Raw genomic sequence first — 144,179 nt, 5'->3', positions numbered from 1 at the left:
GAACCTGTTCGGCAAATGTCGAAGCCGAAAAAACCTGACCTGAGCCCTCGTGGTCACACGGGATCAACCAAAGTCTCGCTATGGTACTCTGTGACACATTCAGTTCAGCAATCGCAGACTGAGACTCCTCATCCTCCAAATGACCAAACGCATTTTTGCGCTGAGTCTCAGTAAGTTTAGGCATGACTAACACCAAATTTAAGATTGTCAACTGTCTCAAGAGCATTGAAACCCCCCGACTTTTTGGGAAATGATGCATAGAATGTGCGTGGAAACGGGAACTCATTAATTTCTTCCCGTTCACAATTTATTGCATTTATTGAGGAAAACAGATTTGGGTGCGTTTTGGCGAGTTGTCCTCAATGTCAATGGATTCAAACTGAGAAACGTTTGCAGACAGCTTTCACCATAGATGTACTGATTACATAGACACCAATGATTCAAATTCGAAAAGTTCTTTGTTGAGATAAACATGTTGTGTAAATCTTTCTTCAAATTAGAAACACAAACGATGTGACACCCTCCTGAGTGGAAACGTTGTGATCTCCAGGAGCAAGCCTTAATTTGTCTAAACTGTTCTGGTCCCACCGATGCTTAAAACTTTGTCACAGAGAACAAGAACAGTAAACAATATTAATAACCCCTGACGAAAATGTGTAAGGGGTGCACCAGATTTGATGTCCAATTTGTCAAAGAGATATTGCTGCATTTTTCACAGAAAGATGTGGCCACCTTTGTATCCTCTTACAACTTACAATGTGCCATGACCATTATGGTACGGAATATATACTAGACACAGAATACAAAAATATATAAAATCTAACTTTAATAAACCTGTGTAGACACATAAGGATTTAGTCAGAAACGGACCGATCAATTGCAAATTTTATGATTGTACAAAATTGCCACATAATTAGTACACATGTTTATCATTTACTAATGTCCAACAGTTTTCTGATATTTCAACATTTTCAGGACTCCACCAAAAGAGTTGTTATCTGTCGCGGCGTGGTGAAACGGAAAGGAAACAGCCACAGATGGCGGAGGACATCTCAAAATCAATACCGGGAGACCTGTCGGTTCCTCGTCTGTCGAAGAACTACTTATTACAAGAACAAAAACAGTGACATGGTATGGTAGGCTTGAATTGTGACGCCCCTTGCACGATACTTTGTCACTGTTTGTGGGTTGCAAGCGAGACAACAAACGACCCATGGGACGTAGCCTCTATGATACAAAAACTTAAAAGCTAAATGCAACGCCAGGTAAACGCAAGCTATTTGACTCTTATCTGTTTTAACTGCCTACAGTCACCGATTCATAATAACGAAAAGGGTTATTTGCAGGCCTGTGTTGAATCCTACACTGCCAGCGTATGACATCATCCCACTGATGACGTGACATGGAGCAATGCCCTCGGGTGAAGTGATATCATTGCCTTGCGGTTATCTGGTATTGATATCACATGGCATGTTGCGAGGATACTGTCATTTGGCAACGATCAAAATGTACTCGACCTGTACAAATGCGCAGTCCTTTGATGTTATATTTTCCACAACAATAACTACTTTGAATTAACTCAACCCAAAATAAGTTTTCTACAAAAAACATGACAGTCCTAGATGTTAATAATGTGATCGGAATTCTGGAAGTTAGTGAGTAAGTAAGGAAACTCTTTTAGAAACTATTGCAGTTATTTATTACATGGAGCTGCGTTTTGTTAACGCTATCAGGACAATTACAACCAAGTGATAAGTGGACTATGTATATGTGCAAAGCAACAGAATTTCCTTAAAGGTCATATGCAACCAAAAAAATCAAACATGATTATAACACAATTATCACTTATTCATGACATATACATTGTTGGTTGTGAAAAAGCAAATAAATAAAATTATAAGCGTACAGTCGCGAATCAAAAGTGCAATATTTTGTACTTGGGTTTTCTTTCCTCGAAACGAAGCCCTTGGGAGACCAGTCATAGCGGGTGGGTGTGCACTTAAGTGTAACGAAGACTTTTCATTGGCTGGTTCATTTGCCGATACGCAGAAAGCTCATTGTGTGTAGATATGATCTGTTTGATTGACATTTCAGAGGTATGGTGAGTAATAAGAAAGTATGATTTTTGATGGATAACAGCTTCTTTTATTGTACATGATGCCACGATTCGGTATGGAATTATGTACCGTTGCCAAGCAAGAGTGATAACGGTAAAAGAATTCATATCCATGCTGAAACGTTGCACCATGTACAATAGAAGAAGTTCTTATCCATAAATAATGTATATAGAGATATTGGGTTTTGTAAATGCGTGCTCTCTGCATTTCCGTTCGATCCAGTCAACAAATACTGAGGTGGAGAACTGTACTGCGTGGCCGGAAATTGTCGTTCGTCAAGGTACTGTCAACGGGTGGGGGCCTGTAGTCATCGGCGTGATTACATACATGCAATACTTTGACGAAATGATGAATACGTTGATGAAGACGAAGGCATAGTTTAGTTGTTCAAACTTCTTTAGTTGGTTTCACAAGACACGACAAACAAGTATACATGAATGAGGTGAGCGGACTTCCAGCTCAACCCCAGGACCTTTCCTGCGAGCGGCATAATCCTGCGAGCGGTCGTCCCTACAAAGACAGCCGGAATAGATAGACATCTGTATAGATGTGAGCAGACATATATATAGTTTTTAACAACAATAGACAGGCAAAGATTCAACAATGGACAGATAGAGATACTAATAGCACTTCCTTCTACAGTTGATTTGATGACAGACACAGCCAAGGGGGATGACCAATAAAGGCCATAAATGTCATTTACAGTAATTAATGGAAGTGACAAAGAGGAACAAGGTAGCTGACAAAACAATGTACTCTGCGGTAGTGATAAAGATCACGATTGCAGATTGAATAATAATTACAACTAAATATCATATAGCCTGGCTACATAGTTTTTGGTCTGTAGAAGGGCTGTCCTGAAGTAGACACTATAACAGTACAAAGCAGAACTTGAAACTGACAATCTGAATTTACACCGGTTTCCGGTCGATCCAGTCATCCGGGAAAAATGGATGCAACCCAAAGACATAAGAACATGTCATGTGTCCAGGTATCACAACTGCCATGTAATTACATAATGTGACAGAGACAGAACCCAGCTACATGAGCCATAAATCAATGTATCATGTTTATGCTGTATAACCTGATAGGCGTAAAGTTCAAATTGCATGTGGTCAGTGCTTGAATGTGTGCATTGCATATTGTCATTAGCAGACAGGCAGGCAGACACGTCGGTGTCGATAAAACTGACATTGAGTTTTGTGAGTGACAGAGAAAATTTGTCACAACCAACATATTTTTCCATAGACATATATTAAAACATTTCAGTTTCAAGATGAGCAATTATAGCAATGCAATTAATATTTCCTATGCTACACTTTCTTGAAAACATGGTTTGCAGGTATGGAACCAGTGTGTATTTATTACTGCAGACCAAAGATGCTTGTAATCACAAGAGACATCTCTCGTTCTCCAACTTCTACCGTAGCGATAATCCTTGATGCATCACATGCTATGTCATTCTCTTCCCACAGAGGTTTCTCCTGTCATATCTTCCTACGTAACCTCTGTTCTAATACGGCCATATTTCCCGGCCATCGAGAAATCCCCTTGCAGCCAAAAATCGCAACAGGAATAATCTCTCCCTTGTTACTATACAATCAGAACACGCGTTAAAAAGACTCAGCTCCAATATGGTGGCCCCCATGGAGTTGGCTCGTCAACGTGCGAAAGAAAGATTCGGTATTTCACGTTTAACTGAAAATTAGAAACTGGCAATAGAGAGTGCAGGGATCAATCGCCATGATGTGTATGTAGAAACAAAAACTGGTAGTGGAAAGTTTTCCCGATGCATTCGGAAATCACCAAGATCTTGCGAGTGATCACTCTTGAAACAACGTCTCTGATTGCACAACTACATCTGAACGCCTCCAATCGCGAGTCTTGAACACTCGCACCATGAAAGGGCCGTATTAGAACAGAGGTTACGTAGGAAGATATGACAGGAGTAACCTCTGTGAGAAGAGAATGATGCTCTGTTTGTACACGTCGCCTTCCTGGTTCAAGCCGCGCGAACCTAATCACTGCGCATGTGGTATTGGCGCAGCACAGCTTTTTCCCCAGGGCTGGGAGAAAATTAGTGAATCGTTTGAACTGCGATTTTTTTTCATGTCGTTATTTCTCAATTCTATAGGTTGAATTTGCATTTTTGATAATTTGTTTTTGGAAGTCCGAAAGGTATCAGAATCTGCAAAGTTGTGTTTCGCGCTGCATGTGACCTTTAATAATACCAGATAGGTGATAACAAACGGTGCATAATTTATAATAAATAATATTAAATAGCGCACGTATACTCGGACCTCGTTGTATCGCGGCATTAATGGTATCGCGGCAAACGGTATTTGAATTGGTAAATCGACAGCCAGACGTCAGTCTCATGTTTACAATTTTGAAACCAGCAGGATGTGCGGAATCTTCGTAAGGCTTATCCACTAAAGTTATTGACATTAAACCCTGAAATCTTTTGGAATATGCATCATCCCTCCCATGAAATACCTGTTGCAATAATTACGCGTAGTTTGTGACCGTTCCAAACTGATCTGAACTAGGTCACCTGCATCTTTTTGATGCAATATAAGGTAACGGAAGTGAAACCATGAGCTATATTCATCTCCCACTGAATACCAAAAGTTGTTATTCAAAGAAGGACACAAAATGTAAAATGATCCGTGTTCAGTGAAAACGATTTTGCACACTGAAACAAAACAGACACACAATCATCTATTCATATCATCACATTATTTGACATGACCTTTTGCGTTGAAATATGGTTGAAATCATGCCCAGAGTATAAGATTAAACAATATAAAAATATTAAGAAAGTCATGAAAATCCTGAGGAAAATGAAATATACTTTATGATAATAAATTTTCCTGAAATATTGTTTTTCGTGTTTTGTTCAAACATTTTAAAGATTCGGACCCCAGCAACTGTTCAGATGTATCAGATGATGACTCTGAAATATGTTATGTTTTGGGTGAGAAGTGTCCTCCAGTGTTGAGTTCCCTACCCTATCTTATAATAGTGAAGTGGGCTCAGTGTGACAAGAGCCAGCATTGGACTCATCTGTCATTCTGCACTGACATCACTTGCGTTCGGCGTCATAGTGAATTTCCGTGTCCACATTGGGAATGTGTTCTTTTAAGTGACTGTTGAACTAATTTGATGTGAGTTTTGATGTTTGGTAACATTCATTTCTGTTGAATCTAACCAGACTGTGTTCATGATTGTTCAAAACGAAATACTGACCATTAAGACATTCATATTTTGGAAGTGTGGTGTTTTCTCTGGATAACATTTTATAAAGGATACAGATTTATGCACATTGGGTTGCCAAAATAAAGTTAATTTACCCTTATTTCGCCTTGCAATCCCAGTCTTTAGTGTTTACCTCAATACATACGGTGGAGTACTCTCCTATGGTAAATATTAATCGACTCTGTTCGTCTAATGGCTCTCGCTGAAACACTATACTATTTTTTTCACAAATGTGTTGATTAAGTGTCAAATTAGCCGGATTTCATAATAAAGGAGGCATTATAAGCTTACAATTCTATTTGCGATTGCTAAAATGTCAATTACTGCGATAGAACGAGGTCGCAGGCTCATGAAGTCAATACAGGACAATGATGAAACTGTATTTGAGCTCACTGCATACTGATTGAAAGGATATTTTTGAGAGTCTATCGCTTGATTGTGGTAAATACGCTTCAATAACTAATGTTGCATATACATCCAAGTACACTCTTCAAGAAAAAAAGAAACGCAAAAAGCCAAATATCAGTGGAAATTTGGAGTTATTCAAGGGCGTGTAGATCAGCGGAAAACAAAGATACATGTCGAAGGCCCGAGCAACGGTGTGCTGGTGCTGAGCAGAACTCATGGTAAATGTAAACCTGCTGTCATTCTAGACGTAGTATATGTGTCCTTTTAATTTGTGGCTTCATTATCTTAAATTGATAACAGCCGCAGAGATGGTGTACATCCAGTCAGGGTCCATGTAGGGAGGAAATGCACTGTAAGTACCCCTGGTCAAAGTGTAGTGATCTGTCTTCAACTGTTGACAATAGATAGTCTGCTTTTTTATTGTACTGTCATATATTGTTAAAATATTTCAGAGTTTGTTACTAGTTTTCAATTGCTATTTCAGTGTCTTTCGTTGACAGGGTGGTATAATTGTTCGTATCTTGGAATCTGTTCAGTGTGTGCCGAATTACAAATTTGGCATGGTCGAAAAACGCCATGATCATATATATAGCTGTTGTCCGGTGTATTATACAGCGGTTTCATTGAATATGTGTCAGAATAATTTCATGTGTATCATATTAGAAAGGTATCATATCAGTTGAACAAAACTGTCAACGCTGTTTTTCTCGTTACGATAGGCAGCAATGTGTGGTGGTGTAGAATTTACAGGAAGACGTTAAATCATATATTATAATTACATCTATTATTGATATTTTACAGAATTATATACAATCTGGTGACCATTGGTTATTGAGTCCTATTTCATTATAACTAATATTTCACACTTTAAAGTTCGATTTGTGATTACCTGTACTCAAGGGCGAGCAATAGATGTCCATGCCCATATTGTACACGTTGTATACGTTTATACACATTCTGGACACAAAAAGTTATTAAATTCCATGAATCGAACTGAGTAATGCCGCATGAAATCATCGCTGATGGTATAAATAGAACCCTCACGACATAGACAGGAAATATTTTACTTTATTTTGAAGACAGCTGGTAAGTATATACGCACATTAAAGTAGATGTTCTTGTAATGTATGTATCTAGATACGTTTGTAACGTATGTATCTTTAAGAGCATATGGCCTGTAAAGGTAAGTCATGGCTTCGGAACAAAATGTCCACATGACAATGTAAAGCTTGAAGGTCATTTCTTGATTTGGACGTCCAGATTCCACACCTACATGCTAAAAACTTCAGGTTAATCCAATCCTATAGATTACCACAAGATTAGACCAGACTGATAACTAATTCTATACATTTGCGTTTGTTGGGGAATAGTGATGGCATCCAACGTTACAGTAGAGGCATCATACAGAGAGTTGGCAGTAAACTGTGAAAATACAGTGGACAAGACAGCTACAGACAGCATCTGTGCTTCGGATGAAGAGGAAACATCACGTGGAGCTGGGCCATGCTCCCCGTCATATATGCAAAGATGTGGGACAGTTGGATCTTTCACGATATCAGTTGGATTTGCCTCCCTTTTAATGCAAACAATAACGGTTTATCTATCATCTCAGATAACTACAGTGGAGAAGGTGTTCAACATTGACAGTGCAACGAGTGGAACCCTCCTGAGTTGCAATGATATCGGCTACCTTGCCACAGTCTTGGCCACCAGCCACTTCCTCCGAATGAGGCACATCCCGGGAGTGCTTGGCGTCAGTACGGTGGTTTATGGCTCATCGGGAGTTCTCGGTGGGCTGCTTTATTTCATGGATCCCTCGACTTTGCCAAATGACAGCAGCATGGCAGACAATGTCACTAACACCACTTACTCTGGCGATGAAGAGAAGTTTTTATGTAGTCAGTCTGGACGGGAGAGTAGACAAAATGAAACGTGTGAGGCTGGATCAGATAGCCCCCTCGAGGAGAAGCGATGGGGCTTTTGGCTCCTGGTTATTGCCCTGTTGTTGCAAGGAGTCGCTAAATCACCCAGGACACCGCTGGCATCAGAGTATATTGACAACAACGTGGCCGATAGAAAAAGAACAGGACTCCTTCTAGGTAAGAGTGAAGGAGTGTGTTTGAAGTAATGAAATGAGCTTCTTTTCCAAACTAAAGTCGAGGACTTTCTAGACAACGCAAACAAGCAGAGTAATATTATCTCACACAGTGTTCATTTGATTTTCGATCAGTCTACAATGCCTGAAAAGCTCTGAAACAGAAAATGTAAAGAACTATGTGATAGCAGTCCGTGAGGTTTTCATAATGAGATGATAATTTAATTCCATGTTCATGTTTGTTTGATCTGACTACCTGGCCACATATACTATGTTATGAGATTCTCACGGACAAAAGTAATTTGGACATGGAGGCACATTGTCATACTTTGGATGGTCTCTTTGGAAGCACCATCTGTCATATCACTACTTTATATGCATCTCATCCTTTGTCAGGGACACTTCTATGTCTGACAATGTTTGGACCAGCGTTGGCCTTTTTTCTCGGGGGCGTCTTTTCTCAAATCCCAGTTGATATATCCCGTAAGTAAAAATGATATTCTTTCAATATAGATTTAAACATTAACAAAAAAGTAAAGTTTTAACCCAAACCCACTTTAAAAATTCCTGGATGTGCATATGTTCACGCTTGTATTTCTTTGCCACTGTTCATGATGCCTTTGGTGTGGAACCTTGTAGCCCTTTATTCTTCATTTCGACATGTTACATGTATTCGCCTCACTGTTTTTGTAGCTACGTCTCTGACCCCACAGGACCCAAGGTGGATTGGTGCGTGGTGGCTTGGATTTCTAGTCTTCGGTGGAGTGTCGCTTCTTACTGCAGTGCCACTGTTCTTCTTCCCAAAGAAAATAAAAGGCCGACATATTGTCCCATCTGATGATGACAAGGAGCCAACATTTTGTGACAAAGTAAAAGGTACTGCGTATTTCTTTCACATGACGGTCACAGATTCCCATTCATCTATCGTTAAAACTCGGTGAGTGTAATTTGTAATATCTGAAATGGATCCACCGAAGAACGGCATTACACCTGACCTCATGTCGTACATATCCTGACCCGAATCACCAAAATATGACAGTTAGGATCTTCCTTTTTTTCGAAATGACAGTAAATATGTTCATGATATGAGAAAAAAGTAGCTTTGAGTATGTAATCTATTCTCAACCTAAAGCTTTTCTTCACTTTCAGATTTGCCTCTGTCGCTGTTCAGGGTAGTAAGTAACCCTGTCTACACTGTAAACAACCTCGCCATGGTTACTGCAACGATCGCTGCGGTGGGGCTCGTTTCATTTGGGGCCAAGTATCTGGAAACAATCTTCAACATTCCTGCCTGGAAGTCTAACCTGATTTTAGGTCTGCTCAGTATATTATTACCCCATATGTCATCACATCACATGGTCCAAAATAACGAATCATCAGTTACTATGTCCATCTTAATTTCATATAATCACTGTGATTCCCAGGGAATTCGTGTATTCCAAAACATTTGAAGGAATTTGATAACAATCCTGAAATGTTGACTCATGATGTTGACTGTTGACTGCAATAGACAGCACCAAGTTAATAATGCGGCTACACAGTATACGCTCAGGAGTACAGCACCGTAAAGCAAGCATCACAGTACAGTGTTTCCTTGATTGTCAAACATTTTGATGTTGTTACGGTTAAAAATTTGCCGTGACGAAAGGCGCAAGAAATCCCCTCAGGACCGGCAAAATGTATATCACTGAGAATTTTGAAATTTTCAATATATCTGTATTCAGCAAAAACAAAGGCAAGATACAAAGCAAAATACAGAGCTTCGCAATAGATGCTTCATGTACAACAATACAATTCTAACGTAATGGGTGACAAATATAATGTCAACTCACCGAAGTCTTTGTGGGAGAGTGAGAAACAGTTATGCAGAATGTAACACTGCGAGCGGTGAGGCAGTGGTTATGTTGATCAAGCGCTGACGGATACTGGCAGATATGTACTCCGGTTAATCTGTATCCGTGTATTTCCGTGTCGACAACACGGCAACTAGCCTTTATATATACAGTCATCAATTCCTGAAAGTTCGAGCACTTACGACCATCGCCATGAACGTGGAATTCTTTAGGCCAGCGTCGTGTTTACCTCATAATATAATCAAACGGAGGTAACTCTATAGAACTACCTTAAACGCCTGCCAATAAAATACTAATACCACTGAACATTTATGATACAAAATGTGACCCAGTAATAATTATTACTTAATAAATAATACAATTTACAGAAATTACACTCTCATATCAGTGTTCGCAAATAAGTAAAATGGTCGAACTAAGCATGTATATCGAATGTTACATGTTTTACAAGTCTAGTCATAAAAGATTGGCAGATAATGTATGGCATGAGGAGCAGAAGCTGAAAGATTTGGCGTAATTACGATATGAAAAAGCTATTATATTTGTTGCTTCATCATATTTCATGATTTCCTCTTTTATGTATCTAGTATTCAGAGTTTGCATTTTCTGCTTTTTCTATATATGTTCTTAAACCACCAACGTTACAATATTCAATGGATCATTGTGTTTGCCTTAACATCCAAATGAAATATCACGTGAAAAATTAATTTCCTTCTCTGACACAGTTTTAGGCATTTCAACTTCATTCCATATCTTTGTAGTCTTCAGTCACGCTTGTAAACATTTACAATGGTTAGGGCCACAGTTACATTTCTGGAACCCTGACCATCACATTTCCACTTAGAAATTACAAAAGTCAAGAGAAATCACTGACACTTTAGGAATTGTGCGAAATCCATGGTTACACATTCCTGTATATCTTTTACCAATGTTTAGGTGTCGTGCTAGTGATACCAACACTTTTGGGGACATTTCTTGGAGGTGTCATTGCAATGCGTTTCAAGTTAGAAAGAAGTGGTTGCCTCAAAGTAATGATCGGGGCGTACGTTCTGGCCACTCTTGCTCAGTGCCTCAACTTCCAGTTTGGCTGTGACAACCAAACTATAAGCGGACTACAGAGAAACCAGTAAGTCAGCAAAATGATCTTTCAAAATTAGACAACTACGCTGTGAGAAAAGTAGAATGACTTTGTCAGTGATATTAACTGTTTGACATTGTCACATTTTCAGAGAGAAGGTTGTCCTTGATGAGGGTCCGAGTTCATGTGACTGCCTCAATGTCCCCTTTCTACCGGTCTGCAATGGTAACGTCACGTTCTTCTCGCCATGCCACGCGGGATGTCACAACCAGACTGATACTGTAAGAGTCATTAAAGTTTCTTTTAAAGGTTGAGGTAGGGCGTGATCATTTTGGCCCCTCTGATATAGAGTGGGGTGAGTGAACACACCTGATAATTTTATAGGTGTTTACAAATGTAAGTGTGTCTACATTGTAAGAGACGAATAAAACGGGAAAGGGAACTCGAAGTTGCCTGGGGGTATTCAAAACGGCACAGATACTGCTATTCCAATTCAATTCCATTCTTTATTTTCAAAAACCACCTTGGTGGTACAAGAGCATATAATCTTAACATATATACAAATACAAAATCAGCTCAGATTCAAAATGGCAGGAAAACAACATGTTAACATCTTCTTCTGACAAGGGATGATAGTTTTACAATATATTTTGATAGGTTCACTATATCTTGCGAAGTTTTAACAGATAATAATTTCATAAACTTTATTTCATTAGAAAAAAGTAATTGATGGGGAGTAGATATTGCTTCCTCAAAGTATCTAATGCTTTACAATTGAAAATATAATGGTACTCGTCCGCAATGTTTTTAGAAGTGCATAGCTGGCACGCTCTCTCGTCCCTTGGAATATTATACCAGCGGTCCGTCTCTATGGGTAAATTATGATTACATGTTGTAAATCTCAACAGTGTCAATGAAATACGTTTAGGAGGAAGAGATATTCATCAAAATTAGGAAACGACTTTAGATGTTGATAGTAAATTCCCTTGGGGTTAGAAATAATGTCAGTGTGCCAGTTTTGGATAAAATGATCCTTAAGAATATATTCAGGTTTTGAGACCAGCCACTAGGTTGTGCAAGTTGATGGATTTTCAAAAACATAAGAGTCCAGTAGTGTCTAATAGTTTAAACGTGCTGTAGCCAGGGATTATATTTTTTATTTGTTCATCTTTGGAACGATCGGTTGGCAAGCTTAAAAACACCTTGGTAAGTTAACTTGTGCCAAAAGTTTACTAAACGTTTATATATCATAATTCTAATAGGAAATCTTCCTAGTTCCACGTACAGCACGATACGAGGGGTTGGATTCCTTAATCCTGTAATGAGTCTTTAGAATTTTGAATGAATCTTCTCTAAAATTTCAAGGTTTTCGAAAGACCACGCTTGGGTGTTACCATTGAGTCAGATGCTCACAATAAGCAATCTAAAGTCTAACTTTCTAGCTTTTTTAACTAAATTATACATTGCTTTCGAAGCACTATTACTTACAGTTTTGATACTCGAAACGAGTTGTCTGTTTCTGTGAGCGTTATAGGTATAACTATCTATTTCAAGTAACATACCATCCAAATGGATTTTTTTTTGTGTGCTTCTTGATGGTCCTCCTCCAAATGGTACTATTTTAGTTTTGCTTATATTCACGTTTAGCTTCAGTAGTTCTTAAATGAGTTCAAAGAGTCCTGAGTCAGAGTAAAAGAGGATTCAGTCATAGAGTGGGGTATTCTTCACAAATTGTGTGTCGGCCTCAGAACTGGTGATTTTAGTGTAGTCAATATTAGTAGTGGAATGTTGCTGAATAAGGAGTTAAACAAACATGCCAACAATAGTTAGCCATGAAATCGTTTCAAGTAGAGAGGAACCTCAACGAAGCACGTGGGAGTAAAACGTATAAATCACAGCCAATTTCACAATAAATCCGTGTATTGTAGGTAAAAGAATAACCTATTTCATTTGAGAGGTTGTATAACGAAAGCGGAATATCTAGCGATTACGGGAACGTTATGTCTTTTCGCCGATCGGATGTTTTAAGTGAAATGCGTAGTATTTCTTCTCCGAGGGTGATGATTTTCGTAGGCATGTTTTTGGTGTACAAATGAAAAGGTTGTCTTTTCCCGAGTTCCAAGCGAGGTTACTTGGTACATAGTGCACTGATTTTGATAATTTTGGATTCATTTGAAAGGGAATTTATCTAGCGCTATTTCAGTAAGATTTGCGGCTGTGTATTCCAAAATTTCTCACCCAGAATTCGCCCATAATCGAGAGTGGGGTGTTTGACAACTTTGTGCGCGTTACATCCCTTTCCTTCTTTATAAGTACATGGATATGAGTGTAGGCTTGTTGCACCCAGGATGTTTTATTTTCAGCAACACAAACCCCCGTGGTATAAATTGAAGTCATTTCTGATTGGCGTAATTAGTTCATGGAAAGGGCGCTCCTTCGTTAACTTAAACCCTTGCAAATTTGTGATTGTGCGATCGAACAACACATTATGTTTCTGCAATTTACTTTCCTTGACGTGATAACGTTTGACTTATATTAATTGTTTGGCATAAATAATATCTGTTGATAAATATTCAGATATACGCAACTTGTTTCAGACTTACGGAGACTGTTTGTCTGCTGGAGGCGGTTCCGTAAGCCCAAATTTCTGTGAAACCGGGTGTGCCTACCTCTACCCCTACGTTGCCGCCACGGCTCTTTTCGCTTTGAGTGAAGGCATTGTTTTCGTCCCCGGCTATCTTGTTCTCATACGGTTGGGAGTGGTTTATAACCAAGTTTTAAGTCATACTAATTAACATACTAGTAGCTGAGAAACTAATGTTTCCAATAAAAGTTGGTATATTTTGTACCTAAACAGTGATATTGAAGATACTGTTTTACTGTCCTTTGCAGACATATATTTAATATTATTTAATGTGCTCTCATCGCTATATGGCTGCAATACTGCCGATGCGATGTAAAAGTTTAACTCACTCACGAGGCAGGGTCACAACATACAGGCCACATTGCGCACATCTGGTGTTGTAGTATATAATGATAATGCAACTTAATGGATACAGTAGTCAGATCATACCGATCAGTAAGCTTGATATCGTACCCTTAATATCCCACGACAAATGTCGCTGCCCCTGGTATCGGTCAATGGCTTGGCTTTTCAAGCCAGTAAGGAATATTGACCACATTAGTGTCAATGGTTTTTTTGACTGTTAGAGAAGTCCATACAATTTCAGGCTACTGCATTCTCTGTGCGCCAGTGTATGAAATACCCACTGGTCCGCTAGCCCGTGGCTAGTAAAAACAGAGTCGGGTCAGTAAATCTCCACAGTGACTGTCCCGACTGGCTAGCGAATTTTCATGAGGTCATTTTGTAAATTTACCATTCTCTCTGACTTGTTAAGTTAGACCACGATTTTAAATCATTCAAGATTATGACCCGACAATATGTTCGTCATATTAGCTAAGTGATGAAACCCTTGTCTACATAAAAATTTCAGACCAGGCATAACTAGCCAGATTGACTCGCAAAATTTCGAAACAGTTCCGCACACTGCTCCGGGGAACTATACTTTTTCAATTACTTCAATTAAGCATTTACACGGCTCTGCAGCAACGTGTAAACAACAACATTATTTCTCTAGCCACGGAAGGTTATTGACCACATATAGTACGTGTACTGACACCACTAAAGTTCATGTTCATGTATAAAGACAATATTATTCGGCAGTAGAGAATATAGTTTTTTTTCTGTGTAGAAAGGCAAGATACAGGAACACTGACATGTTTTCTAGATGTCCTTAGCTTAGAATAGATTAATTGAGACATAATTTTTATAAATATTATGATTTACAAAGATATATATCTTAAGATACTTATTTTTCAACAGTCACTAAGACAATGATATCCATCTTGGATTAGATTCAAGTCACATAGTTTACAAATTCTATCGTCATTTTCTATTCCAGTATGTACATGTTGCTGTTAACGAATCATGGGATGAGCAACGAAATTTTGCTATGGTTCTATATATTTCCAATCAAAGATGATGAATCGGTTTCTTTGTATATAGATTGCCTAAACATTCTGTATTATAGACATCTATTTGATAGAGATAATTGGTCAAGCCAGTTCTGGAGACATATCCAACAATACTTATTGAATGGATATGAGAAACTTTGGATGCGAGACATTAGTCCGATTATACATCCATGAAACGTTGCCAGCATGCATTTGTGATGTCATCTTTGATATCATTGTTGTATTTAGTTGCTCGGGCTAAAAATACTGGTACATGTTAAAGTTTCTAAGGCTCTCGGTAAAGGAACACTTCTAATATTACCTTGTGTTTTAAAACAGAAGTGTGGCGGAGAAAGACAAGTCAATGGCAGTGGGCCTATACACTTTTTCTGTGTCTGTTCTGGGTACGTATATGTAGCACGGATGCTCACTGTACACACTGTACTAGACCAACCCTCCACCCCACCCAAACCCAATAAAGGCACTTTAAGTCGCCATTGTCCCTAGTATGTTGATCTACTACCAGTTGATCAATAGCTCATCTTTATACGGTATTGTCCCTATTTGAAAGCCAAATTTAGAGACATATGCTGGTGTTATTTCTTGATGCTGTGATAGTCTTGTTGTTTCACTGACCTCCGTTGGCAGGTGTTTATAATTTCATTTTAATTATTATTATCCATCCATAACTTGAATTAGCCACAATAGGGCTGAAATATTGCCGAAGTGACTTTGAATCTTAACTCATTTACACTATAAAACCAACTTAAGTCCTTGGCTAGTACAAACAGCCACACATACACGTGCATGCAGGTGGTCATATGAGCCAAATATTCTCAGGTGTGACGTTAAACTCCATTTCACCTCACTGACTATTCACTCCTGAAAGTATGCTGTTGACGAAGGGCCCTGGTTCAACATCACTTCACGTTGTGGCAGCTGAAAACTGTTCTATAATGAACATATTATCCTTCTCGCACAACTCGTTCAGACTGAAACTTGCAGATAACTTCACGTTGTACACGGTGCACCTGCAATTTTATCTTAGAGAGGGTCTATGTATTGCTGTGGACACCATACAAACTTAGGAATGTTCTGTGTTTAGGGCAATTGATCTTGCAGTCAGTTTTGAAAGCCTGAAGGTAGTAGGTACTGTTACAATGTCTTTCGTATTTTGTAACTATTATGTGTTGAAGCGCTAATGGCTTCAAAATGAAGCTCCTTTTTATGAAAAAGTTTTGATCAAATTCAATGTGATAAGAAGGGTTTTCCAGAGATAAGTTCACCTGTAACGTGGTGCACTTTCACATGGTCCAGAGTCATCCACAGCTACCGTCAAATAAAATCTGTTGTGTCCTGGTCGGCTTCATCAGTCCAGTTATGTACCTGATGCGTATACTGAATTCAGTTTGCAGCACATGTAGCAAGACTGTTACGAATCGCATTTCAAGCACTATTTAGTCAGGTGTTTCCGACCATAGGGTTGAGCAATCCACAACACATGCGCAATGCATCAAATGTTTGTAAGTACGTGTGTGTAATAACACGATATCAGCGTCTTGTTAACAAACAAGTGGGGCTGTGGGGTTTTCGACTCCCTACATGGGTAAAATGTGGGAAGTTCATTGCTGGTGTCCCCCGTCGTGAGTATTGCTAAAGGCGGCGTAAAATTAAACTCACTCGCTCTCTCACTCACTTACTCACTCAAACACAGACACTTTTGTCACACGTGTTTCAATGGTTTGGTTTTCAGTATACCTTCCAGGCCCTATTGTGTATGGAAAGATTATCGACACCACCTGTATTGTCTGGAACTATGCGTGCGGGAAACGAGGATCGTGTGCACTCTACGACCTTGTGGATCAACGAATGAAAGTCACAGGAATGAATGTTTGTGGCAACGCAGTCACTGTTGGGCTGAGTGTCTTGGCACTGATTCTTCTGAACTCGAGGAATAAGAAACCAGAGAAACTCGCACCAGAAGCTGCTACATTTGATATATAGTTTTTCAGTAAACATAAACGACCATCAAGAATATTTCAGGATGATATCATAAAGTTTATCATTCAGAATGTTTCAGTGTGGTGTATTTCAACATGCATTGATAAATAGTTGGTAATGTTTCAGTGTGGTGTGTTTCAGCATGCACTGATAAACAGTTGATAATGTTTCAGTGTGGTGTATTTCAGCATGCATTGATAAACAATTGATAATGTTTCAGTGTGGTGTATTTCAGCATGCATTGATAAACAGTTGATAATGTTTCAGTGTGGTGTGTTTCAGCATGCACTCAAACAGTTGATAATGTTTCAGTGTGGTGTATTTCAGCATGCATTGATAAACATTTGATAATGTTTCAGTGTGGTGTATATCAGCATGCATTGATAAACAATTGATAATGTTTCAGTGTGGTGTTTCAGCATGCATTGATAAACAGTTGGTAATGTTTCAGTGTGGTGTGTTTCAGCGTGCATTGATAAACAATTGATAATGTTTCAGTGTGGTGTGTTTCAGCGTGCATTGATAAACAGTTGATAATGTTTCAGTGTGGTGTGTTTCAGCATGCATTGATAAACAGTTGATAATGTTTCAGTGTGGTGTATTTCAGCATGCATTGATAAACAGTTGATAGTGTTTCAGTGTGGTGTATATCAGCATGCATTGATAAACAGTTGATAATGTTTCAGTGTGGTGTGTTTCAGCATGCATTGATAAACAGTTGATAATGTTTCAGTGTGGTGTATTTCAGCATGCATTGATAAACAATTGATAATGTTTCAGTGTGGTGTATTTCAGCATGCATTGATAAACAATGGTTGGACCAATAATGTTTATATTTGCAATAGATAGTATCAACTAACAACTTCTACGCCTGGGACCGTGGTCATAAGGATTGTGTATCAGCCCAGAAGGACGGCAGATCACGTTATGAAAGTAGACGTCGGACACTATACTTCATATCCATCCATCTTATCCACGGTCGACATTTCAAAGACAGTTCGGTTGAGAACATCTGAGCTAATAGCTGTGTCTGAGTGTCAGTATCAGCATCAGTGGGTAGTGTCAAAAAACATCTACATGTCAACTGCAAGATACGTTTTATTTCACTGTGAGTGACCCTTTGACAAACATATATTTTCAACTGAATCCCTGTTTCCAATGTTTTCTTTTATTAAGAAAAAATATGTTTCCCAGATGTTCAGCACTTTGTCATACACGTTCATATAAAACATACCCGCATTTATCAGTCAAATCATAGTGCGTACAATAGCTCTCAAGGTATTCCATGTATTGTATTGTTGTATTTCAGGTGGCAACACTGTGACCAACATTGTACAGAAATATTTCCATCTGAATATCTTTCCATTAATGACGGTTTTCTGTTATCGCCATACTATCGCAATATGTATTGATCAATAAAAGGATGCATCGTCTAGACTAGATTGCAATTTTGTTGAATATATCCAACCTGTTGCCGGGGTTTGATTTGCTTGTCACATCGTGTCTTTAGTTGTTATTTTTGTAAGTAATCAACCGTAATATTCATATATACGTGACCACTACACTTCAGGAGATCTGTATTTATTATAATAGTGTTAATAGGATCTCAGTAAGGGATGTCTTACAGAATGATAGTACTTTGTGGATGGTATAGTCTTTGAGAAATAGAAGCTATGGAAAAACAATTTGTATAATCATAGGAAATCCATTAACAATATAATATTGAGCCCCTTGTACGATTACGGACAAACCATAAACATGTGCCTGATGGTCTCTATCAAATAGTATTTCACTGGTGGGGCCGGACAGAAACACATTTAATATCTCAAAACAAAAGATCATGCTTAATGATCTAGAAAAATCTTGTTCCAAGTGATAGAATTGCATATTGCATGAAACAGTTTCGTGAACGCTCGCGGAATGCTTGTCTAAGACGTGTTCCAGTTCACTATCAAGATATCTACTGTCAGTAATGCTTGGATTTTCTAATGGCAGGGACTCGTGAAGGTCCGGGTTAGAATAGGCCTTTAGCATACTTGATATAAAAGGCGACTATGCTTGTCGTAAGAGGCGACTAACGGGATCGGGTGATCATAACAGAGTTACAACTTAACCACACGATGAATAATTATCGTCACCTAGTCTCCTGATTAAATGGCACGCCCAACTCAACTTCCATCCAGTTTACCTCAACGATGTCACAGATTTCTGCCCTTGTCACGCCGGGTGCCGGAATTACACTGATGGTATGAGGACTTGTCAGTGGTACTTTAGATCATGATCTGCATTGTGTTGGAATGCCGAATGCGCCAGTCATGCGATAATCGACCAGCAACAGCTGTTCCAAATACCGCTGAAACACGGTGGCATCACTAACACGCCGATAGCAATATCCCATTCTCGATTAATATGTTGTCAACTTGAAGTAAAGCTGTATTATCTTTGCGCGAGACTAGTGTTATAATATGGGGCTACTGGTAGTCTAAATGTTAACGCGTCCGTTCGTCACGCTGAACCTACGTTCGATTCCCCACATGGATACATTTCTGGTGTCCCTTGCCGTAACATTCCTTGTAAAAGGCGGAGTAAAACCTTACGCACTAATTTACCCAGGTGTTTACAATTTGACTTTACTGTACCCCTTTGTCTTTATACGACGTACACCAAGTTATACAACTCTTCTTGTTATAAAGGTTTATATGACCAAGTGCAAGCCACGTATCTGCAGAAAGCTATAATAACCTACTACTTGTCTAGTGAAGTTAAACGTCTGTATGACCCTGTTTCATACCTAATGCTCCTAATGCTACCTAATGCTCCTAATGCATTGCCCTTCCACAAATCCGGGTTAGTGTATAGCCGTTTCAGGTCTGGTCTTGTTATGAAGCTGTAGAGCTATTCTCCAAGTCCAATGTCTATGTTATTATAAACTTTAGAACCCTCCTTCAAGTAAGTAAGTGAGTAAGTGAGTTTAGTTTTACGCCGCACTCAGCAATATTACAGCTATATGGCGGCGGTCTGTAAACAATCGAGTCTGGATCAGACAATCCAGTGATCAACAACATGAGCATCGATCTGCGCAATTGGGAACCGATGACATGCGTCAACCAAGTCAGCGAGCCTGACCACCCGACCCCTTTAGTCGCCTCTTACGACAAGCTGAGTCGCCTTTTATGGCAAGCATGGGTTGCTGAAGGCCTATTCTACCCCGGGATTGCGCATGCGTGAGCTCGTGTGTGGACGTGTCAGTTACGAGCTCTGAAAAATGGGCATTTCTTTAGCCCAATACAGAGCCAAAATAGGCACATTTTGCCAACCAAACAAGATAAAAGGCCTAAGTATGCATGGACTAAAACTTGAGAGGTGTTACCTCTCGCTAGGAGTGCGTTTAATTTGTCTGATGAGTGTCCTACTTATCACATGTGGCGATGTCGAGTCAAACCCTGGACCCACTACACGACAACAAACCCTGGCTGTGGACGAATCGGGTGCACTTGGCATAAACGTGAGTGAAAAGGACAGCACTGATATATTGACCATACTCCTTGAAATGAAAACTGATATCAAATCTATGAACAAAAACTTTGTAAACCTCAGTGACAAGGTCGACAAGATGGCGACAGATTTCAGCAGCCAACTTCATCATCTACAACAAGAAAACAAAGAGCTAAAGTCAAAACTATCAGCGATGGAAGATAAGATTACTGACTTCGAATCTAGGAACCGAAGAGAAAATCTAATTTTCCATGGGATTCCCGGCGATAAAGGCGAGACGTGGGAACAATCGGAGAGTAAGGTGCGTCAGTTTCTATCTGAAGATTTACATATGGGCAACGCCTACGAGATGGTGATAATACGAGCACATCGGCTAAATCAGCGGAAGCCAGGTTCTCCAATCATTGCGAAATTTCTGACATCTAAAGATAAGAGCGACATCTTCAAGGCATCACGTGCGGACAGGACTGAGGGATCACAACACAAGCGTGTGACAGAGGACTTCCCCCAGAAAATACGAGAGGACAGACGAGCACTTTCACCTTGGTTTGTGAAGGCAAGGAATGCAGGAAACAACCCGAAGATGAGGCAAAATAAGCTTATTGTAAATGGTCAAGTGTTTGTGTATGATAGGAATTCCCAAAACATCGTGAAAGAGAAAGGATCGCACAAAGAACCGCCATACTCAAACAATAACACAACCACGTGGGCCAGTTTGTTTGGACCCGGAAATGAAATAGACAAGGAAGGTGAAGGACGGACACAGTCGGAAGATAAACAAACCGACGAATGATGCGATGGCCATGGCCTTATTTTCAACATTCTGACGTGGAATATCGGCGGTCTACATAAACATGACAATGAATATTCCCAGGTGAAACCTTTGTGTCATAATTTCGATATAGTATGTTTTTGTGAATCATTTGTAAAGGCTCATAACGAATTTTCCGCCTTTTTGTCCGGTTTTCGAGCAGTCAACGCTGTGAGAGATAAAATGAAACAGTTAGGCCGCCACAGTGGCGGAGTCACCGTGTTGATAAAGGAGAAATGGCTACAGGATGATATAATTACAAGACTTTATGATCATTTTCAAAACACTGTTGTTTTACTTTTCTCAACTAAGTGCTTGCATTGGGATAGAGACACTCTGCTTATATTTACTTATATCTCGCCAGAGGGCTCTCCAGTGTATGATGCTAGTGACAGTGATGGAATTGCCATGCTTGAACATTACTTAAATATTATAGCTGCTGATCACCCGGACAAGCAACTATTTCTAGCTGGTGACCTAAATGCTAGGACTAAAGACTTTTTAGACTTCATTCCTAATGATAATATTGATTTTATTGTAAGAGATGTTGATGATTATCCCTCAGATGATTTTGAAATGTCCAGATCAAGTAAAGACAACATACATCATAACAACTTTGGTAAAAAACTGATGGAACTGTGCTGTGCATTTGGAATCCATATCATGAATGGTAGACTATATGAGGATAAACAAGGACAGTTTACTTGTGTTACACATAATGGTTCTAGTCTAGTAGACTACATGATTGCATCAACATCTGTGTTTCCTAGAGTTGCTAATTTTGGTGTTGGTACATGTGATGTGTCTGATCATTTTCCTATTTACTGTTCTCTAAATATCCAGCCACCCAACATTACTGGTGTGCTCGAGTCACCTGTAGCAACAGATCCTCCAACTAGCAATTGCATAGAGAGTAATTCAACAACAGTATGGACTAAATACGTGTGGAATGAAGAGCTCTGTGATATGTTTATCTCTAAGTTCCAAAGCCTGTATGGAAAACTACATAGAGAATTATATCACTATATAGACATTAATATTGAAGATTCATTAAATATTTTTACTGAGCTGTACCAAAGAGCTGCAGAACACAATAGGAAGGTATTTTCAGGTTTCCATGACATTAATTCCAAACCTCAGCCCCCATGGTGGGACGAAGAACTTGAACAATTAAAACATTTGAAATATAAAGCACTGAGAGACCATAGAGATAATAACTTAGATATATTGATTTATAAAACCCTACGTAAATCATTCAAGAAGACTTTCAACTACAAACGAACAGCTTACTTTGATATTCAAAAAGAAAAACTTATGGCAGCGAGAAACAACCCAAGAGAATTCTGGAGAACACTAAAGCAATCAGGTTCAATATCAACACCTGACAAAACATACGATATAAGTTGTGAAAACTGGTACAATCACTTTTCAGGGCTTCTTACTGAGTGTTCTGGTAATGTGCATGACAGAGATATCAATTCAGAGGTCTACAAGGATGAAGAGCTTGTAACATTAAACTGTGACATTACCGAAAATGAAGTCTTATTTCACATTGATAAACTGGCAAAAAACAAGTCCCCTGGACCAGATGGTATTGCAATTGACTTCATTAAAGCTTCTAAGACATTTATCAGTAATTACTTAACAGTGCTGTTTAATAAGATTTTCCAGGAAAGTATTTTTCCTGTGCACTGGGGCAGAAGCATTATTTGTCCTTTCTATAAATCTGGTGGCAAAAGTAACCCTAATAATTACAGAGGTATTTCTCTTATTGATTCAGTGTGTAAAATATTCACTTCCATTCTTAACAGTAGATTACAGGTTTGGTGTGAGGAGAAGAATATTATTCATGAAGCACAGGCAGGATTTAGGAGCAATTATTCTACCACTGACCACATTTTCTCACTTCAAGCTATGGTTCAGAAATACTCAGTTAAGAAAAAAGGAAGGTTCTACTGTCTGTTTATTGATTTCTCTAAGGCCTTTGATACAGTTAATCACAAAATTCTTCTGTCAAGTCTGAAAAGAGTTGGTGTGGGTGGTAAATTCTATAACATCTTGGTATCAATGTATGATAGGTTGTCAGCCTGTGTTAGAACATCTAAAGGTCTGTCAAGCTATTTTGATTGTAGTATAGGTACTAGGCAGGGCTGCATCCTCAGTCCCCAACTGTTTATTATCTTCATTAATCAGCTCATGCAAAGTATGGAGCAATTTGGCGGCCGTGGTGTATTTATTTCACCTAACGTTAATAACCTATATGCTCTAATGTTTGCGGATGATGTTTCCTCAGTCTCAGATACAGCATTCCAGCTACAGAAGAAGATTCATGGCCTTGAGAATTTTTGTCGAGTCACTGGTATGAAGGTCAATATTGATAAGACTAAGGTTATTGTGTTCAGAAATAGTGGGCCCCTTAGACAGTATGAAAAGTGGTTTCTTTTAGGGCAAAAGCTGGAAGTTGTTTCATACTACAGGTATTTGGGTATCGTGTTTACTCCTAGGTTAGTGTGGACTAAAGCTCACACTACTCTTGCATCACAAGCCAATAAAGCCGTTATGGCTATCTTTAGATTCCAAAAACGTGTAGGTTTTCTGTCATGTGCAGATCTTTTTAGAATATTTGATGCTATGGTAAAACCGATTCTCTGCTACGGTTCAGAAATTTGGGGTGTTACCCACTGTAAAATCATCGAACAAATACAGATAAAAACATGTAAATATTTCTTAAAAGTTGGTAAAAATACTTGCAACAACATGGCACTAGGTGAATGTGGCAGATTCCCTCTTCAGCTTACTTATATGTCAAAGGCAGTTAAATATTGGTGTAGACTTTTAACTCTCCCAAGTTGTAGGTTGCCCCACCAGTGTTATTTAATGCTAAAGTCACTAGATGAATCTGGACGAACGACTTGGGCATCTCATATCAAGAATATATTATACAGACTTGGGTTTGGCTTTGTCTGGATTGCACAGGATATTGGTAATATTGATGTATTCATGTCTGTTTTTAAACAAAGACTATCTGATAATCTTTCACAAGACTGGTTCTCATCGCTACATAATACAACCAAGTGTTCTAATTATATACTCTTTAAGTCCACCTTGAATGTCGAATCTTATCTCTCTATAGATATTGCCCCATATTTGAGAAATTCTTTAACAAAATTTAGATGCGGCAAATATAAACTTTGTTCTGAGACTGGCAGATACAACAATATCCCTTATGATTCAAGATTCTGTCACTTTTGCTATCAAAAGAATTTGTATGTAATTGAAGATGAAATACATGTTTTACTTTATTGTAAAGCCTACCTAGACATAAGAAAAAAGTTTCTGGATAAATATTTGAAACACCCTATATCACAACACAGTTTTATAAACATTATGACCTCAAAAAATATAGATGTTATAAAAAACTTATGCCTATTTTTATATAATGTTGGGAAAATAAGAGATTCTGATGTATTTAGATAAACGCATGTAAATTCTAATTATACCTATGTTTGTATTTTGGGCCACTGGCCTATTACTGAATAAAATGTCTGTCTGTCTGTCTGTCTGTCTGTCTGTCTTATGTGCATCAGTGACGGAGCATAGGTACAAAGAATTCAAACTCCCAAACAAAACAAAAGAGCTGTCGGAAAGAGAATGAAACAGAAAGGGGCAAATAAAAGTAACAAAATCAGGTTTATTTGAATAACACGTTTGGAGGCATAGTTAATAAGAAAGGTCTGAGAATGAACTGACATATCGTGAAATAAAGCTATCATGCGGAGTAATACTGATTGATCTGAAGCCTAAGAAGCATTGCACAATGACTGGCGAAAACGAAACATCTAAAACAGACAATCAGCACTACGATGTCATCTGGAGGTTAACACCTTTCGCACGTGTATGATAACATGTAATAAATAACAGTAAATATACACGGAGGGCACAAAATTAACCTGATGGCAGTGTACACATATTTATTATATACATACATACAAACATATAATAAAAGACACATAACTATGTATATGTAACAATGATACAGATTGTAATGCTAAATCAAACAATTATATGATACAATTTGCATAGTTGATTACAGCACCGATTTTTAACATATGAAGTAGATGCAAGTACTAGTTGCAGTAGATTATTGGCATGAAGTAGATGCAGCGGATTATCGGTATGGAAGTGGTTGCAGCAGATCATCACCGAGAAGCGGTTGCAGTAAGTGGTTGCAGTAGATTTTCGCCAGAAAGTGGTTGCAACAGACTATCGCCAGGATGTGGTTGCAGCACGTGTAATCAGTAAAGCAAATGAAGAAGATGAACGGTGCGATGAGCTTAGTAGTTGTTGTGGATGTACATCACTTTCAAGTTGCACTAGATGTAAGCCGTGAAGTCGTTGTACTATATGTAAGCCGTGAAGTCGTGGCACTAGATGAGCTGAACGAGGCACTTGCGGCAGAGCATCCAAACTGGTATTGGCCGTTGATGCATGGCACGATCTAGTTCCAATAGGCGTTAAGCGATGAAGTAGCTACGACAGATATGGCAGTGAAGCAGATACACAGCATGTTGTCTAACCTCTAGTGGCACAGTAGAAGTAGTCGTTGCAGAGTTGCCGTCGTTTGTCCAAGAGGCGGTTGTTCGTTTCCATGAGCAGTGATACTTGCAAAACTCATTCTCGCTCTTGTAGTTGTAAATGTCTTGATTGGTGAATAATATTTACTACATGAACTTGCAAGCAGTACTTTTCTGTCGTTAGTTGTTCAACTACAAGAGGTACCCGTAGCACTAGTAGGATTAGTTTGACGGTGCGGAGAGTACCCACTAGTCCTTCTGTGCAGGTTGCTGGGGCAGCAGCGGCTTCTCTAGATAAACAGGCAGTAAGACAGTTGCCAGGCCATGTTAGAAGCGAACAGCAAAGGTATAGAAGATTCATTCGAGTGATTTATGAAAGTACAAATTGATCAAAATTCTTGTGAAGAATTGTATAGTTAGCCTTCAGTCCACAAATGTTTAATGTCATGTACATCAAAGTATGTCGTAAAAATAGTTGTGTTGATGTACAGTGAAATGGTGACAATGATAATGCAGACATTTATATGTCTCCACGCTAACACATAAACATGTAACCATAGAGATTTATATATATGTGTAATACGGCCAGACAGTAGATTTGTACCATATTCCAGGGACTTACTTACGGATATGAATCAAACGTGTTTTCGACATACAAACATACATAGATACACAAATCACACGGTACATGGTACGTACACGACGTGCGGGGAGAAATGATTTGCTTGCTATATGGTTAGCGAGACATACTAGCATTAAAGAGACAGCAATGTTCTTCTGAACACAGTAATGAATACAGATTTATCTCCGCTTATGAATATACATGATGATTGTTAATGGTAAATGGTAAACAGACATTATATACAACGATCAAAGGACTGTTTCAACGAATGATAGTTATTTACTCCAAAACGTATTAAAATCCACAGATAATACTGTAGCTTGTGTCACCGTTCCAACGCCTCAATACAATTGTCATAACCTGTTGGTTTCTTGAGATCAGCAATCTGACAAAATAGAATTAGTATCTAGTCTGCATGTTGCAAGTGCGCTACATATACAGAGGGCAAAAATAGGAGATCACCTGAAAGCACAAATGTTCCCTTATTTTTTCATGTATTTTTCATAAGCTGTGCTGCACAAAGCTTGTGAAGAAAGGACCACTTGTCCTTTCATGTAATCCCTTTTTTCCCTCAGGATATTTTAGGTACACGTTAGTAGCACAGAACATGTGACTGTATACAATGTCTAGCAAGATTAAATATTTAGTAAGTTAGGTTTTAAATGTTTATCAAGGATGACTACTATTAGGTAGGCAAGCGTATTAGACGATGAATTAGTTAATAACTAGAATTGCCGAGTATTGTCTCACACTTTGAATCAATTGCAGACGAACCAAAACATTGAAGCAAACTTTGTCCACCAAAGTACGAATACGGTTCTATACGGGTTTTGAATGTCAGGTATATCTGGTACACCTGATCGAACGTATCATAGATGGTGATACATGTAATTCAGTACAACGCCAGGCAATGACGATTTGTCTCAGTTACAAGCCGAAAGAGATTTCATTGGGTATACGAGACAACTTAGAGATGAAAATTGTATGGATAGATCACTGAAAATCAACGATGACACCAGGTGTTCGCGAAATGGTTCAGCATATGCTGTTCTCATTGGAACCCAAGAAATTAGTATGCATTATCGTCGTCAGCCACCTGGTGTCTTAAATACACTTTCACTTCACTCTATGACTACTTCCCAGGAAGTAAATATTAGTAAAGCACAGACGTCTAAACAAATGAATCGAGCCTGGAATCGCACAAGATGAATCTGTCCGCGTATTATTTACTGGAACCATCCTTTCTGTTATTATGTTTCCTGAGATTCTGCACACTTAGGACGCAGGACAACATCCTGTTAATGCTGCCCTCTTTATCATATTAGGCCAGTTAGATTGGCTATCTAATCTACGTTTAGGTCACGATTTGGTGTATGACTCTCCTCATAAGGTTCAAGATGTTACGATGAAGGCGTATCTATCAAGATAAGGTTTCCAGCATGGATGTTTCTGTACCATTGTCAGGTGGGTGAGAGAATATCATTGAAGACACATTGGATGCAATTACATTACACCCATCGACAAATGAACGTAATGGATGTCATTGTATCCAGTAGGTAATGATATGCTAAAGTTTCTTGATCTTGATCTTAAGCTTGACTTTCTTGATGTGCATAGCGTCCAGCATTAGCATAACGGGCGTCGTCACCGTAAAAACCGGCGTTATATTTACCACTATGATCTCTTCTATTTCTGTACTCATCCATTGAGTCAGTCTCGTCATCATTGACCTCGTAAGCAGCGTTATTGGCTGGTCGTTTCTTCTTGGTGAACGTATCATCGTCCTCGGGCCTGCAACAGTTATGGATGGGTGAGGTGAAGTGAGTGTTAACATGGACTTATGGCTCTCATTTTCCAAATTTATGCAGGTGGCTGTCTGGGTTTGCTTCCTTGTACCAGTTTGAACATTTCGGTTATATTGTGTGGGCCCACTTTTATATCACACCGCAGTCGTGCATGGACACGTCTCTCAGAGACATTATAGTTACAAGGACTGTGGGGTAGCCTAGTGGTTAAAGTGTTCGCTTGGCAAGCCGGAGAGCTGGGTTCGATTCCCAACATGGATACGATGTGTGAATGCAATTTCTAGTGGTGTGATTTTGCTGGAATATTGTTAAAAGTGGCTAGTTCTAGTAAGTGCAACTTTCTCAGATCAGATGTTCTTTTAGTATAACACGTAAACAGTTGCACTGACCGTCCGCTCATCGGCCTGACTAGACCATCACGTCATGATAAGAGCGTGTTCAAATTGTCTTGCACACACTGTTACTTTTCACTTGTGACAAATCTTCGGATACATTTATATTATCCTACTGTTTTTTCATAACTAAGAGGCAAGTTTAATATAGATCAGTAATCACAAGCCCCAAACCACTTATTGTTCACGTAGATCAATCATGACTCAATACTAACTCTATTCTGGCAACATTGTGGAACTTGTGATCTTCTAAATCTTTGTCCGGGTCAAGGTAGACAGCGTTGACCTCTGTTGCATAGACTAAAACAAAACATGAAACTTTTCACAACAGAATGAAAATAAATTCAACTGCATGTGACCTCAGTTCCATATGTGAGAAGCAGGGATAGTTAGATGGACTCTACATCGAGAAGGACATCCTCAGATCATTATGTCATGGGCAGTGAATCCCTTTTAACACGAGACCTGAGTATGATATAACCAACTTGACAACTGCTTGTCACGGTTAGTGAGTGAGTTTAGTTTTATGCCGCACTCGGCAATATTCCAGCTATTTGGCGGCGGTCTGTAAATAACCGAGTTTGGACCAGACAATCCAGTGATCAACAGCATAAGCGTCGATCTAAGCAATTGGGAACCGATGACCTGTGTCAAAAATGTCAGCGAGCCTAACCACCCGGTCCCGTTAGTCGCCTCTTACGACAATCATAGTCACGTTTATGGCAAGCATGGGTTGCTGAAGGCCTATTCTAACCCGGACATTCTCGGGTCTTGTCAATGTTAACTTGTAGTGACAGAGACATACATGATATCATCATAAATGTGTAGAAAGAGTTACTTCATGCACCATTGTAAATCCACCAGCTTACCTTTGTAGGAGCCTTCATCCTGTTTCCGCTTGCAGCAGAAGCAGATGAGTAAGATGATGATGATGAGTATGAGGAGCAGTATCACCACCACGATCCACCACCACGGGAAAGCTGCGGCTGCAGGGCCACCATCTGCAAAATCATTGATAGTTGAAACGTCGAAAATAATGATTACAGGTGACGTGTTAACGTTCCTGTTCCAGTGAGATTCTTACAAGTACATTACTTGAGGTTTGTTTTGGAGAAAAGCCTCTATGCGTTAATAATACATCACGAAATGTATGTCAAATATTGGGAAATGGAATATGTATCAAATGTACATTTCCGATTGTCTGAAGATAAACGGGACAAAACCATTTTCCTGGTCATGGACACACATGCTAAAAAGGCTGTATTTATCAAACAACTTAAGTCACTAATAAATCTTAAAACCTCAGTTTTCTGGATTTTTTTACTTAAGTATGTCATATTTATCAACAGACTTAGAGTTAAGTTTTGTTACTTTTTAACCATATTTATGACTCCCCTTGCTAGGCGTAAATCAACTTGTTTTGACTTAAGTCATGTAAAACAAAATGGCTGCTACGTGTATTCCAAGAGTATTTAATTAAAGAAGAGACGTTCTGCATACATTAAATGAAAACGTGTTGCTACAGAGGTAGAGATTGGACGGAAACAGTATTGTTTACATCTGTGATCTTGTCGAACACGAACTAAGTCCGGTAACGCATGGACTCCGACTATGAAATGTGTCTATGAATCGCAAACAAATCGATGAAATCAATGAAAGCATTATGTTTGAAGAAATATATAATCAATGAAAGCATGGATGAAAAAATGAATGAATGTATTTAACTAAAAAATCCTCTTCCCTTTACTTGTTTCTAAAACGAAAGATAAAAAGGAAGATATTACTGCACGTGGGCAAAATGTGAGATCCATTAGAACGGTTAGAACTGTCCTGATATTAGTTACAAGATCCAGAAGCATTGTTTTCTTGTAAACACTAGATCAACACGGATAACTTTCACTACAGACGACGAACTTAAGTTTAAACGCCAGGATGTCAGATTCTATCATTCAACATTTATTTACCGATTTTCAAAATATTTGGATTATGTTATTAAAATTTAACCATCAAAACTAAATTTTTAGGAATGTTCCGGTAGCATTACATTTTCACAAAGGAGAGCCGAGCTATAAAGGGAAAAAAATAAATCAGATCAATGTCATTTGAGCTTCACCAACCTCCACCCTTCGGTTTGACTTCAATTGTTACAGTGTAGGTTTCGTATTGGTGATACATTTCCCGGTAGTAAGTGCCAATGACCTCTTCAAACTCGGCGTCAGTGAGGCCTGACGTGTCGATGTAGGCTTCCTGTGTGGCCGTGTTGAAGATCACGTGGGGAGGCAGATTATTTTCGTAGGTTTGATTCTTGAAGTACCATCTTTCTCTCAAAGTATATCCTGGATCAGTCGTAGCCTTTACTGTCAGGTTAACGCGATCGCCCTTGGCGATTTCCTGAACTGGCGGGGGACGCTCAGTTATTACGATTGGTTCTGGAAGAAATATTTTAAATCTTAACTCAGGTAGCGACTTGGCTTGAATATTTTCCAAAAATATAACGAACTACACTGAACATATATTAGCAACATAGCACATAGCAGAAAAAACAACAAAAAACATGTTCGTAACCCTAAATTGATATGCATATCGTGAATATTGTCGCCTGATGGTGTTATCAGAAATTATTTTTGGAAGGTCTGCGAGAGAACTTTGGCGGTCTGGTACGGAACTGATATTATATCAGTCCCATTTTGAGTTACACTGGATAAGCGCAAAAAACACATAACAGGTGTAACCTGTGTACCAGATGCGCCGCGAATCATTTTACGGCCTCATCAAACAGGTGATTTCTTAGTTAATGTATGCTTCCTCAACCTCGACTTTAAATATAGAAATACGGTGTAATTACAATTCAAAATGAAAATTCATTTGTAAATACCATTTTCTCATGACACAAGAAATTGGAATTCAGTGGAACCAACGCTGTTTATGGTGTCTAATTTCACTTTCACACGAGAAAATTCGGTCATGGTCTGAATAGGCGAATGAGACTCATGTTTCGGTATGAACCCCTTTGCCTTCAGAAAACTTAATAATGACATCAGTCTTGGTAGCCAGTGAAATGTATTCACTCATTTTCTGTCTATCTGAAAATTGCATACATATATTCTTGCTTATTCTGACTTGCGGTACTTTTGCGTGTTAGTGTGTACTGAACTGAAATGTTGGTTTGGGTGCAAGCTCATTATGTTTGAAGAAATATATTATTTCTAGCGAATGGGTAACTCAAGAAACTATTTCTGTCTAGCAATAAACCTTTCAACTGTAGTTATGTCGACCCGTTATTGTCCTACTACTTACCAATGATGTTGAGACAACCATTAGCAAACTCATATCCCACAGTGTTGCTGACGTTGCATTGGAAGCACTGGATATCGTCTGGCTTTTGTAGACCTACGACTGTTAGGACCTTTCCAGCATCACTGAACAGAAACTTGCCGTTACCTACAATTTGATAACATATTTGAAATAATTATCTATCACAAAGAGACGTTCGAGGTATATGGAAGCAGTCTGTAAATAATCGCGTCTGGACCAGACAATCCAGTGATCAACATGACCATCACTCTACGTAACTGGGAACCGATGGCATGTGTTAACCAAATCAACGATCCACCACCCGATCCCGTTAGTCGCCTCTTATGACATGCATGGTGAAGGCCAGTTCCAGCCCGGATATTCACTGGTCTAAATAAACACTGAACTGATACGGCGACGCATGGAATACAGACCGTCTTACCTGGAGGATTTTGTATGTCAATTTGATTCCCATTAATGTACCAGTCGGGAATGGGAATGGCATCCTCCCCTGCTGCAGCCCGGGACTTGCAATAGAAGACGGCATCCCTGCCCGCAGGTACAGTCTGGTCACTTAAAGCCTTCTCCCATATTGGGCCAGCTGAAACATAGACAACAAAGTTGTCTCACACGTAATCCAAATACAGATAGAATTTGGGGAATCGGGAATGGGGAATTGGGTCGGCTGAATCAGAGAGGACAAAGTTTCACACGTAATCCATAATATCGATTGAAACTGGAGGATCTGTTGAATACAATATTGTTAATGTTAATTAATATTCCAGCTATATTTCTGTAAATGTCAGTCAACGAGACTAACCACATGATCCTGTTAGTATTTCATTCAGTTATCACAGTATGTCAACGTGACGGTGGTCGTAAACATGATATCTCTTTGGTGAAAGACACAAGTAACGACAACAAATAAAGGAAGTGTCGGCTAAAATAATCGGATAATCGGAAATATCGTCGATAGGAAGAGTTGTTGACGATTATCTATACCGTATATTAACTTTTGTGAGAGAAAAAGATTATTATTTTCTCACACAATATACAATCTTGACACTATAATCATGACCAGCTTTTTAATTATGTTTAGAACTCTGTTTTTCTAACAGTCCATGCAAAAACATGTCACTAATCACCGGTAATGTGACATATACTGAGGGGAAAAAATAAGAGATCACATGAAAGCACGTTTCTTCACACGTTGTGTACCGCTGTGACTGAGTAAGTGCATTTTAGGCCGCTTTTAGTGATATTCCAGCAATATCACGGCAGGGGACACCAGATATGTTATTCATTCAGTGTAGCCATGTGCGGAATCGAATCCGAGTCTTCAGCGTGACGAGCAAACGCCTTAACAACTGGGCTACCTCTCCACCCCACACAATGAAAAAGACAGAACCGAAAAGTGTACAGAAGAACTTACACGTCACATCCAGAAAGATGGATACTTGGACTGTGCCGGCAGTGTTCGACCCAACGCATGTGTACATGCCCTCGTCATTTTCATCCAGACGTGCTATCAACAGTTTCCTGTTGTCCTTGTCGAACGCGTATTTATTACTTGCTGAGATGGTGCTACCGTCCTTCTGCCATGTCACCGTAGGGAGAGGGCTGAAAACACAGGTACAAACAGTTCAAGTGCAATGTTCTCAAGTACAGTATTCACCCTAATAACATCAGAAGGCGTACACGACAACATGCCAAAAGCTTCGGACGCAATGTTCTCAAATACAGTATTCATCCTAATAAACGGTTTAGAAAGCGTACACGACAACATACCAAGGGTTTAAATGAGTTAATACCATAACGATCGTATATGATGTTATTTACTCTCTTTCTGATTCATTTTCTTTTGTCTCTTGGATGTGCTTAAGAACGGGATATGCTAATGTTTCGCTAACGTTTTGTATGGGCCATTATTTCATAACAATTTGTGCTAATGATATACTAGTCGGAACGCAATGTTGGTACTAGATATTCCTAATGAATATAGAAAGGTCATTGATTTTTTGTTTGTTTGTTGTTGTTTTTTGTTGTCGTTTTGTTTGGGGTTTTTGTTGTTTTTTGCATTTATGTTTTATTGGTGTGTGTGTGTGTGTGTGTGTGTGTGTGTGTGTGTGTGTGTGTGTGTGTGTGTGTGTGTGAGATATTTCATTCTTACAGTCTGTGAAAGTGATGCAGGAGTTTCAATAATGACGCTCTAAAAACTAATGGACCCTGATAATTAATTGCCGACTGGAACATGGGAGAAATATCGGAGTCAATAAATATTGATATGATAAAAATGAATGGTTTGAGAGTACATCACTAACACACTTATGACGTAAAATGTAAATTTTTTTTCATGTGTACAATTTTCATTTTTAAATAAAAAAGGCTAGAAACAAACAGTAAGAAGTGTGTGATGCAGGGCGATAGTCAAAATGAATGTTTATACCATAATTAATTGACCTACTTGAAAACCGCAAAAATCAAGAAAAACACAAATACCTGTATGCAAAAAAAACCAAAACATGTCAATGTTAAATATATCCGTATGAGCTAATTTATGAAACATACCAAGAAACAAACAACACTTACAATCCGCTGTACACGCACTCCAACGCTGCTGTCTGGGACCGTATAAATATTGCAGGTTTAGTTTCATACTCGAGTTTAGGCTTCATATATGGTTTAGCTGAAACAAAATTACAATTATAGATTGATGGAAATGTCTGCTGAGTCATGAAAATGGCAGTATACTGGATAACTCGATAGGTAATTGAAAAGTAACAGACATCACAGTACACTTGATCCATAACATAAGACGATTCAGAGTCCATTGTTTTAAAACGTCTATTCAAGGATCCTGATAAAGGTTTCAGAGGGCGTGCACGACAAGATGTCAAAAGGTTCTGACACAGTGTTATCACTGAGTAAGTTTAGGTTTACCCCGTATTCAGCGATATTGAAGCTATATTGTGTGTAAACAATCGACCCTGAACCAGACAATCCTGTGATCAAGAACATGAGCATCGATCTGCGCAACTGGGAACCAGTGACATACGTCAACCAAGTTAACGATATCACGGCAGGGGACACTGTTAGTCGCTTCGTACGACAAGCATAGTCTAGTTTATGGCAAGCATGGGTTGCTGAAGACCTTCACGGGTCGCAATGCTCTCAAATACAACATTCACCCTAATAAACGTTTCAAAAGTCGTACACGACCACATGCCAAAAGTTCTGACACCATATTCTCAAATAGTTTTCATCCTAATACGGTTCAGAAGGCGTTATAAGAACATTATAAGAGACTCTCATTATAGCATGAGAGGCTCAAGGCTTCAGTACAATATACCAGAATCACATGCTTCCAAAGTGAGGACCGTATGGAAACTCAAAGGGACACAGACCGGTGACAGCAGTGATTGGATGAAATGGTGTAAGAAGTTTGTGTGATTTAATAGCACATCCATTCAGTAATTAAAACTGACCACAATTTTAAGTATTTAGTAGTGCTGTGATTTTTATCACCATGGCTTATGCTTATGTGTGTACAGATATTTTCAAGTACCTGACATTTGATGCGGAATGGAGGGTTGATGTGTTCCGCTTCCTGTGCTCGGAAAATTAGCCGGACAAGTTGGACAGAACATGTGTTTAACTGTTCTGTTGTTTTAAGGCAAGGCTGTACCCCTATGTACATGGAATGGCTGTTGACATCCTGAGCAATTTTTGAAAAAAATATAGGGTTACTACAGAAGCCTGCGGGAAACCATTCGATGTGGTGTAACCTCAAGTCCACGAAATGCAAATGCACTGTCCGCGCACATTCCCTCCACACGCTAGAAACCGCATACAGTGAAATCAGGATAATGAGCCCTATAACATGAGGTCCCTTTGTGCAAACTCCCTACCGATTCATACACGATCTCACTTTAATGTACAGCTTCTTATGCTAGTATTCATGGATCAGTGCCGTGAGACAATGGAAACAAAGAAATCTGGAAATAATGTCTATCAATTGGCTCACACACGAAAACTGGCTTCATTATTTAGCAGACACAATCACAACGTTTACAACGGCGTGGTTCTTCCATGACATTCCCAATGTCCTAACAATCACTTTCCACGAAAACTGGCTTCATTATTTAGCAGACACAATCACAACGTTTACAACGGCGTGGTTCTTCCATGACATTCCCAATGTCCTAACAATCACTTTCCACGGAAACTGGCTTCATTATTTAGCAGACACAATCACAACGTTTACAACGGCGTGGTTCTTCCATGACATTCCCAATGTCCTAACAATCACTTTCCACGAAAACTAGCTTCATTATTTAGCAGACACAATCACAACGTTTACAACGGCGTGGTTCTTCCATGACATTCCCAATGTCCTAACAATCACTTTCCACGAAAACTAGCTTCATTATTTAGCAGACACAATCACAACGTTTACAACGGCGTGGTTCTTCCATGACATTCCCAATGTCCTAACAATCACTTTCCACGAAAACTGGCTTCATTATTTAGCAGACACAATTACAACGTTTACAACGGCGTGGTTCTTCCATGACATTCCCAATGTCCTAACAATCACTTTCCACGGAAACTGGCTTCATTATTTAGCAGACACAATCACAACGTTTACAACGGCGTGGTTCTTCCATGACATTCCCAATGTCCTAACAATCACTTTCCACGAAAACTGGCTTCATTATTTAGCAGACACAATCACAACGTTTACAACGGCGTGGTTCTTCCATGACATTCCCAATGTCCTAACAATCACTTTCCACGAAAACTGGCTTCATTATTTAGCAGACACAATCACAACGTTTACAACGGCGTGGTTCTTCCATGACATTCCCAATGTCCTAACAATCACTTTCCACGGAAACTGGCTTCATTATTTAGCAGACACAATCACAACGTTTACAACGGCGTGGTTCTTCCATGACATTCCCAATGTCCTAACAATCACTTTCCACGAAAACTGGCTTCATTATTTAGCAGACACAATCACAACGTTTACAACGGCGTGGTTCTTCCATGATATTCCCAATGTCCTAACAATCACTTTCCACGGAAACTGTTTGGTCCAGTCGAAAACTCGTAGGTGTTCGGGCTTTTTTAGTCCTTGTTTCCAAGGCAATTACAACCAATATCCGCTGTTAGTTGTTAGGTCCTTAAAGTTTGTTACCAAACGTTGCCTCATGTATGTTTTGTTTCAATCATAGCTAAGTGCTGCTGCTGCCGATCGAGTCTAGCCCTACACAAGTGCTGTCAATGTGGCAGGAATTAGTAAACGAATTTAAAAGGTGAATTTTCGCTGTCTTGGGTTTCGATGAATCGTGGCGTGTAACTTTTGAAATAATGATCCGATTGTGACCCTTTATGGCACATTTTCGATCCGGGGGCCTCGGCGGGGTCTTACAAATATGGGGAGGGGGTAGTTTTGTCGTTACATCCCTTTCTTTTATATAGTACTAGGGTAGGGTGTATACACCTATATGTCTTCCTAACACTGTTCTAAGCGATACGACCAGTGAAGGTCCTGGGGTAGAACAGGCCTTCAGCCACTCATGCTTGCCATAAAAGGCGACTATGCTTGTCGTAAGAGGCGGTTAACGTGATCGGGTGGTCAGACTCGCTGACTTGGTTGACACATGTCATCGGTTCCCAATTACGCAGATCGATGCTCATGTTGCTGATCACTGGATTGTCTGGTCCAGACTCGATTATTTACAGACCACCGCCGTATAGCTGGAATATTGCAGAGTAAAACTAAACTCTCTCACTCACTTCTAAGCGATACAGGACCCTGTGTCACCACAATCAGATTTAAGTCTATAAATTCTATTAAATGGTTGCATTTGAGCGGCTGATTCCTAGCGCTACGCAGTATAACTGGTTTACCGGTATTAACCGATCCAGACATCAAAACGATACGTATATTGCGATATGCTGAACCAAAACTGGTATTTTCACATGCATTCGGAAACGTTCATAGCACTCGGAAGTCTTCGGATATTGCCGTTTTTTAAATTGTTCCTTTTATTAAAGATTAATCAAGCATAGTGATTTTGTTGCGTTTTGGGGGTTATAAATCCAGCATTTGTTCGAACATAAGTAGTTCTGAGGGTTTTAAAACAGAATTCTTGCAATATAATACAATACATATGCGTCCCTAGCACTGGGCGCAACGACTGTGTATCTGAGCACCAAAAATAGCATAGCAAACGTCCATGTAACATTTGTACATTCATGGTCAATTTGTATTGTGGAATATATACTTATAGGTGAATGTCAGTATAACAATTCCTGTAACAATACTAACTGATCTTAGTTATATAAATATTAGTGAACGCATCCCATAAGTTCAATACAGAATGACGTATATATCTGTTAGGTAATTGAGTACTTTGGTCACTTGCATTCAATATTTATCATGAACACACAATAAAAGAATATATGGTCAAAACCTCAAAACCCCAATCAGTGGACAGATTGTGTTTTAGAATAGGATTCATTGGATTCATTTTGCAATGGGAACCGGAATAAAGAAAGGTCCGAGTAGTTAGGAATGATGCGGTGTCAAGGATATCCATAATTACATATCTGTTTCACAAGACTAAGGTCACACACATACCATATTTAGCGACTTTTTAAACATGGAACATGTTTACGTCCACTGATATACGTGCATATTGAGTTGGTTTCAAAGAGCAATGCCCCTAGGAAAAAGTATTGTTACACCGTGATAGTACAGTCATTTAACATTCACTGCAAGGGAGACAACTGCCAAATTAATCACTGTATGAGTATACGATTGATATCTTGGATAGCTAAATATTTTATGAGAGGAAGACGTAATGAATATTTTAATGTCCACGTTGGGTAATTTCTGCTGTCGTCATTTTGATTTCAATTTTGTACACATTTTGATCTCATTTTCGGAGACTGCAACGCGTGTGAGTTTTAAATATGATGTGACATTAATATTCTGTAGCACATTCAATACTGAAAATATGAATAGCTAGGAATCTGCGACAATATTATCTCTTGATGGTTTCACTAGGATTATAGCAAGTGTTATAACAAACCATATCGCCACACCATTATACATGCAGATACATGTAATGCGATACAAGCAGAAATAAGCGTTATACATTGTCTATGAAGAAAGGAATAGTGATATAAACAATGTGAAACAATATTGACATGAACAATACGTTCAGTTAAAATTTGCATCTGATACAAAGTAATCGATACTCACTAGCAACCGCAGTAACTGTCACACTCTTTGGACTGCCCAGTTGAATGGTATCGAGGATATTATTATATATGGCACACTTGTACAGGTCGGCGTTAGTCTGATCACTTGGTTCCAAGTAGATGAAATGAAGAGTCCCTATAATGTTATACAAAGATTTTTGAAAGTGGAATATATTGTTTCATTGAGTGTGTGATATGAGAATCCAACATATTAACTTGCTTCCAGTTGAAACCATATTCTAGTTTCATCGTTCAATGAAAGAGATAGAAGTGTTAGTAAAATTGTAATTTATTATATACAAATATATAATTATCTATATACATTTGGGTATACCATGATTTAAACCTGTTGCAAAGCTGTTTCTTAACACAGTAGCTGATTGGGGGTGGGTTTTTTTCACCAAGAAATATATTTGATAAGCTCTGATAATCAATACAGGACTAGGCACTAGTTTGCCGTGGGCTGTTTTGTCAAATCTCAAATTGTTTTGCCATCACTGGATCTTTCAAATATGTAACGCTCTTTAACAGTGACACCGGCATCCAACTAAACACTTTATCTCCATTCAAACGTTACCTTCATCGTCAATATGGATTCTGTCGTTTTCCTCCACTTGTGTTTTAGCACCAGTTGTTGCCTCCAAAAACCAGCTGAATTTAGCCTTTGGGACACTTTCCGGAACGTCTGTACACAGCAGCTGCGCGTAGGCACCTTCGTTTTTCTGTATGGGTTCAATAGGGATAGCAGGCCAATTGGCACCAAGAGCTGAAAACAGTGGATGATTTGCGTAAGGTCGTTACTTTTCTTTGGATTTTGTGCGGAGAGGTGATTACAACAGCCGATACAGAATCTACCAAAATATAAAAACTGGTTTACTCAGCAGTATGTTCAGACATTATGTGAGCCGCAATAACATCAATAACATCTTGATGGATCTTGACGTTTTGCTATGCATGAATATATTGGTGAGTAAACAGTGAAAACAAAATGTGATATTGATGATTATCATTTAACTGATAGTCGTATCCAAGCGGTGACCATTAAATAGACTTGCTAGAGAGATCCGAAAAGTTTGAGGTACAGCCCGATTTTTTTATACGAGTCCTTCTCAAAGTTTTCCTACGCAGGGTTAACAGAAGCGACAAAACGCTTTCCATATTCAAAAGAAATCCCTGCGACAGGAACTGAAGGCCTCAGTGAACTCCATAATAAGTAGTATGGCAGAAGGGCATCTAAATAAAATGGGGTATCATTGATGCAATTTCCCAAGCTATATTCCATATAATGTAGTATAGATGAAATATTTCCGGTGTGACTGTATATCTTAACTGATTCATTCCCCCTATATTGCACATTTCTAGCGTAGTCTTAAGTTTCGCATCATTGTATTGGTTGACTTATATCAATATATCCCAGCGGTCTACTTCGCAACTAAGTATGAACGTATTGGTCACTACATGTGGGATTACAGCATGGAGCGACCCCTGTTATTCGATTGCATTAATTTTGCATTTTCAAGTTAACGAGTCATAGTCACTGTATTCCGGGTTTCCAGTGTCCGGAAAGACTGGGTTCCGGATTAACAGGTCCAAACTATATTGGTTTTACAGTACAGGTATAACGCAGCCGTGTATAGATGTATACTCACAAACTTCTCTGACGAGGATGACGGGAGACACGGCTACTGGATTGGTCTGTGGATTGACGGTGTTTACGGCACCACACTGGTACTTGCCCTCTTCTCTGTTGGTGAAGCTTGGTATGGTCAGGTTGCCAGAGATAGAATCTACCTGCGTGATACTATCAGAGACGATTATGGTCCCATCTCTATACCATCTGTACCTATAAACAAAGAGGCATCAGTGAGTCTCTGATGATGTGAGTCTCTGATGACTTGTTGCAGTGTTCTAGTGTTCGGAGTTTCATTAAAATCCCTTCGCTTAAACACACGCATGTGAGAACATTATACCGTGGAAGGTTTTATGCTTTGTGTGCACTGGAATAGTCAACCCAACACAAGAACTAAAATAGTTAGTGCACCCGTGTCCACCCAACAAAAGTACTGGAATAGTTAGTAAACCCTTGTCAACCCAACACAAGTACTAGTAGAGTTTATACCAATATATAAAATGCCGTGTGTCCACCGTGTCGAACTTACGTAGGGGCAGGATCACCGGTGGCGTTACAAGTCAAAAGAACTTTGTTATCCGAAATGTATTCTGTGTGACGCGCCATTGGTGATGTAATGTCTGGTGTTGTTTCTGAAAAGAAAGGAATAATATTATATCTTTTATATTCAACAAGACCACCTAATATTTTCACAGTTGAATACTGTATAGAGCATTATAATACAGCCGTACACATGCTGGGTCACGACAGGCCAAAGATGTTATTAGCTAATGACTTCATTAGCGACAGCCGTGCTACAATGTATTGACATGACATACACGCATAACAATAATGAACGATCGCAAACCAAGACCGTGCAGTATTATGATATTGCGAAAAAATGTCTTAAAACCCAGGAAGGCGAGCGGCAAGACTAACAACTCGTCTCTCAAATGAACATATCTTACAGAATAAATAAAGTTTTTAATCAAATAATAATACCCTGGAAATCAAGACTTGCCACAGATTCTAGTCTTGCATAGGCTACAACGGGTATATAGTTATTTCAGGGTCTGCAGCTCGTGAGTATGTTTTACTTGGCCCGGGGTATTAGGCAGTCCCAATGAAGCCAACGGTCAGACTGGCTGAGCTGGTGCACTGCGTGTCCCTGAACCTTGGCCGTACATCGTTACTCACAATAGCTATTATTGTGTTTGTACGAGGAGCTGGTATATTACGTGACGTTTGACAACACACACCACAAACTTTAAAACACGACGTTTCTGAATAGTTATTAAATGTTCATGTAACACGCAGGGTGACACGTTTCACGGTTTCACGCTCCTATTAAACACTGGTGAAGCAGGCCATGCAGTAGAAACGCCCGGCGTACAAACAATACTTTAAAGTGACTCGTTAGACTTCCAGTTTCCCCTTCTATAATACTGAGATGTGGATGTATATAATGCAGCGCCACATGCAGTACCTACAGACTATAATCTAATGGAGGTGATGCTCATAAGAAGAGGATTCATGATTTGTCATTTAATCTTGAAAATATCAGCCAAATCTTGAAGTTATTCAGTGTTGGGCGAGGCATTGAAACGATACAGGTAAAACGTCGCTCATTCACTTTAAGTAACCAACAGAAAGTCTATATAATTTCTCTAACCTGCTCCTCTAGTACAGAAAACATGTCGGTTAAATCTGGGTTTTGACCACAGTCACGTAAAAGCAAGAAAACACTACCAGCGTTGATACTGTATTGATTAAGTATTAGTCCGACAAGGTGAACGCCGGATAGATGATTCACACTTTGGGACATTTACGGTTTTAAAGCCCACCCTCAGTAGGTGGTCAATATTATAAAGCGATTCTACAGCTACACCAGTTGCAAGATAACCTTGAGAAGGCCGATAGGGGCATAACGGTCACTGTCGGAACGGGTCCATTGTCGCGAAGGGGGAACCACGTATCCGCGAAGGCACCCTCACGCCCTTCCCTCCTCCTCCCACGATCACAAATCACCTGATAAGGCCCCAGACGCGTCACCCACAGCAAACACTTCATATCCTTCTCCATTAGTCAACTAAAATCATAAATTACTCTTATCAGTAAAAACTGCAAGGCTTTGGTTTGTCGTCTGCCTTAACGACATTCATCTAACAGTTAGGCAAATGCATGTCTCAAGTATGGCGGACCCTTTTATTAAGCTTGTCTCATAGACCTGAGATCCGATAGATCATGACACATGAATAGCATAGATTTACACGTGAGTGGACGCTACGTCTCTAGGTGTGGCGATGACCTGTCAGTTAGACATGCGTTTTTATTTCCTGTATGTTCTGAGGGTTTGATTTTATTCTTGCAATAGTTACTATGTCAGCTATTTTCCCCTGTCCAGTGAGTAGGGTTAACCCGGAGCTAACTGTGAGAACCCCTCAGCACAGACAACAATACATCCACTGAAAAACAGACAAAGGTGACTTCCGATCCACAGTGTGAGAAATTTAACCTTAGTTTCCCGAATGCGTCAACAACATGACGTGCGCCATAACCGGTTGGTTGTGGCAATATAAATAACAATAAATACTAGCACACATAATTTGTGTGTCTGTTTCAATAAATAACAGACGTATAATAACTAAGAGCACTTCATGTTCCAAGTACTTATCCTTGTGTCCTACACTTATCATCCTTCCGAGAAGATTATAAAGAACTTGCAAATGGATACCTTTAAATAATCACAACGATGGATTAAAAATGTGAAATTGAAAATCGCAAATATGAAAGGCCCACTTCCAGAGAATATACTCCTTGCAATGATAATAAATTATTATCCATCCATAAAATGGGAACAGTTTATGAACTGTACACCATATTAAGTGATGAAGCGCCGTTGTTTGTCACCTGCAGAAGCAAGTAAATTATAGTTGTAATTTTGTGACAGAATGACACACGCGTACAGTAAATTTACACAAAACATGCCCTCTTTACGTTTTAGTCGGACGATTTCCTTGTTTTATTCCAGAATAATTGATAACGGATATCCATCAAGCAGTGTACCATATTTCACCGGATTTGGTTAAAACTTTCATGATTCACCTATGAAGCCTAAAAGGTATACGCTATATTCGTTATTTGCATCAGGTTTTCAACGAATTCATACAGGCAAAATGCAAAATCTTGTTATTAGGTCAGTTTTATACAAGTCTTCAGAATCTGTGTCATATAACTGCCTTTTAGCCTATGAGTGACAAGTACACCTTCGCGTAGAGAACTGCTAGAATCACTGAAATTAATGGTTTACAACTAATCAGTGCAGGTATTTCCATGACCTTTGATTTACATATAAAACACGGATGATTTCAATAATGACACTCTTTATATTCTCACTATTACGCTAAACCAGTTATTTCGGTTTTACCTTCAATTACAAATAATTAGTAAATCAAATGCTACAAAATCCAACAGATTCCATTAGTACCTGATTTCAGTAACGCTAACGTTTAGCCACCGCCATATGACACTATTCATTTATACCTTTTCTAAGACCAACGCTACTTGTATTTGGTATGCACAAATACTGCATATACACAGTGCTATTCACCACTTGATGTCTTAGGTCCAACAGTATTACTTACTATGAAGTACGTAGTACACCTCTCTGTGTGCTACACCTTCTACTGATTCATCACCACCACTGATGCTGTTAAAATGCACGGTGTTTAAGTGCATTTACTGCGGAGAACATCATATCTCAAATAAATCAAATCATCTTACCGTGTACAAATTCAAGTCTCTGCTATGCCTTTTTCTCTTACTGTGTACAACTTCGTACATCTATCTCAAATGTACCAATTCACTTTACTCTGTACATTATTTCTAATATGTATCTGTTCACTCTGTTGTGTACAACATCATTTCTAAAATGTACCTGTTCACTCTGCTGTGTACATCATTTCTGAAATGTACCTGTTCACTCTGCTGTGTACAACATCGTATTTCAGATGTACCAAGTCGTCTTAAATGTGAATGTGTATAACACAATATATCAGATGTACCACGTTACCAAAACTAACAACTAGTCTCTGAAATGAGCATAGTTTACAGATTATAGAAAAAATATAATATAATGAAAAGGAGTACTGTCGAAATCTTGTTTCAGGGTCTGTATGGCAAATAACCATTCCCCTACAGTGTACAACATGATGTCTTATGTGTACTAATTCACTTCACTGTGTACAACATCATATCTCATGAGTACTAATTCACTGTGCTGTATACAACATCATGTCTCATGTGTACTAATTCACTTTGCTGTGTACAACACCATATCTCAAATGCATCAAAGCATTTTATTGTGTACAAAATCAAGTCTCAAATGTACCAATCCACCTTGCTGTGTTCAACCAGATACCATATATGGCCATAGCTCAGATTTACCAACTCACCGTACTGTATTCAACACCACATATCAGATGTACCAATTCATTTTAAATGTGTACAACACCAAATTTCAGATGTACCAATTCATCGTAATGTTTGCAACAACATATATCAGATGTACCAGTTCATCTAAAAATGTGCACAGCAGCATATATCAAATATATACATTCGTCTAAAATGTGTGCAACAACATATATCAGATGTACCAAATCATTTTAAATGAGTAAAACACCATATATCAGATGTACCACTTTATCTTAAATGTGTTCAACACCATATTTCAGATGTACCATTTAATCTTAAAGGTGTTCAACACCACATTTCAGATGTACCATTTCATCTTAAATGTGTTCAACGCTATATTTCAGATGTACCATTTCATCTTAAAGGTGTTCAACACCATATTTCAGATGTACCATTTCATCTTAAAGGTGTTCAACACCATATTTCAGATGTACCATTTCATCTTAAAGGTGTTCAACACCATATTTCAGATGTACCATTTCATCTTAAAGGTGTTCAACACCATATTTCAGATTACCATGTCTTGGATATAACAACGTAGCTTACTATGAATTGTTAGGTACATTAGCTTTCTTACAAAACTCACGGTTTACTTCCTGATCCTTTTTTAAACTGTATAAACTGATAACTTGAATGTAACCATGCTGTGGACTGTGCACATTCCTCGTGTGTAATAATACAGCATAAAGCCCCCAAGCTAGCAATACTGCCCACCATATTCTACTACCTGAATGCTACAGATGTATTAATTAGACTATTACTGATTGTGAATAAAAGTAATACAAGAAGCATTTTAGCAGGATTTGGTATCCAAGGTATCTTACGTTTATTTTAGTTTTGTGTTACGTGTCATACATTTCCAGATGCCTTTGATGTAAAACATCAGGTTACCATGTCTACCTGACACCTTAGATATAACAATCCGGCTTACATCTAGATGTCGTAACTATACCTGATTACAGAAAATACCTTATGCCATTCATGCAACAATACTGTTCACTGCCAATGAAATAACACTCAAGATGTAATTATATCGAGTCCTGTAAGCAACATGATGCTTTAGTTGTAAGTAAACTTCCAGTATCATCCTGCCTTGTGCCTTGTAACACCGCTCCACAATATGTATGAGACTTTTTTAAGCAATACTTTGCATGATGTGCTTCTTTTAGGTCGAACAATAATACATGAGAAGCTGTCAGGTGTACAGTAGCCTGACACATATGTGTAATAGTTGATGTCAAGCCACTATCTAAAACACAAACGCTTGAGAAGCTCACATGACTATCACTTATTTCATGTTAAATATAATGTCAAGGCACCACGTTAACGCACGTCAGATCTAAAACACAAACGCATGGGAAGTTCAAGTGACTGTCACTTATTTCATGCTAAATTTAATGTAAAGGTAGCATGTTAACGCACGTCAGATGTAAAGCACAAACGCATGAGAGGCTCAAATGACTACCACTTATTTCATGCTACATTTGATGCCAGTGCAGCATGTTAACGCACGTCAGATGTGTGCTGAAGCAAGAATATGCATGTACTATGAATGACCATCTGTTATGCTATGTAAATAATCATACGTGTGTCGTGTATATAATGGAATGTCACATCACTTGTTGTGCCTATCCTTGTCCGTATAGCGTTATATTATGTACCACACAAAGGTGTTATCCTAAAGACATAAAACATTCTTATCAACATGCAGGAAGTGAAAATGACTCACGGGAAAGGTGTGTTTATTGAGTCAAATTCAAACCCTTATGTAATAGTGGTGTCATTTAGTAGACTCCAAATAATGCGCAAATGTTTTTCTACTCTACAAGATAAATCCATCAGAAATATATTGTATGTTCAGAAATGCAATCAGACCCTGTGCAATGAATGTTTTATAACTCAACATAAAATCACATCCAATGAGTGTGTCAAATAGGTCAGTTAACTCTTGCTTATACAAACACGGGAGCCTGTTTAATGCAGATACCTCGGGATATATGGCATTATCTTGGCGGAGTTTATAATCATGACACTGATAAGTCTATCAGGGACAGAAAGGTCTTAAACAACATAAGGTCTTAAACAACATGGCGAAACTGAACTGATTCATTTGAATGCCGCAGTGTTGAGTTCATAGTCTAGTTCCATACAGTCACGCTATAGTCACTATAAGGTATGACCTGCCGTTGACAGCAAATACAGGCCTGATCACGTGAATTTCTATTGACAATGGTCTTACCCTGCGCTACAACCCCGTTTAGCTGGGTCAGGGCGAGGAATAAGAATGCGGTGCAGTGCAGTCTCATACTGAAGCGGTGACTCCTTCACTGGGAGGGTGTGCTGGCTAAAACTGTTTGGTCACATACAGGGTACCTACAAATGCAAAAACAAAATAAGATCATGAGGCTTCATGGGCATATGTTTACAGTACATGAAACAGTCGCTGTTACGGTAGTATATGCATTGATTAAACTTTGAAATGTTTATGGCCCCGTGACTAACAAACGTTTGACAATTACACCAATACTCAAATCGTTTAAACTAGCAAGTTTATTAGCCCAGCCTGAAATGTGCTGGCAGATCAATACACCTGCTGGCCTGCCAGGTAACCCAGAGATGTAGCATGGCGGACAGGAAGGACAGCGTGACCGCGTTAGAGATATTCAAAATTCGCCCTGCCCCTAATGGCAAATATGGATTTCAGTTAATAATGGTGTCCCCTAGTAAATGACCTGAACCAAGATTTCACAAACTAAGCCTACCATGACGTAAAGAATACTCACGCAATAATGGCCGATATACGATATCACAGGTATATACGAACAAGGAACGCGCATATTTTCCACCACCTTTGTACATATACGTGGACTGTGTGAGAACTATACCAGTTGTTCTGCGTGCCTACCTTTAGGTGTTGCTGTTGCATTGGCCAAGTAACATCCTGATTCGACACACAGTAGTGAATGTTTCAAAGGTCCGTCATATCGGTGGAGCTCGCCCACACCTGGTTTCAATGCGCTATAAGTATGTCAGCGTGAAGCGGTGAGTGGCTGGGTGACTGGTTGGGTGGCTGTCTGTGTATGGTATTCAAACCGACAGATAACGCTGCTAGCTTGAGTATGGGCAATGCTACGTTGGCTCGACAGCCGTTGACACTGCAATATGTGTGGTTTCAAACATGAATATGTATTTCACACATGAGTGCCTGAACTTTTTGTTGTGCGTCGCGTCCTGCCACATATGGTTATATAATGTATAGTCCAGGCCTTGATATAGTGAGTGAGTGAGTGAGTTGAGTTTTGGAGTGACGAGCCAACTTTTCAACCTCTAGTCTACCCCCAACCACCACTGTATAATCTATGTAACAACATGTATGTTGTGCAAGGGACCCACTAATTATACTGCGCTTCGATGTCATATCAAATATCCAACGTGCGTGCCGCAATTTAATATTCGAAAAAGCTGCTAAATTGTTATGAGTCATGGCAGTGAGTATGACTGTTCCTCGTACGCCTTAACGACTTAACGACGGTTCACTATGTTAGTGATATCCGCGAACACAATGCTGACAATCAGTGGTGTTGAACAGTGATTGTTCCAGTCCAATGGAACTGCAGCGGTTACAGTCTCATCGTCATGACAGGTTGTATTGAACATACTGACTGTTCACGAAACACCGCTGTACCTGTCTATAAAACGGTCAAATGTCAGGTTGTTTATCCCAATGTTTTTATGGTGCATATTGTCGACAAACCGGTTGTGTTTGCATTGAAGACACAAGCCAGGAACAGTGTGTTTGGATTTTCACAAGAGTGACGCCGGCCAAAGGCGGACGACTTTACACATCCTTCTCACTTCACTGAACGTGCTCAACAGACGCGTCCATGCATCCCCTTTCATGCAAACAATTCATAGTATATGTGTTGTCCTTGTATCTGCTGCTGTGACCTAGTTACAGGTATGGCCCAATACACCGTGAGGGTTCCGCCTGAATGAGACATTGTATGGCATCCGCGTGGACGCGGACTAGGACATGACAAGCCTCGTGTATCTGATAATACATGTATAGCTGAACAGTGATACAGATTAGGTCATGGTATTTAGTCTGATATCATACATATATATATAGCTGTGCATATCAACATGCGGAGTAAATATACCATGTGTGATAATTCAACGGTGAGACACACGTGCGCATATACTACTGTACTGTTGTGGTTATTTGTTGTTTATTTTACTCGGGAATATTCCAGCAACATGGCGGTGGTTTGTAAATAATCGAGTCTGGATCAGACAATGCAGTGATCAACAGCACGAACATCGATCTACGTAATTAGGATTACGATGACATGTGTCAACCAGGTCAGCGAACCTGACAACCCGATCCCGTTATAGCCTCTTACTGGTTACTGAAGACCAATTCTAACTCGGATCTTCAAGAGTTTGTTGCCGTATTAAATACTCACAGCTGAACACTTTGATGTAGAACTTTTTTTGTACCGTGAGTGATAGTTAAGTTGAATATGTTTGGCAGTTTGACCCATGAGAGATTGAAGGACGACCTTAGACAAGCGAATTAGTGGAACAAGCCATGACTATTAACCTTCTAGCGTCTAACATGCAGATTAAGTGAATTAGTGGATTAGGCCATGACTATTAACCTTCTAGCGCCTCACATGCAGAATGGGTTAACCGGGTAGTAATGTTGTATGCGCTCAGAGCATGCCCGTGACACCTGGAGTTAAGGGAGTTGTTCAACGCAACCTTAGCTCTAAGGTGTCCGTAGCTCCCATACCATTACATGGGCTTAAGTTAGTCTTCGCGCTAAGGTTGTTTTGCACAACGGCACACAGGACCGTAGATACACAGACGTTGTTTTGTACAACGGCACACAGGACCATATATACACAGATATGTTGTTTTTCACAAGGGCACACAGGACCGTAGATACATAGATATGTTGTTTTGCACAACGGCACACAGGACCGTAGATACACAGATATGTTGTTTTGTACAACGGCAGACAGGACCGTAGATACACAGATATTGTTTAATAATTTATTACTTTAACGTTTGAAGATTACAAATGTTTATTATACAGTCATAATAACGGTACATGATGCAACAGAAATGCACAAGAAATACGTTATACAGGGTGAGGTGAAGTGCAACACTTTTCCCATTTAGATACAACATTTGAGACACATATTATTCCATTTGCACACACATCTTAGTTTAACTGGCCCTTTACGTCTTTCGGTATTCCGGCAAGTAAACTTTCCATCATCATTGGTTCATAATTTTACAAACATATACATATCAAGTAAGTCACAAATGTGTTCACAAAAACATTGCTCTCGGCAATATTAATCTTACAAGACATATAAACATGCTTCATGACGCATTCGTCTATCAAAACCCTGTATTATTCTACAAAATAACGTTGTGTGGCTTAATATAATTCTAAAATATCATATTCTTCATAGGATGACGTTCCCCATACATTGACTCCATACAGGCCACGTGGCAGTATAACTCTATCCCAAATGCGCATTTATATCATAATTAACATTCTCATAATTATTCTCAGTTTCGCACAAACAATACCTGTTCTATCAACAGGTGAGTTGTTTATAAGTAATCAAACAATGAGTACATAAACAATGAATTGTTTAATAGGTACTTAAGTGTTATAAAATAAAATGTCAGGCGATACATCTTTTTTGTTTTGTTACCCCAAAACAATGCTTAAACAATACAAAACACACTTTCTTACATTATATTTCAGTTTCCATTTGCTTGCATAACATTCAGTTACATCGAACAAACATTGTAATTCCTTGGGGTTGGAGCTGGTAAGAGATGTGTCATCAGCTAACAATAGGACATTTTCCCACAGGAGGTGTAATCCACAATTTCCTCTGTTGAAATCATGGAATAAATCATCTATATACAGTGAAAATTACCAAGCTAATATAACACGGCCTTGTCCGACACCTTGTATAACATGTAATTGTTTCGATTTGGACCCTGCAAACCAACATGAGAGTCTGTAGACATATATAAACGTCTCCACATTTTACAACATATACTAGGTTTGCCTAATTCATGAAAGAGACAAGTCGGGAAAAGACGTATTCAGTGGTGAGACAATCTGAGCCTGGGTCTTCGGCTTTGGGGGGTTTGTTTTACCCCTTTCACTGCATTTAGTTAGTACCTCTATATACCAAGACAAGAAGAAGGTAATATCATTTGAAAAAGCACTATCAAAGGTATTGTCCAAATGGGGAATCGAAAACCGCTTGAAATGTTTACCGAAAATTTTGCATAAATATTATGCTTTCAGCACTTTCGCTTGTATTACCATCATATGCTAGTTTGCTAACAGTACCAGAATTTCGTTTATCTCTTTTTCTGGCCTTAAACTATATGTGGATATCAGCTTCAGCAGTTTCAAAAACTGCATCAAATCATTTATCTAAAAGGGATTGTTTAGATTTTCGATATGTAGATCTAATTTAGATCCACCTTGACAACATTTGGGATTCTAAATTAAGACATATTAGAATAGTTTAATGATTAGATACAATATGGTAATACATGCGGCTTTTTAAAGTATATATTCTCCTATATTATACTGTCCAAAACATTGGGAGTTAAATGCGGGAAATGAGCTACTATATATGATATGCACATGAACATGTACAGACTACTTTACGACGAGGATATAAATAGAAATATATTCAGGGCGAACAGGGGATCGAACTCACAAGTTTCTGATTGTGACATTTCATCGGTTTTGACGGCAATGAATCACTAGGTCAGGAAGTCCACAATGTCGAGAGGAGGCCACAGTGAGATCACAAAGGTATCGATGATCGTTCGGACGAGTTCTCCTTATATTCAACTGTGATATAGTATATGTTACATAAAGTTTGGAAGAGGTATATTTCTAGTGTGATTTATACGGCAATGTACATACACACGCGTCCTTTCGTAGCATAACTGGCATTTTTCATATACCCATGCTTACGATATTGCCGGAACCATGCAGTTAATTCTGCTTTCGCTTTTAGATTTCTGAGAAATGTTTAAAGGGTGTTGTGGCTGTATTTAACCCCTGTAGAATTCAACTTTCTAATCTAACCTTTGTCGTTATGTTACATTACTGGATACTATAATTTTGCAAACTTACTTTTAACTTGTTTTGTCGTTCTTTTTACATCGACTTTCTATTGTATGAACGAGTGAACATTTCTCCAATTTCGAGGCGGGTCATTTGTAAATGATTCCCTAGTTTAGGATCGTTCTACCGTAGCTATCAAAAGATAGCTTAATTCCTTGAAATATATCCTTGAAGTATATATTATGCTTTCCAAGCACAGTGGTGAGTAACAGCCGAGGGATAATGTGTCCTTGTTGATGAGCAAGTAAGAATCAAGCTAGACGTGTTTGACGGCATTTGTTACGGTCACACTCCGTAACACCAGAATAATTTCAGTAACATATATAATTGTCACACTCCGTAACACCAGAATAATTTCAGTAGCATTTATAATTGTCACACTCCGTAACACCAGAATAATTTCAGTAGCATATATAATTGTCACACTCCGTAACACCAGAATAATTTCAGTAACATATATAATTGTCACACTCCGTAACACCAGAATAATTTCAGTAACATATATAATTGTCACACTCCGTAACACCAGAATAATTTCAGTAACATATATAATTGTCACACTCCGTAACACCAGAATAATTTCAGTAACATATATAATTGTCACACTCCGTAACACCAGAATAATTTCAGTAACATATATAATTGCCACACTCCGTAACACCAGAATAATTTCAGTAACATATATAATTGTCACACTCCGTAACACCAGAATAATTTCAGTAACATATATAACTGTCACACTCCGTAACACCAGAATAATTTCAGTAACATATATAATTGTCACACTCCGTAACACCAGAATAATTTCAGTAACATATATAATTGTCACACTCCGTAACACCAGAATAATTTCAGTAACATATATAATTGCCACACTCCGTAACACCAGAATAATTTCAGTAACATATATAATTGCCACACTCCGTAACACCAGAATAATTTCAGTAACATATATAATTGTCACACTCCGTAACACCAGAATAATTTCAGTAACATATATAATTGTCACACTCCGTAACACCAGAATAATTTCAGTAACATATATAATTGTCACACTCCGTAACACCAGAATAATTTCAGTAACATATATAATTGTCACACTCCGTAACACCAGAATAATTTCAGTAACATATATAATTGTCACACTCCATAACACCAGAATAATTTCAGTAGCATATATAATTGTCACACTCCGTAACACCAGAATAATTTCAGTAGCATATATAATTGTCACACTCCGTAACACCAGAATAATTTCAGCAACATTTATAATTGTCACACTCCGTAACACCAGAATAATTTCAGTAGCATATATAATTGTCACACTCCGTAACACCAGAATAATTTCAGTAACATATATAATTGTCACACTCCGTAACACCAGAATAATTTCAGTAACATATATAATTGTCACACTCCGTAACACCAGAATAATTTCAGTAACATATATAATTGTCACACTCCGTAACACCAGAATAATTTCAGTAACATATATAATTGTCACACTCCGCATTAATGTCATATGTAACAGCAAGATTCGAATCGTTTGATTCACACAGGTTGGCTGAAGTGTACGGTCCGGTACCCATGCTTCAAACAGTTCAAATATCATTGAGGTGTTCGGTAAGATAAATACGTTGTTCACTGGTCCCTCGGAGACCACGGGTTGAGGTACCCTCGATGTTTGGGGCTCAGGGAGCGTAAATAAGCATCGAGGATTCCTCAACCCATGTTCCCCACGCGACGAATGCACAGCTTATAGTCACTCACTAGTCCATAAGATCCTACACAACAGAAGCTTACACTAGATTGTATTAACGTCTAGGTAAGTGCAGGGGCGGATACACCTATTTGAGGAAGTGGGTGGAAGTGCACGCTATTGAGAAAGGAGGGTTGCACACTTCATTTTCACGAGAGTTTCAATGGTAATTTGATCACACCCTGAGCACATAGTCAAAACCTTGTTGGGTGGTTCGAAGCTCAGGTTTCCTTCATCTACTGGCACTTCCCCATACCTTATGCACACACTGATTTAAAATGTTCATTGAAAAAGAATTGATATTTTATTTTATTTATTTATTTTTGTATGTATAGTCATTTTGAACATATACTTCTGAAACATCTGAAAATGACCAACAGACCAATTGCTAAAGCATAACCGTTGATCTAAGGGACACAACTCTCTTACCACTATGCTGCATATGTGACCAATCCGTGTCATTCCGGGGCATGCCGAGTAGCGTATTCTTGTAGGTCACGGCGAGTACTTGCTTTATGTGTTAAGAGATGCAGCTTGTACTTCAAAATACACTGTTATACGTTAATATAACGATATAACAATGTTTCAGTTAATATTCGACAGAAATTCAGACCATTGTGTTTAGACGATAAAGAGTTGTCAATAACGTATTCTCTATTATCGGATGTATGCGTTGGAGTGAACGTTACTATATCTGGATGCTTTTGGAGTCTAGCGTAATCTGGAATTCCTAGAGCGGCTACAAACAACCCATCATTACACAGAACTTTCCAGAAGGTATCCAGACTATATCACTGTGTATGCATGCCTCTCTGGCCTGAAGATATTAAAATGTTCTAAATCAATGCATTTGCGTATCGGTTTCTTAGTTTCAATCTACTGATTTACAAATTACAAACACGGTTTAACTTGGACACCTTAGATTATTTAAAATGTGAGTGTGTGAGGGGAAGTGGGTGCCGTAAAACCTTGAAGCATGTACACTTTATATCAGTATCAATGCTTTAGTAACACTACAGAGAGGGTGAACAAGATTTGCATTTCCCCAAAAGTGCCCTCACTGACAGACTGGGTTAAATCTACTGCATTACGCATCTGATGATCAAATGAAGTGTATCCTGAATCGTCGTTTTGGTTCGAAGTCGTGTTAGGCTTTCCGAAAAAGCCTTTCGTAGAAAGAGCATGCTGACTTATAACAATGTAATCAAATGGAGAATGCAGCTCAGTATATTGGACAGTGCAAATAAAATCTTCTACCGTGATCGTCGTGGTATGAGCTCAAAATTGAATATCATTTCCCAACCGAGATGTTTCCCTTATTATTTAAGAGTCCATGTCCGTCTCACTTTCAGTATTCAACACAAAATAATACCTATATACGACTTCAACTCGATTCATCAACAACACCCCATATCATTGTTCTCCAAGTGTTTGGATTATAGCACATTCAGTCGCATAGTTTAGTTGGTGTTTTTGCGGGTAAGATCACAAAAGCAAAGCCATAAGTTTCTTCCTTCAGGGTGTGGCGGGTAGTTTCAGCAACCTGCACGCCAGTGTGACTTAACCTTGTCACGCCCTGGGTGAGATTCCAGATTCTTTATTGTCAACAGCTATGGGAATTTACACGCAATTTGTCTTGGCCCCGTTTCATAAAGCGATCATAAGTCTTCCATGCTAAAACATAGATATGAATAGTTGCCAATACCGCTTTGTGAAATGGTCACTCATAGCTGACCGAGGGGTTATGTCCAAGTTGAGACATGCCCATTTGACAGACACTGAACCAGAAGGTTCTTAAGAGTAACACCTAAGGGTATAATGGATCAGTCCACTGTCTGGTAAGTAGAGTTGGGTAATTATGAAACAGATTCGTTACCGGAAAGTTTGATTGTGTGTAAACAGTACTTTGTTATGATTAAATGATAATCTGCCTTATTTTATTTTTTTCTCTAATCAGTTATTATCAAGTATAAAAAAACAGGTTTGTCACTTAGAGGTTTTATTGTGCTTATTGATTGAAACACATGTCAGGCATTCAAGAGAAGAATTGAGCACAAGTTTCCCAACCTAGGAAAGTCCTCTCCGCATGATAGGCGGTTATACTTGCCCGGTTATACGTAAAAAATCACTGATGCGCGACAATATCTTAAACAATAGGGGATTAACTTATAGTCCGTTTAGTCTTAAGAAAGTACGGTGGAATTACACACTGCTGCTTCATGCCGATTTTGTTTTATTTCATCAACTCACATTGGGTACATTTTCTCTTCACAAAGTCATAAAAACGCATTTCATACATTTTTAGGAAATGGAGAATGGACTGAAAGTTAACTTGAGGGTGGAACCATATCTACATCCTTTATATACAGGCACAATGTACTTGAAGAGATCGAACTCAATCTGCTAAAATGAGACAATGGGTCGCTGAAAACAGACTACATGCCGCTCAAGAACCTGAACAGACTATAGCCGCCAAACTTGTGGACCGTTACTCTTAAAGGATCACTGAACTCAATTTTTTCGTACTCTTTTTATCACTGCATATGAAAGACTTTTGGTTAGTCATAAACGAAACGCCATTTTTAAAAAAAAACAAAAACAAACTTGTGGTTAAATAATACCAAGCGCTTAAAAGTTGCTAAAAAGCCGTCTGCTCTCGCACGCAACGAAACCGCAGGCAAGTTACGTAACTCTGTCGCCTCAGCCCTACACTGACGTCATAGAAGGAACGATTTCCCATTAAATGTACAGAAAATGTGTAGGAAGCTCGTCATTTTGCTGATTTCTCGACGTCACCAAAGACATGCCGAATTGTTGTGTTGCCGTCAGTTGTTCCTTGGGGTCGGGTATGGCAAGCAATGTTATTTTTACCTCCACCTCACTCCCAAGAGTGAAATTGTTCTGTTATAAGCAATGTCATGCAAAATCCTATTGTCCATCCATAAAATACATATTTTACTACCAGTAGAAAGTAATTCTGTTCTGTTGAAAGCTACGACAACTTATTAAAAACAAAAATGCAAATATTAAATTTAAAGTTATAGGAGCAATGTCAGGCTATATCCACAAAAACAAGTGATATATAATTCATCTGCAGATTTCATAAGTGATGTGTCGTTTAACAGTCTAATATACGAAAAAAATGTATCGTTTCAGGTTTTTCACATTGCTGTATAGTTTCATTGGTTACCCAAGATAGCACACCTGGCAACTAATTGCATAATGTGCGTCATTTTTTTTAAAAAAGTTATTTAGTTAGCCAATAATGAGCAATCAATGTATTGGCGGTTAATCCTTTGAAAGAAGGGTTTTGTTTCACATAGACTCAGACATGACAGAGTGTATTCAGTATAGATCAGTAAATGTACATACATAAACACTACCTCTTGACAAATCCCCTTAAATCCCCATAAAACTAATTAATCAATCAGCGTCTTATCGGTTATTCCTTTGATCAACCCAGACAAAAGAAATGCCAAATGGGGGCCTTTGTCGGGTAATCTAAGTGGCGTTACCACTAATAATACCTGTTATAAATTCATTAACTGAGCATCAAGTGAATGATGACAAATAACGTGTAGGTTTATATCACCTGACACGGATTACAACCTAGCGACACCAAGTGATTTTGACATAATCGTCTATGAAAACAAGGGTTGTAACTCGAAAACTAGGCAAAGCAGGAGACAAAACAATAGATAGTAGATTTTGAGAACATATAGCTTTCATTTTCTCAACAGCTTTCGCGATTTCAGGTTTGTACAAACCTGCAAAAAGAAATAGTTTAACCCCTGAAATGTAGATGAATACTGCACTGACCCTCATTTCTAGACCCACTATTACGTCACGGAGACGCGCCGCTCTGATTGGTTGAAATTTCGTTTGCGGCTGAGCATTGTGCATTGTTGACAAAAAGGTCGATTTAAGGTAATTAAAGATCGAAATAAGCAGTTTTAATGACGGGGTTTCATTTATAACGATGTCAGTAAGTGATTTTGCGTTTGTACCCTATTAGAGAATATGTGACCTTTAAGGCGTTAAGGAATGTGTTATGCATATCATTGACGTCTCTTTGTTGTGTACTATACTCTTCCAAGTTTATTATCCATCCTTGTACTGATTTCATAGTCTTGTTTTCATACAGAAAGTCTGGTGGCATATTTGTCAGGTCGTCTTTAATTAAAATTTCTTTTGATATAGGTTTGTTGTTTAGGCCAGAGACCACTTCAGACTAGACTTATTTGTAGTTGCCATGTTAACACTGAGTGATCAGGTATTGTGATTGGTGGTGGCAGATTGAATGTACTGACTATGTGTGTAATTCTGTTTACATGGAAGTCTCCACCATACATGTATTGTAGTTGTTCATAGGGTGTCAAGTCCACAACAGATGAACCTTAACCTTGTCCACTGATATACGTATAGGCTTGATGTCCAACCCTTCCGTTTAGCATACACAGGCCACTTCCTGACATGAAGTAAGTCATACTTTTTCCACTTTGATTGATAAAAGGGTCAATTGTTTCCAACAGTTGTATTTCATCGACACCTTCAATGATATCTTGTAAAGTACCACACTTTGCATTGAAGTCAAGACACAGCTGTATGAATCCATTGGCTTGGTAAGTATAAAATTGTTGTTGCAGCCTACTTATTCCTTATGGAGGTAGATAGCATACACACATATAAATATCAGGGTACGGACGTGTTTTTTTTGTTTGTTTGTTTTGTTTTTGTTTTTGTTGTTTTAATTTGTTTTTTGTTTGTTTGTTTTTTGTTTTGGTTTGTTTTTTTGTGTGCTTTTTCTCTTTTCTTTTTTTTTGGGGGTGGGGGGTGGGGCTGGGGTGGTGTTGGGGTTGTTTGTTTGTTTGTTTTAAATAGTAATCCACAGTATCCCTTCTGTATCAAAGTGTGTTAATTTTTCCGTGAATGGGACACGTTTACTGATCACCAAGAAGCCAACCCCCCTAGAGCCTCTCTTTGCTAACAGAACGTTAACAGGATCTATTTTGACCATACCATTTATAGTTTTCTATTTACTACTGTTTCATTACCTTTTTGAAATGTCTTACACACACCAGCAATATAACATTTTAAAACATCTAGAACATTACATTTGAAACTAATAACATCACAGTTCTTTGCATTTTTTGTAAAACCTCCCGAGTTCTATATTCCAAGCCATAACCCCTAATGAGCTGTAGTTTTCCTTTTTGATAGTTTACGATACCATTTTTGGCAATCTTAGTTTATTATTCAGTGTCTTCAGCAATAGACGTATGTTTCCGCCGCTTTTCAGTTCTTCTTTTGTCTTGTAAGAGTCAATGTACACGCGCTGCACGTGTTGCATGACTTTCAACCTATGTTTGGCCATGAGAACTTGTATCTTCTGATCCTCTGATGCCACCGGGTTGTCTCCCTTTGAGGCTTGTTTCCTCACACAGTTCACAACATTTTCAGTTTTAATGGTACTTTTAAATGTTCTACACAGACTGTGATTCCACAACCTTATGACCTGTTAGTCCCTTAATTACTAAGACAAATTTCTGAAATGCACCTTCTTATCTTGCCCTTACATAGGGACTTTCTAATTCGTCGATTCTCTCCTGTACTGAGCTACCATCACTTTGGAATGTTTCCTTCATTTTCATTACTTCTGTCTCAGATGTTATCAGGGTTTTTAGTTTCAGTTGTAAAGGATACAACAACGCCTCTCATTCCCTTATCAAATTCGGATACAGCAACAAGAACTGTTCTTTTATTACTGTAGTGAGTACTGTCAGATTGTCCGTCACCTTTCAGCGAATGGTACACAGCTGTCGTGCATGTACGGCGGTAGCACAACTACAACGGCATGTACATTTTTGCACTTCTTATATCCTGTTTTAATGGAGTCATTGTCTCTTGTCTCCCGTCAGGCTTCGATTACGTGCGCCGTGTTTCTCTGCTGAATCTCTATGCGCACGTGTTGACATAGTGGACTCGCCATTACCGATTCGAAAAATTCGGTGTCTGTATTCATTGTTAATGTCTGTTGAGGGTAGTAGGTGTCTGGTCTCTAGGGTGTCTATTAACGTTACCCTTGCCACTGTTTTCTTAGTTCAGTCACTTGTCTGGCTCAAGAGACAATTATCTTTCGAAAACGTGTGCTCACCGTCTTCTTAACTCACGAATAAAGCAATTCTGAACAGACAGAAACAAAACATCATTGATAACTCATCTGTATAAAGAATTAGAACAACACACTCAATATCTGCAAACATAAGCATGACTCAAGTGCTGCATTTATTTTTAGACACGCGAGATCCGCATTTTCATTTAAAATTTCTTCCTGGCACATTTTTGGAGATAGTGCGATTCACACTGTGACAGTAATAGCCCCTTGCTTTGCACGTTGATGTCTCAGCTGTACCATCTCCGGCTGCTCGTCATGGCTATGTTACAACATTCAACTGATAATATAAACAGTTGTATAAGCAAGTACAAGGGGATTCAGGTTGTACCCTAAATGACTCACATCTGATTTCTGTATATAAATTAAATCCCAGTGTTAACCATTGTTATTTTCATTCGAACGACAATTTGTTGTTCGAGATAATTATATACAGTTTGCCCGTCAAAGGAAATTGGGACACTGATATTTTATTTCAAAACTGACTTATTTCATTGTCGCTTAAATAGTAAGGTTGTGTCATTTCCCGAGCTCAACATGATTTCCGCGTGAACTGACGTGATGATATCATCCACTTTCTCGAGAGGAAGTCAAATCGAACTAGCTATTTCTAAATGTATGTCAACAATATAACTGTTCTTACAAAGATACTATATCTAAGAAAAATAAAGAAGAGTCATTATTTACAAATGTTGCCCATTTTGTTCCGGGAAGGAATGGGGGTCATCGAATTTGTACACATTAACGAGATGTATATAAACACATAAAAGCACAAAAATTCTTTGCTTACATTGATTCTGTACATCTGTGCACGAGATATGGTGTTGGTAGTGGTGTGTGTGTGTGTGTGTGTGTGTGTGTGTGTGTGTGTGTGTGTGTGTGTGTGTGTGTGTGTGTGTGTGTGTGTGTGTGTGTGTGTGTGTGTGTGTGTGTGTGTGTGTGTGTGTGTGTGTGTGTGTGTGTTATTTATGACGAACATCTGGGGTAATCTTTAAATGAAGGTGAACAGCTAAAAACAGTCCTGTGTTATACTCGGAATCACACGCTCGCTTACCCGTGAAGATCCGGGGTAGCAAAAGTCCTCAGCAATCCATACTTGCCACAACAGACGCCTATGCTTTTCGTATGAGGCGACTAACGGGATCGGGTGGTCAGGCTCGCTGACTCGGTTCATACATTTCATCGGTTCACAGTTGTGCAGATCGATGCTCATGTTGTTGATCACTGGATTGTCTAGGCCAGACTCGATTATTTACAGACCGCCGCCATATATCTGGAATATTGATGAGTGCGGCGTAAAACTAAACTCGCTCATTCATTTAAATTGTAAGAATACACGCATGATATCATGAATATAAGCAGAACATGTTTCAAGTTGAACTGCACTGGGACGTTGTTCGCTACTTTCCTATTCCTGATTTATCCAACTGCGCACTGGTGACTGTGGTTTCCTCGTCTAACAGGCACACACGGAAAACACCTTGTTAGCTGGACCAGCCAGACAACAGGAGCTTGTAGTGGAGAACATCTGACGCAGTTGCTTCGATCTGGATATTCAGGTAAGTGTCACTAATGTAGTCCCCTGACATAATCCGCATACTGGCGACCGGCATGATTTCTTGTCCTCTTTACCATGCGATATTAATCTGTTTTAATAGCCATTTTCTTTGGTAAGCTTGATACTTTAATGGAGAAGACGAACCACAAAAGAGGAAACTGAAACCATCTGAAACTCTCTCTGAAACTATGATTGTCGTTTTTGACATTTCAATAAGATAAGCTCAAATGTATTATTTTTTACAATATCTAGTAGTCGAAAACTAAAAGAACTAAAAGCTGGAATAAATAAAAGTTTAAATAAAAGCAATGGATCATTTGTACCCCGTATCAACACAACAAATGGCATGTTTCCATTATTAAAGAAAGTATAGTCATGAGATAGGGGTGGGGGATGGGAGAAAAATTTGAAAAATAAACAGTCAAACTATATTAATCTTGAGGTTGGCCTCTGTAATTCAATCCTAAAACTTTAAGGAATATGGCGTATTTGGAATAGAGCCTTCATTTGTTCAACAGCATGTCATTTCATTCTGCTATAAAGGTGCACTTATCAATCACCCACCCTAACGTCTTCTTTATACAGAGTTCCTATTCTCCGAAATGTGATCATTTACCATTCATAGCATTTTTCCAAACGTGTAGAACGAAAAAGAACAGAACCCCAAAGGACGTCATTAAACATATTTCTAGAAAAAAACAAAGGTTTGAAAAGTATCTATTTGTTCCCAAAATTTGTTTACTTTCTTATTCGTAAGATCTTACAGCCACAGTTTGAATACTGAAAATGGTCGTAGATACAATATAGCCACAGGGGGAAGATTATGCACACAATAATTCTCTTGCTCTTGAAGACGAGTCTTGAAGACTACCTGTTCAAATATGAAGCTCCTCTCCAGCAGAGAATATCATACTATCCCAAACCTGTTTATGAAAGGCTGGTCACGTACAAACTTAACAGATAATTTTCATTTTATAGAACAACTCCGAAGACCCGGGGTCCATTTCCCACGTGGGCACAATGTGTGAATCCCATTTCTGGTGTCCCCCGCCGTGATATTGCTAATATTGATAAAAGCAGTGTGCAACCAAACTCAATCAATCAATTAATCTTACAGAATAAACATTAAAGTCATACATTTTCATACTGGCATTGATACTGAAAAATATTTTTCTACAATTAATTTGTATCTGTATTTCTTCCATTTTACTAATTAATACATATACAACATGGACAGACAGACGGACGGACGGACGGATGGATGGATGGTTTGCTAGCTAGCCAGCTAGTTAAATAGATAGATAAATAGATATATATATATATATATATATATACACACACACACACACACACACACACACACACACACACACATATATACATACACACACACACATATATATATACATACATATATATACATATATATACACACACACGCATATATATACATATATATACACATATATACATACATACACACACACACACACGCACACACACACACACAGACACACACACATATATATATATATATATATATGGTTATATTTCGATGTCCTGTCTGTCTCTGTTAAATTTTGCTGTCCTCTTTACACAGGCCGCAAGACCTTTCCTGTGCATGAATCAGCGTCACAATGTCACCGACTGTAACATTGTTCTGTTTCCTTGTCTCAATACACGGCGTCTCGTCACAGGGTGAGTTTCACATACAGACAGTTATTCCTTTATTCCTGTTGTCGTAACTCGTTTCATTTGTAATTGTGCGTTATTCATAATTATGAAAAACGTTCAGCTCCTTGCAGTATCATCAAAGATCGGGAATATGTGACTGTTCAATTTGACTTAATCACATTTATGGTGAACGTTCACCGTCACTGCAACATCGTCAAACATCAAATATGACGTAACAATCACATTTCGTTTTGTTATTTTACGGCATGTCAGTACACTCGAGTTAAACAATGACAATTTATACTGCTCTGAAAACCCAAGACTAAAGGTATTTTCTGTCTGACTGGCATTCTAGAAGTGGATTAATAATTGGAAAAGTACAATACTTAACAGATAACAACTTTTATATTTTTTATGATGCGATTTTTTGGTATAGCTTAGCACACAGTTGTGAAGCAAGAGTAGTGAGTGAGTGTAGTTTTGCCCCAAACGCAGCAATATTCCTACTATATGGTGGCGGCCTGTAAATACTCGAGTCTGGACCAGACAGTCTGATCCACTGATCAATAGCATGAACATCGATCTCCGCAATTGGGAACCGATGACATGTGTCAACAACGTCAGAGAGCCTGACTACCCGATCCCGTGAGTCGCCTCTTACGACAAGCAAGAGTAAAGTAGCACTATACAGAACCGTTAAATATACATGTATTAGGGATTAAGTACATGAGGGAACGCATCAAATGGATTAACAACAACAACAATGGAATAGGTAGTAATGCAGTAACATTAGGAGGAAGCCAATTTTTGAGGAAGATATACATAGTAAACGGGATTGATTAGCAATGATGACTGGAGTTCTTTGTAGTGTAGTTTTTTATCAGTTCATTTTAGGCGGATGGAATGAGGTAACCTTGGTCTCTGTTGATTGAGGGTTTGTGTCGGAGTATTGGAACTGCTTCTGTCTCGGCGGGGTCGTTTATATTTCAACATACCCACATTTAACGCCGTCATTAGGACAGTTGAGTTCTGAGTTTTGGGTTGATGCTATATGTTCTTTAATTTTGTTTCACCTACATAGCCCTCACCACAGTCACAGTACATATTGTAGACAACACCTTCGGGGTTTTGTTGTTTAGAGGTGTTCCTGCCATTGGCTTGGAGTAGTGTTTTCAACGGGATGGAGCTGATGAAATTGGTTTCAATGCCGGCTTGTCGTTTAAGGAGACGGCTTATGTGGTGGGTGGTCTTTCCTATGAAGGGGTGAGAGATACGGACGGGTGCTGGTTCGGCTTTGATGATGTCTGCTGTTCTTGCTAGATGGACAGTGGTGCTGATGATTTTTGTCAACAACCTTGGGAAGATAGTGGTTAAACTGTTAGAGGACATGGCGTATGTGCTGAGTTTCTGCAGTGGGGCTGGTATTACAGACGTTGGTGGCGTGTCCGGTGAGGGAGGAGATTAAGCCCGATTTGGTTATCATTAGGTAAGTCAGTAACCTAAAATATTTTAGAGGGGTGCATTCTTTGTGTATATACTTCTGATAACATTCAGACAGTAGACTTATACATTGTATGTACATTGGATTCATTATGTGTATTACACATATTGTATACATTTATGATAATGACGACAAATGTGCTTCCGGGTTTTTTTCGAAACAGGAAAACCGCCAGACATAACAGATCCTCCAGTGCAACAAACCAAATACATCGTTGAACATGGGGCCTTCAACTTCACATGCAAAGCGGAGGGCAACCCTGCTCCTAAGTAAGATAATATGTCATTACAGATGATGGCTAGCGAGAAAGTTACTGATTATGCATTCAGTGTTTGAGAAGTTGGTTGCATAAAGCACCCACATGGGCCATCAAACGCAATACAGTGGAAGCTCTCTAAACCGGTTCTCACTGGGACTTGATAAATAATCTGGCATAGACAATGTGCCGGATTATAGAGCTGGGGATCAATGTTTGAGATGGGATTGAGATTTTATGTCGGTGTTGACAACTTGCTGGATTGGACAACTGCCGGTTTTGACAGCTTCCACTGTATAACCTTCGGTGTGCGAGCTCATGCTTTATATAGTGGTTCCATGACGACTAACCACATGAAAGAACATAAAAGATATCCACAATATATAGACATTCGCACCGATCTTGAAGGGGAGCATCCTCATCTGTAAATATTATTACCTGTTTCCAATGCAGGCTGTGTACTACATGCCATATAACATTATATTGGTGTTCCACTTCAAAGGAAACGAAGAACTAACATAACGATGATATGTTGCAATATAAAAAGTTGGTTTAAGTAACACAGCAAAAATCGGAGACCAGTACGTCGATAACCAAATTTGAAATGATATGGAGTTTACGATTTTTACGCTTAGCTTAGGCAGAGATATGCAGTCACGTGTGTGTCTAACCGTACATGCATCCATGAACGCAGAATTGTCTCAGCCTGTTCCAAAATGGCGCCCGGAAGTCGAGCATTCTGAGGTTGCCGTATGAAGGCACGTAGATTCCTACTAAGAACATCCCATATGTGTTCGATTCGAGTGAAGTCAGGGGATTTCGATGGCCACTCAGTACCCACATTTTCGAATCAACTTCTTGCACGCATCACTGGGCACGACGCTGGACGCTCCTTCTTTGACTCTAGTTTCAGCACAGGTAAAGTTGTGCAAAACGTGGACGTTCGTTACGGTTTACGTATGTCAGAACTGACCCAGCATAAGGGCGCCAGGCACCAAGACGGGCACAGCACAAGCGCTTTCGCATGATCTGAGCAGTTACGCGCCTCCTCAAGAATACGTACTTGTTGGCGTTGCGGTCATGAAACTAGTATGCAAATGACGCTCCCGAATTCGGTTGTCCTCGGTATGTGCCGGGGAGATACGGTTGAGTACTCGTTTCATGTACACGTGATATTAGGTTGTGAATTGTCCATCCACTGCATCCTATCTCACGCGCTACAGCCAGAGTAAACTGACCAGTCTACAATCATCTTCCAAGGATACGTAGTTTCTGGTCACCAGCAAACTCCGCTGTCAGTGGTTAGGCACACAGCCAGGGAGATCCGTGGAGAACCTGATATAGTATAAGTTGTTTACCCATGGGCTGATGTACCCTAGATGTGTATTGATGTTCCCCTCGCCCACATGTTTAGCTTACCGAACACCTCAACGTTAATAATGAACTGTTTCAAACATGGGTATTTGATCGTACACTTCAGGCAACCTGTATGAATCAAACGATTCGAATCTTGTATCTTGCTCTTTTTCGCGCAGGTACTGTCTTAGTAGAGTGTAGCTCCCCTTCTTATTATTCACAGGGACTATATTTGAACGTTGATTCAAAATTTAGTTATTGGAATGCGAGCCATCGTTAGATTTTGCAGTCGGCACAAGAAGAAACAGATTTAGAGTTATCTCCCATCCATTGATTTGCATTCATAAAACATCATGCTTGATTCATTGTTATTCGAGATAAAGAAGTACTATCACGAAGTACCAAATGAGTTGACTTTGGCAGCGCGGTGCATGGAAATGTACCTCGCTTGTAAGTGGGGTTTGTTGAAAATAATATAAGAGCGCTTACCCAAACAACATTTATGTGTGAGGTAGGAAAGTATGGTATACACGGTCTCACCAGTGTCACAGTTACTATATATACTTTTTGATGTACCTAGTGACAAGGTAAAATAAGATGAGGTTGCTGGCATCTGGTTTTACCGTCAAGTACAGGATGATGTACCATTATGTATGCCAGATTTAACAAGAACAAGAATAAGTTCTAAACGTAGCGTTTGTATTGATATAAATCCGCATGATACATGTTTGGTGATGTTCTATCTGACATGTGACACCACAAACAGCCCTTATAATCGATGTCGTGTATAACATCCTTGTTACACGGACGTCAGATTGTGTTTTTTGCAATGTAAATAACTCTTTAACATTTTCATCGTCCGGGTGATATCACTTATGAGAGTATTCAAGTTTTGCATCTAGCTTCCTCCTCAGAAAACGTCTTAATTATCGAATCGCAAATTGTTCCTTCTTTCATTATGACTGTCTACATTCTTGTACTCAGTGTTTTGTGGTGTCTTCAGTTAGTCAATTGTTACGGTTTAGATATTACCGAGACACAAAGTCTTGCGAATCCCCTTTAAGCCAGCCAAATTAGACCCGAGCAAGTCAATAATGTTCAGTTATATATTAACAACAATCACGGTTACAAGGAATGTAGCAATGCAGTAATTTGGAGAAGTAATCTAAAATATTGGATCACAAATCTAAAATATACACTAACCACAGTCTTGATATTTCCGATAAATATCATTGAAGATTGTTGACAGCTATTGAAAGAACAGAGTCGACGAGTGGTAGGTCTCCTGTGTGATGAGATAGATGAGCGCAAATCGAAAGCAGCAATTCTCCATACATCTCAGCTAACAACATAGTCTTCGTGTTTTTATTAGTTTCCTGTGTCCAGCATTTGCACCTGGTGACATGTTTCGGCTGGTCGTTTTAGGCGGTTTCCTCTCCTAGGCGTAGCAGACAACTATGATCGAATACACATCCACTCCTTGGTATTTTAACCCAGATGAAGCAGACAGCCTGGAATATGCTGAACAGCAAAAGAAACACAACTCCGAAAAAACTGAAATGTCATAAAAGTAGGCGTTCATGTTTATGATATCTCTTTGAAAACTTAACTAAAACAGTTGTGTTTCTGCTGCTATTCCGTATAGCTGAACTAATGTCCAGTACGGTAAGATCAAGGCGTGCCAGGAACCTCGTTGGCTCAAATTCCACATTCCAAATTCATATTTCGTTTCCTGGTTTGGATTGACAGCACTTTCCGTTGTACTGTTCAGATGGGAGATAACCAATGCTCACATAGCCATGTTACTCCTTTCGACGAACCAAAATGAACATTAGGAACATTAGTTACATTAGGAACATGTCTTAAGGTGACTTAATGTTAATACATCAAACGTCTTATTAAACGACCCTCCTGACTCAGCTCCTTCCTTTTGGACGCATGCGCAGTTACTTTCACGTCTGCCCGGTCACTGAACGCTTTAAACAGTCCGTTATTGAAGATCATATGTACAAATGTACGTCAACAGCTGAGTCTTGGTATTGTTTTGCTGAAATACTGATATTTCCTAATTAATATACGTACGACAATGCATCACAACATTTTCATTGTATTGTGATACACTCAGCGCCATAAAGCCTCATGGCTGTAACTACATTTGCAAAAAAAGCTATACAGGTCAGCGTTGTGGCTCTCTTCCGGTGAGTTTCCTACATGACCTTGCTAGTTGGCGAGTTGTGCTAGCATGAAAGAAGGAGCAGTCATTTCATATACATAGGTTATTACGCAAGTGATTTGGACGCATGATATTGACCATCCTAATGCAGAATATTAACTATCCCAAAGCAGTGTTTATCATACAATGTCATTCATACTTTATAAATAAATAAATACATGCGACTTCAAATGTCACAAAACAAGAAATTTGCGGAATGGGTTCAGATATATATGATGTCACTAATATGTCCGTACTGCAGGTCCCGGGGTTGAATAGGCCTTCGGCAACCCATGCGTGCCATAAAAGGCAACTATGCTTGTCGTAAGAGGCGACTAACGGGATCGGGCGGGTCAGACTCGCTGGCTTGGTTGACACATGTCATCGGTTCCCAATTGCGGAGATCGATGCTCATGTTGTTGATCACTGGATTGTCTGGTCCAGACTCGCTAATTTACAGACCGCCGCCATATAGCTGGAATATTGCTGAGTGCGGCGTAAAACTAACCTCACACACACTTTCTGTCTGAAGTTCAAATACTGAGATTCTAAATTAATTGAAACGCCGAGAACGAGCAGGGGCTGTCTAAGCCAACGCTCGTCACGTACGTACACGTGCATTTGTTTCGCTGTTCCAACTACTGCAGATCCAAGATTTTAAGAAGGGGGTGGTTCCACTTGGAAGAAGAATTACATTCGAGCCACAAAGCAGTCAAAGACAGATAAAAAGCAGCATTCCCTTGAAGGGATGAAGTATTTTACGACAGGCATAGTCTGTTTGCAGTGAAAACATACCGACGATTTTCGCTTTAAACATAAAGGTAAATCGAATAATATTATAGTGAAATTAAGAATGCGAATCCTCATAATGATACCTTGCTAGTTGCACATTTATATCTCAGAATTGTATTCAACTTAGGATAAAAGTTGTTTAACAAACGATCATAGTGTCAAATCGGTTTATTTGTTTGTATTTTAAGGGGGTACGTACACTAAATGAAACACCGAGAACAAGTAGGGTTGGTCTGAGCTAACGCATATCACGTACTGCAGGTGTATTTGGTTGACTGTTCCAACTACTGCGCTTATCCCCTTGTAATACAAACCAATAGAAACGATTTGAATCAATTACCGTTTTTTAAATAGCTTTTATACGTTTTCACTGCAAACAAACTATAGATGTATCATCGGTGAATATCATTTATGCATGTTCTCACGAGGGTGTACTTCCTGTAATTTGTATTATTATTGATTAAGTTAAAGTTATTATTGGATCACAGTGTTTAGAGTTTTGTGTGATAGTTATTGTGGGTCACATTCCTTATCATCGGTAATAGTGTTTTAGCGGCACGTCTCTAAGGTAGCCCTTTAGAGCTGCCTTCCTTTTTTAGTGACTGCGGATAGAGAGGCTGGTTGTTGTGTAGATGGGACACACACACACACACACACACACACACACACACACACACACACACACACAAACACACACACACACACACAAACACACACACAAATACACACTCACCCTCAGAGGCCTATCTACATTTGTCTGCCTTTTCTTTCGCCAACTTTGACCTTCATTCAGATAGCTCGCAGTGATAGTTTTAGTATCTTACTGCAAACCAAGACTTTGGTGAGTTGATATTATATTTGTGACCCATTACTTTACATTTGATTTATTGCAGTATTGTACTAGAATCATGTATTGTTGTGAATCATTGTGACTTATTCTTTGGCCAATACATAATAATGAATATTTTAGACTTGTCAGTGTGACATTTTCTGGTTATGTGGGGATTTCTTATATCTCTTGTCACGGCAAATTATTAAGCATAACAGTGTCAGCTCTATTCCCATCTCTCTCACCAGATACAAATGGTATGTGAACGGGAAGGAGATTGAGTCAAATAAGTACCAGAAAGTAAATACTGACAGTGGGGTCCTGGAAATACCCGACTTTTCCCAAAGGGAAGCCGGAGACTACCGATGTGGGGCGACAAACAACATCAGTGAAGGAGTATCCCCGTTAGCCATTTCACCTGCTATCACCTTGAAGGAAATCAGTGAGTTCAACATTTCTTAGATATCCTATCGTAAGGTCATTCCTTTCACTCTTTTATTATCAATCAATAATATTTACGAGTCACTTTCGTGATCTTTTCTTTAAAAGATAATACGACACGAGGTCTCATTACATACGAAATATACGAAACCAGGTCACTAGTTTCGTATAGTTCGAATGCAATAAGACCTACTGTGGTATTTTATTTCCTACCCAACATCTGGCATGCATTAAATTGACAAAATAGCTTATTTTTGTGATGTTTATGGTTTCAAACCGAAACCGATTTCTTAAAGAGGTTGCGAAAGAATTGTGTACTGTAGAACACTTTAGCATGACGTCACACTGTGATAACGTCACCACGTCTGCCCCCTTGGTAACCGACGTCTCGATGTCATGCAAGTCAGTTGTCATCGCCTCGAACATCCCCATGTCATCGCCTCGAACATCCCCAAACAGTAAACTACTCGGTAACACCTCGTTTCAGTTGCTTCATTTAGCTAATATGACTGGTGGAAAGAAACACTGCGTTTACGTTTTTCGACCGATCTAATGCCTCATTCCGACTGGCAACGTTTACATACCCACAATGCATATAGGTGGTAGAATGAATGTGTTTGTTGTGACGTGTTTGTTATGAATGGAAATATAGTTCCGTTACAACGTGACGTAACTGAGAGGTCATCGGCTATCCAATCAAATCGTGAGAATCTCAGGTCAAGCCGTTACGACAGAGGCCAACGCGATACGACACTTGTGTGACGCACGAGATTAGTATGCAGCTACCCATACGTTGACAACGAGGGAAATTAAACAGTCTATTAGTTCTGGGATCAGGTCACACACAAGTGATTCTGTCCTTTGACACATTCATTCTAAAGTAAACATAAATTCCTATCACACGTAGCTAACGCGTTGAAACGTACCCCATGCACGACTTAGGGTTAATTGCTGAGTGAACTGGCAGGGGGAAGTAGAGCTACTTGCTTGAAGAAGTACAGATTGCATAGCTGTTTTTTATTTCTTTTTTGTATTATTTATTTTTTCGCATCTATAACAAAGAGCAGTTAGCATGAGAAACTCCCTGGTATGATTATGATGTTGATGACCCCATTATCTTCAGACCCCAAACGTTACAAAGCTGCACATTGCTGTTAGATTTTTATTCCCCGCATACTTTGAGCTGGTCATCCCTGTAACTGGTCAAGTGAAAAATATTAGGATAGGAAAGAATAGAAAGACTGATGTACAAATACAAAACAAAGATATCTGACAGTGTGCTAGTCTAAATTGAATTTCTTTAAAATGGAGGATTCGTAAAATTGAAGAAAAACAGACAGTAGAAGCAAGTTCTTTTAGGTAGACAAGAAATCAAATCTCCCACAGCTAAGGGTTCATCCACAGAATGAAGGCACTCCCTTCATCAATAAAACTCACACGTGTCTCTACATCATTTAAGAACAAGCCAGCGGTTGGTCCGAAAGCGCAGATATTGAAGATGTTCGAGCAACACAAGGAGAATACGCAAAACTAGAATGTAACAATGTTACTCAGGGAGACCCCAAACATCCATTCAGCTGGTTTCTGAAATCTTCGAACGCTGATCAGCTGCAAGAAAGGAACAGAACCTACATTGACAGGAGGGGTATGTGTGTCTTGTGTCTTGTATTTAACCAGATTAAATTTAATCATCAGTGGGATATGTTTCACCGTACGAGATTTGTTGATGTCTTAACAAATGCATGGCATTGTTTACACTGATAAATGTTATAATTCTTCATTCAAAATGATTTCACTGATACCGGTCAAGCATTTGTACCAGAACCTTAGAAAGCACGCTGTTTAAGACATTTGAATAGAATCAGTATCAGGTATGCACTGCCAGTGTTGCACATGTGAAGACATGACACGTATGATGCTGTGCCCATTGAAGGTACACTACATTTCATCTACGTGGAAGTGAGCGACAAGACAAGTGGCGATGATGTCTATAACTGTGCCATCTATAACAAAGTTCGGGAATACATCAAACTTGGAAATCCCACGAGACTGACAGTTACAGAACACACTGGTACGTTCCCGTTGCTTGGATTATGGAAAAGACTTGTTCTTCAATATGCATGTATGAATAGTCTTCAGTAATAGGGCCGTCAGGGTCAATGATTTGGTTGAATGTCTGTCACTGAGCATGGCCATGTGTTGTGGAATTAGAGCCGTATGAACCACTACTACTACCACCACCAACAACAACACCACTACTACTACTAGTACTACTACTACTACTATTACTACTACTACTATTGGGGTGACCGAACCCCGGGAATTCGGCGTGAAGAGCGAACGCTCTTACTTTTAGGTTACCCCACCGGCACTGGCCATAAGAGAAATTGGACAGTGTTTAAATTGGTTCACACGGGTTCACCTGACCAAGATCTTAGTACGTTATTATGTCAAGACTTTGGAAATATAACTAGAATATTTGATGCAAAAACAACAAAAACATCACTGCTTAAGATTCAACATCACAGTTACAAAGACAAGCAAATTTTGTACATCAATTTGACTGAATACAGCAAGCCGTCGTGTTTCACATTTAGCTGGTGGTAATACATTTCTATACATGAAACAGAATTCACATTTAGTCACCTGTAACTTCAGCTCGTCAGGTTTTGCCTCTATGTCGCAGGTGGGTTATCATAAGGTAGTTTAGTTCATTGTCACCTCGCTGTTCCAGGTACGCTTGGGAGGAAGCCAAAGAACCAGTTCCACACCAACCCTGCAGAATTCCTCATCGGTCAAACCGCAGAGCTCGAGTGTGTTTTCAGCGGACAGTGAGTAGTGTTATTTGTCCCGAAATGGTGTGTTGTTGTGTTTTCAGCGGACAGCAAGTAGTGTTATGTGTCCCGAAATGGTGTGTTGTTGCGTTTTCAGCGGACAGTGAGTAGTGTTATTAGTCCCGAAATGGTGTGTTGAGTTTGTCAAGGTAGAGATCTGAGACTGCTTAGTACCTACGTGCAATGGCAAATAACCAAGTGAAAGATGTCCCTATGCATTTAATTATTTCCCTGATCATAACCTTTCTCAGGAATGTTTGCCTTGAAATATGTAATTCAGATGATATTCTCAAAAAGATGTTATTTAGTTTGCCATATAAAGTGGATTATTAAGACATACTACATACCCCCTTAGTTGAAGACGTGTAGGGTACGGATTCGATGAGATCTTCCCGATGCCAAATTACGCTTTTATCCACTCGCATTGACACTATATATTCACTGACATGTCATTTTTCGAAATACTATGTTCATTGAACATCCGTTTTGGCACATAGGGTTGAAAGGTCATGACAGCGAGAACTCCTTTATAAACCAACATACACATATACCGTTCAAAAATAGTTGGGGATATTGGGGATTTACAAGAGGCGTAAAATCCAAATGATGAAGCCAAGGAGGAAAAGATGATGAAGACAAAATTAAGGGAAATGTGACAGTTTATTCCATTCCTTTGGAAATATTTCATCTGTATTGATGTATATTACTTTTCCTCATTTGCAAATGCATTAGCAATGGCTAGTAGTATACTCGCAAAATAGAATGTTTATAAAAAGCTTAAGTGTTGAACAACGTCAGTATGTTTCCTTATTTTCCCCATGTTTATTGATAGTATTAATTCTCAATAGGGACATGTATGAATGAGGGTAAGCTGTAGCAGCTTGTGTCCGATCCTTTACATACTACTTTCATTATATAAATATCAAGGTGTTGGTAAGGGTTTTGGTATGCTTAGGTCCATGTATATGTAATTAAACAACATAACCTTCAATAATGATACTAGTAAAAAAACTTCCAGGAGACTTCGGCTACAATGACATTTTCTCGACAAGTTTCTTTGGTCTTGTTATGCTGTAATTTACTGTTCTGCGATGTCTTTATATGAACCTTGTAGATAGAAAACGTTATTAATCTGTGTCTCATTACTATATTGATGGCTATCTGTATTGACTGTATTGATGGCTATCTGTATTGACGGTATTGATGGCTATCTGTATTGACTGTATTGATGACTGTCTGTGTTGATGGCTATCTGTATTGACTGTATTGATGGCTATCTGTATTGACTGTATTGATGGCTATCTGTATTGACGGTATTGATGGCTATCTCTATTGACTGTATTGATGGCTATTTGTATTGATGGCGGTCTGTATTGACTGTATTGATGGCTATCTGTATTGATGGCTATCTGTATTGACTGTATTGATGGCTATCTGTATTGACGGTATTGATGGCTATCTGTATTGACTGTATGGATGGCTATCTGTATTGATGGCTATCTGTATTGAATGTATTGATGGCTGTCTGTATTGATGGCTATCTGTATTGATGGCTATCTGTATTGACTGTATTGATGGCTATCTGTATTGACGGTATTGATGGCTATCTGTATTGACTGTATTGATGACTGTCTGTGTTGATGGCTATCTGTATTGACTGTATTGATGGCTATCTGTATTGACTGTATTGATGGCTATCTGTATTGACGGTATTGATGGCTATCTCTATTGACTGTATTGATGGCTATTTGTATTGATGGCGGTCTGTATTGACTGTATTGATGGCTATCTGTATTGATGGCTATCTGTATTGACTGTATTGATGGCTATCTGTATTGACGGTATTGATGGCTATCTGTATTGACTGTATGGATGGCTATCTGTATTGATGGCTATCTGTATTGAATGTATTGATGGCTGTCTGTATTGATGGCTATCTGTATTGATGGCTATCTGTATTGACTGTATTGATGGCTACCTGTATTGACTGTATTGATGGCTGTCTGTATAGACTGTATTGATGGCTATCTGTATTGACTGTATTGATGGCCATCTGTATTGACTGTATTGATGGCTGTCTGTATTGATGGCTATCTGTATTGTCTGTATTGATGGCTATCTGTATTGACTGCATTGATGGCTATCTGTATTGACGGTATTGATGGCCATCTGTATTGACTGTATTGATGGCTGTCTGTATTGATGGCTATCTGTATTGACTGTATTGATGGCTATCTGTATTGACTGTATTGATGGCTATCTGTATTGGCTGTATTGATGGCTATCTGTATTGATGGCCATCTGTATTGGTTGTATTGATGGCTATCTGTATTGACGGTATTGATGGCTGTCTGTATTGATGGCCATCTGTATTGGCTGTATTGATGGCTATCTGTATTGTCTGTATTGATGGCTATCTGTATTGACTGTATTGATGGCTATCTGTATTGACTGTATTGATGGCTATCTGTATTGATGGTCATCTGTATTGGCTGTATTGATGGCTGGCTGTATTGATGGCCATCTGTATTAACTGTATTGATGGCTATCTGTATTGGCTGTATTGATGGCTATCTGTATTGATGGCCATCTGTATTGGCTGTATTGATGGCTATCTGTATTGGCTGTATTGATGGCTATCTGTATTGATGGCCATCTGTATTAACTGTATTGATGGCTATCTGTATTGTCTGTATTGATGGCTATCTGTATTGACTGTATTGATGGCTATCTGTATTGATGGCCATCTGTATTAACTGTATTGATGGCTATCTGTATTGGCTGTATTGATGGCTATCTGTATTGGCTGTATTGATGGCTATCTGTATTGACAATATTGATACTATTTGATGGCTTACCCGACGTGCAGATGCGACGAACTACAGGTCGTTCAGCTTGACCTGATCAAGTGAATACTAAATACAATACTGGTTGGGTCTAATATTGTGAAGGGGTGCACCTTTGTCAGGTGGTTGTTAACATGTGCGAACAGTCGGGACAAGGTCGGTGTTTGACATCTCACTGTCGAGAAATAGTTAGCAATGTACTAACTTTCTTTAAACAATTAGTTGCAGTTGGTATAATGTTTCCTGTTCTGGCTTTTAGGCAGCGAGCTCTCCTATTTAATGAAGTTAACTCGACCAGCCGTTTGTGCCGTTTGACCGCTCGGGTCATGCTTATGTAGAGTATCTCAGGTCAAGCTGAACAACCTGTACTATTCAATTAATACATGTTCACTTATCACTGAAGCCCTCTACCATCGATCAGCTGGTTTGATACGAAGAATGAACCCATCAGTCCAGGAACGAAATACCAAATGGATCACCAAAACATGAAACTGAAGATCACAAAAATAACAGAGAATGACGAAGGCAACTATAAATGCAAAGGGGAGAATGCTCAGGGTGAAGCTGAGGCGACCATCTTCCTAGACGTAAAGTGTATGTATTCCTTGTTTTTCTGTATGGTCTAGTTACCATTCTGTTGTATTACAATTCAGATGAGAACTATCGCCTTATGGACTACTGGTTACAATCCCAGCATTTTCTCATGTTATGAATGGAGTGAAAAATGCAATGTTAATGTTGTGACTCTTTGATAAGCGATTGAATGGCTGAAACATCTAGAAAGCCATGTTTTAGCATGTTTTGAAGTTACTTCAAAGTCAAAACACCGATGTTCAGGGACTGACCGAACTCATCACTGCAGTTTCATAGTGTGTAAAGTTAACAGCTGTTCAAGATATTATGTGTGTTAGAACTGAGTTATTTAATACATCCTGCAGCGGCCCCAATATGGGAAAAGGCCATCACAAACCTGACCGTGCAGGAGGGTAAAGACGCTTCCTTCACCTGCAAGGCCCGCCAGTCTATCGGCGAGAAAGATTTGAAACCTCCAGTATGGTACAAAAACTGGAAGAAAATAGAAAGAAACGCAGGTAAAGTAACTGTCAATGAAAAAAAGGAACTATCCACCAAGTCAGTCACTCGGAAAATACAAAAAATAATTTAAGAGTGGAACCCGTGAAGATCCAAGTTAGAATTGATCTTCAGTAACCCACATTTGTCGTAAGAGGGATTGGGTGATAAGCCATGATGACTTGACTGTCATCATATCCCAGTTGGGTAGATTCATGCTCATGCTGTTGATCCCTGGATTGTCGGGTCCAGATTCGATTATTTACAGACCGCCACCATAGGGCTTGAATACTGATGAGTGCTGTACAAAACCAAACTCGATCACTTTGACCAGGTGACAAATTGACATGAAATGGTTACGAACTAACCGTAAGAAAGCTATCATTGCAAGAACTAAACGGCAATATTAACTAAACCCACCAGAATGAGCTAAAGGAACTTCAGGCACGTACAAAAGGACATTCTGAACTCTGTTGTTTTAAACTTCGGGCATCTGTTGTAATAAACTTTACACATGGACGAAAGTACCACAACGCACTATGTTTTACACATCATTAACCAAAGGATGGAAACATATATTTCGCTGAGCGCTTTAACCAATACCCAACCGAACCGCCCCAACAATGCATAAGTACCATGTTACTACCATCCCATATGTTTTCATGGTGATATGACTGTCGCTGCGCCAGACTTATGGCCGATTATCTCTTTCTCGCCGCAGGTAAATTCCGCTTCAGTGAGGAGGGTCGAGTCTTGACAGTGACACAGTTGAAGAAGCCTCGTGACATCATGTGTTTCCAGTGTCAGATCACAAACGACGAAGGTTCCGTGTTTTCCAACGGTTGTCTCAACGTCATCAGTAAGTCGTTCCGTTAATAATTCACACTATCTGCTTGTAATAGTTGAGACAGACAGCCAGAGTTTATTCCAGTACAGCCCAAAATACATTCAAAATGAAATTCAACTGTTATAATCCTTTTAACATAGAATAGATGCAAGGCAATACATTTTACAGGGCCTACATTAGTATTCTTGAGAAGTTTTACTAAAGAATATACAGTTTCAGACATTTTAACAAATTTTGTAATAAACATCTCTCTTAGTTGTGAATAGGAATCACATATGAACAGTACATGGAATTCATCTTAAGTTATCTTAGGATAGACCTTTACAGTGACATGATAAACAAAACCTTTGATTACAGTCAGTGTTGTTATAAGGCTGTTTTAAAATGACTACGCCTGATATGTGCTAAAACAGCTAATAAATGTGTGGAAAGGTTACACGATATATGAAACTCGATATTTAACACTGATTTAAAACACTGATAACAGTTGCATTTGGGGGAATCACTCATGGTAGAGTATTAGCACTGTTTTAAAGTATCTGATAATCTTATAAAATAAGCTTATAAACATCTTTACATAAGCATGTTGTAGCTCTGAAAAGGTAATCTGTAATAGTTCATGTAATTTGTGACCTGTGATGGTCCGGGGTAGAATAGGGTGTTCAGGAACCCATGCTTGCCATAAAAGGCGACTGTGCTTGTCGTAAGAGGCGTCTAACGGGATCGGGTGGTCATTCTCGCTGACTTGGTTGACACATATCATCGGTTCCCAATTGCGGAGATCGATGCTCATGTTGTTGATCACTGGATTGTCTGGTGCAGACTCGATTATTTACAGAATATTGCTGAGTGCGGCGTAAAACTAAACTCACACACTCACTATGTCTGAAGTTCATATACTGAGATTCCAACTTTTTTTTTGATTGTTTAGGAACATCATGTTCTAATTTCTCAGTTTGATTTTTAAACTTTCAGAGTAATGTTGTATCAGGTGAATAAAATATACAATTAGCAATCCCCGACCACAGGTCTGTATGCTATGTAAGAAACAGTTTGCTACACTCTTCCCACGAATAAAACCGTCTTTAAATATACACTCCACGCCTCGCATTGCATGTAATGAGTGATTTTCTTTATAGACTGATTGAGTTAGATTTGATAATGATAATGATAATAATTCACTTATATAGCGCCTAGTATCCATCTGACCAGTTGCTCACTGGAGCTCTAATCAGAATCTGATTATCATTACCCCGGATAACCCAAGCTGCCCTCTTAAGCGCTAGAAGGTTATAGTCACAAGACTCTATCTCACCGGGTACCCATTTTCTGCTGGGTGAACAGAGGCAAATTTGAACAAACCTACTTGCTTAAGGCTTCGTTGTGGGGCAGGACCGAAGTCCTAGAAACTCTCAGGAGTTAAACTGCCAAACACGGCCACCCATCCAAGGACTGTCCGAGCTAGACGGTGCTTAACTTCAACTGATGGTGACCTGAGCAATACGCACAGGACCACTCGCCACCACGCAGCTTTCAACATTATTTCAGCAGTATCATGACTGCGGACACCAGAAATGGACTTCACACATTGTGCCCATGGTTAGATTCGAACACGGGTCTTCTTCGGCGTGACAAACCAACTCTTTTACCACTAGGCTACCTCACCAGTCCGATTACCCTGTAGAAAGAATTCCCATCGTTAATACGATTTCAGTCATTTAGACAATACCAAGGAGGTATATCAATTCATAAAATCACGATTAAACCTACTTTCCAGAACCCATCAGGGTGACTACCCATCCTCCACTAAAACAAACCATCAAGAAAGGTCATCTGGTGAACCTAACTGTGAGGGGAACCACAGACCCGGGCATGACCCTCAGGTACAGATGGGAATTCAAGAATCAAACCTATTACACCGACCTACCCCCACACGTGATCTACGACGACGTCTCAGACCAAACCTACATCAACACTACGAGTCTGAGCGATGAGGAGTACCAACAGATTCAAGGAAGCTACACCAGACTGCTGTACCACGACTTCGAACACCGCTCTGTAGTCATTGAAGTTGTCGATGGGAATGCGCCAGGTTTGTATGCATCAACACTTGTATGCTTGTATCATGATGTGTGTTACACCAAACGTGGCTGATATCTCTTAAATGGGTCGTGTGACTTCTTTGGCTGGCTCTCTAGAAGTTGAGGGGATGAAGAATGGGAGCAAGTTTTATGGATATACAACTTCTATATTCTAATGTCGAAATGTCACAAGTTGTTTGACGACATTTTAATCTTTGTCGAAACGTACTTCATACAGAATGAAGAAGCTGTATGTCCATAACATTTGTCCTTATTCATGGATTGGATGTGTTCGGTTTCCCGAACAAATGTCTATCTGGGTTGTAAATGTTGATTTTGCAGTTACACACATTTGAAAAAAATACAATTTCGGTACAATGAAACTATAATTATGAAAACTGCATATTATTTCTTTCATTATGGTTCCATCAACTGACAGCATGGTGTTTACATTAGCAGTATCGCTGTAGACGCAGTTCGTTCTACTTGCAGCACCGGTTGTGTCAAAAGCAGCACTCCCGTGGTGGGTCATAGTGATGGTGGTCATTGTCTTGGCGATAGTGGTCATCGTTGTTGTCTCCATCATCATGTCCAGAAAGAAGGATGAGGGAGCCTACAAAAGTACGTGGTTTCACTTGTTTACTCAATAACACCAAGGAGTTGGTGCTTGCTGCCACCGGTATAGTCTACAGATGAGAATAAGGCCACCGTTTCCTGTAATGTACACCTGTTATCGTTAGTTGATAGTAATGCATAAACACATCCTAGTGATATGCAGTTCGGAAGGACAATGGATTTTGCTTTTACCGCTGATTTTTATGGTTATGAAAAAAAGTTGTTGCCATACTTGGGTCTCCATACACCCGTGTGTAAACTGGTGTCACTGGTGTCACTAGGGCCACTGGTGTCACCGAGAGGGATGTTTCGCGAACATTGCTAAAAGCATTTGTAAACCGGCCGGCAAAACACTGTCGTATCACTCACTACAGTTACATCTAGGAATAGGTTTAGGTTTCGCCGCACTCAGCACCATTCCAGCCATATGACGGCGTTCTGTAAATAATCGAGTTTGGACCAGGCAATCCAGTGATCAACAGCATAGGTAATTGGGATTCAATGGCTTGTGTCAGCGAACCTGATCGGGTGATCTCGAAAGTGGCCTCTTGCGACGAGCATGGGTTTGCTGACGACCAGTTCTAGCCTTAGTCTTTATGAGTCCTTACATGTAATGACAATACTAGCATGAACATGCAACCACGACCACAATCAAAGGGAAATAACTCTTCACTTTACAACGTGTGGCATATTGCGTACATTTATATATTGTGCCCTTAAGGACAAATAGAAAATGTGAGACAAGACTGGGTATTCTGAACTTCTTTGAGGAGCATTTACAGGATAGACCGCAATATACTGATGGACAACGTCTTTATGCCATTGACAGCGACGGGGGTTTTGTGTATTTTTGTACAGTACTGTTGTTTTACATTTGTTTGAGCTGGTCGATGTTTCTGCTGGTGAGCTGACGTCCCCGAGCTTCATAATAAATTCAGCGGTATTTATCTAAGCAGATTCAACTACAAATGAATTGTCTGGTTCAAACCATTAACACTGACCCCTCCAGTGATGTAAAACAAATCTATTTCCAGGACTTATGTCTTCACTTGAATCCCTTAACTTCGACACAGTAGTCGTAATACAAACCTGACAACCTGACTTCCTTTGAAAACATGATTATGTGGCTTATCTTCAAGCTACCGTTGCAAGGCAGAACAATGATTTGTGTAAATACCTTGGAATTTAGGCAAATTTTGAGAATGGCGATTGCTTTTGGTCAGAGAGAGCATGCTTCGTGTACTTTTCACAGCTTGTTTTCCGCTTATTCTAAATACTGCTGGTGAGGATCGACACGACTGGGTATTTATTTGCTGTGGCGTTCAGTATTTACAACTGTAGTACATTTAGTTAAATGCAAGTAAAAATCTAATGGAAGTCGACATCTATACTCTTTTCATGTGTTTTCTTACGTATAAGCGTTAATTGCATGTGTCTTCAAGGTATTATTTACAATGAAATGTCAAAGAATTTGGGAAAAAAACATAATCTTTGTTATTTTGAATGAACAAAACTGTCATTCATGACGAGATAGAAGTGACAGTACGAAAAGCGAAAATACCGATTTTTATTGCACTAGTGTATACCTAACCGAATTCAAAATATCGCGGTTTTGTTAATATCGCGGTATACTGGTTCACATCTACAATATCGGTCTGCATTTAAGTGTGAATATGGTTCGGGAGTAAACACGCGAGCCTAAAACTACAGTTGGGTTAAATAATGATATATTGCTAGTGAGTTGCCCCACAGCCTACAAAGGCCATTCTTCTCTCTTGTCAACAATGCACCAACCCAGATTATAGGACAATAAACCAGCACTTAAGTCAATGTACTGAAGCACGTCAACCACCTTGTTCCAGTTTATAGTGCTGAAGTCAATGCGACGTATCTTCACCCGGACAAAGATATTCAGGAGGCGAAGTTCCAGGAGGTGACTAAAATAGAGTGAGTATAGATATCCAGGCAGTACAGTGATCGTATGTAGACAGAATATCGCCAATACATACCACGTCTACGGTGATCGTATGTACGCAGTAATCGTATGTACACAGAACAGCGACCATACATACCACGACTATGGTGGTCGTATGTACATAGAACAGCGCCCATACATACCACGTAATATCGCCAATACATACCACAACTACGCTGATCGAATGTACGCAGAACAGCGCCCATACATACCACGACTATGGTGATCGTATGTACGCAGTAATCGTGTGTACGCACAACAGCGCACATACATACCACGTCTACAGTGGTCCTATGTACACACAACAGCGCACATACATACCACGACTATGGTGATCGTATGTACGCAGAACAGAGCCCATACATACCAGATCTACGGTGATCGTATGTACGCAGAATAGCGTCCAAATATAACATTACTGCAGTGATCGCACAAGTGCAGAATAGCGCCCAAATATAACAAGACTGCAGTGATCGTATGTACTCAGAATAGCGCCAAATATAACATTACTGCAGTGATCGAATGTACTCAGAATAACGCCCAAATATAACACTACAGTGATCGTATATACCCAGAATAGCGCCCAAATATAACATGACTACAGTGACTGTATATAAACAGAATAACGCCCAAATATAACACGACTACAGTGATCGTATATACCCAGAATAGCGCCCAAATATAACATGACTACAGTGACCGTATATAAACAGAATAACGCCCAAATATAACACGACTACAGTGATCGTATATACCCAGAATAGCGCCCAAATATAACATGACTACAGTGACTGTATATAAACAGAATAACGCCCAAATATAACATGACTACTGTGATCGTATATACCCAGAATAGCGCCCCAATATAACATGACTACAGTGACCGTATATAAACAGAATAACGCCCAAATATAACATGACTACTGTGATCGTATATACCCAGAATAGCGCCCCAATATAACACGACTACAGTGACCGTATATAAACAGAATAGCGCCCCAATATAACATGACTACAGTGACCGTATATAAACAGAATAGCGCCCCAATATAACACGACTACAGTGACCGTATATAAACAGAATAGCGCCCCAATATAACATGACTACAGTGACCGTATATAAACAGAATAACGCCCAAATATAACATGACTACTGTGATCGTATATACCCAGAATAGCGCCCCAATATAACATGACTACAGTGACCGTATATAAACAGAATAGCGCCCCAAAATAACATGACTACTGTGATCGTATATACCCAGAATAGCGCCCAAATATAACATGACTACAGTGACTGTACATAAACAGAATAACGCCCAAATATAACATGACTACAGTGATCGTATATACCCAGAATAGCGCCCCAATATAACATGACTACAGTGACTGTATATAAACAGAATAACGCCCAAATATAACATGACTACTGTGATCGTATATACCCAGAATAGCGCCCCAATATAACATGACTACTGTGATCGTATATACCCAGAATAGCGCCCAAATATAACATGACTACAGTGATCGTATATACCCAGAATAGCGCCCCAATATAACATGACTACAGTGACTGTATATAAACAGAATAACGCCCAAATATAACATGACTACTGTGATCGTATATACCCAGAATAGCGCCCCAATATAACATGACTACAGTGACCGTATATAAACAGAATAACGCCCAAATATAACATGACTACTGTGATCGTATATACCCAGAATAGCGCCCCAATATAACATGACTACAGTGATCGTATATACCCAGAATAGCGCCCAAATATAACATGACTACAGTGACCGTATATAAACAGAATAACGCCCAAATATAACACGACTACAGTGATCGTATATACCCAGAATAGCGCCCCAATATAACATGACTACAGTGACTGTATATAAACAGAATAACGCCCAAATATAACATGACTACTGTGATCGTATATACCCAGAATAGCGCCCCAATATAACATGACTACAGTGACCGTATATAAACAGAATAACGCCCAAATATAACATGACTACTGTGATCGTATATACCCAGAATAGCGCCCCAATATAACATGACTACAGTGATCGTATATACCCAGAATAGCGCCCAAATATAACATGACTACAGTGACCGTATATAAACAGAATAACGCCCAAATATAACACGACTACAGTGATCGTATATACCCAGAATATCGCCCCAATATAACATGACTACAGTGACTGTATATAAACAGAATAACGCCCAAATATAACATGACTACTGTGATCGTATATACCCAGAATAGCGCCCAAATATAACATGACTACAGTGACCGTATATAAACAGAATAACGCCCAAATATAACACGACTACAGTGATCGTATATACCCAGAATAGCGCCCAAATATAACATGACTACAGTGACCGTATATAAACAGAATAGCGCCCCAATATAACATGACTACTGTGATCGTATATACCCAGAATAGCGCCCCAATATAACACGACTATAGTGATCGTATATACCCAGAATAGCGCCCCAATACGTACCAAGACTACGGTGATCTTTGAAAAACTGCTTCGATGCAGAGTGCGTAGGTACTAAGGTACCTAAACACAAAAACCAAACCTTTACTATAGTTATCATCAGATAAAAACAGTAGTAAAGATATTCAAAATTGAGAGTCTATTCTTGCTCGCTAGAATTAGTATAGATATCCACAATTGAGCCGCTTTATGTATGCTGAGTGTATGTGGATAAATGTCCAGATAAGAGAAGTTTTAGAAACCGTGACTAGAAATAGTACAGATAGTTTAAGAAAAACCTCTTTACCTACCTTGGATGAAATCCAGATAGCCAGTATATAAAGTCTTTAAAATGGATATCCCGACAAGAGTGAGTAGACGTATTCAGAATAGAGAGTGTTTACATTATGCGATTGCATTGAGTGTAGATATAGAAAACATGCAATACTACGTTACCAGAATAGCGTGTCTCTTCCTGGTGTGAATATATGATATTGCGGAATTATCTGCCGTCTCACATACAGATACCCTGACACGACTGAATAAACACACTGCCGTCTCACATACAGATACCCTGACACGAGTGAATAAACACACTGCCGTCTCACATACAGATACCCTGACACGACTGAATAAACACACTGCCGTCTCACATACAGATACCCTGACACGACTGAATAAACACACTGCCGTCTCACATACAGATACCCTGAAACGATTGAATAAACACACTGCCGTCTCACATACAGATACCCTGAAACGATTGAATAAACACACTGCCGTCTCACATACAGATACCCTGACACGACTGAATAAACACACTCGTAGCAGGGAACGCATCCAGACAAATATAACCAGGTAAGTGAATTAACGTATTTGGCGCAGTTCTCTCTCTATCAACAACATGAGTATCAATCAAAACCAATAGACTAGTATTACGGTGACGTGTCAACCAAATCGGCGTCTCTGACCACCCGATCCGAAGGGTCGTCTGTTACAACAAGGATGGATTGCTGAAGAACAGTTCTAACCCGAATCTCCACGGGTAATCCAGATAACAGATTTTCAGGCCATGAACAGTTACTACTGTGTTTTTCAGGTACTCTGAACCCTATGACGCAAAGAATGTTGAGGATATGTAGCTTTGTGTCCAATGTGCTCCAAAAGTTTGGTCAAGAGGAGCTGTTGGATTACCCCTCGACATTACAATGCGATATTGCAGCTCCATCTGAATATGACCAGAGGGATGTTCTGGAATCTGTGAAGTGAATTAGCCTGTATTCTTCAAAGCATGAGCTTGGAGATGTGCACAAACATTCAACTCGCACATCATGAGAATGAAAACGTTTACTAAACCAACATTATATTTTAGACCAAACAACCGTAAATAGCTAACAGAAAAGGTATGATATTATAATATCCCAAGATAGATTTTGTACTCGTGTAATCGGAGATGAATTCCACTATCTCATGTACTGCTTTATCTACTCCACGTGAAAGTTTGATAAATGAGCATTATTATCGATGTCTATTTTCAGTAAATTTTAAGATACTAACGTTTGATGTGAATATTACGATTATTAAGAATCTGTCACAATTTTGTATATATTATGCTTGTTTTATGTAACTCAAGTGCTGTTGATGGCGGAAACTCTAAGTGAAAACAGATTGATTGATAGACTAGTACAAGTGTCATTTTCGGAGAGACATATATTGTGAGAATTTCACGTGTATGACGTCAAGTGTCCAAAGTGCCAATATTGTCCGATATGACAATGTGATGTTAGCATACATTACGATGACATTCTTCTCAAAGATTACATTTATTTTATTCATAGTGCCTTTGGATGCAAGTTGGTATCTTCTTTGAGTTGTATGTTAGAAGTTGGGAAGTACAATTTCCACAACCTTTATGGATAACACCCCGTATTTAATAAATGCGACCTCGGTACAGATTCTTGTACCGTCATCAAACAAAAATCTGTATCGAGGTGTCCGCAAAGGAAGCCGTTGTCCATAAAGGTTGTCTATATTCATGCAAGATGATATTCACTTTAAGGGCTTTTTTATCCTTTATTTGTTACTGTTCACAATATTTTCCGAATGCGTATTCCTATTTTTAGATATTAATTTACTCAGCCTGTTTTGTGCGGCTATTGTTGTGTATATGTGTACCGTATTCGTTGTATATAGGTCTCCATTTTTGTTCATGGTGCTTAACGCTAACCTGAGGCTTGTGTACTGATTGTCACAGTCATTTCCCAGTTGCTTGAGTATTCAAGAGCATGCGTGAAGTATTCATGCTTCATAGAGAGACACCTTTTACTTACTGTTAGGATTTTCGCATGTTGCTTTCTAACGCAAATTCGCGAGGCTACGCAATATCATGATGTTATTTTGTGTCTCTTAGCGTATTCATGTAACCACTCGGGTGGTTATACTTGTTGAACAGTGAAGATCCGGATGGAACCGACCCTCGGTAACCCATGCTTGTCATGAGAGGTGACAAATGGAATTTGGTTGTCAAGACTCGGTGACTCCTATCCCAAAAAGCGTTAATCGATGCTCATGATGTCAGCCTCAGGATTGTTTCGTCTAGATTCGCCTATTAAGGACCGCCGCCATATGACTGGAGTGAGTGAATGAGTTTAGGTTTACGCCGCACTCAGCAATATTCTTGGTATGTGGCGGCGGCTTGTAAATGTCTGGACCAGACAATATGAGCCTTGATCTGAGCAATTGGGAATCGATGGCCAAGTCAGCGAACCTGATCACTCGATTCAGTGAGTCGCTTCTTACGACAAGCATGGTCGCCTTTTGTGGCAAGTAAGGGTTGCTGAAGACCTATTCCACCCCGGATCTTTAGTGGGAGTCTAAACAACACACAAGCGAAGGCGGCTTGCATCACATTCTGTCGTTGTGCTGTTGCGACGTTAATAATTGTTTATGATACCGATCACTGATTTGTTCAAATCCACCCTATTACTATGTTTCGATCAGTTGGCCCGCTACCGGTAGAGCAGGATCTGTTCCAGAAGAAAAGTGAGACTGATTTCAGTCTGGAGTTGAAGTTTTCAGTTGTAAACGTTATATGATGTTATACAAAGTTATGTGATGTTATTTCCTCATTTTCGCATTCATGTTGTTAATTTGTGTTCATTTTCATAGATCTGAATGACGAGTTTTATTTTCATTGCCACAGTTATTGTACAGTATTCACTGTTAAAGGTGATGTTAAAACTGATGTTAAAATCTATCTTCAATAAAACTAGTCGTTCAAACATCAGATTTTCGTCATTGAACATCTTTATGTGAAACTGATGTAGTCTCCTCCACTTAATGTTCACATGCTGAATACCGAAAACAACATGCACCTTGTCACTTATAAATCGACAATGCATTTTAGAAAATTATCAAATGTAGCATGTGACAAAGACGTCCACTGAGAAAAGTAATCCCAAATATAGCATATGATGCAGTTGATTTTCTTTTACGCATTCACAACTTCGGTCATGGAACCAATTTCCAATTGTCACAGAGGTACATAACGTACGTGATCTAGATTACCAGTTATAAGACTTCCATGTTGTGGAAACCGCAGAGGGCTGAGTGGGTTAGATTGCTGATTTTGTGTTCAGGGCCTAGATTTTCGATTCTTATTAGCGCTAAAATGTATTGCAGCTAATCAAGCTGCAATACATTGACATTAACTTACGACTTTCTTAGCGCTAAGAGAGCTTCGAAAATCTAGCCCTTTAGGATCTCGCTCCGAGAGAGTGGATTCAGATGGTTTAACAACAGATGGCCCATCATCGTGGTCATGTAGTGTCAGGGTGAGGTTAAACGCACTGTTGGAGACTGAGATTATGTTGGTAAACGTGGTGTCGGAGGTTGGGGTTATGTTGGTAAACGTAGTGTTGGAGGGTGAGGTTATGTTGGTAAACGAACTACTGGAGGTAGGGTTATGTTGGTAAACGAAGTATCAGAGGGTGGGGTTATGTTAGTAAACGCAGTGTTGGAGGTGAGGTTATGTTGGTAAACGCAGTGTCAGAAGGTGGGGTTATGTTGGTAAACGACGTATAGGAGGGTGAGGTTGTGTCGGTAAACGTACTGTCGAAGGGTGGGGGTATGTTGATAAACGGAGCATCTGAGGGTGGAGTTATGTTGGTAAACGCAGTGTTGGAGGTGAGGTAATGTTGGTAAACGCAGTGTCAGAAGGTGGGGTTATGTTGGTCCAATGTTGCCATGCAGTGTCAGAGCGTAAGACTATGATGATCCAGTGCAGAATAGCATAAACAACCATCTCATTACATACCCCACAGGGATATCATCAAACCAACCCCAAGAATTCCCTCCACCTGGCTGCCACTACTACAGTTTGGCCGATTGATCTACTCACCAATTGTAGTCACAAACGTCAAGCCATAAAAGCTCTCAGCATTCTACTTTACACTAATCTGTGTTGTCATTTGTAACATAACTGTATAGGCAGGTGTTCCTGGGAATTGCTCAGTGTTGAGTGTTACGCCGCATTTATCAAAAGTCCAGCAATAACACGGCAGGGGATACCAGAAATGAGCCCATTCGTATCCATTTGTGAAATCGAACCAGTGACGTGACGAGCGAACGCATTAACCACTAGGCTACTCCACCGTGCCTCTCATGGTTGAAGGATGATCTTATAGTCCGTGTGTATGACGACTCCTAACACTAGAGGTAGGAAAACGTACATGGCACACCGTTTGTAAAACAGTATCTTTCCAAAACTTCATTAGTAGTAAGATAAACTACTCAAAAAGGAAACGCATAGTATTTTTCCATGTAACCTTTCGAATTTGAATCATTGGTGTCTATGTAATCAGTATACCTATGGTGAACGCTGTCTGCAAATATTTCCGAGTTTGAATCCATTGTCAGGGGACAACTCGCCAAAATGCACCAAAATATGTTTTCCTCAATAAATGTAATGGGCTTCCTCCGCAGGTTTTTCTTCGTTCTGTGTGTATTCCTCTCGCATCGACTCTAGACGATTCAATGCATCTCTACGCCATTCTTCTGCATTGGCAGCATGCAAAATCTCTTCCAATCGTCCTTCGCGATCTCTCGTCGACCCGCACAGTATAGTACGACCAACCACGACTTCCGGTACCTCCTCTATCTCGTATTTCGAAGTTTCTACACTGATAGCATTTTTGCTCTCTTTTTCGCGCCATTCAAAAGCAACATGTTTGTTTGGAGGTAGCGTTGTATCTGGATTTGGACCTTGGGGATATAGCTGTGTTGGTGTACGACTTCGAGATAATATAGTTCTTGTATGGGGAGCTTTCGTCTTGCATCGTAGTGGTCCTATTTCTACTCCTGTAGCTGTGGCAGAAAAATGTCTACTCGGAATAGAGGACACGCGCGGAATCCAAAATCGGCTGTAGCCCATTCTACGGCATGGTTCCATCTAGCATCGTCTTCCACGTTGGGTTTGGTTGGTGGTTATACTTGGATTCCGGATACTCTTCCCGTGCCTGTGTGCGCATACCAACCCACGAATATGGTTCCCTGGGGCCTGTCTGCAAGCACCATGCAACGGTCTAGACATTTCGATAGATTCTCCCACTGTTTTGTTGGTGATTGTACAACGAATAGGTTTTCCCACGAGAACAGCTCTAGTGCTTCGTCCACCAAATCGTTTGCCATTGCGGTGTTGGTTCTATGCCCGTACAAAGAGACCCCTATGCGAGTACAACCTCTAGCCTGGACATCTGGATGGAGAAAGGTTTTAAGCAGGTGTTCGTTGGAACAATCCGCATAGTCAGCCAAATCGCCACCGATGTGTTCTTGTACTTCTCCGGCTTCGAAATTGGAAACTGCCCTCTTGAAGATTTTTGTTCGCATGGTATATCCACTCTTGGTTCCAACTCAAGTACAGTCGTGGTGGATCCCTCGCAGTCCATGGCAGTTGCAAGATCTCTTTGGTTTCGAAAGTAGTGCATCCTTTGGAGGTATTCCACGAGACACTTTCGCTGTAGGGTGCCAGAGAAATCCCTTTTATAGCCATGTGCCAACAGAAATCGTTCAAATTTGGAAATATTGGCTTGTATTCGCTCCATAGGTATTTCCGAGACATCCACTTTTGCTACGAGTATTCCGAGTATTGGGTGGTCCACGTATAGAGATTCTCATTGTGTCTTTGCTGCACAGTTGGTTTCTTTCTCGATCCTTCGTACAGTGCTCCGTATTGCAGGGGGCGAATCTATGGCATATTGTATTGTATGTACGATTTTGGTTCGCATATAGCCCTCCTCTAGCTCGAAAGATTCCCGCACTGCATTCGCTATATTGGAAACTACAATAGATGCTGTTCCTTTTTTCTCCAATGGTTCAATACACGGCTCCTTTTCTATAGACACAGTCGGTTCGCCGAAAATAGCCAAATACGTATATATCGTCCACAAACGTGGGTAGGCCTTCCAGTGGTTGGAGGTTTGTTTTGCCAAGATTGCCATCGAGATAGTCCACGTGGGCAATGTCTGGTACAAAATTGCTTCCCACGGTATTTTCCAGTAGGAGGTGGTATGCCACCGCTTTTTCAACTCGCAAGCCCATATTTTCGAAAGTTGCTTCGGTTGCCATATTTCTGGCAATATAGATAGGTTGCTCTATACCCTACTTGGGTACCAAATATTTAATTGAAAAATCTCGAAATGTTGGGCTCTTTTTCCATTGCATTGGGGTTGCCGAAACTCATAGTACCCTACAGATTTTAAGGCTCCATTAACTGATAAGCTGTACAGCTGGTGCACTGTGTGACTCAGCTCTCAGCCAGACAGTATCGATCGATTCACAATTAGACATTTGTTTAGTGAAAAGGCCGGCGCACAGTGAGCAGCCATGGGCTTGTGTGAAGGGAGACGGGTTGTGTCTCTTTGTTTTGGAGTTTTTTGAAAGGCGGTCTAGATCTATGCTGTTGATAAGTATAAGACTTACATTTGACCTGGCCCAAAACCCTCATTGTTTATACTAATGCAACTGAATGTATCACGGAGTACCATAGCAAGACTTTGGCATCGTTACCAGCAGCAACACGTGATCGCCCCAGGTCAGGTCGACCCCGTGTGACTACGCCCGCTCAGGTTTTTCGGCTTCGACATCTGCGGAACAGGCTCACCACAGCATCATCCACAACATCGGTAGTGCCAGAACAATTTCTGATCTGATTCGTTTCAGAAGACCTTTGCAAGGACCTGTCCTTACACGTCAACATCGGCAACAACGCAGACAGTGGTGTCCAACATCACCCATCGTCATTGCAAAGGTCGAGAACTGTTATCTTCAGTGAAGAGTCACGTTACATCTTCCTGACGGAAGAGCACGCGTATATCGACGTCGTAAAGAATGCTACGCTGCAAATTGTGTACAGGAAGTGGACAGATTAGTTGGTGGTAGTGTCATGGTTTGGACTGACATCTCACCCAGCGGCAGGACAGATCTCATTCAGGTCCAGGGCAATTTGGCAGCTCGACGTTACCATGATGAAATCGTCAGGCCCCATGTCGTTCCTTTCATGAACCGCCATAACGTCATTCTTCAGCATGATAACGCTCGGCCACACACAGAAAGAGTAACCAGGGATTTCCTTGCCCAGAGCAACGTTCAGGTTCTTGATTGGCCCTCACGTTCACCGGATCTGAACCCTATTGAACATTTGTGGGACGAATTGGATCGTCGTGTGCGACAGCGTGACCCTTAGACACAGACATTACGTGCTCTGTTTGTGGCCTCGAGGGAAGAGTACCAACTCATTCCCATGCACTTCATCCGGAATCTGGTGTAGTCTGTGGGACGCCGATGCCAAGCAACCATTGATGCTAATGGTAGACCTTGACCTTGGAACACTTGTCATTTGTGACGCACAGTTTCTTGCAGCATTGGGCCGTTAATGTTCATTCAGGTTTTCTTCCTGACTGCCATGTATTACTGAACCTTAAGTGTATAAATTGATAACAATTTTCAGCTGTGTTTTTATGTTTGGTAATGACTGATAATAATGAATATTTATAAAACGGAGGAAATGCAAACACACTCCCTCCTCAGTTTATCATTTACTATATTGCATTCATTAGTTAGTGTTCATTTTCCACGCCGAAGACATTGGTTGATTCCCTACAAGGTACAATTTATGAGATCCATTTCAAGTGTTTCCCTGTCGATCATTTTACCGGAATATTGCTGAAACTTGCTCACTTGTAGCTTTAACCATAGGTTTCTCTGATGATTTTCACGTTGGTTTCCCATGCATTAATTAAAATCCGTTATTTCATCTTGGAGCGGTGGGGTAGCTCAGTGGTCAAAACCTAGTGGTAATGCCGAATGTTCACATGTTGAATACCCGACTTTGATTCCCCGTCGTGATATTGCAGGCATATTATTAAAAGCAGCTTAAAACCATACTCATCAGCAAGGCCCCTACTTTCGTTAGTTGAACACACACCTGGGTACAGAGATACGATCTACCTACTTGAGTACATGCAGATAGCAAAACACACACATATCACAAAACACGCACACAGATAGCAAAACGCGCAGAGAGATAGCAAAACACACGCAAACACGTCCAATCACGCGTAAATGCTCATATTCTCCTACACCCTCATTCATCTCAGACACCGGAAGGTCCGGGTTAGAATATTGGCCTTCACTAACCAATGCTTGTTGAAAGAGACGACTAACGGGATCGGTTAGACAGGCTCGTCGACTTGGTTGACATATGTCATCCGTTCCCAACTGCACAAGATCGATGCTCATGCTGTTGATCACCGGACTGTCTGATCCAGACGATTATTTACAAACCGCCACCATATACCTTGAATATTGCGGCGTAAAACTCACTCATTCCTTTCAGTGTATCCATGTTCACCATTGTGCAGAGCAAGCCTTGTTTGAAATTTCATTTTGTTTGTTTGCTGTTTGTTTCCCCGACCTGTCTGCTGCCTGATACTTCTACTCTAACACACACAACATCATTGGTAGTATAGTGTAAATAAATAAGGTAAGCGAGTCCACTTTTCATTTCACTTTTATTTCCGCAGTAAGTTCGCGTACAATCACAATCTTACAATTCATCATTTACAAAAAACTCAATAGCCATTGTAAAATGTTTTATTCGAGAAACGTGACAGACCTGTCACTATAGAAAAAGACATTCGACATCATCGATTTATCGAACATGTTCAACGTAACAATGAACTAACCTATTTAGTAATACTGTGTAACTCAAGCCTAGGAAGCATTGCACAATGATAATCGAAATGAACCATATAACATCAACAAACTGTTCATATCGTCACCATATGGTTAACACCTTTCGCACATGTATTATGGAGATATATACACGGAGGGCATATCGTTAACATGATGGCAGTGTAAACACACAGTAAGTGTGTGGTAGCCATACAAATGATTCTATTAGACAATCTTTATTACGGGATAAGGTGAAAAATGGAGAGCTAATATCATAAGCACAGCAGTATTAATAGTTATCTATCTATAGGTATTTATCCCATAACAACATGCAGTGTCGATAAGCAAGGTACCAGAGACTAACAAATACACGCTAACTAACTATATCCAGACCTACAGTGTTGTGCTTGATCGTGGAACACCACATACACAATGAGGCAGGAAATTATGTCCTGTTTGTTTCTTTACTTCACGCAGCTACACCATGGCCATCTCTAAACACTTCAGTATCGGAAGGACAATCCAGAGACTGATATCATGAACATCTGGTCATCTAATCGATCAGCCTAGTCAACGAACCTGTCCACCTGATCTCTTCTCTTACAGGTTAGGGTCGTTGAAGTCGGATCTTATTGTCCTGAACTAGAATGATCCTCTTTGGAATACACAGAAACTCAAAAGACAATATCTAAATCATTTCTTGGACAGACTCATAGGCACGGGGTCCACAGGCACATCATGGGAAACAAGTCAACTATTCTTAAATAAGTGAAACATTTTAAATAAGACATTATATTAACAAAAATATCATATTGTTTGACATACTAAAATGACAAACTAAAATGATAGCAAACATTGGAAATAGCCTCGCACCTGAATATTCAGACGTTCGACAATTTTTGTGATGGATGGAAATTGACCTCCGAATATCCATTTAAACATTCCTTGCTGAATACCGCATATTACGTCCAATACTTGTGGACAGTCCATAAACCGTGGACAAACCTGCTGCCTGTGTTTCTGCTCCAAGGCTTGTACACTACTTGGAGCTAGTTGGGCCTGATGAAATAAAATATAGGCACTTGTGTTTGAAATTTGATAAATGTGTACAAAACAAGAGTTAAGACTTTCTACATTAATGTAATATATTTTATTACATGCTCATGCTTCTCAATGAATGTCGGTAAGAAAAGCACAACTATCGTGCACGGGTTTTATCTAAAGCAGTGCAAGGTTTTGAGTAAGATAAATATAAACGAAATGGGAAAATAGAAGACTTGTAGGAATATCATTTTTTTTTCAAAAACCGTTTTGGGCTAGATGGACACTAATGTTTGCAGTTTTGTGAATCAAGCTGTTTATTTTCTCCCATGTACTGTCATTCCTGCGGTGCAACGGTACAAGAATCTGTATGGAAACGCCGCACTCTCGCAATAAAGAAATTGCTATCCATAAAGTTTGTAAGTTTTGTACTTCCCAACTTCTAAAATGCCACTCAAAGAAGTCATGTACTGCTCGTTTCATATTCGATGGCGTGTAAGTAAATGCTGAACATAGTATTTCACACATTATTCATATTTATCGCGTTCAAATCATATAAAATATATATAATACGCCGACATATGTGTTGATGTGGATGTACGATGTACGAATGTAGTGAACAGTTTCAAGGTGGAGTTCTCAGAGACTGTTGGAACGTCAGTCAGTGATAATGAAAACAAGCATGGCATTGTGATTCTTCAAAGGCATTTAGAAGTTGGCGTAGTAATACAGGACAAATTTTTATGGATAGCACCCATTCACTACTGATTCTATTATGTTGTCATAGTATTCCTGTTAACTACTGGTATCATGTTGTCATAGAATTGTGACGTCATAAGGATTGTGAGATCATGTGCAGAGTTAACAGTTAAGCCTTACTGTTCAGTTCAGCTCACCTTGACGAGGGGGCTACGATAAGCCCCGAAACGTCGTGAAAATAAACCCAAGAAGTTGCTATCCATAAAAATCTCTCCTGTAAAACATGGCATTACTTATGACGTGCTTTTAGAAGATATTTCATAGATTTGTGTCAATGTAAATGCTGCATTTTGTGGAAAGAAACAAAAAATAGTGAAATACTCATCAACATATGAAAATCAAGAGACAACTTCCGTTGAAAATAATGAAAATGCTAAACGTATCTTTTGCATGTTGTGTATGGTGGCAAAATGTCTCCAAACAAATGAGTGAATTTTGAGATGCAGTGTGTAATACTGACTAAGGTCATAGACAGACATTAAATATATAAAGTTATTTTTGTAGCAAAAATTGAAATGAATGATGAAATGAATTGACTGCCTAAAATATAGAATACCAAGTTAACGGACATCCAAATATGTTGATTTGGTATCCTAACACATAAACATGAACTTGATTTGATTGCCATGTATCTTACTGTAGTATGTTCATTTGGCAACCAAAACCCAACAATGACATTTCAACATCAGCCTCATCGACCCATTTAGTTCAGCTGCCCAGAAAGTCGATATGTTTCCAAGTATTTCAATCACCGCAACGACCTCAGAGATCCTGACTCGCTCTAGTGGCATACTGTCCTACAAATGAGGCGTCGTCGCTGAAATACGCGGCGTTGGATTTACCTCCGGCGTATCCGTCTAGGGAGTCCATATCGTCATCGCTCAGTTCATAGTTGGGGTTGAGAGTTTTCTTAACTGACTCGTCTTCTTCAGGGCTGAAAGTGAGAAGGTCTTTCTACAAGATGATGGAAGGTGAGTTTGTTTTGTCTTATTGTCTAACGCCGCACACAGGAATATTTCAGCTATATGACAACGGTCTGCAAATAATCGAGTCTGAACCAGACAACCCGGTGATCAACAGCTGTTAGGATACGACGATGTGTCAACCATGTCAGAGTCTGACCACCCGATCTCGTTAGTCGCCTCTTACGACAAGCATGGGCTGCTTTTTCTCATGTGCTGTTTTACAAAATCAGAAACAGATAATAAAAGTTGATCGATTCATCAAAATTATTCAAACGGTTCAGTGAAAATCGGTGATGACATCAGGCGTTGACGGAAATAGTAACCATGTCCTACCGGTAACGCCGTCCCTCAAACAGTTAGTACACAAACTGGATCCTCACTTAGAATGGAGAATGAATCCTTTGTGTTCCGAAGGTATATACTCACTCTATGCTTGTGACGTTCTGGAATTTAGAATCCTCTATATCCTTGTCGGGACTTAAATACACAGTGTTCACCTCGGTGTGGTACACTGAAAATAGCGACAGGCAATGCAGATTATAGTACGAGCACACGACGTGACCTGTGAGCTGTAGGAATACGCTTGCATGCAAAAGGGAAAGTTCAGTTGCAAAGCCCAGTCACAGATCTATCACCCGTAATATGAAACATGATGACATCCTCATCGGTTACAAAATAATGCCAATACAAAGCGTTCTTATATATGTAGGAGTAAATAATCATATGAGAGTATGATATTTGTGAGTCCTAAATGTATTATTATTGATTTGCTCGGGGATTTTACTGCCAAGAATTGTTACATTCTCTCAAGACAAATCCTTTGTTTTCACTGTTCTGAAAATAACCATAAATGACTTTCAAGTCTGTTTTTAAAATACAGAACGACAAGAAATCGTCTTCCTGTTTCCTTTCATACACAGGGATCCTTACGAAGAACACCACAGATGGGTTTATGAGAGTATATTAATGTTGGGAATCGAATCCGGATTTTTAGTTTTTGCGAGCGAACGCTCTTCCACTGATCCAACCAAAACCCTGAACAATAGTAGGGGCGACATGCTCTGTTTGAGGCAGTGAAAGGCCTACCTTTGTAAGCTCCACGATCTTTCTTCTTCTGGTAGCAACAACAGCAGATGATGAGGAGGATGATGATGATGAGGAGGAGTATCAGTAGGATGATGACCCAGATCGGCACCCCAGCCGCAGCAACCACTACAGGTGCAACTGGAAACCAGAGCACTGATTATGAAACTGGAACTTTATATAACGCTGTTGTTTTACACTAAGTAAAAGCACTGGTTATGAAACTGGAACTTTATATAACGCTGTTGTTTTACACTACGCCACATCTTACGTTTACAGCACACTGTTCGACAATGTTGTTGTACTCAAACAGTCAGCGAGGGGGGAAATGCTGTTTTTGACACCACACTCAAATAGTGAGGCAGAAAACGCTGTTTGACACCACACACAAATAGTGAATGGGATCATGTTGTTTTACACAGGTCTTCAATAATGAGTGTAAAGTGGTGTTGTACACCACACTCAAATAGTGAATGGGGTAGTGCTGTTTTACACCGGTCTCCAATAATGAGTGTAAAGGGTTGTTGCACACTACACTCATGTGGTGAATTGGATAGTGTTGTTTTACGCCAGTCTGAAATAGTAACCGGTAAAGTGTTGCTTCACATTTCTCTCAAATAATGAGTGGGAAAATGTGTAAAGTGTTGTTTTACACCAGTCTTAATAGTGAACGAAAGCTGTTGTTTTACGCCACTCTCAATCAGTAAGCATAAAGTGTTGTGCTACACCAGTCTCAATTAGTAAGCATAAAGTGTTGTTTTACACCACTGTCAAATAGTAAGCATAAAGTGTTGTTTGCACCACTTAACTCTCAAACTAATGTTTCAACAATCTTAACCCTGTTCTCTTGTTGATTGTTACCACCTCACATCGCTTTTGGAAAGAAAATCCCTGTATTACAACAAGTTAAATTGTTAGAAAAAGGATCCTAATGTTACGAGTCATCAGTGATTAGGGTTTGATTTTGTCTTATGTCGAACTGAAACAAACAAACAGAGTGACCCACCTATCCAATCCTCTAGGACAATTTCAATGACTACAGGACGAGTTTCAAAGTTGTGGTACAACACTCGGCTATAATTTCCTTCAATCTGTTTGTACTCCTCATCGCTCAGACTCGTAGTGTTGATGTAGGTTTGGTCTGAGACGTCGTCGTAGATCACGTGTGGGGGTAGGTCGGCGTAATAGGTTTGATTCTTGAATTCCCATCTGTACCTGAGGGTCATGCCCGGGTCTGTGGTTCCCCTCACAGTTAGGTTCACCAGATCACCTTTCGTAATACCCTGCCTAAGCGGGGGATGGGTAGTCACTTTGATTGGCTCTAGAAAAGCATACATATTTCTTACACTGAAACATTGCTTTACGAACAAACTACACGGATGTAAACAAAGTCCATTCACCGTAATGTGTACGGATCAGCCTCAAACTGCTTAATAGAGCCGCTTTTAGAAATATTAAAGCAATATGACATCTGAAATGGGCTTGACACATTGTACCCATGTGGAGAATCGAACCCGTGTCTTCGGCGTGACGAGCAAACGCTCTTAACCACTCAGCTTCTCCGCCGCCATATTGATTAATAAAGAAAGTTTGATGTATATCCCGTTAGGTATCATAGTGGTGGTGAGATATGAAATCTCGATTCTTCCACGATCATGTTGTCTATTCATTTTCTTAATATTGAACACCCTGTTATTGAGCACGCTTTCGTGATTTGAGAATATGTTGTTAAGGTCGAACTGACTTACCAATGACATTGAGACAACCATTAGCGAACTCCGAGCCAAATGAGTTGGTTACCCGGCACTGGAGGCACATGATGTCGCCTGGCTTCTTCAGGTCTCTTACGGTCACAACACGGTAACGGTCGCTGAACTCCATCTTTCCAGTCTCTAGAATTGCAAAACCCATGCTTCAACTTAGCACTGTACTTGGACTATGATTTTTAGTGTTCAGTGTTATATTCTTTACTGCCATGGTCTTACCCTCGATTCGAATTGTTACTGTTAGGATGCCAAATTGGGACCTTATTCTAAAGCAGACAATACATTGTCAAAGCGTGTTCTGACACTTCTAAATTCCATTCTACAGCTATACATACATTATATAATATCATACGTACATAATATCAACAACAGTACAATAACACATTCACAGGGTGTCACAGCCAAAACGGCAATAATGACTTTACAAATAGGGTTTATATCTTGGAGTGTCCATGTTTCGGTTATTACTTCCTAATTCGTACAGCACAGACGCGAACACTCGTTGTAAAATGCCTAGAACGACACTGCATACAACAGAAGGTAAGCTGTACCTGGAAGGTTGTTGATGTTGATCTCAACCCCATTTTTTAACCACACAGGTGCATTCAGCTCAGCCTCGGAACGAGCCGAACGGGCCTTGCAAGTGAAGATGGCATCTCGACCCTCAGGAATGGTCTGGTTGTGAAGACTCTGTTCCCAGATAGGACCAGCTGCAACACGATATATTATAATTAAATATGCTTCACATCCCTACCATCCTCAATGCATCTCCACACACAAAATTCTCAAAACATAACACCATACATTATCCACCAACATTCCATGAAAGACTTTCAAAGAAATCATATTATCACAGTCGTCACAATCGGTCCAGCACCCTCATCATCAGTCCCTTGATCTTTAGTAACCCATGCTTGCCGTAAGAGGCGACTAACAGGATCAGGTGGTCAGGTTCGCTGACTTGGTTGACACATGTCATCGTAGATTGATGCTCATGTTGTTGAACAGTGGGTTGTCTGGGCCAGACTCGGTTATTTACAGCCCACCGCCATATAGCTGGCACATTGCTAGGTTTGGCGAGGACCAATTCGTCAGTCAACCATTCAATCCTTGAACACTTTCACAAGACCTATCACACCGACATCAACGCTCTGTCTACACTTATTAAACCCCACAATCATAAATCATCCTAAACAGGTTCATCACATATCTGTTGGAACCAACGCCTTGTTCACCAAGGATCACACTTCGATTAAAGCAGTAATCCAATGGGGTCACCAAATAGTATGTTGAGGAATAGCTTATGACAACCTACATGTTACGTCCAGGAAGATGGTCTCTTCAACCTTAGTGGAACTGGTCCCGGTGCAAGTATAAATGCCTTCGTCATTCTCTGTTATATTAATGATCTGCAGCTTCATGTTGTTCTTGACAAGTCTGTACTTTCTGTTGGTTGTGATAGGTTCTTTCCGCAAATCCAGCCACTGGACAGACGGCATAGGGCTTCACATATAGGACAGTAATAAAAACACATGACACTTCATCGTAAAATTACAGCTTGAAAATAGCTCTATTTCAAATCATTAAACACCTGAAAGACGCAGTCTTGGACGGGTAAATCAACCAAATGTTTGATCGGCATTCTTGAAGTTGATGAGCTTTTCATAAAGCACACGACAAGACCCTATCGATTCGAAGTACATGTAGTCCTTCCAGTATATGATCAGTTAAATAAATCACTAATGAACGGCTGATGTAATGTATCATCAGCCCAACTTTAAACCATCAGCATAGGCTATGTTGTTTTATTTTTGTTGTGTATTAATAGGCTACAATACCTTTGATCATGCACATTCGATGATCAATGAACGAATAAATGACGGATTGTAATGTTAGTACTTGTACTTGTACAATTTGTATGTATTTAGTGTTCTTTTCTCAGGTGTGTCCATTTCCCCGCCCAACAATTCGCTCCCGTGACTTATCGATATACATGTACCTAACATCATGTAATGTCTACAGCCATATATTGCATGCTTCTCTCAACGTGATTCCGAGGTAGATGACGTGGTCCCTGACGACTGAAATCGTGTTTCTTGAAGTTTGAGATTTATAATTTCTTAAAGTCTTCCCAAAATATGATTCTTTTAATTTTAGTAATCGTACTTGCTAGTTTACTATGTTCTTCCACAACGCAATCAGTTATTGTGTATGGGAGCTTTGTCAGCACTATCGTGCAGGACACAGTATACGTGAAGTTTCTATTACATGTACTTAGTTCAGTCATATATCCACAGCGCATCCTTCTAATGTTACGGAATTGCTGATACTTACAATCCGCTGAAAACACACTCCATTTCAGCAACCTGGCCTATGAGAAACTGAGGATTGACGGTCTTGTAGACAGACTTTGGAGGCACTTGAGGTTTGACTACAATAAAAACCGATTTCGTGGAACAGCATATCAGAATAATTGTCCACAAGATCTCTCTCACTTACATACCTTTCGCATTGTTTATTATTACAAACGCAAAAATCCGGGTCAGTAACCCCTTAGCAAAACAGAGTAACGGGATCTGATGGTCAGGTTAACTGACTTGGATGGTTCACACATGTCATCACTGGATTGTCTGGTCTACTTACAAACCGCCGCCATATACCTGGAATATTTCCGAATGCGGCGTCAAGCAACTAACAAGCAAAACAAAGAATATGCACGACATTTAGCATCACAGTAGACCTAACATTAGGTTATTATTTAGAATAAGAAAACCCTTTTCATAAAATTTGAGAGGGGTTAACTTCTAACAAGCTTTTTATAGAGTAATCTACCATTATTCAGTACCGACTATAAATATTCTAGAACGCCATGTCTAACTGCAACATGTATACTGCTGCTTTAAACCAGCAACTGCGTCTTAAAAATGCCACTTTTTTTCTATAAATCGAATACACTGACGGATTGACAAGAGACGGATTTAAAGGACAATCCTCACCATCTATCGCTTTAACTGTCAGCTTGTTTGGACTGCCCAGCTGGATGTTGTCGGGGTTGTCAATGTACATGGCGCACTTGTATATATCAACAGCTGTCTGGTCGGCCATTTCCAAGTAGATGAAATGCAGTGACCCTTTAAATTAAGAGGTCATGACAGTATCCTTGTATATGTGGTAAATGATTATTACTTGTGATGACTTTCTTGTATATGTGATGAATGATGATTAGGAAACTCATTCCCTTGACTGTTTTAGAGGCATTGCTTGAAAACGGTATAAGAACCCATACCGAAACGTCTCCATTGTGAAAATAAAGAAGTTGATCATCCATAAAATTTGTTCCTCCACCTTTATCACTTTAAAAATTTATACGAGGGTTGGCTGAAAAGTTCTAAGCCTGAGTGGTTTTTCCTCACCAGGTAGAGACAGGTGTTTGCCACCAATGAGGACAATCATTTAGTGAATCATAGACACAAGAACTACAAACGTACTAATAGTTTTACCTCAACTACAGCTCTTTTGGTACACCTACTCTCTGAAATCATCAGAAATGGACAAAACTGAATAAAGGGCAGTCATCAAGTACTTGCAAAAGAAAGGGATGTCCCCAACACAGATACATGCTGACATGGTCTCCACTCTAGGGGATGATGCTCCTTCATTTTCCACAGTAAAGAAGTGGGCTGCAGAATTTAAGCGTGGCAGACAAAGCCTTGATGATGACCCACGCTCAGGAAGGCCTTCAACAGCAACCACTCCAAAAAACATCACGCGAGTGCTCGATATGTTGATGGATGATCGACGATTCACTACTCGACATATTGCTAGTGTAGTGGGCATCTCTCATGAGAGGGTTGAGCATATTATCAACAACGAATTAGGAATGACTAAAGTTTCTGCAAGATGGGTGCCAAAGTTCTTGACAGCAGAACAGAAACGTGTCAGGTTCCAGACGCCCCTTGACAATTTGCGTCGTTTTGAAGCAGATCCCGATGATTTTGTGGCACGATTTGTAACCATGGATGAGACCTGGATACATCACTTTCAACCAGAAACAAAACTACAGTCAAAACAGTGGAAGCATCCTGATTCACCAGCTCCGAAGAAAGCCAAGTCTGTTCCTTCAGCTGAAAAGGTGATGGCATCAGTCTTTTGGGATTCCAGGGGTATTCTGCTCATTGATTATCTTGAAAAAGGTCAAACTATCAACGGCAGATACTATGCTGATCTACTGCACCAGTTGCGAGAAGCAATCACAGCCAAACGACGAGGGATGATCGCTAAAGGTGTCCACTTCCACCAAGACAATGCGCCTGTTCATAAATCGGTGGTGGCCATGTCAACAATCCGCGATTGTGGCTTTGAACTCATTGACCATCCTCCTTATTCACCTGATTTGGCTCCTTCTGACTTCCACCTGTTCCCCAAAATGAAAAAGGAACTCGCCGGTCGCCATTTTGCAAGTAATGATGACGTCATTTCCGCTGTGACTGATTTTTTTAGGGTAGCTGAAGAAGATTTCTTCCTGACCGGGATTCGGGCCTTGCAGCATCGCTGGCAAAAGTGTGTGAACTTGGAAGGGGACTATGTTGAAAAATATATTACAAACATGGACTTTGTAACTTTTTTTCACAGTGAGGCTTAGAACTTTTCAGCCAACCCTCGTACGTTAAACTTGATGATTAGGAAGCTCATCCCTTTGATTTTAAAACTTATAATATTATCCTTGTATATATGCTAAATGATGATTATGAATGAGTATACAGAAACATCGTATAGAACAACTCGTCTCCGTTGGCGATCAATCTATAGTAAAAATACGTTTCTGATAAGCCCCAGCAGGATACTCGCAGGCATGGCCCTGTCAAAATGCTGATCCTTAAGATTGGTCTGCGTCTACTCGTCATCAACTCTGTTAGATTTTATAAAGCAACAAAACCTTTCCTGTATTCTTAAGCAGTCTCCACAAGAGTCCATTTTTCGAGCAATTAACATTCAGTGACAAAACGTTCAATGACAACAGGGTGGTCTTACTACGACTCATTTGACAATGTCTAGAAGGCGTCCGACGGTTGGTCCAGATTTGAACCACTTGTGATCGGTCGTCTTTCAGCATGTGAACTATCGTCTGTCACTGTGTGATCCATGCTCTGTCGCTATGGTCTGTCGCTATGTCGCTATGTGATCAACGGCCTGTCACAATATGATCCATGGTCTGTCGCCATATGATCCATGGCCTGTCGCCATGTGATCCATGGTCTATGACAGTGTGATCTTTGGTCTGTCTCCGTTTGAACCATAGTCTGTAACCATATGTTCCACGATCTGTCATCAAATAATCCATGGCCTGTCACTAAGTGATCCTTGGTCTGTCACCACCATGCCCTTGCTTACTGGTTTCATCAAAGTGATACAAACCTTCTCCCTGAAAACCACACCCCTGGGTCCCGATCCATTACACGTTCCTAGCGCCACGACATTCGTAAACCCATGATGAACTGTTGAGTTAAGCTAAGTCGTAAGGTTATGAACACTTTGGGCATTGGGACCCTGAGGTGTCTGAATCATTGTTGTAAACACGCTGATGTAGGTTAAATACACCCGGGTTCATATAATCACAAGAATAGAAATCATGCAGCATTACCTTTTTCGTCAATATAGATTCTGTCGCCTTCTTTAATTTGTTCCTGGGCGCCATCCACTCCTTGACGGAACCACATGAAGCGTGCTGGGGGATCGCTCGCTGGAACATCACCACACTCAAGACGAGCGTATCTCCCCTCCGACCCATTGACGGGTTTTGGTTTAGCGCCGCTGTCAGCCCAGCCTTTCAGAACTTAAAACCGCAATACTATGATTAGGTCAAACAGGATATGCTCAATAAAAGGACGTGTTTTTCACATCATAAACAAAGGATTGTGCATTGTAATGAAGGACGATGCCGTATCTCATAGTCGTACTGACCCTGGGGAAGTAGGGGCTATTATGTTATCAGTTAATCATACTAAAGAAGGCCTGCTCTTCACCAGCTAACCTTTTAATCAAATTGTTATATTATCGTTGCAGCAGTGGATATATCCTACGTACTAGTGCCCACGTGAAAGGTTATGCTAATGTTGATGTTCCAACGACAGAGCTGCGGTATTAACTATCTGTACCGCGAAAATATTGGGAAAATGTTTCTTCAAATACGTATACAACTATTTGAAAAAAAATAACAAATATCAAATCTGCATGATTCACTCCTACCTACGTATTTATACAAGTTGCAACCAAAGCTGAAAGTTACCAGCAAGCAGTAATTAGAAGACACACTTATAATCTTAAACTAGTACTAACGGTAGTTGGTGTACCTCAGAGTTCTGTACTGGCACCTTTGATGTTCATAATATACAGGAATGATACTGTAGACGATACAGACTGTAATTTTCGACTGTCAACTGTTTTATAAATAAAATAATATCGCTTAAGACGTAAACAGAAGTTACATACATAAATCATGTAGTTTGCAATTCATAGATTACTGAGGTCAGGTTTGGGACAACTGCACCCATGAACAATCTGTTTAACTAGAAAATCTAAACTACAGCTTCACATGTTGAACATAATTTGTGATAAGAAACAAGATTTTCCCGCATTTCTCATGTCTCATGTGAATTCTTTTACTTTCCAAAGTGAGTTATTTCAGACTAATTTCCAAGCATGTATTATACACATTTGCGTGTGTTTGTTTGTGTGTGTGTGTGTGTGTGTGTGTGTGTGTGTGTGTGTGTGTAGTCTGTCTGTCTGTCTGTCTGTGTGTCTGTCTGGTCTGTCTGTGTATTGTGAAATCAATCTGAAAACATCCTCCATGCCTTTATTAGCCGATGTTTCCATAAATTTGCAATGATTTCATGCACCGATGCACATCACTCATACAAAGCTGGACCAATGCTTAGTCCCTGAATATATATAATTTTGATAATAACAATTAAACCGATTTAAACTGACAAGGAGGCCCAGTGCGTAGGGACATTCCAGAACCTGAAAAAATCTCAACTTGCTTTGCTCAGCATTGCGGAGAGGACAAGGTAGAAATTAGCTTGGTTCGGGGACTGTGAGACAGACTAATACCGAAGAAATAGAGAAAGACGTTCTCTATTTCTATGCTAATACAAAGAATTCGCTTCATCAGGTCTTTAAGATGTTATAGTTTTGTACTTGAGTGTTCACTTATTTTATCGACAGCTTATAGCACGAAAAGCGGTAATGAGCTCTGTAATCAAAGGGGAATAACTCACCGATTTCTTTTAGGGTGGTAACGGGTGACATGGCTAATGGGTACACACCCGGACCAACATTATTCTCCCCTCCACACTGGTACTCCCCTTGTTCTCTGTTTGTGAAGCTGGGTATAGTCAGGTTGCCGGTTGTACTGTCTACTTTCACATAGTTAGTAGATGTGATCTCCTTTCCGTTGAAGTACCATTTGTATCTGGAAGAAGAAAGATTCCTTACTGGCTACAGAACAATTATCGACATATTTTAGCTGCATTTACAAAATTCCTCCACAGTTCGTTAAAGTAATGAAACAGAATTATTATGATACTTGTTAACTATTAACCGATGTGTCCATCCCGTTCACTGCCACCGTTCGCGTTTATATAACGAGACAGTAGAGAATCATGGCAGTATCCGTATAAATCGCCATTTCAGAATTTCTCATGTCATTCGTGATATAATATATTATTAATATCATGAAGTAACCTCATATTACGTATTGTGTGACTAGTTGGCTGGTTTACGGTTGTTTCATCAGGAATGAAAAATTAATGCCTTTGTGAACTTGAACTTGAGATTACATACGGATCGTGTGACATCCTCCCAACTAAGTTTAAAATAAATATAGGATTCGTAACTTTATCATTAATTATTCTCGAAGGTTACTTACCGTGAATAATTTTCTTTTGTTGCATATAATTGTTTTCAAATACCATGGGGAAAATACTTGAATTGTAATTGACCGGAACTGCGCATATGTCATATTGATGTATTGGCGATAACTGTTCGCCAGCCAGTAAAATTCGTCAAAATTTCGTCCAAACCTCGACTCACAACATAAGTGCCATTGGGTCTCAACACATCATAATTAATGAAAACTACAGATATTTATGGTATTTAAATACTTGTATTCAGAGTCTATTTTACAATCCATAGCCTATGGTATATGTTATTTTGCTTACGTGACTGTGGGATTTCCCGACGCCCTGCAGTGGAGAACAACGTTCGAGTTCCGCTTCAGGTACTCCTTCGTCTTGGCTTCAGGTTTTATTATGTGTGGGGGAATGCCTATAAAAACAAAAAATGTAATAATCACAGAGAAGTAAAACATAATGACATGCCTGTGCACAGGACTTGTCTGTGATGGCTCATTTGTTTTTCTGTCCGCAATTGTGTTTGTCATTTCTGAATCCACAAACGTGTGTCTGTCTAACCATGTTTGTTTGCATACGGTCACGTGTGTCTGCATACACATGTGTCAGCAATAGTAATTTATCAGCAATAGTAATTTAACATAAGATAAGATAATGCTTTATTATCCCGAAGGAAATGTGCACGGTTAATATTGAAAGCACAACACAACAAAGGATACACACGCATAAAGTCACCAAAACACCCAGACATATGCCCAATATTACTAGAACAGCAAACAACAACGCCAAAGATATCAGGTATAGAAAAATTATGAATAAATATTAAAGATATATTATAAGATTTTGAGCTATATAGTGGCGACATTAAATGTTTGCTGGGGAACATTAGCACTAAAAGTTTATTAACATAACAGTTTGAAACAATCGATAAAGTATTAAAAATGATTAACAAACATTAAAATAATTCATTTAAAACACGTATGCTTGCTGGGATGAAAGAATTTCGGGCCCTGTTTGTTCTTAATACGGATTTGCGCAGTCGAAAATTGAAGTAGGACATGAGTTGTGTCATTTTATAGTTGACGTGGTAAAACCGGACTTCCTAACGATCGTCGAGAGATCAGTTGTCATTGATCTTCACTTATCCACTCATATCATTTCCACCACTAGATTGCCCTTTACTCTCACCGGAATCTGTTTGGCCGGATAATCGAGGTAATTCTCAGGCGTTGACATGTTATGTGTGGAACAAAGGTGAGTAGTACACCTTAAATTAAATAACAAAATGTCTCGACACAGAGTGATGTTTGCTGACTGTTGTCCATTGCAACAGGTGTGGACAAGTCACAGGTGGATCAGACAATGTTACAACTGAGGATGGGTTGTCGGCCGTGCCTTGTCCAGTATTTGCTCCAGGACAACATGGCTGCATTCACCAGCATGTGTGACCTACCAGTTGTGACTCCCACAATAGCCTTGCCTTGCTGTGTAATTCTATACTAGATTCTTGTGGTGTTAATATACCTGATTCTAATCATTTCCATGACTTGTTCTCATTAAATTCCTCAGTCTACATTTTCAGGATGTCTATTATTATGGTCTACTTGGAGTTTTAATTATGTTTGTTCCTGTTTACTTTTCATGAGTTTTCTTCCCACTAACAATTGCACAAAGGAATATGATTTTGCGTTGGGAAAGGTGGCGAAAGGTGTTTCGAATTCTACCATGACCATAAAAATACTGGATTGTGATTGGTTAATCAAAGTCATTCAGAGGTGTAGAATCACGTTATGCGTTCGGTTTTAAATCAAATTTAGAGCTATTATAATTTCGTTATATACCTCCCATTTTCCAACACAGTATGTTTATCTTCTAATTATACAACTAGGTATGTGAGAAATAATAATATTTGCATCCACTAACCTATCGCTATGCTAGTCACCTATCATCTTGTTTCGTTTAATCTTGAAAGATGTAAATTTGACTAAACTGATTAAAGAACCTAAAATACGTCTTACTCTGAGACGCCACGCCGGATAGTGCGGCCAGCAAACAAACGATGGAGACGACAGGAGTCATTGTATCGCTTGACCCCACAAAGAGTGTCCAACTCAGGGAGTCTGAAATAGAACATTGGACATAAGAGACGCTTGTAACAAACAATATTCAGGCTTTCATTGTAGATGTTGCTAATCATGCATTGACATCTATCAGCTGCAATATATGTAGCATATAAATTCAGGTAGGAAATGTTTTTATAGACAAAGTGTGGGTGTTTCCTGATACATAACAGTGAATGTATGCAAGGAACGTACAGGTATGCAGGTAAAACTGTAAGCTGCACAAGGTAAATATGTAACACGGCTTGTTTTTCAGCTTACTATGTACGTGTGATCTATAGATCCTATCCTATAATTGTATTTACAAGGTACATAACCCATACTGAAAAACAGAAATAAAAAAGTCATATTTCTGACTTATACTGTAACGACACGTCGGTAATGTTCAGAGGAATCGCACTGAAAAATAGATTTACTAATAGATATAATTTCTCTGACAATAACAAATATGCACTTCTAACTTTGTTAGGCAGTCTCAGCAATGAATCAAAGAGAGAATTTGTTGAAATTAGGTATAAATTATGATTTAGTATATCACGTGGCTGTCCACTTGAATATTAAGAATTCTATATCATTACAACATTCCACTGTGACACTGAACCAGACATAGTAATCAACAAAGGTTCAAACAGTCATGCTGTATTTTACCTGTGTCTCTTGATTAGTAACAAGGTAGAACAACTTGGCTGATCATTAAAACAATATTATTATAATAATACATGTCTTCAGGCATCACTACCAAGCATGACATTCCGTGCTCCCGTCAGTTGCGGAAAACTATTTCCCTTATTCCATCATATGCGTTCCTTAGTTCTTTTGTCTATCAGTCTATATGTCCATAGGTATATCTACCCATATCTACCCATCTATCCACTCTTCTCTCTATCTATGTCTATACAGCATTCACGCGAATTCATTTATTTGTTCAGACACTTCACTACATCTCACGTTTTCGCCTTAAGGTATATCAAGGTGTTCAGATTTTTAAAGTTGTATATGTTAAATGTTATGTTTTCACCGTTGTATACTGCGTAGGTAAATATTAGTCTGCGTATGAATCTACTCTGTGCAGGTCTGTCTGTCTGCCTTTTGATAGAAACAGCTATCTCGTCAACCAAACCGCTTCGTCATCCATGTGTCTCCGGTCTTACACCAGTCTGGAGTCACACACAGTGTTTTGATGTATAACCAGGTATTGGTAGCATCGTAGACAGTTAGCAACGTGAGGTCAAGGTCGTACGGTAGATATTTCAGGGTGGGATGTAACGACGGTATGATGTTTCTGATCTACATCAGTATTTTCAGGATCTGATAAATACATACGGAACAGATCATAACCATTTCTTTACAAACACACGATACTGTTTGACTCGCAGTATTTCTGCTTATGGCAAGGCTGCATACGTGTTGTCAGTGGTGCTGAGTTGTTCTCTACCCCTGTAGATATGCTTGCTGCAGCAGATATTGTGTAATGATAGCAGTTCAGTCTAGACTAACAGCACTTGGTATAATATATCATATCCCTCTCTTGTGTAATGCATTGGTTAATACGTGAAAAATAATAAAAATGCATAAAACAAACGATATACTTCCTCAGGCAATAATATGCTGTAGTTAGTAACACCCAAAACACAAACGTGAGATCTCAATGTATAGTAACGAAAACACACGCCCATATCGTGAAACCAACATGACCATGAAAAATTACACCATGTCATTTATCTTATGAGATTAGACCCTTCCTTGTTACTCACCTGCATACAGAAATCGACTACAGGTAGGCCCTGTGAGGCAGAGTTTCTGCCATACCCGTTCTCCACGTTCGACAGGCTATGAATGAGCCGCCCACTCACTATGTGAAGAGAAAGCCATGAGCGTATACACCATGGCGGGTGGCCTTGCAGTGGAACACTAGTCACCAGTATTTTTAAATGCGATAAAAACCTTCACTTTATAGTTTAATTTTAGGATTTATCCATATCTTTCATGTATGCTTCCGAAACGAATAAATATGAATAACCATTGACCAGGAAATATGATGATCACTAAACAAAGAAGGTCGTCATATTTTACACATTATGAAACGTGTTTGGAGTAGTTGGGTTCCTTTTAATGTGCAGCATTACTTCAACTGTGAACAGCCAAAGATATTGAATATGAGTTGGCATGATGGTTTAATGTGACCGAATGTTATTTTGCAGTTATTATAAACATACGTACCTTTTCAGTGCACGGGTACAGCGTATTCCGTTAAAAAAATTCTCTGGCTTCTGATAGAAAATGGTCATAAATGTTATAATGTTATAAGTTCAAAGAGATGGGCTTCACAAACTAAAGTAACTGAGATGTCCAAGTCACGTTAACCTAGTTTTGCATAATTTACATCGAATCTATGCCGTTATTGTGCAAACTGCCTGGCGAATGCGCGGCTGGTCAATAGAAGATCATGGCGTCACTGCAACACCGCGAACATGTTGTGCGATTCAAGAGTCGTTCGTTGTGACTTAATGATATTTAAACTACAAATAAGGAAATATTTCCTGAAGGGCACAGGCATTTTGGATACCTGATATAGTCTACGTCAGGAGGTTTGTTTATTTTTAGCAAAGGATGGACAAATGTGTGCTCCTATGTTATACAGCTGAAAAATGTAAGTAGCCCCAGATGTGTTAACGCCGATGTATCACTGCTGATACCGCAGATGCTGCTGTTGCTGTCGTTGCTGTAGCTGGATATGAGCAGTTCATGCATTAGGAAATACAATTTTATTCAAGCTGAATATGCTGAAATCATGCAGGTACCAAATATAAAAGTGTTAAAGAATACAACATATTCACTATCCTCGGAATACAAATTTATTTTTGATGCAAAAGGAATAAGAGCCATAAGAATTGTATAAAATTGTATTATTGTGAAAATCGGTTATGACATCAGCTGACCACGTACGTTCATTCGATCTCAGCTCGTGTTAATTTGATCGTTAGAAAAGAAATGCAAAATCTGATAGTTGTGAGCCCTTTTGTTAAGTACGCATTGTTTTTGTGGGGAACATATTACGGCTAAATAACTGACGTTAAAGTATAGCAATACGGTTTTTAAAGTCTTAGGTGTTGGAGATGCTTTTGGGGGTTGCATCTAAAAATTATATTTTCCTAATAAAGATGGTAACACTTACAATAACATACACTTGTTAGTTACGCAGATTCAGTTTAGAGCACGCGGCCTAAGCAATGTATCAAAGCGACTGTATTGCAATTTGATGCAGATAATGGCTTACTACATCGTGTGGTTGTTCACACGTGTACCCCCAGCAAAAGTTGGATTACTTTGAACATTCAACAGATTAAATATAATATTTAATATTTCCAGTATATCAGCATATATTTTCTGGTGTAATGAGAAGATAAGATTGCTGGTCAAGAGGAATATAGTCTGATTATATATTAGAGTTAGGAGGATGTGTACCTTTTTCTATTACTATGATTTATGTTTTGTGTAACAAGCATGTATATTTCATGCCCAGGTTCCGCTGAAAGTTTGTCATCGTATCCCAATTGTGTAGATCGATGCTCGGGATGTTAATCACTGGATTGTCTGGTCATACTCGATTGTTTACAGACCGCTGGCTGGAATATTGATAATTATTTTAAAAACCACCCAACCAACCAACCAACAGCAGAATCAACGACACTTCTATGGTGGTTGATAAATTTCACCTTGAAAAGTGATGGTCCAAATCATACACTATCCATTTCCCCAATTCTATGCTATCATTTGCAATAGGCCTTTATCACATAAATGTGTCGGTTGGGGGAATAATGATACAACGACCCAGTGTTTATTCATGCTAGAGTGCTCCATGAACCAATATACAGTAATGTGGTCTAGATAATACTTATGATACACATCATTTACTTGACATTAACTAATGTTCAAACGGTATCTTAGTAATGTGATTTTCGAACCCAAAGATACATTTACGCTCTTGAGTTTAGAACCCCTGGAAACTGCTCCTTGCCTGTCCTGTGTTAGCACCTATCGTGGAATCGGGGAAGGAAAGTTAATATTTTTACACTTTGTGTATCCCATTGATGACTTCCGACACAGTTTTCAAATCAATTTCTGCATATTGTAATCCAGTTAATTTTACCCCTTTAAGACATGTGTAATATGTCCTTATAACGAGGTGAAGGGTATAGTCAATAGTTGAAACCACTATTCAACACAAGGGTTAAATAAAAAAAATATCTGTATGTGCCAGTACCTGCTCAGACCACAAGGATTTGATTTAGTTTCACAGCATGAGAACCTTTGCACGCATAAACATTAAGAGTCTCGAGTTTTGCACTTATGTGTCGCGTTGTCCCAATAGTCTGTCTATAAGTCGTGCCAGCTTACGGAGTAATGTGTGTGGGTTTGTTTGTTTGTTTTTTTCGCTTTTGTAAGGGTTTCCATCAGTAACTGCTGTTAAACCGGATTGTGTTGAATAAACAGGTTTGATATATTTACGTGGCATGATCAGGTCACTGAGATAACATTGTCACTTAGAGGAACACTTTGTCGAGAATAAATAGAGTAGTTCTGAATATAGGTTGCTGCATCAGCGTTGAGTTGAGTTGAGTTGAGTTGGGTTTTACGTCAGGTCAGCATTATTCCAGGAATATAGCGACGAGACCAAGACTGACGTCATACACAGCACAATGTCCAAATGGGTTTCTTGAAAAAACATATATTCATTACATTATTATTTACAAACAGAATATGTCACCAGATTAAAAAACATGCAATTCCCCATTCACATTTATAGTCACATTATAGTTATATTGCCCTGATTTTCATATTGCGATGGACTACAATCATTTAAAAGATATTGCAAAACTTATTTTGATATATTGCCGAAAAATATATTAATATTAATATTCATATTCCAAACAGGCACAAAGGAGGAACAAAAAGAGGAAACAATAATATTATTTCTAAAAAAAATTCATAAGAGTTGCCTGTCTGCCTGCATATCTAATCTTACCTCCCAGTGAAAAATATCAGCAAACTAAATATGTGCAGCCGTACTGGAATTTTAGAATTTAAATACCGATTTTGTATCTTTTTAATTTTCCTTTCATTTTACATGCTTAATACGTAACACGAGTTATTGTTAATGTGTCCAGTTGTTTTGTTTATTATAGGGATGATGCTGAACGATATCATATTGACTTTCGAATTCTGAGGCAAAGATCTACCCCGAAGTTCTTTAGAAGCTGGACATTTGTGATACTTTCTTCTAAATCCACTCACTATACAGAAGAAACTTCTGTAAGACACAGCAATATTTTGATACCTCCATACGTTAATCTTTAAATGTCAGACACCAGCTCGGAATTTGACCAGCACTTTTAGAAATATACACTAAACGCCAAAGCTTACCCTCCCAACTTTATGAATTACTGAAAAACTATCATGTTAAAGGTTTGTTAAAAGGCATTAGCTTACAACATGGCTAAACAACACAACTTTATGTAAATAACAAAAACAAATTCCCAAATGCATTCATATTTGGGATAATTTTTTGATAAATCATCATTTTGTAAAAAATCATTCCCATGATTTTAGTTTTTTCAAACATTTTCTGCTGATTTGCATTAATAAAAACTAGTAAAACGTGTCTGTGATATTGTGAACAAATGTTTAGGAACATGTAGAATGATTTTATAGGGTGGAGAGAGAGAGAGAGAGAGAAGAGGGAGAAAGACATTTGGATGGTGCCAGTTTATCAACTTATTCAGCGCTACAGAGAAACCTAGAAATGGGAGTCCACGTATCACCACGCCAGCTGGAGACAGGTACCTCCGCCATTAAGGAAGGAGGGTAACCTTACTTTTGGTGTTTAGAGTATATTCCAAACTGGAAGACAGATACCCCTCTGACTCAAAGAGATTCTCATAGTCTGCATATAACTTATAACGTGGACTGTCTTCAAAAGTTGTCCAATTTTGGTAAAACAGAATATGTGTTTATCATACATTAGCAATTTGCCACATGATCTTAGTTGCAGTTGCACCATACTTAAGACTCCCCGTCCCCACTGTGTATGGCTGCAAGCGAGTAGTTTACAGGTGAACAAAGTGATATAGAGCCTTAACGTGGAATATGTAAGTGAAGTATGGTTACAAGGTTTTGCGAATGTAATGGCAAAGGCAGTATAACGTGATTTCCATGGTCAGTGTTGTTTGCTTCAACAGACCGCACTTGACTGCACTGAGTAATTACTGTTACTGTATGTCAGTGATTCGTCTAGATTCAGCTGCGTGTTAACATGAACCACTGCTAGATGAAACAAACACGATTTAGGTGATCTCATGTGACCGCCAGTAACTAAGATCCTTGGCTAGAATGTCATCATACAGTACACATTTGATAGGACTTGAGTTTTTATCATATATGGATATCATATGTCCCATGATGAAACAATAAAAAAGTGAATTATGAAATGGTCAGTGAGAGACAGAAAGGCTCTACTCATAAGTACACAAATAAAGGAAAAGGGTCCTTTTGGGTCACTTACTTCCTCCAAAATGTAACATATGAAACCGTCCAAGCCCACAGAGTTTTAAGCATTTGGTAATACATTTGATACTTTTGCTCTCACTTATAAAGATACCTCCCCGCCTAACATGTTACATGAAGTCAACAGAAATGTAAGTATATCTGGCACTTTAAGAGATCTTTTATTTTGTTGCTATGGAAGTCAAAGGCACACGGTTTAAAGCTAACCCTGCATAACCAAATATATTGCGGAATCTGAACCATATCGCAATAAATATTGCACAGTCCAACAATTAATGACACAGATTAGATTAAATAAGATGCCCGCTCACGCGGGGCTAGTTGGTTGACGACGGGTTTCTACATTACGTCATATCCGGTCCGGATCAATGATCCGTGCTTGACATCTTAGAACCATAGATAGTATGTCCAGGTACGAAATTTAAATCGTGTGGAGGACGAAACGGTATTGCTTAACATTCAGTAAATACACATGGCAGGTAACTAAAATAGTACATACATTGAGCCCCATAACATATATCTCTAGTGTAAAATGATCGGTCTAAATGTTCCAGCAGTTGACGGGAAAGACATATCTATGACATACATGTACGCACCTCGGTCTACCCGCATAATGTGAGTCATTGTGTACATTTCAGTGTTGCTGATTGTGTTTGAAATGCAAGCTTACTGGGTTGATATGTTCGCTACAGCTATAAAAAATCATTGTCTCATAGGTTGTCAACTGCAGTTAACGAGGGCGTAAGTTTAGTTTTACACCGCATTCAACAATAGTCCAGTTATATGGCGTTATAGTGAAAACGATAGGGAAACTTTGATTTACTTTATCACTACAGGAGCCTTGTAACAGGCTGTCAAAACGGAACTATTTATGTCTTGTTTTACATTTACGTCCCATCCTGTTACCGTTTCACATTTACTTAGTGCAACGTCCCATTCTGTTATCGTTTTACATTTACTTAGTGCAACGTCCCATCCTGGTGCTACATTCCGCAAGACTACAGAATACGGGATACCTTCTGCAATCTTTGAAAGCAAGCGAGTGTACTTTTGGTTATGGTTATGGTATGGTTTGGGGTTAGATTTAGGGTAAGGTTTAAGGTTAAGGTAAGGTTTAGGGTTAGCATTAGCGTTAGGGTTAGGTTGATGTGACACTAAACAATATGGCTTGTAGGTATCTGGTATTCTGTAGGTGTACCCCATCCTGTTACCGTTGTCCGTACCATCGCGTTACCGTTGACACAGATGGTGTTGTGCAACAGTTTCTGACCAAGATCACAGACAGTGTTTGACCTCTCAGCAGGAATGGTAGGCACTGAAATAATCAACCATCTTTGAGATCATCCTGGCCAAACCATCCGACTTCCTAAACATCCAGTAACGAGAAGGTAAAAGCACTGAAAAAGGAATCAGTGGCAATGACGTCATCGGAGTCAATTAATTATCAAGTGCATACCAACAATTAGTCTAACAAAACCTTTTACTACACCAGCCATTCCCCTCCTTTTTGAAAATATCTCGTAATAGAGCTGACAATAATTGGTATTGTTTTGTAACACATATTCTACAGTGACTTGTGTAATTTTTAAAAGCTATAAAATTGTTCGTTCTGGAATCCTGAGTGATAAAATAAATATTTATAGATAAATGAATGAAGATGTACGCTTTACGCCATTCGCATATTTCCATTACGAGTGGAACCGTACCTTGCAGCAATGACACGGCTGATAGTAAACAATGATACTGTAGCCACAGCTATTGTTAAGTAAAACCTATCATGCACTTACAACAGGTCCACTCTTAAACAGATCCTTATCACTTGCGCAAATTTACTCGTACTGTTCATAGCATTTTACACTTTTTCACAGATTTGCTTATCAAGAACACTTAATTCAGCCAAAACAACAAGGTGTTGTCCGAGTCTGTTGTTATACTCTTCCAGGCTTTCACAACGGTTTCTGTTATACGTGCAGTGTTACTACCAGGCAGCAGTGACAATCATCATGTCTGATACAGCTTCCTACTTTACCAGCAATTTTGAAATGAACTCCTGTTTCCACAGGCTTCTGACGAGTTCACTGGTGAAGCAAAATACACTTGCAGTTCCACAAACAGCTAATCTAACTCACAGTCTTTGAATCACAATATTTTTCCTTCTGCCGAAGCTTTTCTGCAATGCAAAAGTTATACACGAAGCCCGTCTACATTCCCTCAGGTTCAGAATCTCCGAACTCACTGGGCTTCTTTTCAGGTTAAATGGACTCATTTGTTTCAATCAAAATAACATATTTTCAGAAACTGAGCGTCGGTCTAGCGACCACCTGGCGTCATAGCCAATTTAAGATGATTTTGAAATACATGCTTATTATGAAATGGGAATAATACTATGGTCCTCTCGTGACTATTGAAATGTTTTATGTTTATGTGAGAAGAGAGAGAGGGTTTAAATACGTGACTTCGGCCATATAGAAAGCTGGCGACTGAGGGCACGTTTTGTACCGAACTTCCTGAACATGACCATCGTCATCGCCTTACTCAACACGTCTGGCCAGTCATCATCACTGAACATCCTGCATCCACGCGTTCGACTCCTAACACTCCTTTCAATGAACGAGAGCTGACTTGGCTCTGAACGACGAATGGTGATTCAGCCTGCTCGACATTTTAAGTATAGTGACGACCGAATGCCGAAAATAGTAGACACAAGTGATTTTTTTCACCTTTCCTCTCAAAATATAAAAAAATATATAGAATCTGCGAATCCTCTAGATCTTATTTCATAAGAAGATTATAAGCTACAATCATGCCAAATGTTGTGTTTGTAACACGAAGTGTACAATCTGATCACTTACCCGCTGGGCTATAGGCCTACCCACATGTTCGCTCTGACATCACCGTTGTCCAGTCCTTAATCATCTATTACTAAATATCTAGTTTCTGACTCCAGGTTCAACATAAGCGTATTGTACATGATATGCAGCATGAAACAAACATATGTCACATAACATGTGCCATGATCATTGTTGACCAATAATGGGAAAAAATAAGAATGTCACTGAAGAACACCACAACGATATTCTGCGATAGCAATGTAGTATTTCTCTTGTAATTGTTGATTTCAGCGTGGTTTTATCCTGCATTCTCAACTCCTTGTGGGGCACACATGGAAGATACAAGTGAGTGAGTGAGATTGGTTTGCGTCGCTTTAGCAATATTCCAGCAACATCACGGAAGGGACACCATACATGTGCTTTACACATTGTACCCATGTGGGGAAGAGAAAACAGGTCTTCGACGTGACGGGCGAACGCTTTAACCACAGCGCTACCCCATCGCCCCTGGTAGATTCCCTGGTTGCTGTGAAATGGTCTGGGGTATTTACTAAAACCGGTATGTCTGAGGAAGATATTCTCACATCTCACTAAACGTCTCCCTCTTTGATTCTAGACCAAACAAAGCAAGGACAGATTGTATGAAATGGCACATTGACAACCAATCACCATGTCCTTTTCTACACCCGTCACACATATGAACATTAACATCATATGCTCGCTTGTTCAACTCAAAAACTTCGCAATCAGTTTTGGTTTTAATGAATGGCGTTGGCAAAATCCTGTTTTTCTACAGGTACCAGGAAACGCAATATATCATTCAAAAAAGTAGGGGATATTCCACTATTTTGAGAGCATAGCACTAGCCAGTGCCAGTGCTAATGAGAAAGAGTCACACACACACAAACACACACACAAACACACACACAATATGAAGTCGTCTTGTTATAAAAAGCAGTAAGTTTATACGCTGTAAGTGTAATCGACATTAAACCCATATGCATAAGTATGTAAAACTGAATACAAACTAAAGAATAACAAACTAAACTCTCTCCATATATTTCAGTGATGAAAGCAGGTTATGATGTGCAAAGCATGGTCGTGACCTGCATCACTTTACCAGAGTACCTAAAACACGTTGAATGTGGTATTTACTCAAACATGGACACTTGAAGTAACGCACTGAAGATGGCAGTAGGTTATGTGTATCGTTATATGGATATAAGAGAGAAACCTTACCTGTATAGACTGATGGGTTCTAAACGGGATGTTCCTCAATACGGGCAACATGTTATATGTATACCTATTTGAGTATCCATGCAACAGTAAGCACGGTCATGTAACGCGGTATCCCCGGTGTGGGAGTAGCTGCAGGTTTGAAAGTGAATTCACACTTCAAATATTTCCTGCTGCTTTTCACAACGAACGTGTGTTGAACAAACATAGTTGTCAAAGGGACAATAATGACGAGCTGGATATGATTCAAGCAGCTTCGTTCTCCAGATCTGGAGAAAATACTGGCCATGATAGTGTAATGCTGGAAGTGTTATTGCTTCACCATTATGAACTATTTGCTATATCAAGACTCGCCTCACAATAACTGATATACAACAACTAATGTGTTTCAGTATATAAAGGCAGGTGTGTATGATCACAGTAAGTAATGTGTCGATGTACTGGGATTTATCTGTGTATCATTGCGTCTGTGTATGACAACAAACGTGTCTAATAGCTAGAGCGTCTGTGTACAATATCTAGAGTGTCTGTGTACAACAGCTGGATGGTCTATGTACAATAGCTGGAGCGTCTATGTACAATAGCTGGAGCGTCTGTGTACAATAGCTGGAGTGTCTGTGTACAATAGCTAGAGGGTCTGTGTACAATAGCTGGAGCGTTTGTGTACAATAGCTAGAAAGTCTGTGTACAATAGCTGGAGCGTCTGTGTACAATAGCTGGAGCGTCTGTGTACAATAGCTGGAGTGCCTGTGTACAATAGCTAGAGCGTCTGTGTACAATAGCTGGAGCGTCTGTGTACAATAGCTAGAGCGTCTGTATACAATAGCTAGAGTGTCTGTGTACAATAGCTAGAGTGTCTGTGTACAATAGCTAGAGCGTCTGTGTACAATAGCTAGAGCGTCTGTATACAATAGCTAGAGAGGTTCTGTGTACAATAGCTGGAGCGTCCGTGTACACTAGCCAATGAGTCTGTGCACAATAGGTAGAGAGTCTGTGTACAACAGCTAGAATAGCTAGAACGTCTGTGTACAATAGCTAGAGCGTCCGTGTACAAAAGCTAGAGAGGGTCTGTGTACAATAGCTGGAGCGTCTGTATACAGTAGCCAATGAGTCTGTGCACAATAGCTAGAGAGTCTGTGTACAACAGCTAGAATAGCTAGAGCGTCTGTGTACAACAGCTGGAGCGTCTGTGTACAATAGCTAGAGCGTCTGTGTACAGTAGCCAATGAGTCTTTGCACAATAGCTAGAGAGTCTTTGTACAACAGCTAGAATAGCTAAAGTGTCTGTGTACAATAGCTGGAGTTTCTGTGTCCAATAGCTAGAGCGTCTGTGCACAGTTGCTAGAGCGTCTGTGTACAATAGCTGGAGCGTCTGTGTACAATAGCCTGAGTGTCTGTGTACAATAGCTAAAGCGTCTGTGTACAACAGCTAGAGTGTCTGTGTACAAGCGCTAAATTGTACATGTTCAATAACCAAGGTATGTGTATGTACAATAGCTAGAGTGCTGTGCTCACTATCTAAACTATCTCTGCTCAGTAGCTAAAGAGCATATGTACAACAGTTAAGTGTCTGTGTACAACAACTAAAGTGTTTGAGTACAGTAGGTAGGGTGTATGTGTGCACTAGCTAAGGAGTCTGTGTGCAGTAAAGTGGCTAGTGTATAACACTGTGTTGCTGCACCAGAGACTAGTAGTAATGGAATCTCTACGTTTATCAGCACTTCAAAGCCGAGCCACAACTTCTCGCAACAGTCTAACAGCAAGTAACACTCAGTTTGACGCCCAGTGACGTCCACTGACACCCAGTTACATTCACTGACACCCATTCTGATATCCCGTCTGACACCCAGTGATACCCAGTGACACCCAGTCTAACACCCACCTGACAACCCAGTGATACCCAGTCTGACACCCAGTGATACCCGGCCTGACGTCCAGTCTCACACCCCACGATATCCAGTGACCCCCAGTCTCACACCCAATGATACCCGGCCTGACATCCAGTCTCACACCCAGTGATACCCAGCCTGACACCCAGTCAAACACCCAGTGATAACCAGTGATAACCAGTCTCACACCCAGTGATACCCTGTCTGACACCCTGTCTGACACCAAGTCTTACACCAAGTGATACACCCAGTGACACACCCAGTCTCACAACCAGTCTCACACTCAGTCTCACTTCCGGCCCGTCTCACTTCCGGTCCGTCTCACTTCCAGTCCAGCCCTATCAGTCTGTGTTCATTCAGTGGTTTGAGGGGTCTTACCGAGGGGCGTTGTGTCCTTCAAAGACGTTCTATATTAGCTTAATTTATACGAAGATGCCCATGTTAGTGGACGTCACGGGGAGGTATTCTGATTATATGTGAAACAATGCAGTCTTACATATGAATTCAATGTGTATATCGTGCAGCATGCGATCTACCGGATACTTTACACTATCATAGCAATAGTCATGTTGCATGACAACGATATTGGAACAAAGGAATGGACTGAAGAAGACTAACAGAACAAAACCCTATCTAAAGCATATATGCGTATCTGATGTAGAAGATCCTTAACACGCAAATATCAAACCCTGTTTTGATTTCATGAACAAAAAAAGATTCCTCAATGAGTGAGTGAATTTAGTTTGAGGCTGTTTCCAGCACCATTTCAGCAATGTCATGGCGGGGGAAACTAGAAATGAGCTTCACACATTTTACCCATGTGGGGAATCGAACACAGAGGCTAAAAGGTAAAATAACTTGTAAAATTACAACAAAGGTCTGTGATGACGCGGTATCGGTTAAAGAATGTCCTTCTCTACTGTTAGAACCCGTGCATACATCCTGCATTAAATGTTTTCTATTTTTTTATTTTTTTATGGGCAATGAACATCACGTCTCACAGTAATGAACCTCTTCCACGGCGACCTGTAAGCGATCCGGACAACAAAGTGATCGCCGAGAAAACCCTGTTACACAATAAAGCATTTAATGAAATAAATCGGTGATTTGTTTTAAACATCAACATGACGAAAACAAACACGACAGCTATTTATGCCTTCAGTTTGTACATTCCACGTGTAGTGCATAACACCCATACGTGTTTCAAGATACTGAATGCGAGATCCCTGGGGAGATGAATCAGAGTTTGAATCAGTGGTTCCGCCGAGATATTGATGGAATATTGATAAAAAGGCGCTAACCTAAACTCACTTACTAGGTGGATAAATTATATATATAGTATCAGCAGCAGCAGCAGTAGTAGTAGTAGTGGTGGTGGTGGTAGTAGTAGCAGTAACAGCAGCAGCAGTAGTAGTAGCAGCAGCACCAGTTACTAGTTGTAGTAGTAGAAGTAGTAGTAGTAGCAGCAGCAACAGTAGTAGTAATAGTTGTTGTAGTAGTAGCACTAGTATAAGAAGCAGTTCGCATTAAAATCGTGTATTGAAATATTACATACAGTTTTCTCTCCCATCCCAGTGGCGTACAGTTGAACACCACCTGTCCTCTTCAAGCAAGCAGTGCAAAAGAGGTAAATTTCAAACAAACCAGAACAGATCGAATAAAATAAGGGGTGTAACTGGAATAACTACTTTCAGAGTCTTGAAGGTACACAGATAATGTAATATATTGTCACTGGCATGTTCATAGAAAACGCAATTCAAGCGCCACACTTTTAAAAATAGCTTTTTGAGATATGGTGCTCTGCACACAGAGCAAAGACGCGTTACCACCATTTCAAAAGCAACACAAAAATGTGTAAACATGCTCTTCAACGTTCACAGTTCCTTTTAGCAGAGCGAATAAATTATCCTTTACATGTATGCGGGCAAACCAGGTATCGTTTGTAACATAGCTACACTTACAGACCACTGTTTGCACAATATAAAATATAACCTGTTTCCTTTCACTGCTAGGCTTAATTGTCAGGTTCCCGCACTGCCATGGCTCATTGTGATAATACCCTACTCATCGTCGGAGTGCATTACTCAGCCGATTTGGTACATGACTGCACAATGCCATTTACCACGCTCAGCAATATTCCAGCTATATGGCGGCTGTATGTAAATAATCAAATGAGGACCAGACAATCAAGTGATCAACATCACCGTTCTACACAATTCGGATACAAAGTCTTGCGACAACCAAGTCAACGAGCCAAATCAAACGAACCCGTTAGTCGTTTTTAATGATAAGTATGGGTTGATGACGATCAGTTCCAACCCGCGTCCAGTGTCATTCAGAGAGTAGTCAAATGTAAACACGTTATACTTGGAATTACACTTTCTCCGTTAAGTACAGATTCTAGTTCATTTGTGAGGTTGAGTCCCATCCGTGATTCGAACACACACCCTCCGAGCCTGGCACTTAATCACCAGCACACCATCTAACCCACTAACCACGGAATTTGTTACCGGTCTGGTAAGTGTAAACTGGCGCAGTTCCCATTATGTATTCATAGCCTAGCGTGCAGACTTCTGGTTAGATATCAACAGTTATACTGTATAGCATCTGACAATGGGGAAAGGTTCATTCAACTGGAGTTCAGATTTGAATTAGGTACACGGGGCTTTGGCTGTCATTTCATGTCTCATTCGTGTCCTTGGGCTAGGTCACAACGACCCAGATGTTACACATGTGTCACCCTATTTTCATGACTTACCATGGAAAATGTGATTGTATAGTAACTGTAGTAAACTTGGTGGAAATTCATAGCAAACCCAGGACAGTTCAATTCACCAATACAGGACTTCTCCTTTAGGACAAGAAGCCAAACAGTCTTAGTTTTAGCATGAGTGAATGTTTCTCACTGCTGTGATCTAGCAACAATATCTTAGTCATATCAAGTCCAGTTTTCAGAAACCAGTGGTTGAAAGCACAAGCACTACAAAACTTTCTTGGAAGCTGAATGGCAGATATTGGACCTGGTCACAGATTAGTTTCCTGTTGTATATTCCAGGGATGTTACTTGTCTGTAAATAATCAAGTTTGAACAAACAGCACCCAATTTCCCATAACAGCTGAACAATGTGCTGTCCTCAGTGGAAACATGTTTCATCAGGTTCTGTGAGTAATCAGAACCCAGGCGGGTAAAGGTAGAGCGTGTTTGGTTAATAGGCAACAGACGATTGTGCAGATAGAAGATAAGGTCATATTGATCATATTGATACACTTAAAGGATCACACATATTGTGTCCAACCAATCCTCATTATGACAAGCACAGAATACTGGGGAACTATACCAAGAGTATCAAACAAATGTCACATGTCCATGATTCCTGTAACATGTTTTCTATCACATCAACAGCAAAAATGAAAACCACTGAGGATATTTTCATACACAGTTTATTCAGAAATCACAAAAGATCACAAGATGTGACATCACTTTACAACAACTTCAGTATGTGATATGAAGCACTCAAACCAATACAACTACATTTAGATCTTTATAATTACTCCTTTTTCTCCTACATATGTTCAAACAATTTATTTCAAACTGTAAAATAATATTGGCTGTTACCAGTTTTCATGAGAGTTCATATTTACTGTGCTATTAACATCAGAAAGACATTAAACCATCAGAAACTTGACTGTGCATGGACTGAATTACTTGTGCTTTATGTATAAAATATCTTAGTGACTTTTCAGTAGCATTGTACTTTATACAAACATTGCACCACGTTCAATCAGCACAGTACATAACATATAATATACGTTAATATACACAAACATAGCATCATGTTCAAAAATTCAAATATCATAACATACTTGTGACATTTACAAAGGAACAAAACAGTCATATAAATAATGTATTCACCATCTTTTTCATTAGTTCACAGATGAAAGGATACTAAGTATGAAAGGATAGGAGGGCACATTTGAGCCTTCAGTTTAGCTCTTTAACTTGAACTAGCTTGTCGCTGAAACATATTTCAGATCCGTTGCATTGTGGGTGTTTGTTTGCCATACGTAATAAACATAAAAACATTTTACAAACGCAAAATTTTGATGTTTGTACAGTAGTGACACAGGTCTGGGAGGGGATAAGATTCAACTGAAAGGTCTCACTATAATAATATTTTCTGCATATATGTGAGTTCATATCCAAACAAACGTGCCACTAGAAAAACATTCAACAAACTATTATGACAAAGGAATATTCATATCCACAACTAGCATTCTTTTCCAAAGGTCAAAACATTCACTACCATGTCAAATTTTCACGTCACAGAACCATGTCAATGAACATGACTGGTTATCTTTCAACCAGTCAATGATTGCCTCAATTCAACTCTTCCAAAGTCTCCACTGGACAAATGAAATATATGTCATAAAGTGTAAAAAGCAAATACATAAATGTACAGCAGTTGCTTATCAGAATCTATTAAAGGGAAAAAACATGGTACATAAAGAAACAATTAAATCAAAGCCGGGAATAAATCAAAACTTGTTACAGATACATGGATCTTTCTATGTCCAACCCTTCGCCACCATGGTTACACAAAATGCTGAATGAGATCCAAGATGGTCTTCTACTGACCTTAGTCTTTCCTAGCATCTCGTCATCCTTGATCGTAATTACCTCTATGGAGTAATAGGAACAACTGCAAGCAAACACTTGCTGAATGTGTAGCTGTGGTTAGATACAAGCCAAAAGATTGACAGCATGACAGACATACTGACACTGACCAAAGCAATGTCGCCATTAGTCTGATGTTCATATGAACTACATCATAAAGTCCAGGCCTACAGTTTCTGTAATATAAGAAGTTTTCAAAAATACAAAATATCAACTTTACTTGACACTGCTGATAAATAACAATGATCCTAAACTATCAACAGGTTTTAGTAACCTTGTAATCAAACAAAGGAGTTATTCTCAACCAAAGAAACTATTGAGAATTGTGATAGGTATTACAACTGCTGTCTTAAAATATCTTGGATCAGATTACAAGGATTGCCTGTTGGGAGTTGTTCAACTGAAGTCCCGATTGGGGAGGACACAGGGGGCGATGAGTGTCCAGACATAGATGAGGATGCACACCCAGCTGGAGGCTATCTTCACCCACACAGAGGCCATGTTTGCATTCAGAGTCTTGAAGTCTGAGCTGGGCCTAGGAAGCAATGTGGAATCATAAGAGAAACTCATCGACTATAATCTTACAATTTCTGTGCCGAGATGAATTTCAGAACAGCATACAATCTTCATGTTCAAATGAGACTGTTAACATGAAATACTACTTTTAGTTGTAAAAGGTGTTCTTCAAAGATACTAAGTACTTTCTGAACCAAAATTTCTGGGTATACTTGTGACACTACTTTCATAAGTCAAACATGATAGACATGTATTTACAATATAAAAACAAGTGTTTGCCACTAATATGGCAATGACCCCCTAAAATAAAGAACAATGAAATATTCATAACACATCTAATAAATTTTATCTTTGGGTCATGTAGAATATTACCTTAGATATGATACAATCATTTTACAATCATAATAATATTCCATACACTGTCATCAATAGTGAGCACAATCAGCACCTAAAGTAGCCTGTCACCAAATTTAGAGACATTGGGTAAAACAGTTCATAAGATATTGCATTAACAAGAGTTTGAAAAGTGTTCCAAGTGCCGTGGTGACCTTGAAAATTAGGTCAAGGTAACCCAAATTAATTGGTGTCTGTGTAATCCCAAAAATGTAGACTGTCACCAAATTTGAAGACAAGATATCACATTAAGTTTGGAAAGTGTTCCAAGTGAGGTTGTACCCTTGGAAAGAAGGTCATGGTCACCCAAATTGATTGGTGTTTGCATAATCCCTCAATGTCAAAGTTCTGTCATCTTATCTGAAGACGTTAGGTAAGAGATATCACATCAACAAGAATCGGAGCATACAGACGGACGGACATACAGATGCTGCTGAATACAGAGTCCCCCATTCTGCATTGCGGCAGGGGACAATAAATAAGCAACAGTCCTACATTAAAGACTCTGGAAAATGATGGACACATATGACAACTGTTTCAATACTGTACTTACTCAAACCAATTTGTGAGGGTCATCATCACATAGAGGGCTCCGAGGCACATCATCAGGTGGAAGAAGGAGTAGCTGTATGCCACAGACTCTTCCTCATTGTCCCAGCTCTTGGAGCCTTTCTCCTCATCACCAGTTGAGTCAGTCGAACCTGGTTCAAGATAGCATCCTTTTCACTATTCACTTCAGACTAAACTAGTACAAAATGGTAATATATCCCCAGAAAAACATTCCAACCACAACTTCCCACCCCCTCCTCTCTGAATCCACCACCTCTATGATAACAAATACCTTATACAAATACTGTATTATTACTTTTCAAGGCAATTTAAGGGAGCTAACTCAAATTCCAACTATCAGTATACGCCTGGTTGAAAGATTGGATTCCACTGCATTCTGGGAGTCAAGGAAGTATGTCAGCTACTTACCGTTGTCTGATTGCAGAATGGTTTTCTCTGACATGGTCAGCTTCCCCACCTGACTGTTGGAGGAGGTCCTCACACTACAAGCAGCAGGACAGGCATCAATACCATAATAAACACTTCAAGTAAATGAGTTAATGCTGTTTCGTGTAACAACATCAATATCCCGCAGTCTGTAAGTAATAAGCTCTTGATCATTAAAATCAGTGGTCAATCATAAGTTCCGATTCATCAGGACGTGATGACAAGAAAGGAAAGAAGTCCACATGACTTGCTTCTTAAGATGAGTACAAGCATAGGTACTTCCAAACACATCTGGTCCCCAATCCCCACTGGACACATACACTTTATGTGACACGGTCATGGTCAAGCAACATTCAGTTCTGATAGTCCAAAACATAACCCGATTTTAAGTACAATGTAACAATTCGTTGTTCATCATATTTATATATATATTACCTGGCATAGAGAACAGCAAAAACCCAGATAACCAGAGCCAAGATACCCTGCCAGTCAAACACACCCTTGTCGAAGGTTCCATTGTTGGGATCAGTGTTGGGCAGAGAGCCATTGAAGTGGATCAGGGAGCTCAAACTGGGGTTGCACTTTTTCTCTACATAGATAAAACACATCAGATACTTTTACTCCTAACAAAATATATCGACAAGTGTGGCAAGGTTGTTAAAATCTAAATATTTTATATATTTAAATACTTACCTTACCATAGGTCTATAGCAAGACAAGATCTGACAAGAGTTGAATTGCTACTCAATCTTGAATGGCTACCCCGAATACGACGACTGTATTGATACGGAAGTATCTGGATCTCCCCACTGCACATGCGCGCAGATTCCATGAGAACATCACTTTTACTTCTCGGTCCAAAGAGTCCGTAGTGGGGAGGAGCATCCAGCATTTGGAGGGACTAACCGTCCTATATCTAAAATATCTTAAAATATCTTAAATATCTAAAATATTTAGATTTCAACAAATATTTTACTTACCTTACCATAGGTCTATAGCATATGGATGCAACAGACAGGACAGTGGTGCAGGACTCCAGAGGACCGTCAAAAGTCTATCATCCCACATATGTCTTGGGGCAGCCAGACCACTACTGATTCACAAACACTGTTCACCGGTGTGCCGCAACAACCTATCGTGAAGGTCAACTGGAACCAGAATCAGAGTAGTGGTTCACATGCTAACCACCAGAGGGGTATAGTACATTATCTCACATAAGTACAAGACCCCCTGTGTAGGGCCACTGTTGATGCTAACGCTTGAATCTTGTGCGGAATGTGAGACCACGGGTGCATAAGATTCTGAGTGTCATAAGCCTCCAGGATGGTTTGCCTAAACCATAAGGTTACTGTGTTCCTGGTGACTTCCTCTCTAGTAGTCATGGAAAAGGGCAGGAACAATCAAGGACTTCTTGATACATAATCTGAGGGTCCAAACCGGACAAAGTAACTGCTCTTCCCAATCCTCTGGTCCGATGATGGCAGAAAGAGGGGGGATGGTGAATAACCTGTCTGGTTGACCTGGTTTTTTGCCAGGAAATCCCTGAGAAGGCCCAAGTGTACAGCCCTATGTCTGGTCTGTTCAAACCGGACCCTAGTCACATCCAGTGCATGAATTTCACTAACTCTCCCTGCTATTGCTAACGCCAACAGAAACACCGTCTTCCTCGTTAAGTTGTCAAAAGATCGAACTCTATCTGCCTGAGATGAAGAAACTGACTGATAGACACCGTGATTCTGGTAAATAGCCACAGGGCCATGGAAATGCCAAACGGCAGGACCTGCCACTGGTACTGTTGACCTTTGAATACAAACCTCAGAAACTTCCTGTGAGACGGGCAGATGGGGATGGGCAGATATGCATCCTGTATGCCGAGACTGCACAGCCACATTCCCGGAACCAACTTGAGGTGCAGCTGTTCCAGAAACACCATCTTTAAGTGAGGAGGCTCTATCAAGTAACGATCATTGAACACCGCCATGTTGTGGATCATGAGTAACTTGCCGGAGTCATTCTTGTGGAATGAGGAGGATCAGAGAGAAGAATCCTGGTGAGAGGTGTGGACACACCCGCGGCGCTGGCTGAGATGTCAACGATGGAGGTTGTATGATCGGTAGTCTGTAGCCCTTCGTTAGGATTCTGGTAAGGTAAGGATCTTCAAGGATGGACCAGTTCCTCCAAAATATGCCCAGTCTCCCGCCTACTGGTGTAGGGAAAACTAGCACGGCTAGGGGCGGGAGGTCCCAGTCGTGACAGGTAACACCCTTAACGTCTTGAATTTGGGTGCTTCCTCTTCCCTCTGCCGGGGGTGTCCCTGGTTACGCCTGAAGGCTTGCGACCTCCTTGTTAACCTCTAGGATAGCATTCCCGAAGAGGGCCTGTGAGGAAAAGGCAGTTCTTACGAGACACTGCTTGAACTCCTCCTGCCACGAACATGCGTCTAAAAAGCCCATCCTACGCACCACCGTCGTCATAGCTAACGCTATACGGACATGCCACAACAGGTCATGAAGCACCTTCCCCTGCCACAGGAATAACAACGACAAATGCTCCAACTGGGACTCGCTTGCATTCTGGAATCCTGTACCTTATATGTGGAGATGGAGGATAGTCTCTTAATGTCCTCATCTAACACCGCCCCAGAGTCCGCAAAATCGAGAATATGAACCTTACAGTCGTGCTTCTTCAACCTGGGAGCCTTAATCGTGGAATTTAACGACAACTTGGCAAAGTCTTCCTTCAAGGAGGATATGGCGTCGGCCACCATGGGAAATATACGATGTGGCGGAATAATCAACTCCGAATCCACTCTGATAGCCCTGGCATCGTCCACACCTGACGCCGGGGGAGGGCAATCTGGGAGCCTGTCAGCTATCCAGTCATACATTGCAGACAGCGGCAAGTACTAGCCTTCATCCTCCTTCACATGAGCAGGGTCTTCCTCATAATTGAGGGAAAAATACTGCTCTTCATCCACATTCCAGGAAATGCCTGACTTGCGCTCCTTGTGCGTCAACTGCCTGGCTCTGGGAAGTGACGCCGACCGGGAACGTAACCGCCTGCTCCTTCTATGGTGAAGAAATCTGGCTTGACGATCTGGAGATGCTCCAGGGGCTTCTTGATCTAGATCTTCTGACACCAGCATGCTCTGCTCTCACTCTTCCGCTGATGACAGTAGTGGCGCCTCTCGGCGCTCCATAGGCCAATGCGCCCAACCTTGGCGCCGATCTCTCCAAGTCTAATTATCTGTTGACTGAGATGCACCCACAGGCGTCAGTGCCGATAACTGGATGCGTTCCTCACTCGGCGTCGCTGTGAAGTCCAGGAAAAATGGAGGAGCCCTAGTCGTAGGCACTGTCAGCTCCTGAGATGCACATGATGTCATCGAAGAAGTAGATAGCAACGCTCGAAGAATCCATTGTACCTCTGGGTGCACTAGGGCGTCTGGCCTCGACAAGACCACCCTACCTCCCGTCTATATCAGCGTCGGCTCCACCCTCGCAGAAGTATCACACACTACCCCAGGCACCTCAAGCACTGTCTGCAACTCCGCATACAAGGCACCAATAATCTAGATCCTGAAGAGGACGCAGGGGAACGTGACATCTTGCGTAACTTCTGAGTCTTCCTCTTCCTGAAAACCTTAAACTCTGCACTTGACAACCCTGTACACGCAACCCAAGCACATCTAGACAAGACGACGCTTGAAGTAAAAGTGAAGTTCTCATGGAGTCTGGAAGCATGCGCAGTGGGGAGATCCAGATACTTCCGTATTACAGTCGTCGAATTTGGGTTAGCCATTCAAGATTGAATAGCGATTCAACTCTGTCAGATCTCCTACTAAGCGAAGCTTGGGGTAATATGCTCTACACCTATGGTAAGGTAAGTAAAACTTTTACTTTCGCTATGGAGGATCAATATGAGCATTAACATGTCTCTGGTTGAATCAACTGCCGTACTGTTAGGGATCGTATAGCAATACATATGGTGGCACGGTAATTGTGGACATGCGGTGGTTACCTGGGCTGTTGGTCATGGCTGACCAGGTGAGGTACATCGTGTACAAGGAGATGACAGATGACTGCAGGAGGCCAGAGCGGGGTTGATCTGTAACAGATTGACACTGTACATGTCAGAACAACAAGTGCCTGAAGAGTGAATAATTATCATTTCTACCATTCTACCATTTCTACCATCACCTCTAACTGCTTTCTAATAATTACAAAATCAAAGGGACACTGTAAGTTCTACATGTTATCTGCTTGTTGCATACTGGTCAACAAAGGATGTGATCCTAATCCCGTTGTTACATATAACCTGATATGCACTTGTAATCAGGGTCAAATTGGTCATCACAAGTTAAAACTGTGACACTGAAGTGAACAGTATGTTACTTACAGTCCTGGATCTTGGGCAGCACAGCAAGGATGCTGATGAACACACACAGGATCAGGTTGAAGGACAGGAAGAACTTGTGCAACTTGCATGACTCATCCTAGAATGTCAATTGGAAGTGATTTAACTTGGGTAACTTACAGGACTTGTCCTATAATGTCAAACGGAATGTGTCATACTTAGTTGATTTAACTTGCATGAGACATCCTATAATTTCTAAAGGAAAGTGTCTTAATTAGTTGATTTAACTAGTGTAATTGGCTTGTCATGTCCTATAGTGTCAAAAGGAATGTGTCATACACAGTTGATTTGACTTGTGAAAGTGGCTTGACACGTCCTATAATGTCAAAAAGAATGTGTCTACCTGTGCGATAACAGTGTGTAAATATTCAAGTAAAGGACAGCACTATGTTTCATGGCAGTTGGGATATGATAAAATGCTTCAGCACAGTTAGTAAGCCTTGACAATCCAAATACATTTGTTGCCTCTCACAAACAGTTTATACCAGATCTTCACTGATTTCTTGTCATCCTAGAACACAATGCTACTAAGTGTGCCAGGGGATTTATACTGACACTGTTTACAATGTTTATAGACAGCATTCTAACTCCTGGAGAATTGAACCACAATTTATCCTCCGTTTTCAGCTTTTGGACAAATGTCTTTTCATTCAAGAGCATTCAGTATTTATCATCCGACTATTCAAAGTGGGTCCACTGACTAAAATCACAAAGACATACATGAGTATAAAAACATGGTCAAAAACAGCATCATAGTGACTAATACAAAAAGTACTAAAGCTGTAATGAAACTACCATCTGCTAATGCTGTGGCATGTGAGACTTACACTGGCGTAGAATACGAAGAAAACTGCCACCAAGGCTATGGCAACACAGTAGAACAACCCTGTGAAGAACAGCAGACCTGAAAAACAAACCTTTTGTATCAAAACCTGGTTGACTACATCACTAAGGACGGCTAAGCAATAAGACCAAACCTTTCATGAATAAGAATATAGGTCACTACCATCAAAGACAACACACACACAAAGAAAAAAAGTCTAATTTGCAATCTGACATACAACTTTTGCTACTACAGTATAGGGCTCTCACGAGTCCAAAATATTGGACTCAAGTACTCGAGGGGTTAGACCCGACTCAGATCTGAGTACTCGACAATTAGACGGTTTTCCAGAACAAACAAATAAACATGACGTTTAGCGGACAACGTACTATCATACATACACTTGATGCAATAGTCGATCTAACAAAGAAGACAGAAACGAAGCAAGGGGAAGATCGCCGCCACTTTTAATGATACGAATAAAAACAAAAACTGATATTAAACTTGTTCTATGTTATTTTCATTATTTGACATTAAATACTGTTCTCTTTTTTCATTTGACATTGAACGTGATATTGCATTCAATTGTCTTTGTAAATAAATCAACTTTATTGATGGATAAATCTGCATAATGTAATCAACCAATCGTTTCTTAGAAATTTGACCATGTGACTGATTTTCCCGAATGGTCTCAAATGAAACTGATAGATCCATCTTCCGAGAGTTAATTTGTTTGTTTATTTCAGATATGGCAGACGACAGAAATACGGGGATAGGATGATATAAAAAGCTGAATGTGATCCGTGATCAAGGCGATTATGATTTATGAAACATTGCTTTGTTGTTGTATTTATACATAATTCATTCGTTGATGCATGACCAGGCATACTATTAAAATTCTGTTGTTATTTCTATCTAGTTGTTGTGGATGACTTTTAATATATGTTAAACGATTAGTAACCTGTTAGTTTAGAGTTTTCGCATATAATTTATTCATGTAATTCATAATATCATATGTCCTTCTAAAACTATAATCATTGATTCTGAGGGACGGCGATATTCATCGATAAAAGATGTCGTAAATACGTTTTCAAGCAGAGGTGAAATTAATGAAAAGAATACCAAACTCTCAGATGCATAAACTAAACATAATACTACTCTAATATCGATGGAAATTATATCTTTTCTTTAATTGCAGTACCATTAACGTACCAATTAGTAATATATACGTTATACTGTGACAGTCGGGATTGGATAATTGAACGTATATATATAAAGAATTAGTAATAAAACAACGATATTTTCATGATTCAGTATTTTTATAAATTCTCCCTTTAGATCAAATTAATTACAGAATACAAAATAACACTAATTATTTCCTTTGAAACTTTAAAGGTATTTTTCACTACAGTGTATGAATACTAGTAGTCATCAACAGTGATTAATGTCTTTGAATCGAGTCCTGAAAAGATTACTAAACAGTAAGCACGTTAAAAGTTGAACTCGTGAAACAGTGAACACTTGAGACATCAACACTATCACTTCTTTCAGATGTCAGGAAGAACAGGCAAAGCTGGGACGTTATCAGACTCAGACTCAGAGGGGGCCATGGTTGTCTCCGCTGGGGTGGGGGCAGGGGTTTCATACTCAGGCTTCTCTGTCTTGATATTCAAGGTTGAAGTCGAGGGAGTGTTTGCATCTAGCAATGGTTTCCTAGTGTTCTTGTTGAGGAATATTATCGCATCAGCAGTTTGAGAACTAAGGGCAGCTCGTTGTCTCGTAATCGTCAGCCCAGCCGCAGAGAAAGCATTTTCCGAAGGCACGCTCGTTCCCGGGATACAAAGGTAACGCTGGGCAAGTTTAGCCACACGGGGATAGTGGATTTCGTTCTCCCTCCACCAAGATAATGAGAGTGATTTCAGGGTTGACCGTTCCTTGACTCTTGTTTGCACACCCAAGAAGTCTGAATACTCTTTGGTGACATCCCGCTTGTTTTCAATTTCGTAGTCATCTGAGATCTCAATGATATCGCTTAGTAGGAAAGACATGGCATCTCCAGACTCTGAGAACTTGAATTTCTTGGGGCTAGATTCTGATGACTGAGATTGAGAGTGGGGCTCCTCCTTTACAACTGTTGGCGTAGTAATTGTTTCAGCACTGCTGTCAATCTCAGTTATCAGCCTAACAATAGCAGCTTGAACTTCGGTTCTCTGTTCTGGCTGCAGAAATTTCAGGTTCTTGTAACATGGGTCCAGTGCTTTCATAGTTGGGGAAACCAGGAAACCGTCAGGAAACGGGCGTGAAGAAAGTCCAGCTGATATCCTTGTCTTCATGTCACAGACGATGTTGGAGTCAAGGTCTTTAGCAATCAGGTGGTTGTCGACCAGAGCAAAGACGAGCGGGTAGACTCCGGAAGAGGTCGGGAATTCTTCACTGCAAAGTACCTCTGTGGCAGAAACCAGTGGTTTCAGGGCTGAAACCAGTTGGTCAACAAGTACCCAGTGATTATCTTTCAAGTCCAGATGTTTGTGTTTCTTAATTGATTTATCATGCAGAACAGTTACGATGTCCCAATGTAAGAGAGATAGTCTTTCCAGCATAAAGTAGACTGAGTTCCATCGTGTAACTACATCTGTAACAACATGTTTTGGACTTTTTCCAAGGAGCTTTTGGTGATTTTCTAGGAATTGTGTAGCCATTGTTGAATTTGCAAAAAATGCCACAAGCTTTCTGGCATGCATGAGCATATTTTCAATGCCTGGTACTTTTAATCCATCGTGTACTGCAAGTTGGAGGGAGTGGGCAAAACAGCGAACATGAGGATATCCAGCTGATCTAGCCGCAACACACGTTTGAAGCGTTGTCTGTCATTATGCCAGACACAGATTGGATACAAAATTCCTGTTGTATCGATAGCAGGTTTGCAGCAATATTTTCGCCGGTGTGTCTCTCTTCTACAGGACGTGTAGTTAGGACACACGATTCTAAACTCCAATTACTCAGGTAATGGCCTGTGACAGTTATGTACACTATGTAGCTACACTGGTCCACATGTCCGTTGTTAGAGCAACGGCTGGTACTGTTTTCAGTATAGAAATCAGGTCCCCCTTAATGTCTTCATATGATTTCATTAAGTAGTTGTGTATAGTAGCGGCACACGGCACTTGGTAGTTGGGATTTAATGCCTCACAGAAAGCTCTGAACCCTTCGCCTGTAACAATACTGATAGGTCGCATGTCTTTGACGCACATTAGCATTGCTTTTTGTGTGATTGACTCATACCAATTCCTGTCTACAGGTTTTCTACTTTTGCTAACAAAACTTTCAAATTGCCCTAGAGTTGCTTGCTTTTTGTTAGAAGTGACTGTACTCAATTGCGGATGCTTGCAAGAGATGTTTACGCATTGAGCTAGTTGTACTACCAGCGCAACTAAGAGATATGCCACAGAGACGGCATTTTGTTTTCTTAGTTACCAAATCGAGATCAAAATGAGCCCAAACGTTCGATTTTTCTCACCGTCGTCCATGTTGGTAATGTAGGGAGGTTAGAGTTATCTCCCTTTCGAGGCCTTTCCAAGAAATGGACTCGAGTCTCACTTTACCCGACTCGGTCCCGAGTACTCGAGTACTCGTGAGAGCCCTACTACAGTACAGATACTTTTTATCATGTTAACAATCTGTTAATACTGATGATTCAGAGACTATCTACAAGAATTCAAAAGCAATAGTATTTGCACAGAAAAACTGCACATAAAGTGTCCCAGAGCAGTCAAAGATTTAACCAAATTTATTAATTAGTAGGCTCCATGTTGCATGATACCAAACCCTCCTTGTGACACAAGGAGGACATCTCACCGATGTAGTAGCACCTGGAGCCTGTCTCCTCCCACTTGCCAACCCAGCTCTCAGCCCAGCCATGAGCAAAGTCCACCAGCAGAATGAGCTGGATGAGGATAAAGATGAAGGCTCCAATCATCCCAATCACCATCCATGCTGAAATGAACATCAAGTTTCATGGTAACATATACCTTAAATTGTACCTTGTCAGCATGTAAAAAAAATATCACATTATCATTGGACTTCATAGGACTAGCAGTAGACAGGTTAACCATGACACAAATGTTAAACAATGGGAACTTCAATACAAGAAAAAGGGGAATTTTGAAAAATTATTAAAAAATAGTATATTCTATCCTGAGTTTGATTGATTCCCCTGATACAGATAACACACATTATTGGAGTCACATGATGGAGATGGAGAATAATGAAGCAATAACAAAGGGTTAACCGCCATGTTCATAATGTCAACAAGACTTATATACAACTAATACAGATTGCGTAGAATTGATATGTGTTTTTCTTGAACACAAATGCATGAAAATCATAGTTGAAAAGAGGTACAGTATGGTAGCAAAAGCACTAAGGACATGACAATAAAATGTGGGTTACGTTTGTACACTTTTGTCATTTTTTAAAGAGAAAAAACAGCATGTTTGTTTGTTATGTATAACCTGTATAGATTGTAACCTGATTCTTTAGAAATCTTTGCTGTGCATGTACATCTACATAAAGCAAACTGTAATTACAAGATGCTTTAATCACACACTCTGTGGTCACATTCGAGTAGGCCCATCACAGTGATTGAATCAATGAACCACTGAGTACAAAGACCTCACCCATCAACAAGCAAGACACAATAGACACCCAATAGACCATGTCACATGCAAACAGTATCTATGACTGATGACAACAAACAACCACATTCATCACATAGTGGTTATAACAAACACTGCCTCCACAAAAAATGTAATATGTAAATTTATGATCTCCATATTTAGTTATGAATATACAATGCCATTTAAAAAGTGGTAAAAATGTAATTGTCCACATTTCTTATTTAATTTCACAACAGCAGCACTCTATGATGATGTCATTAATATTAAACAAACCTTGGCCGAAGGCTCCTTGTGGAATGAAGAAGGCTCCAACACAAATACCAATGATGATCAGGATCTTAAAGAACCAGAACCTGAAAACAAAATAAAGTCTTTATAAATAAAGGAAATATCAAAGGGAAGTTTCTTCCACTTGGGAATAACTTCATGTTACTTGTTCATAACAGATATCACACTGTCTCATCGTGTTGATGGGACACATGAAACAATTTTGTCAAATCAAACTAATTCAATCTACTGACACAACAAGCAATATTTATGGAGTTTCAATAATCAACATGATCAAGAACACAAAGTAATGAAATGCATCAAAACTGCTACCATTAGTCTTTTTTCGCAGTTCCATGTGAATGTAACCAAGACTTAGCCAGCAGATCATGAGTTTTATTATGTTCACGTGTTGTAACAAGTATGACAACAGTAGTCCATATGAGCAAGGAGCAATGATACCAGCACTACAGTGGGCACACCAAGAATATTCCTACATTTCCACCCATGTGGTCAACAGCTGTCTTTACAACAACAAGGAAACACCACATGGCTTTCTAATCACCCCCATCATTATCAATGCGTCTGTAACAAGACAATGTGTCATTTTACATCTGTGTATAGAACAGATCAAAATGGCACCGCTCAATACATCTGTAACAAGACAATGTGTCATTGTACATCTGTGTAAAGAACAGGACCTCAAAATGGCTATCAGTCAATTGTAATCATTGTAATGGGGAAATGTCCAAAGATGTGTATGATCTTGAGCAGTGGGTTATAATTGATACAGGGCTGATCATTCATATGTGATGTGTCAAATAAATACTGAAATAATATATAGAATGTACTGCTGCAGTATATAGCTGACTGTAAGCCTATATACATATTGTCAATAGATGGAGAAAAGAGTTGACCACAGAAATGTTTGACTTTTCCAACATATGCAAATGCTGTGATAAAAAAACAATGCACCGTCATTTTTATTTTCACATGGCAATTTCAAGGGGTTTTATTTTTCAGGAACCTGGGAGTAGTCCACTACTCATGTCAGTCTCACAGTCTCATGAAAAATGCATGGACGTCAAAATGTGTAGTAAATAGTTTCTGAATATCAGGTTTGAGGACAAAAAGCCATTTTCTCTCCAGAGGAAAGGCTTTAACTTCACTGTAAAATATCACATGGCACTGGACACATTCCAGTAGTCAGCATGCTCAGGTATGAGCAAAGACTAACACCCCACCGCCACACCCACCTAGGAGCTGTTGTTTGTTATTGAGTCCCTGTAAAACTTTGGCCTTACATAAGTTACAACATGCATTACACCTTAGTAAGCGCATCTACCAAGCATTCCAAAACTCCTCCAAGGTACCATGCTTGTGCCACAAACATGAAATAAGCTCTTCTATTGCTGGATTAATTTCACTACACAACAAGAACTTACCCATTCTGTAAGCCTGCTCTTGGGTCCTTTGAGGAGCTGACTTTTATCATAATCAGCATGAAGAGGAAGAAGAAGGCAGCCATAGCAAAGCATACTCTGTAGACGGCCAGGTATCCCACAACTTCATCGCACACTTTGCCAGAGCCAATTTGGTACCCCAGTTTGGGGTTACATAACATTGGTATCTGAATGAGAAGAAAGGCATGCCAAAAGGTATAACACAGGTGATAGAGTAATCATAGAATTTATTTATTAGAAAGAGGACTGAAATTTACAAAGCTGACATGCTCAACATTATGATCAATTACATCACTAAATGGAACATATTCTGACCCGTGACACAGATCTGGCAAGAAATTAATGCATGAAGCTATATATCACTAATACATAAGGGGATGGCCTATGACTTGATTTACCTTGGATAGGGCATTTAGCAAATTATAAACACATTTTTAAACATATTTCGAATGCCAGTGAACTGCTTCAAAACCCTTATCGGCAATATGGGTATATACATCAAATTTTAGTTTAAAACATCTGTATTATAGTGTACATATGGTATACAAGTTTTGAAAACTAATACACTCAAGAAATGTCTTAGGGTGCTATAGTTATGACTGTACACTGAATGAGTTTGTGGGAACAAGTTCTAATACCATGTCAAGTACACTTTAACAAGTGGGCCATTAAATTTGCACCCACGTAATGAATTCATGCCCCCTCTCCAAAACAACTATATACCTCAATATAAAGTATGTTTCATCAAGCCATGTTTAATAAAAAATCATTACACACCTTGTCCAGTTGTTCTCGAATACCCGGTGTCAACATAATGGCTGCTACCACAGTCCCAATAAGCAGCAAAAAGGCATATGCAATTCGAGTAATTGTCGAATTCTTGGTGGAAGGACAGCAAGCACAGCAGAGACTGCATGCTGCACTACCAAAACAGCAGGCAAGCTGAAACAATCCCATTCAACTTAAGTGTGACATACCCATGAAAATATTCAATATCTTAATAATCTTAACACTCTACAGACCCGTAAAGGTCCCGGGGTAGAATAGGCCTTCAGCAACCCATGCTTGCCATAGAAGGCGACTCAGCTTGTCGTAAGAGGCGACTAACAGGATCGGGTGGTGAGGCTCGCTGATTTGGTTGACACATGTCATCAGTTCCCAATTGCGCAGATCGATGCTCATGTTGTTGATTACTGGATTGTCTGGTCCAGACTCGATTATTTACAGAACGCCGCCATATAGCTGGAATATTGCTGAGTGCGGCGTAAAACTAAACTCACTCACTAACAATCTACAAAACACAGAAATTATTTTGTTGAAAATGCTTAGTTATTTCACTTATCATAACCATGTTCAATTATTTCACTCAAAGACTTGCATCTATCATTGATCAACATTTAGAGAATTAAGGCCAAGCAACATTGAGGGGGGGTGGGGTGGGGGTTTAATGTTTTTCATGAATGTTTACATTCCATCACATCCATCAATGAAAACTTATTTTTGTGGGATGAGCAGATGAAAAAATAAACATATACTCATGGCATTCAAGCATGACCTTAGGGTTTGGAATGATACTTGATAGCAAGCAAGGCAATACATTTTTTAACCACAATGCAATGTCGCACCTTCCTATAAGTAATGAATATGTGAGACCAACTTGCATTATTCCGGGACAAGCTGAAATGATTTCATATTGGCATATGAACATCAGAAAAACTTCAAACAAGAACGATAATTCTGATCCTGTTTGATTCCAATGGTACAATCTCATAACTTTGATTCGAGGATATAAGGGACTGTGTTAAAATTTATATCTTAAATGCACAATTACATTAATCATAAAATCCAGCTGATAACACATGTTCTTATCTAAAACAACACAAAGAGTTTTCAGCTACATTAGATCTTTCAAAATTGTAAGCTTACACTTTGGATTAATATGAGCTGTTAGCTAAGAATTGGGTTTGAATGCTAGTATCAAACATGATAGCATATGAATACGACTGATAATGTGGCCACAACCTGGATTTATGGTGTAAATGAGTTACGCAGTTATGTGCTATAACTTTCAGAACACACATAACGTAGGCAATCATGAAAATACTGTAACGTTTAAGCTGTCCTTATACTTGAGTACTGTCATCCAACAATGGCGTTACACGGAACAATATGCTTCACGTCCGCCAACACGCACCTATGTTAATCGTAAAATCCAGCTGATAACGAATGGCCATACCTCATGCAACACAAACAGTTTCCAGTGAGACTTGCACTAGAACTTTCAATGATACCAAAGATCATAATGACAAATCTGACAGCGGTCAGCCATAAAGATATTTCTTAATACTGGTCGAGAATCGTCATTTTCACTTTGTTTACGTTTTTAATTCAGTTCTTTGTGACAACAATCCCTGCGATCTCAGTCAAACTTTTAAAGTACTTACGCTGCCAATAATACAACCCATCTTCAGTCAGTTGCCTGTATTATGAACGAGTAGAACCTCTAGAAAACAACAAACTTCAACGTGAGTCTGACTCAAAAGTTTATCCGATTTCAACCAGTGTTTACTTGCGAAATAAAATGGCCGACAGACTATGACGTCATCGTCATGTGATGATTACTTCCTCTTAGTCAAGTGCCCACGCGGTAAATTTGAAATTAGAATCATTAGCTAATGATCTTTAGCAAAAAGACGTGATCTTTAGCAAAAAGCCATCGATAATGTCATAGTCATCCAATGATAATGGCTTAGGGAAATGTCATCCCGATATAACTTTCACCGAAGAAAGTTCACAACTTATGCCATCAACAATCAACAAAAACCGATATAAATAGTTCTTACTATATCTGCAAGACACACAGAAGTCCACTTACCT

General features: G+C 39.5%; 5 protein-coding genes across 15 annotated transcripts; 2 read left to right on the top strand and 3 right to left on the bottom strand.

Annotated features, from left to right (window-relative positions):
• The first annotated feature begins 7,155 nt into the window (after positions 1–7,155).
• On the top strand, positions 7,156–16,827 carry LOC137277247 (solute carrier organic anion transporter family member 2B1-like). Its single transcript, XM_067808909.1, has 9 exons — positions 7,156–7,882; positions 8,275–8,361; positions 8,572–8,754; positions 9,028–9,192; positions 10,668–10,857; positions 10,961–11,090; positions 13,407–13,561; positions 15,163–15,227; positions 16,577–16,827. Exons 1-9 carry the CDS (start codon positions 7,156–7,158, stop codon positions 16,825–16,827), a joined length of 1,953 nt encoding a protein of 650 aa, XP_067665010.1.
• Positions 16,828–24,801: 7,974 nt separating this feature from the next.
• LOC137278512 (neuroglian-like) lies at positions 24,802–48,446 on the bottom strand. 4 transcript variants are annotated; one of them, XM_067810881.1, is made up of 15 exons: positions 48,080–48,446; positions 47,414–47,547; positions 41,252–41,354; positions 40,742–40,935; positions 39,670–39,858; positions 39,094–39,228; positions 34,407–34,503; positions 33,250–33,437; positions 32,260–32,418; positions 31,821–31,964; positions 30,641–30,952; positions 29,393–29,524; positions 28,739–28,823; positions 27,999–28,117; positions 24,802–25,994 (listed from the first exon to the last, which is right to left on the bottom strand). In XM_067810881.1, the coding sequence occupies exons 2-15, from the start codon at positions 47,478–47,480 to the stop codon at positions 25,954–25,956; spliced, it is 1,965 nt and encodes a 654-aa protein (XP_067666982.1). In that variant the 5' UTR covers positions 47,481–47,547; positions 48,080–48,446; the 3' UTR covers positions 24,802–25,953. The 4 variants fall into 4 exon arrangements, with proteins under 4 accessions (XP_067666982.1, XP_067666983.1, XP_067666981.1 ...); XM_067810882.1 differs by having other exon boundaries at positions 47,958–48,353; XM_067810880.1 differs by having other exon boundaries at positions 24,802–28,117.
• Positions 48,447–61,645: 13,199 nt separating this feature from the next.
• Positions 61,646–88,964, top strand: LOC137278515 (neural cell adhesion molecule L1-like). Its single transcript, XM_067810893.1, has 14 exons — positions 61,646–61,850; positions 63,450–63,547; positions 65,188–65,293; positions 70,718–70,911; positions 72,370–72,555; positions 72,844–72,981; positions 73,645–73,741; positions 76,994–77,184; positions 77,529–77,681; positions 78,383–78,520; positions 80,286–80,600; positions 81,082–81,210; positions 83,067–83,151; positions 86,782–88,964. Exons 2-14 carry the CDS (start codon positions 63,487–63,489, stop codon positions 86,822–86,824), a joined length of 1,836 nt encoding a protein of 611 aa, XP_067666994.1. The 5' UTR covers positions 61,646–61,850; positions 63,450–63,486; the 3' UTR covers positions 86,825–88,964.
• A 5,769-nt stretch (positions 88,965–94,733) lies between these two features.
• On the bottom strand, positions 94,734–124,673 carry LOC137278513 (neural cell adhesion molecule L1-like). 8 transcript variants are annotated; one of them, XM_067810891.1, is made up of 15 exons: positions 121,192–121,318; positions 110,456–110,557; positions 108,747–108,852; positions 107,805–107,998; positions 106,169–106,360; positions 103,524–103,658; positions 102,862–102,958; positions 101,843–102,030; positions 101,079–101,237; positions 100,510–100,653; positions 99,768–100,082; positions 98,765–98,902; positions 98,105–98,189; positions 97,556–97,647; positions 94,734–95,972 (listed from the first exon to the last, which is right to left on the bottom strand). In XM_067810891.1, the coding sequence occupies exons 2-15, from the start codon at positions 110,514–110,516 to the stop codon at positions 95,953–95,955; spliced, it is 1,926 nt and encodes a 641-aa protein (XP_067666992.1). In that variant the 5' UTR covers positions 110,517–110,557; positions 121,192–121,318; the 3' UTR covers positions 94,734–95,952. The 8 variants fall into 8 exon arrangements, with proteins under 8 accessions (XP_067666992.1, XP_067666991.1, XP_067666988.1 ...); XM_067810890.1 differs by lacking the exon at positions 121,192–121,318 and adding an exon at positions 112,922–113,062; XM_067810887.1 differs by lacking the exon at positions 121,192–121,318 and adding exons at positions 112,312–112,409; positions 112,778–112,807 and having other exon boundaries at positions 94,734–97,647; positions 106,169–106,351.
• A 1,827-nt stretch (positions 124,674–126,500) lies between these two features.
• Positions 126,501–143,918, bottom strand: LOC137278516 (serine incorporator 3-like). The gene is made up of 12 exons (XM_067810894.1): positions 143,747–143,918; positions 142,080–142,244; positions 141,285–141,469; positions 139,846–139,925; positions 138,752–138,889; positions 134,901–134,977; positions 134,056–134,152; positions 133,678–133,764; positions 130,093–130,246; positions 129,640–129,713; positions 129,215–129,362; positions 126,501–128,287 (listed from the first exon to the last, which is right to left on the bottom strand). The coding sequence occupies exons 1-12, from the start codon at positions 143,765–143,767 to the stop codon at positions 128,149–128,151; spliced, it is 1,365 nt and encodes a 454-aa protein (XP_067666995.1). The 5' UTR covers positions 143,768–143,918; the 3' UTR covers positions 126,501–128,148.
• Positions 143,919–144,179: the final 261 nt, after the last annotated feature.

This window comes from Haliotis asinina, chromosome 3 (genome assembly GCF_037392515.1).
Source record: "Haliotis asinina isolate JCU_RB_2024 chromosome 3, JCU_Hal_asi_v2, whole genome shotgun sequence".
Lineage (NCBI taxonomy): Eukaryota > Metazoa > Mollusca > Gastropoda > Lepetellida > Haliotidae > Haliotis > Haliotis asinina.
This window is presented reverse-complemented; position numbering and strand designations above follow the sequence as displayed.

Excerpts from the sequence above, each read along its gene's own strand:
- LOC137277247 (XM_067808909.1), top strand. The coding sequence starts at position 7,156 with ATGGCATCCAACGTTACAGTAGAGGCATCATACAGAGAGTTGGCAGTA. Across the intron at positions 8,755-9,027 it reads ATTTTGTGACAAAGTAAAAG|ATTTGCCTCTGTCGCTGTTC; the intron begins GTACTGCGTATT and ends CTTCACTTTCAG. Across the intron at positions 11,091-13,406 it reads GTCACAACCAGACTGATACT|ACTTACGGAGACTGTTTGTC; the intron begins GTAAGAGTCATT and ends AACTTGTTTCAG.
- LOC137278516 (XM_067810894.1), bottom strand. The coding sequence starts at position 143,767 with ATGGGTTGTATTATTGGCAGC. Across the intron at positions 134,153-134,900 it reads TCTTCGTATTCTACGCCAGT|GATGAGTCATGCAAGTTGCA; the intron begins GTAAGTCTCACA and ends TTGACATTCTAG. Across the intron at positions 133,765-134,055 it reads GCTGCCCAAGATCCAGGACT|ATCAACCCCGCTCTGGCCTC; the intron begins GTAAGTAACATA and ends AATCTGTTACAG.
- LOC137278513 (XM_067810886.1), bottom strand. The coding sequence starts at position 110,516 with ATGACTCCTGTCGTCTCCATCGTTTGTTTGCTGGCCGCACTATCCGGC. Across the intron at positions 108,853-110,455 it reads ATCCGGCGTGGCGTCTCAGA|GCATTCCCCCACACATAATA; the intron begins GTAAGACGTATT and ends TTGTTTTTATAG. Across the intron at positions 106,361-107,804 it reads TACCACCCTAAAAGAAATCG|TTCTGAAAGGCTGGGCTGAC; the intron begins GTGAGTTATTCC and ends TGCGGTTTTAAG.
- LOC137278512 (XM_067810880.1), bottom strand. The coding sequence starts at position 47,480 with ATGAGACTGCACTGCACCGCATTCTTATTCCTCGCCCTGACCCAGCTA. Across the intron at positions 40,936-41,251 it reads ACCGGTGATCCTGCCCCTAC|GTACAGATGGTATAGAGATG; the intron begins GTAAGTTCGACA and ends CTTTGTTTATAG. Across the intron at positions 34,504-39,093 it reads GACAGTTACTGCGGTTGCTA|CTAAACCATATATGAAGCCT; the intron begins GTGAGTATCGAT and ends ATTTTGTTTCAG.
- LOC137278515 (XM_067810893.1), top strand. The coding sequence starts at position 63,487 with ATGTCACCGACTGTAACATTGTTCTGTTTCCTTGTCTCAATACACGGC. Across the intron at positions 72,982-73,644 it reads GACAGTTACAGAACACACTG|GTACGCTTGGGAGGAAGCCA; the intron begins GTACGTTCCCGT and ends TCGCTGTTCCAG. Across the intron at positions 77,682-78,382 it reads GAAAATAGAAAGAAACGCAG|GTAAATTCCGCTTCAGTGAG; the intron begins GTAAAGTAACTG and ends TTCTCGCCGCAG.